Source organism: Scyliorhinus canicula, chromosome 5 (assembly GCF_902713615.1).
Source record: "Scyliorhinus canicula chromosome 5, sScyCan1.1, whole genome shotgun sequence".
Classification (NCBI taxonomy): Eukaryota; Metazoa; Chordata; class Chondrichthyes; order Carcharhiniformes; family Scyliorhinidae; genus Scyliorhinus; species Scyliorhinus canicula.
In genome coordinates, this window is record NC_052150.1 from 76,089,792 (window position 1) to 76,211,687 (window position 121,896).

Below are 121,896 nucleotides of genomic sequence, written 5' to 3' on the forward strand. Positions count from 1 at the left end.
ACTAGCACTGACCAACTACATGTATGTCTTATTATCCTCTCCTTCTTCTTCTGGTGATGGTCACATGTGCCTCTCTTTATATCTGGGTCCTAGGTCACATGACCTTGGTCTGGAGACCAGATGACATGTCCGTACTGCCACCTGCTGGTTGGAGGTCTCACACCATCCAACTATGATATGGCCCACAGGCGTAATACCACATCCCCCTTCCTCACAAAACATTTATATAATTTTTTTTACAGCCAACATTACACATTACATTTTTATACAGATACAATGTATCACAGATACAGTGAACAGGTTTTACCAAAAAGAGTCCATTTGCATTCTGTGCAGAAACATTGTTTTAATTCGGTGCCCACTTCTGCAGAATCTGGCTCATTTGCCGGCTTCTTGCTTGTCTTGTTCTTCGCCCTGTGTCTTTGAAAGGCCTGTGTCCAAACCGCCATATCTGCACTAGCAGTCGCTTTCACTTTCGTTTTCTGGCTCGTTGTTGCTTGTTACTTGCAGGTGCTTTCGATACTGGTTGGCTGGCGGGATACGGAGTTCTCCCAGCCTATTTTCTTTTTCCTTTTTATTTTCTGGACATGGTGAAGTGCTCTTGGTTGCACTCTTTATAGCAGCCTCTGGCGTGGTTGTTGTTATGTGGTGAGGTGTCCGAAGAGGTCCAGACATCTCCTCATCTCTGGTCGGTGTGATCACGCGCATTTCTGCAGCCTCATCAACATGCTGGATCAGTCTATCAGTCTTGATAGTGCCAGCATGGAGGATGGAGCCGTGGTTGGCGATCTCACCTCTTCTCGGCTCGCTGGAGCATCAGTGACTTGCTCGTCATCACTGGAGATGACTATAGTTTCTGGCTTAGCTGATCCAAGCACTGACTCTTCTCGACCAAGCTGCAAAATGATATGGACATGAGGTCACCTTCAGAATCAGTGTCAGGGTCGCCGAATAGTTCAACCTCCACATCACTGCAATCAGCATCTTCATCAATGTCCTCCCACTCTTCATCGGTGTCGCCAACTGCTTAGGAGTCCATCATTGGACCCATTTCGAGAACATGTGACGGGACATCACATATCTCCGAGGACAGTGTTTTCAGGATCAGTATGATTTCTTGCATTTTTGGTTCCCTTAATAGCCGATCGTCAGTTGTATCAGTGGCCTTGAATTCTGCATGCACCACTTCCAAACTCCCACTCTCCACGGAGTCCAGTGCGGTCCGGCCGTCCCCTGTGACCACCCCGTCTCTGAAGCCTCATCTGCGCTGCTGGAGAAGACATGTACAAGCAGCTCATAGTGTTCATCATCTGTCTCACCTTCATCATCGTCAGTAACCTCAAACAGATTTTCATGGTCTTCGGCCACGGATTCAACAAGATCGTCAGTCTTTTCACCTGAAAAATATAACTTTACATACGGGATTATTTGTTTTCAAAATAGCTTGGCAAGTTCAAAACCAGCCTTTTGTTTGACCGCCAAGTCTTGGCTCAAAGTTCCACCCTGTGGAACTTCAAAGGGACTGAAGAAGTTGAGGAACGATTCTTTGAATATGGTTCTTGTCACTGTTCGTGGAGTACTCCGACCCTGTACTTTGGTTTTGTTTGAATTGTTCGTACTATTATATTTTTTCCCTCCCTCCAGCCGAGTGTGCAGCCTGTGGAGCCGGTGATCTGCGACTCATCCGCGCACAATTTCAGCGACTGTGAGTCCAACTGATACACTTTAGTGATCACCTCATTGGGCCCGAATGTAAACTCCAGAGTGAAGTTCCATGGCTTTCCATTCTCTGTCCATTTAACCCTCACATCTCGCAGATGCTTTAATACGTGTTCATCATGTTCTTGTATCATTCCATTGAGCATGTACACGTTCTTCAAAACTGTTAATCAGTATTTGGGATTGCTCATGGCAGTTCCGTCCCTGTGCCTTGTATGTCATCTTCCATGAGGATTTCTTCTAAATATTCATACACCGTGCATACCGTAATGCCTTACAGTTATTCACTGTGCTCAGATGATCAGCTATAGCCTAGGAGATTTAGCCACTCGACTAGATTCAAGGATTCAGACGATTTTATGTCAATTACTGAGTCCACATCCAAATCTACAATATGAAAGACTATTTTGCGCTTTATGCCTGCCACTGACAGCACTAATTCATAAACACCAAAGGTTTCTAGAGTTCTTGTGCCGAAGTCTGTCATGATCCCTGACCGAATAGCAAAGTCTCGCTGCACATTTAGCTTCTGCAAAGCCTGTCGAAGTTGGCTGTTGCTTTAGGATCAAAGTCACAAACAAAAGTAACATTGAGCATTACCTTCGATTGGAGTACAGACATAAAATGTTTCTGAACATTCTGATTGTCTTCCATTTTTGTTTCTGTTAGTCATGTGGTTTCTCGGCATCTCCTGCATGCACCGCTCGTGCATGATCAATGGTGGAACGTGCAAAGCATTGCTTTACAAAGTGCCCAACACGGCCGCACCTAGAACAGGCTTTTCGATAGGCCGGACATTGCCTTGGGGGATGTCAAATGCCACATTTCTGGCACACGATGCTTAAAATAGCCGCCCACACTGAGACCACGTTTCTTTATGACGTGTGTCACAGTACTAATGGTGCTGGCTTCTTCATCCATGTTGCTGCCAAAGTCTTTTGAGCAGAGTGCGCCTATTCTTTGTGCAGCAATCCTCACTCACCTGACAAATCTTCACTGCCTTGTCCAGCACCAAAGCTTCCTCCCGCAATAATATCACCCGAAGCTTATCATCAAGCACATCAAAGAGAATTTGGTCATGGATTAAGGAAGATTTTAAGTCACCGAAGTTGCATGACTAAGCCACCAATAGGGATGGTTTCGGTCAGTGGGCTAGACAGCTGGTTTGTGATGCAGAACAAGGCCAGCAGCATGGGTTCAATTCCCGTACCAGCTTACCCGAATAGGCGCTGGAATGTGGCAACTCGGGGATTTTCACAGTAACATCATACTTGTGACAATGAAAAGTTATTCGGGGTTATCCACTGCGATTGTGGTTGATGACGCCTATCCAGAGGCCACAGGCAGACCCGGAGACCCGCTACAACAATGCCCATGCAGCGACATGGGGCATGATTGAACAGTGCTTCGGCATCCTGAAGATACGGTTTAGGTGCCTGGACCACTCTGGAGGGGCCCTCCAGTATGACGCTGGTGGTGGCCAGCTGCGCCCTCCCCAACAGCAGAGGGGTGATGTGCCGGAGGAGGATGAACGGCAGGCCGTGACCGATGAGGAGGATGCAGGAGGGGGCGAGGATAAGCAGGACATGGGTCCCGGGTAGGCAGGGTAGGCCGCACAAGGTGTGCTCCAGGGCCAACACGCACGGGGCGCTCTGATCTCCTCCAGGTTCGGAGGTGGGTGGGTGGGGGGGGGGGGGGGGGGGGGGGGGGGGGGGGAGACTGGCCAGGGGCATGAATAGCCATTCCACCCAGATGCACACCCCTGACCCCCTTCCCCGGCTACCCCACCACCTGCAGCCCCCTGCATGATACATACCTGTCGCACTCTAGGGTGCGGGCCTGGGTTGGCAGTAACAGCGGGTATGGTCCTTAGGATGGAGGATGATGACAACCTTCACTGCAATGAGCTCTGTTGCTCTGCATCGTTTGACAATGTCTGACTCCTGCCCACGGTAGCACTTTCCACCGTCCACCTAGGTGACCCCTGCATGCGAGCTGGCCATTCCATCACACTATCCCATCAAATGACTCGAGTGGCGGAGGTGGGGAAGGTGGGGGGTTGGTGGTGGGACACCTGAACGGTGAACTGGTTGAACTGTGGTCCCTGAGCCAAGTCCATCCCCAACATCCGTCCATTAACCCCTCTCGCCCCCTCCCCCCCCACGCCCTCTGCGACAAGCCCGGAGCCACCAACCCCTCACACCCTTCCGACAGAGCGCCAAGGCAGGCTATAACATTGTGCACAGGTGATTAATGTGAAAACATAGTTATAGATTTGTGCCCCAGCCCCTATCGCTAAACTGTGCCCTGCACCCATACCAACTTAACTGGTGCCTAGCTTTCTGGCCTTACGGGCCCTAACGCGACTTCTAGGTGGATCTCCAGATGGTACATCAGGACTGGAGGTGGTCTAAGTGGGTAGTGGAGGAGGGGTCGGCATGGGAGCGGATGGAGGCAGCCTCTTGTAGGGACTTGAGTTTACGTGCACTGTTGACGGCGCCTCTGCCATTCTCGTCAACCAAGTACTCCACAAGCCCAATGGTGGTGGCAGCCCTGAGGGTGTGGGGACAGTGGGGGCAGTACTGAGGCTGGAGGCAGCCTCGATTTGGGCATCGATTTGTGGGAATCATAGATTCGTTCCGGGGGGACTGGACGGAGGAGTTCCGGGGGTTGCAACAGGCGGGATTGAGCAGTTTTTGGATCTATTCGTTGGGGGCAGCTTTTCGAGCTTGGAGGGTTGGTGGAGGAATTTGAGCTGCCCAGCGGGAATGGGTTCCAGTATTTACAGGTGAGGGATTTTGTTAGGAAGCAGGTGCCAACCTTTCCCCATCTGCCACCCCTGGGGCTACAGGACAAGGTGGTGCCAAAAATAGGGGTGGGTGAGGGCAGAGTGTCGGGACTCGATAAAGAAAGTTAATGGATTGGGAGGGAGCCCCAATAGTGGCAGTGAAGTGGAAGGAAGAGTTAGGGAGGGAGATGGAGGCTGGGTTGTGGTAATAAGCTTTGAGGAGAGTTAACGCATCCTCTTCGTGTGCGAGGCTTAGCTTTAGTCAGTTCAAGGTGGTTCAGGGCATATATGACTGAGGCCAGGACGAGCAGGTTTTTTGAAGGGGTGAGGATAGGTGTGGGCAGTGTGCAGGAGGGCCCACGAATTATGTCCACATGTTTTGGGCCTGTCCAAAGCTGGAGGGGTTCTGGTGGGGGTTTGCTGACGTCATGTCGGAAGTCTTGAGGTTGAAGGAGGTCCTGAGTCCAGAAGTGGAAATCTTTGGAGTGTCAGAAGATGCGGGAGTCCAGGGGGAGAGAGAAGCTGATGTCTTGGCCTTTGCCTCCCTGGTAGTCCGGGGACGGATCTTATTAGGATTGCAGGGACTCAGGGCCACCAAAACCGGGGGTTTGGGTGAGCGACCTAGCAGAGTTCCTCAGGCTGGAGAATATAAAGTTCGCCTGAGAGAGTCTGTAAGGGGGGTTAAAAAGGAGGTAAGGGAGGTGGAGAGCGGGAGGCGGGAGAGTGGGGTGTTAGATATTTATTTTCTTTAGTTATTTGGATTTGCACTCTTCGGGGGAGAGTGGAAAATGCGCAGTGTTAGACAGTCTGACGCATGCAGTCCAGCGGGTGGGTATCTGATGGCTTCAGTGGCCAGGGCAGCCGACCACGACGGCCGATATGGGTACTGGCAAGTGGTGCAGGGCTGGGTTGGGCGGCCCTCTAGATCATAGAATTTACAGTGCAGCAGGAGGTAATTTGGCCCATTGAGTCTGCACTGGCCCTTGGAAAGAGCACCCGACTTAAGCCTATACCTCCACCCTATCCCCGGAACCCAGTAACCCCACCTAACGTTTTGGACACTAAGGGCAATTTAGCATGGCCAATCCACCTAACCTGAACATCTTTGGACTGTGGGAGGAAACCAGAGCACCCAGAGGAAATCCACACAGGTGCGGGGAGAATGTGCAGACTCCGCACAGAAGGTCACCCAAGTTCAGAATCGAACCTGGGTCCCTGGCGCTGTGAGGCAGCAGTGCTAATCATTGTGACACCTTGCCACCCCTAATGCACAGAGCATTTGCAATAAAGTGGATGAATTAATCACACAGATGTAAATGGGTATGATATAGTCGGAATTATAGTTGGAATATGGCGACATGGCTGCAGGGTGATCAGGGGTGGGAATTGAACATCCAGGCAGCAGTGCTAACCACTGTGCCGCCGTATCGCCCCAGATTGGGATGGGGGGGGGGGGGGGGGGGGGAAGAGAGGTGGAGGGGTGGAGAGGGGTGGGGTGGGTGTGTTGGACGGTGGTTGGTGCCGGGGGGCTCAGTGCTGCCTATTCATCCTGAGGAGCACGTGAAGTGTTTGTTGGCACTCCTGGCTGTTCCGGACGGTGTTGCTGACATCACTGGCGGCTTCCGCCACCTGCGCCCAGGTGCAGTGAAGGCCAGCAGCTGGCAGTCTCCTTCCCCGGCCGGAGTATTGGGTCGCACGCCTCTACTCCATGATGTCCAACAGGGTCTCAAGCTCGACGTCCATAATACGGTGTACCGTTCTCTTCGCTGCCACCTTGTTGGCTGGGATGGTGTGTGTGGGGAGTGACATGTGTATATGTGGCTGCAGCTTGTCAGCCTCCTTTTAAAAAAAATTTAGAGTACCCAATTATTTTTCTTAAATTAAGGGGCAATTTAGCGTGGCCAACACACCTAACCGGCACATCTTCGGGTTATGGGGGTGGAACCCACGCAGACACCGGGAGAATGTACAAACTCCACACGGACAGTGACCCAGGGCCGTGATTCAAACCCAGGTCCTCAATGCCGCTGTCACCGTGCTAACCACTGTGCACATGCCACCCTTCAGCCGTCAATCACGAACCCAGTGAATCCGGCACAGTTTCCCATTGGAATCGATTATGTTCCATGTGGTGTCATGCTAGCCCCTTCAAGCATGACAATTTAATCCTTAAACCCTCAGTCTTACATCTGTGATTTCTTTTTTTTATATAAATTTAGAGTACCAATTCATTTTTTCCAATTAAGGGGCAATTTAGTGTGTTCAATCCACCTACCTTGTACATCTTTGGGTTGTGGGGGTGAAACCCATGCAAACACGGGGAGAATGTGCAAACTCCACACGGACGGTGACCCAGGGCCGGGATTGAACCTGGGACCTCGGCGCTGTGAGACTGCAATGCTACCACTGCGCCACCGTGCTGCCCCAGTCATACATATTTAACAAAGTTTATTATTTTCTTCTCAATCAAACCTCCCTATTTACTTTTAGGCTCTAATCCACCCACCCAGTTATAGCCTATGCAATTAGTTTCTGCAGTTATTTTTAATGGCAGCATTAAAACTTAGTATCTATACAATGAATATTAATGCAGGTATTGTGATGGCTCTTCAATGAAAATACTACAACCAGATGGATTAATGAAATCCTCTGCAGAGATAGGACGAGTAAAAGGACAATTTCAGTAGTAAAGATACATCCCCGAACAATTCATAGCGATTCCTTTGGGACCCCATACTCCACAAAACTCAGAGGCGATGGCATTAAAAACAAGCCATGCAGCAGGCAGACCCTAAAAATACATTATTTATATGTACAGACTCTACATATGCAAGAAAGGCACAGCTATGGAAATAACTTATCAGTCAAACAGGCAAAACAAGCTGTAGGATGGACCTAACCTAGGTTAGGGTGGCCAAGGTCAATGTAATAACTAGACGACAAATATCAGAAAATCAAGATCAGAAGTTACAATACCGTTAGACCCTGGTAAAGAAAACCCGCCTGACTATCCATTAAAGCATCTCTATCAAATAAATCAAGAAGGGAGGGTATTGGTATCAAGGCCCAAAAAATCAGACCAAGTGATCCCTCCTAAAACAAAACGATTGGGACTAATAAGGGAAGTGATGATGTGGAGAGGCCGGCATTGGACTGGGGTGGGCACAGTAAGAAGTCTTACAACACCAGGTTAGTCCAACAGGTTTGGACTTCTGGTGGCGGCATGTAGGGGGGAAGTCGCACATTGGGTGGCTCCTGCTTGAGGTGTGTTATTAGGATTTTAATGTCCGGTCCTGGGGGCAATTTGTGAATGATTAGGTGCAGGAAGATATAAAGAAGGCAAAGAATGTCAAAAGGTTTAAGGAAAACAACCTTGAAGATTGGAGTGAGTGAAGGTTCACCTTCGAGTGAAGAGGCCAGCACAGGAGCTGGCAAGATGGCGGAGGCTGGGTTGCTGGGTGGGGCCGCACTGCTTATGGCAGATAAGATGACTGAGGTGATGTCCTTGGAGCTGGAGATGCAGTTCGCAAAACATATGGAGGTGTTGAGAAACGAGATTGCATTGACTTTGAAGGTGTTGGTGGGGGAGGCAATTGCTCCGGTGAGGGTGGCTGTGGCGAAGACATCGGCCAAGGTGAGGGAGCAGAGTGAGAAGATGAAGGGAGTGGAGGAGGCCATGTCGCAGCACAGCGATCAGCTCACCTCGATGGGGATGAGCTGCGGAAGGTGGTTGAAGCCAATACTGGTCTGCGAGCAAAGCTGGTGGACTTGGAGAACCGCTTGAGGTGGCAAAATTTGAGGATAGTGGGCATGCCCGAGGGGGTGGAGGGCTCGAGGTCGACAGAGTACGTTGACAAGATGTTGGCAGAACTGATGGGAGAGGGAGTCTGAACTGGACCGAGCTCATCAGTCGCAGAGGCCTAAGCCAAAGTTGAATGAGCCGCAAAGGGCAGTGATCATCTGCTTTCACAAGTACCACATGAAGGAGAAGGTTTTGAACTCAGCAAAGCAGAAGCAGGAGGTGCAGTGGGCTGATGCTGGTGTTCACATTTACCAGGACTTGACGGTGGTGCTGGCAAAGAGGCGAGCAGCTTTCGGCCAAATGAAGACAGCATTGTACAATAGTGAGGTGCGATTTGGAGTGGTGTACCCAGCAAAGTTGAGGGTGACCTACAACAACAGAGATTTCTATTTCGAGACGGTGGGGGCGGTGGAGGTGTTTGTGAAGGCAGAAGGCTTGGGACACGAGTGAAGAATGGGACTGCAGAGGAGTTGTGGACTGTGAAAGGTGAGTTGGGAGAGTGTATAAATGTTGTTTTGACCTACATTGTCATTTTTTACCTCATGCTGTTACAGAGATTAAGTTTTTTATTGTTATTCTTTGTTGTGACGTTTTTATTTTGCGAAGATGTTTGTGTTTGATTGTTTTTCTTGGGACTGGGTGGGTGGGGAGGGAAGGGAAGGCTTGGGCGGGGGACCCACACTAACTAACTTCAGTCAGCTAGTGAACGGAGGTGTGGTGGGGGGAGTGGCTGTGGACAGCTTGGCGAGCAGGTTTCGATGGGCCTAGGAGGTGTAAAAGGCTGGGGGGCGGGAGGATCGATACTGGGTGAGGTATTTTTGAGAGGAGTTGCAGGGGAGACTCTGGGAAGGGGGAGGTGGTTCGATCATAACAATGGATAGGTGCGGGTCAGGCTTATGGGGCAGGGCCCAGAGTTATGATGGTGGTGGTTAGAAAGGGAGGGTGGGGGTGGGGTCGGGGGGGGGGGGGGGGGGGGGTGATAGACCTCCGGTTAGGATAGTCACGTGGAATGTGAGGGGCTTGGGAGGCCCAGTCAAGAGATCGAGGGTGCTTGCGCATCTGAAAGATTTGAAGGCTGATGTGCCGATGCTGCAGGAGACTCACTTGAGGCTGAATGATCATAGAATCATAGAATCATAGAATTTACAATGCAGAAGAAGGCCATTCGGCCCATCGAGTCTGCACCGGCTCTTGGAAAGAGCACCCTACTTAACCCCACTCTCCACCCTATCCCCGTAACCCTGCAACCCCATCTAACCTTTTTTAAAAAATAAATTTAGAGTACCCAATTATTTTTTCCAATTAAGGGGCAATTTAGCATGGCCAATCCAACTATCTTGTACATTTTTTGGGGGTGAAACCCATGCAGACACGGGGAGAATGTGCAAACTCCACACGGACAGTGACCCAGAGCCAGGATTCGAACCCGGGTCCTCAGCGCCGTAGGCAGCAATGCTAACCACTGTGCCACCGTGCCGCCCAACCCCATCTAACCTGAGGGCAATTTAACATGGCCAATCCACCTAACCTGCACAAAGATTTGTCTTTGGACTGTGGGAGGAAACCGGAGCACCCAGAGGAAACCCACACATACACGGGAGAATGTGCAAACTCCACACAGACAGTGACCCAAGCGGGAATCGAACCTGGGACCCTAGTGCTGTGAAGCCATAGTGCTAACCACTATGCTACCATGCTGCCCAAAAGGTTATCAGGTGAGGCTTAGAAAGGGCTGGGTTAGTCAAGTGTTTTACTCGGGATTTAATGGCAGGGTGTGGGGAGGTAGCGGTCCTGGTTAGCAAAAGAGTACAGTTCCAGATGGAGGAAGTGGTTGCGGACCAGGTATGTGATAGTGACAGGGGCATTGGAGGGGAGGCTGGTGGCACTGGTAAGCGTGTATGGTCCCAACTGGGATGATATAGGATTGGTAAAGAAGATGTGTGGGGCCAACCCCAACTTGGATTCACAGGAATTGATAGTGGATGGTGACTGGAATTTGATGCAGGAGCCAACACTGGACGGGTCACGGCCGCGCTCGCTTGTCCCATCAGGGGGGGCGGGGCGAAGGCGTTGGCTGGACTAATGGTGGAAATGGGAGGAGTGGACGCTTGGAGGTTTTTGAACCCGGGGGAGCCGGAGTTTTCATTCTTTGGTTCATAAGTTCTCTTTGCGGATTGACTTTTTTGTGGTGGGGAATGTGCTGTTGGTCAGGGTCAAGGGTCGGAATATTCGACAATTGCGATATCGGATCATGCACCGCATTGGGTGGATATGGTGTTGGAGAAGAGGGCGGTGCAGAGGCTGGGTGGAGATTAGATGTGGGGCTATTGGGAGACTGAGGGTTTTGTGATGAAATTTGGAAAGGGCGGCACGGTAGCATAGTGGTTAGCACTGTTGCTTCACAGCTTCAGGGTCTTAGGTTCGATTCCTGGCTTGGGTCACTGTCTTTGCGGAGTCTGCACGTTCTCCCCTTGTCTGCGTAGGTTTCCTCCGGGTGCTCCTGTTTACTCCCACAGTCCAAAGATGTGCAGGTTAGGTGGATTGGCCATGCTAAATTGCCCTTTGTGTCCAAAAGGGTTGCGCTGGGTTGCAGAGATAGGGTGGAGGTGTGGGCTTAAATGGGGTGCTCTTTCCAAGTGCTGGTGCAGACTCGATGGCCTGAATGGCCCCCTTCTACACTGTAAATTCTATGATTCTGTGATTCTATCAATTGAAGAGTACGTGGGGTTTAATTGTATGGGGGAGGTTTTCCAGGCAGTGGTCTGCAAAACTTTGAAGGAGGTGGTGAGGGGGGGAGGTGATCGTGTTTAAGGCAAAGGTGGATAAGGAGGAGAGGGTGGAGCGGCAAAGGGTAATAGATGAGATGTTGGAGGTATGCAGAGGATATGGATCCAGCACTGTTGGAAAAGTGGAAGGGGTTGCGCAAGGAAGGCGGTGCGCCATCTGAGGCAGGCGAGGGGAGCAGTCTACGAGTATGGAGAGAAGGCTGGGTGCATGTTGGCAGGCCAACTTCGGAGGGCGGCAACGGCGAGGGAAATTGTTCAGGTGCGGGATAGGGCAGAAAAGTTGGTGGTGGCTCAGACCAGATTAATAGGATCTTTGAGGAGTTTTATGGGAGGTTCTATAGGTTGGAGCCACCGGGGAAGGATTGGGACATGCAGGAATTCCTAGATGACTTGGAATACTCGAGGTTGGGGGAGGAGGATAGGACCACATTGGAGCAGGAGATAAAGGTTGCAATTGGGAGGATGCAGTCGGGGAAGGTAGCGAAGCCGGATGGGTTTCCGGTGGAATACTACAAGAAATTTAGAGATAAGTTGGTGCCGTTGATGGTGACGATGTTTGAGGAGGTGATGGTGGGGATCTTTGAGGAGGCGATAGGGAAGGCGATGTTACCACAGACTTTGGGGCAGGCATCGATCACCCTGTTGCTCAAGAAGGATAAGGATCTGACAGAGTGTGGGTCGTATCGACCCATGTCACTCTTTTAAAAAAAAAATTTAGAGTACCCAATTATTTTTTTCCAATTAGGGGGCAATTTAGCAAGGCCAATCCACCTAATCTGCACATCGATTTGGATTGTGGGGGTGAAACCCACGCAGACACAGGGAGAATGTGTAAACTCTACATGGACAGTGACCCGGAGCCGGGATTGAACCCGGGTCCTCAGCGCTAACCAGCCACCGGGCTGCCAAATATCACTCTTGAATGTAGATGCAAAGGTTTTGGAGAAGGTATTGGCGGATAGGTTGGAGGAGTGCCTCCCGAAGGTGATAGGGCAAGATCAGATGGGGTTTGTGAAGGGGAGGCAGCTCTTTCCGAACATTAGGAGGGTATTTAACGTGGTTATGGTAAGGGCGGAGGGGAGGGAAACAGAAGTGGTCGTGGCATTGGACGCCAGAAGGCTTTTGACCGGGTTGAGTGAGGTATTAGATGGCGGTTCTGGAGCGGTTGAGATTGGGCCATGAGTTGTGGAGACTTTGAGTGGGTAAATTGCTATACAGGGAGCCGAGGGCGAGTGCCCACACGAATAGCATGAATTCAGGGTAACTTGCTCTGCACCGAGGGACCAGGCAGGGATGTCCTATGTCTTCCCCCTGCTGTTTGTGCCTGCGATTGAGCTTTTGGCCATCGTGTTGATGAGTTTGGAGGTGTGGAGAGGGACAGTGTGTGTGTGTGTGTGTCTCTGTGTAGGGTGGGGGGGGGGGGGGGGGGACAGTGGACCATAGGGTTTCTTTGTAGGTGGATGACCGCTATTGTATGCATTGGATCCAATGGGTGGTATGTTGGAGCTGCTTCGGGTGTTTGGGCCTTTTTCAGGGTATAAGGTAAATTTAGGCAAAAGTGAATATTTTGTGGTGTCCCAGCCACAGATGGGGGCAGGGGTGGGAGGGCTACTATTCCTGAGGGCGGTGACCCATTTTAGATATCTGGGGTTGCAGGTGGCACAGGATTTGGAGGGGGAGGCTCTGTAGGTAGAATATAACTAGTTTGGTGGGGAGGGTGAAAGTGGATTTGGCAGAGTGGGATGGTTTCCCTCTGTCGCTGGCAAGTCGGGTACAGGCAATTAAAATGAATGCGTTGCCGCGGTTTTTGTTTATTTTTCCGTGCCTGCCGATCTTCCTGCCAAAGGTATTTTTTAAGGAAGTTGAAAAGATGATTACCTTGTTTCTAATTGGGGGGGGGGGGGGGGGGGGGTGTCTGGTGGTAGTAGTGACATGAAAATTTGGAGGCAAATCTTGGTCCAATCCCAAACTGCTCCAGAACTGCCATCAAGTACACCCATTCTTCCCGGTCAAACGCCTTCTCGGCATCCAATGCCACAACTACCTCTGTTTCCTTCCCTTCTGCTGGTGCCATAACGACGTTCAAAACCCTCCTAATGTTCGGAAAAAGCTGCCTCCCTCTCACAAATCCTGTCTGATCCTCACCTATCACCTTCGGGAGGCACTCCTCCAGCCTACCCGCCAGTACCTTCGCCAATACTTTTGCGTCCACATTCAGAAGTGATATGGACCTATACAACCCACACTCCGTCGGATCCTTATCTTTTTTTAGCAACAGTGAAATCGATGCCTGCCCCAAGGTTTGTGGCAATACCCCCTTCCCTATTGCCTCTTCAAACATCCCCACCATCAGGGGTGCCAGCTTATAGATACATAGAACAGTACAGCACAGAACAGGCCCTTCAGCCCTCGATGTTGTGCCGAGCAATGATCACCCCACTCAAGTCAACGTATCCACCCTATACCAGTAACCCAACAACCCCCCCCCACCATTAACCTTATTTTTTTAGGACACTAAGGGCAATTTAGCATAGCCAATCCACCTAACCCGCACATCTTTGGACTGTGGGAGGAAACCGGAGCACCCGGAGGAAACCCACGCACACACGGGGAGGACGTGCAGACTCCGCACAGACAGTGACCCAGCCGGGAATTGAACCTGGGACCCTGGAGCTGTGAAGCATTTATGCTAACCACCATGCTACCGTGCTGCCCCTGAATTTTTTATAATATTCCATCAGAAACCCATCCAGCCCTGCCACCTTCACCGACTGCATCCTCCCAATCACATCTTTTATCTCCTGCTCCACAATTGCTCCTTCTAATGTAGCCCTGTCCCCCTCCCCTAGCCTCGGGTACTCCAACCCATCTAGAAATTCCTGCATCTCACGGTCTCCCCAGGGTGGCTCTGACCTGTACAACCTCTCATAAAGCTCCTCAAAAACCTTGTTAATCAGCTCCGGGGCCACCACCAACTTCCCTGCCCCATCCCTCACCTGGAGAATTTCCCTTGCTGCTGCCTCCCTCCGGAGCTGACCTGCTAATATACGCTCTGCCGCTCCAACCTCTCCTCTTTATCTACCCTGGCCTTAAACAAAATTACCTCAACCCTCACTACCGCCTTTAGAGCTTCCCAGACAACTGCCTTCGACACCTCACCCGTACAGTTGAAACTTACATATTCCTTAATTACCTTTTCAATTTTCTCACAGAACAATTGGTTCCCCAAACACCCCACATCTAGTTTCCACCCTGGCTTCTGCGCTACTCCCTTCTCCAGCACCATATCCACCCAATATGGCGTGTGATCTGACACTGCAATTGCCGAGTATTCCGGCCCCTTAACCCCATCCAACAAAGCCTTCCCCACCACGAAAAAGTCGATCCGCGAGTATACCTTATGGACTGCTGAGAAAAACGTGTACTCCCGTTCCCTCGGGTGCACATACCTCCAAGGGTCCACCCCTCCCATTTCTACCATTAGCCCAGCCAGCGCCTTCGCCCCCCCCCACCCCCCCCCCCCCCCCCCCCCCCCGATGGGACCAGCGAGCGTGGCCGTGACCTGTCCAACCTTGGCTCCTGCACCAAGTTCCAGTCCACCCCAAAATCAGCTCATGTGTGTCCAAGTCAGGAATGGCCGAGAACACCTTCTTTGCGAATCCCACATTGTCCCAATTGGGACCGTATACACTTACCAGCGCCACTAATCTCCCCTCCAGCACCCCTGTCACAATCACATATCTACCCCCCTGGTCTGCCACCACCTTGTCCATCTGGAATCGTACCCTTTTGCTGACCAGCACCGCTACCCCTCGAGCCCTTCCATCAAATCCAGAGTGAAGCACTTGACTAACCCAACCCTTTTTAAGTCTCACCTGGTCCTTCACCCTCAAGTGAGTCTCCTGCAGCATTGCCACATCGGCTTCCAAACTTGTAAGATGCGCAAGCACCCTTAACCTCTTGACCGGTCCTCCTAACCCTCTCACGTTCCACGTGACTATCCTAACTGGGGGTCGCTCACCCCCCCCCTTCTTATCCACCATCATCATACCACCAGGCTCTGCCCCATAAGCCTGACCCGCACCTATCCATTATTAACATCGAACCCCTTCCCCCCCACCCAAGAACCCCCCCCCCCCACATTTCCTCTTGAAAAAACATCTCCCAGCATCAATCCCTTCCACTCCCCTCACTCGCCTCGTAGGCCCATTGAAACCTGCTAACCAGGCTCCAATGTCCGCAGTCCTACTCTCACCTCACCTCTGTTCACTAGCCGACTTTAGTAGCTAGCGCAGGTGGCTCCCCCCGCCAAGGTATGTCGTGCCCTCCCACCCAGTCCCAGAGCAAGAAAAAACAAAAACAACAATCCAACCCATACAATTCACTAAAATAAGACATAACCGTCGCAACACAGAACGCCAATCAACCCAACCATTAACTTGAACTCTGTAACAATGTAAAGAGAAATAAATTACAATACACATCAGGAAACAGAAAGCTGTAGCATTTATACATTTTCCAGCTCCCCAATCACAGTCCACAGTCTCTCTTCCAGCTCTGCTCCTCACGTCTGTCCCAAGCCTTCTGCCTACACGAACGCCTCAGCCGGCTCCGCTGTCTCAAAATAAAAGTCTTTGGCCTCATACTTTCCCTCAGCTTCGCTGGGTGTACCATACCAAATTGCACTCCTTTTTGTACAGTGCCGCCTTCACTCGCCCAAACGCTGCTCATCTCTTTGCTAACTCCACCGTCAACTCCTGGAAGGTCCGAGCTCCAGCACCATCCCACTGCACCTCGCGCTTCTACTTCGCCCAGCGTAACACCTTCTCCTTCATGCAGTACTTATGGAAGCAGATAATTACTGCCCTTGGCACTTTGGGCTTCGGCTTTAATGACCGATGAGCTCGGTCCAGCTCGTACCGGGAGAGGTTCTCACCCTCCCCCATCAACTCCGCCAACTTCTTAGCGAAGTATTCTGTTTGCCTTGGGCCCTCTGTCCCTTCGTGCAAGCCCACAATTCTCAAATTGCGCCGTCTCGAGCGGTTCTCTAAGTCCTCACGTTTTGCTCGGAGTCCTCTGTTGGCCTCCAGCACCCTCCGCAGCTCGTCTCTCATCGAGGTGAGCTGGTCGCTGTGCTGCGACACGGCCTCCTCCACTTCCTTTATCTTCTCGCCCTGCTCTCTCACCTCGGCCGATGTCTTTGCTACAGCTAACCTCACCGGGGCGATTGCCTCCTCCACCATTGGTTTCAATGCAGCCGCTGTCTCCTTTTTCCAGGCCTCCAAGTGCCTCATGTGTTACTTCTGGGTGAGTGTGCTTAACACTTGATTTGGCTCTGTTTCGTTACTTAGCTCTGGAGTCGCCAGGTATCGTTAAGATACCGCCATAAGTTTCAAGGTCAAGTTCAAAGCAATAAAACCATACACCAATTAGTAAGTTCAAACAACTGAGTTTATTATAATACAATTATAATACTACCCATGTACACGCTAAGATGATTAAACTATTCCTACCACTGAATAAACCAATACTTATCTCAAAGGGAACTGCCGGATCAGGGGACAAGGCCTCTTGCTCTGCTCTGGTCTGCAGACTTCAGGTTGGTACGGGTTAAAAAGGGGTCAGGAGTGTCTATCTCTGGTAGCGATCGTTGTGAGACACTTACTTGCTGGCGGCTGCTGTCCCAAACCTCTCCTCTCTCTCGTTCAAGGTCTTCTTTGACAAAAGCTGGTCGAGATGCTGGTCCAGAGAGGGGGGCTGGTTAAGAAGAACGAACTAAGTGTGGGACCTGTCTTTTATAGGTCCTAGGGCTTCGCGCCCTTTTGGGCGGACCTTTTTCCTGCCGGGAATCGATTGGGTCTCTTCCCAATTGATTTGTTTGAATCCCCCCAATACTGAGGCTGTCTCTCGGCTACTGGGCGGGCCTTCAGGTGCTTTGCTTTCGAACCCCGCTGGTGCTGCGTTGTCTGGTTTCCCATACACTGTTGCAATCACTTCTCTATTTGTGTCCATTGTCCCTGGGATCGTTCCATTGCTATGTTAACTATCCCGGAGATTGCCTCATTAGTATGCGGAATGTTCGTTTCGGTGCTGTCTGCTCTCTCAGCAGACAGAATACACATTGGCTTGGTGCAGCCTGCTTGTGCTGCAAACATTGTCCATTTTAACCTGCAAGCTTTGCGTTCCTCCATTTTGTATTGAGGGAATGGCCAACTTCGGTGGCTACACTCCCTCCTTGTAATCCTCATGAGAAATCATGAAGGATCACCCAAGTATGGTGTCTTTGGGTCCCCTGACCTCAGGGAGTTCCATGGCTTCTATCCTTTCCTCAACTATGGCAAAAAAATTTAACTAACAATTTCTGATTGGCGCTATGTCAAAGGGGACATGCATTACCAATTGGAATCGGGAACCTCTAACTATCCTCAATAAACTACTCTCATCTCATATATAAACATTCTACAACATTCTAAACCCTTAATCATTCAGACAACAGCATCATCACATTTCATTTTCTGACTCGGCAGTCGAGCGCAGAACATTATAATACATCCGCAAAAGTCTTTATTTACAGATCATATCAAAATTAAATCCTTTATTACACATCAAGGGGTTGGGGGGATTGGTGGAATCCGAAAATGGGGGATTGTACTCTGTACACTGTTGAGGCGCGAGAGCGGTGGGCTCTCCTTCTCCATTTCCTCATCCTGAGGGTTTGGACTATAATACAGAGAACTGCAATCACCAAAAGTGATTCTATGACATACGACAAGGAGTACCATGTCAGAAATCTGGTACACCAGGTCGGGGTACTGTTACCATTGACTGGGCTGGGGGTGGTCTGGGTTTGGGAGAAGTTAGCAAACGTACTGTGGGAAAGGGGGCCCGTGTCCACGCGCAACCACACAGATGCCACAATAGCTAAAAACATAGCAATTGGAGTGCTCTGCATCTTCTCTGTCTCTTCTCTTATCTTCTCTTCCTTCCTGGGATCTTGCTGTGCTGTTGCTTCAGTTCCTCTCGCGAACATCCGAAAGCTAAGGGATCAAGCATATTATCTGTTAGTGTTCAGCTTAATATCTTGACTTTAAGTATATCTGTCCTCTTGTTCCAATTTTCCCTTTATGATGGTCACCTCCATGTGACTCCCTCATTTTTTTTTTTCAAAAGCGGATTTAGGACCAGACATATACTTAACTATTAAACCAGTGCGAGCCGTCTCGCAGAGTGTTGCAATTTACCATCCCAAAATGTTCCTGGATGTAAATAGCATACGGAGTGGCGGCCGAAGGGCTACCTTAAACAAAATGAAACCAAGCTTTAGAAATGAAAGGTCGAATGAGTTGCGTATGGGCCGCGACGGGTAAGAGTTGAATGGGATCCCCAGGTAGGGCGTGCTGTGCTGTACCCGAGCTTAACTGACCAGAGGGGTGGTCCTCAGACAGGACGGGTCCTCAATGCCGTTTCTCCACTGCCTGAGCGACCTGAAACGAACGGGCAAGAATGTAGTCATTGTTGAATTTGCAGCCTCTATTCCCAGAATAGAGGGGCACCTAAAAAAAGGGGAGGAGCCAAGATGCTCCTGGTGAAGCATAGAGCTGGGCTCCAGACATTTCAGTTGAGTCAAGTTCTCAGAAATATCGGCGGACAAACTAACGTGCATGTGGGGTGGTCACAAGCTTTTCGGCTGAAAAGCAAGTGGCCAATCTCCAAATCAAACATTTAACATACAAACATAGAAACATAACCAACATGCGTGCAGGTTCCATCAGAAAGGACAGCGCTTCTCTCAAGCGGTTCCTCTTTTACATCATCTCGACACCTCACTTCTCTTCATTCTCTGCGAACAGGGTCGCAAAGGGGTTGCCGTGTCGGGAGTCAGACATCAAGTCATCCTCTTCTCCCGGATCCCATACCCTTGTATGGATCAGGCATGCAATTTTTGCATTGTGTGACCGGGGGTCTCATCATTTCGGACAAGTCTCCAAGAATTGTCCCTGTTCCAAATCGTGGGGTCTAAAATTGAAGGAGCGTTGTCGGGGTCGTCAGTGTTGGGTGGTGGGTTTGGGTGTGGGTCTGGATTTTTAATGTAAGTGATTTCTAAATCACTGTTGTCGGTGTCGGAGTTGCTGAAGTGGGGACTGTAGGGTGGAGTTCTCTGGCTGTCCTCAGTCTCACAGTCACTGTCACTGCCTCTGCTGTGGCAGCTTGTGGGCGTTCCGGGGCGTGGTCTGGAGTCAGTGGGCGGAGTCGAGGTCGAGGTTGAGTCCGATGAGGAACTGGTCTGTGAGGGGGATGGTGGAAATGTGTCTCTTGTGGGCGGAGCGAGGTGCTCTCCTGCGTTTAGCAGGACATGGTGCGAGTGGTTTGACTGTGTTCCATAAGCCTTTAGCTGGTTAATATGGAACCACGCAGTCTTACCGTTGGGGTACTTTATCCTATATACCGAGGGGCCGATTGTGTTCGAAATTGAGTACGGGCCGGAAAATTTTGGTGCCACAAACGTGCTGGGGTTATATACAGATAGCATTACTTGTTGCCCAACCTGAAATTCTGTGGGGTGGACATTTTTGTTGAAACAGGCTTTGCTCTGTTTCCTCCTTTTACCCAAGTTTACTGCGGCTGCTAGCTGAGCCGACCTTACAGTCTCAACTAATTGTTTTACTGCCTTTTCGTGTGTGAGGGCCGTCACTTCTGGGCTGGTCATGTCGAGTCCTAAAAGGAATTCTGATCCTTTCATAGGGCGTCCGGTCATGAGTGTGTATGGGGTGAAACCTGTAGATGATGAAACAGTGTTTCTGATAAACATAAGAGCGAATGGGAGCACTGAATCCCAAGTCGAATTGTTCTCCTGTACCATCTTTCTAAGGGTCGATTTTAGAGTCCGATTCATGCGTTCCACTATCCCGCTTGACTGGGGGTGATACGCAATGTGAAAGTTCTGTTTGATTCCGAATATGGTCAGGACATTCTTCATGACCCGTCCTGTGAAATGAGATCCCTGATCTGACTCTATACTTCTGGGGAGACCCCATCTCGTAAAGATGTGGTGGGTCAGGATCTTTGCAGCTGTCTTTGCTGTGTTGGTGCGGGAAGGGAATGCCTCTACCCATTTGGTAAAGGTATCTATGACCACCAGAACATATTTATAGCCATTCCTGCAAGGGGGAAATGGTCCTATAAAATCGATCTGGAGGTTTGTCCAGGGGCCATTAACGGGGCGAGTGTGGCTGAGTTGTGCCTTCTTTGACTACCTCTCCGGGTTATTCTGCGCACAAATTAAACAATTCTCGATATAGTGGGTAACATCTTGTCTTAAGTTGGGCCACCAACAGAGTTGTCTAAGGTGTGTTGTGGTAGGGTCGATCCCTTGGTGTCCATGACCATCATGGAATAAGGCAATCATTCCACATACAATTTGTCTTTGATAATCACACCCTCATGTGTGGTCAAAGCGTGTTTGAATTTATCGTACTGGGCCACAAAGTTTCCTTTTAAAATCTCCCGGAGATTTTCGTCCTGCTTCTGTGCCTGTACTAAATCTTCTATGTCAGTCTGTGAGACCTGAACTGAACTCACAGGGGCGCTAGCTGGTGCGCTAGCTGGGGGTGTCCAAAAATGACCTCGCCTGGAACCTGCTTTAGGCAGTGCGTCGGCTTTTACATTTCCAGGGGGGGATGATCGATGGTGGCATCTAACTTTGATAATGCCATACGTCCTATCCATTGCCTTCTCTAGGATATGGCGGAGTAATGGGGCTGATGGAAGGGGCTTCCCGTCTGCGGAGACAAAACCTCTTGTCCTCCACAGGGGTAGAAAGTCTGTGAGGCTGTTACAGACATATAAACTGTCCGAGTATATGTCTGCTGGGCTGGGGAACGAATCTGGGTGGTCCACTATATATGCAATGGCCACAGGCTCTGCTGCCTGCGCCTGCGCACCTAAGTGACCTGGGAGTTTTAGAGATATCTCCACTAAAGCGCGTCCCTGTGCATCCTCAACATAAATCCCGCATCCAGTGATGCGTTCGCCATCTAAAACTGTGGATGAACCGTCCACATATATCTTCAATAGGGCACACATGTCTGTGTGCTGGGGGCTCTGGCTTGAATTCCCTATCTTCCTGGGGGGGTGTTTTGGCAATGAATGGTCCTGTGTTGTGTAGGGGTGCTACTATCTCGCATTCATGGGGTTGTCGCTAAAAATGTGTGTGTCTTGGTTCGTTTAACAGTTATGTCCCGTCCTTGTAACAGAAGTGTCCACCTAGCTGCTCTTATCTGGCTCACTGAACTGTCCTTCAGCCGACCGTCCAAAAGTAACTGTGTGGGGGTGTGTTCGGTCAAAATGGTGATGGGATTGAGTCCGGTAATGTACGAAAAGTACTGAACTGCCCAAAATACTGCTAGTAGGTGCCTCTCGCAGGCTGAAAATCCTTGTTCTACGGGGTCTAAAAGTCTGGAGGCATAATCCACTGGTCGTAGCTGCTCGTGCCGTTCCTGAAGGAGCATGGCCAAGAGGGTGAGATCGGTGCTAGCTACCTCTATTGCATAGGGGGAGAGTTGGTCTGGAACTTGTAGCGCGGGTGCTGCGCTAAGCGCTTTCTTTAACTCTTCCACAGCTTCTGTATGCTGCGGAAGCCATTCCCAGGGGGCTCCTTTCTTAAGGAGGTCTGAGAGAGGGGCTGCCTTGGTCACAAAATCATCGATATGGTTCCGACAATACCCAACCAGTCCTAAAAACGACCGGAGGGCTGAAACATTCTGGGGAAGGGGCAATTTGACGATCGAGTCAATTCTTTTGAACTCGATCTCGCGTTTGCCATGCGTGATGACTGTACCCAAATACATCACTTGATTCTCCAATATTTGGGCCTTTCTGGGGTTAACTTTACATCCAATGTCTTGTAATAGTTCCAGGAGTTCGGACAGAAGCGTGATGTGCTCTGCCTTGGTGTCTGTCTGCAGTAATAGGTTGTCCACATACTGTACCAGACATTCGGGTCGGGAAAATTTTGCTAGTCCATTTGCCAGCTGTCGGTGGAAAATGGAGGGTGAATTGTGGAATCCTTGTGGGAGGCATGTCCACGTATACTGCTGTCCTTTAAACGTGAAGGCAAATTTGTACTGGCACGCCTTTGCCAATGGGATTGACCAGAAGCCGTTGCTAATGTCCAATACCGTGAAATATTTGGAGTGGAGTCCCTGCTTGAGCATGGTCTCGGGACTTGTTGCTACCATGGGGGCTACTGCTGGGGTTACTTTGTTGAGTTCCCGATAATCTATGATCAGACGCCATGATCCGTCGGGCTTCCTCACTGGCCAAATAGGTGCATTATTAGTTGAGGCTACTGTCCTAAGTACACCCTGCTCTAATAAGCTCTCTATAACCTTTCCAATTTCTCCCTCTGCTTCTAGGGGAAATCGGTACTGTCTCTGTGGTCTCGGGTCAGGTCCAGTAACTTGAACTTGTCCAGTCATTCTGCCGCAGTCGTGCCGGTGACTGGCAAATGCTGTCCTGTGTCTGTTCAAAACTGTCATAACCTGTTTGTCCGTGCTAAGCGTAGTCGGATCAAAACAATAGTCGCCTACTGCGCTAATCCTGTTTGCATACTCTCCTACTGTGAGAGTTGCGGGTGCTCTGTCCGATTTCGCCATTCTCCAGACACACTGATTGACTGGATCGAATGACAGGCTGTGGGCATTCATGAAATCAATACCCAGTATGTGTTCTGCTGTGCGGGGCAGATTAACTAAAACAACGGGGAGTCTGGTGGAGATATTCCCTAGTTGGATTGATACAGGGGCTGTAATGTGTCCCTGCTGTGAGTGACCTGTACATCCGCTGAGTGTAATTGAAGCTGTAGTGGGCCACGTGTCTGCCTGTGGTGTAGTGGAGGAATTAATGGTAGTGCAGGACCCTCCAGTGTCCCAAAGTAATTCTATGGGCTTCCCTCTAATCTTTGCTGTGACCACCGGCCTTCCGGATGTGTCCCAGAGGGTGTCACAGACCCAAGTGGGGGAGCCCGAACACCGTCAGTCCATTCTGTCCACATTGGTCTGTCCTGACTGCGTCTCTACACTGTGGATAGGCTTTGCTTTGTTCCTAGTCAGAGTGCCTGTCTGCTGGCCTCTCTGAGATTTCTGCGGGCCATTGCATTCCCTAGCAAAATGCCCTAACTGACCGCAGTTGTAACATTCCTGCGACTTCTGTGGGGGGCTGTTCTTTCCCTCATTTACCCATGCGGGGTTTTGGTGCGCTCTTACTGCCTGTATATCTGCTGCAGCCTGAGCTTCTTCTGGGGTCTTTACTTTAACCTTGCCTTGGATGGATTGTTCCCAAGCGCGGGACAATCTTTTCAAAACCCATTTTTCATTATGGGCCACTTCTGAGGGGTCATAACTGCTGCAGACATTCTGTCCTGCCTCTGTGGCGTGGGAGATGATGGTGCGGGTCCATTTAACCATATTATCGCGGGTTAAATGAGCGCGGTCTAAATCACCAAAAACGGCAGTGAAATGAATCCACAGCCTTCCTGCGAATGCTGTGGGGTGCTCGGTCCTTTTCTGCCTACACTTATTTAGGCCTTCGACTGGGTCTCCTCTATTGTACCCTATCGCGTCTAAAATAGCTGTATGCATCTCTTCGAGGGTGCCTCCCCCAACGTTCTGTGGGTCGGGGAGGGCTGCTACAACTGATGAGTCTAAACTCAACACTGTGAGCTTTACATGCTCTCGCTCATCCAGGCCGTGCATGGTCGCCTGCTGTTTCACTCTTGCGAAAAATTGGTGGGGGTCTGCAGTGGGGAGGAACGGGGTGATTTTCTCACATGCGTCCCTTAGTTGTGTTACAGTTAAGGGGGTGGTGTAGGTGACCTCGGGTGCGCCTTCTGTGGTTGCCTTTCTTTGGGTGGTGACTGGGTTCATTGGTGCGGGTGCTATCTGATCTGTGGGGGGTTGGGGCGCTTTCCTTTTCTGTTGCGCTGCTGGCGCACATGTTCCCTGAACATAGCGCTGCACGGTTTCGCTCAATTCCTGCCAATCTGGGGCATTTCCCTCATCTAATTGGGTACCAAATGTCTCTTGGAACCCATTCTGTACAGAAAGCAAAGATTGCAGCTGCGTAATCTGCTTCCTACATTTGGCATGATCCACTGTGCTTTGCCTTTGCTCAGTGGTGGCAGTATGGAGTACTCTTAAAGCTGCCTTTAGGTCAGAGCATTGCCTTTGCAGTGCCTCTATCTGCTTCTCTGAATCTTCTCTCATCAGAACTGCGCGCAGCACATCCTGATAGGCTTTCTCATACTGAGTTTGGGAACTGCTCAGATGGGCTAGACAAGACTGATGTGCCCTCTTGGCATCATCCACCTCTCTATCCTTCTCTGCCAACTTCCTTCTTAATTCTATGTTTTCCTTTTCGATATCGCAAATGTCGACTTTGCTCATTCTATTCTTTTCCTCTAATTCTTTGTGGAGCGTCCGAACGACCTCCTCTGTGCCTCGCAATTGTGCCAGGCAGGACACAATTGCCATCGGCTTGCGTGCTTTTCCTAAATTCTTTTTATGAATTTGAGAAAGGTTCTCCCACCAAGTATGTCCTATACTCCTGGGACCTGTCTCCTCATTCACACAAAATTCACTCCAAAGGGGCCATCCTTTCCCTTTGAGGTATTTCCTGAGTTCCAGCTCCCAAACGGGACACTGACCTACTCTGCTACTGTTGGTCGCTGCGACCACAAACTGCTCTGGGTTCATGAGGCGTTCCATTGTCTGCATGGCCATTTCCTTTTCTCCTATGCTCTCTTTAATTTGGAACGAGGGATGATAAGGCAATGCTTATAAAATACGGGTACGGCTTTCGTTATGTTCCGACTTATAAAACTCCCGGCTGTTTGTCGCAACAAAAATCTCTCGGTTTAACCTTACAACCCTGTTAGTTACGCATACAAAAACACACTTCCGAATTATGATTATTGGTTTGAACTCCTTGACCACTTGTGGTTTTTCCTTTTCCCAATTGGATTTCAAATTCAAATTTCTGGGTTCTCTCGGAGTGGGGGGGGGGCACTTCTAATCAAGTCCCGTCTAGGAGTCGCCACTAAATGTTGCTCGTTCTGGGTGAGTGTGCTTAACACTCGATTTGGCTCTGTTTCGTTACTTAGCTCTGGAGTCGCCAGGTATCGTTAAGATACCGCCACAAGTTTCAAGGTCAAGTTCAAAGCAATAAAACCATACACCAATTAGTAAGTTCAAACAACTGAGTTTATTATAATACAATTATAATACTAACCATGCACACGCTAAGATGATTAAACTATTCCTACCACTAAATAAACCAATACTTATCTCAAAGGGAACTGCCGGATCAGGGGACAAGGCCTCTTGCTCCGCACTGGTCCGCAGACTTCAGGTTGGTACGGGTTAAAAAGGGGTCAGGAGTGTCTCTCTCTGGTAGCGATCATTGTGAGACACTTACTTGCTGGCGGCTGCTGTCCCAAACCTCTCCTCTCTCTCGGTCAAGGTCTTCTTTGGCAAACGTTGGTCGAGATGCTGGTCCAGAGAGGAGGGCTGGTTAAGAAGAATGAACTAAGTGTGGGACTTGTCTTTTATAGGTCCTAGGGCTTCGCACCCTTTTGGGCGGACCCTTTACCTGCTGGGAATCGATTGGGTCTCTTCCCAATCGATTTGTTTGAATCCCCCCAATACTGAGGCTGTCTCTCGGCTACTGGGCGGGCCTTCAGGTGTTTTTTTTCTGAACCCCGCTGGTGCCGGGGTGTCTGGTATCCGATACACTGTTGCAATCACTTCTCTATTTGTGTCCATTGTCCCTGGGATCGTTCCATTGCTATGTTAACTATCCCGGAGATTGCCTCATTAGTATGCGGAATGTTCGTTCCGGTGCTGTCTGCTCTCTTAGCAGACAGAATACACATTGGCTTGGTACAGCCTGCTTATGCTGCAAACATTGTCCATTTTAACCTGCAAGCTTTGCGTTCCTCCATTTTGTATTGAGGGAATGGCCAACTTCGGTTGCTACACGCGCAAACTATTTCCAGCTCCCCCAACATCACCTCGGTCATCTTCTCCACCGTAAGTAGCGCGGCCCCACCATGCGGCTCGGCCTCCACCATCCTGTCAGCACTTTTGCTCGTCTTCTCATTCAGCGGCGAGCCCGCGTTTCCTTCCTTCATCGACGCTGTTTTTCGCATCCTTTAACGGCGTATTGTTTTTCCTTTTTTTTTCTTTCCGCTCTTCCCCCTTTCACCCTCCTGTCTTTCTTCAATCTGTTTTTTCATTTGAAAATCAAACAGTCAATTTTTCAAAAAGGTGGGGGGGGGGGGGGGGGGGGGGGGGGGGAGAGAAAAAAAACTTTCACCAAGCTTATTTCAAACTCCTTCTTTCTCTTCTTTTTTGCATCCCTCCAGACTTTCCCTGGGACTGGATTTTCTTAGCACACTCTAGGTGGGAGCCATCCGACGTGAGACATCTCTTCTACATCCCGCCCTGGCTTCGGGCCTGCCGTCTCAGCCCCCGCTGCTCTGCCCTTCGAGCGCGTGCTGGACCCGACTCCTCAGCACCCGCCGCCCGACACCCGCGCGGGGTTCTTCACCGGCTTTCAAACCGGCCCCGCTAGCTGCCCACGGCCGTCAATAGTTGGGGGGGAGGGGGTATTGAAAAGTCGGGGGAACCCCCGAAAGCGCCGCAAATCGTGGCTACCGGCGGGAGCTCTTCCCGATGCGGCTGTCCCGCACTCAAGCGCCACCGGACGTCTGTTCGACCAGTTTACTTACTCAAAGGTTTTACCCAGGTGCCCTTAGTTACGAGATGAACAAAGGACAAAACAGGTTCACAGTTTAACGCAATTTTATTCACAATTCTCTGAAGAAAATATTACTCAGACTCACAGTTGAGCTTTGGGTTTTTCCCGTACTTAGTGAAGGAAGCTGACTGGGCTATGATCACTCGATGTGGATGTCTTCTCTGGGTTAAAAACCCAGGGCCCTTTCTTCTTGCGATGGTTGTGCCTGGTGGACTCCCAGGTTATCGCTGAAGATCTGTTCGATGTTCCTTTCTTTATACTGGTGAGCTAGGATTGAGTCATAGATATACGCCCACCACTGGCCATTTTCCTAGTCAGACCCCAACTTGTTAATGGGAAAGACGGCTTATCCATGGTGATTCAATGAAGACCCATTGTCCTCTGAAACTCCCTATGTCTGACCAACCATCAGCTCATTAAGGTGTCTGATGACTTCTTTTGTCTGTTCTTCGTCCTGCTGCAAAGTTGAACACCTGTTTCTGGAAGTTTGTTACATACTTGTAGTCTTTGGAGTGGATAATCACAAAGTCCATATAGTGATAATTAGATTCTGCCTCGACTTGCGTGCTTTTGTGGATGGCCAGTATCGAATCTAGCCAGGGTCACATGAGACAGTTTCTGTTCCTTAAATCGCTGGCTTTTAAAGCAGACCAAGGCAGGCCAGCAGCGCAGGTTCAATTCCCGTACCAGCCTCCCGAACAGGTGCCGGAATGTGGCGACTCGGGGCTTTTCACAGTAACTTAATTGAAGCCTACTTATGACAATAAGCGATTTTCATTTCATTTCATTTCTTCTCGGCCTTTTTTCAGTATCACAAACCTGATGAGTGTACATTGGAAGATCACAAAACTTTTAGCATCAGCCACTTTTTCAGTCGTACAGGCTTTTAGAATCTTCTCCCACTAGTTAAGTGAGACCACTTTGAATCTACAAAACATATCTTCCTATGTCACGAAAATGACGTGTCTGACCACTGACTCACTTGTGGTGCCTCAAGATCAAACATTGGCAAATAATGATCTCATCAAGGTTAACTTATGGCTGAAGTAATTAAAAACACCCCGGGGGTGGAGCTCTTAAGGGAACGTCAGAGGCTGCAGGCGGAGTGTGGGGTGCTGTCCACAGGTAGGGCAGTGGAGCAGCTTTGGAAGGCGAGGGCTGCGTTCTACGAACATGGGGAGAAGGCCAGCAGAATGCTGGCACAGCAGCTTAGGAAGAGGGAGGCGGCCAGGGAAATTGAGAGGGTGGTTGATGGGGATGGGAATTTGGTAGGGGACTCGGCTGCGCTAAACAGGGCGTTCAGGGACGTTTATAGTCGGCTCTATTGCTCAGAACCCCCCACGGGGCCTGAGGGGAAGAGGCGCTTTTTGGACGGACTGACCTTCCCATGGGTGGACAGGGAGCTGGTAAATGGGCTGGGGACTCCGATTAGGGCCAAAGAAATAGTTGAGCGCTTAAAGGCAATGCAGTCGGGTATAGCCCCGGGGCCGGACGGGTATCCGGTGGAATTCTACAAGAAATTCATGGGGATTTTAGGGCTGCTGGTCAAGGTTCTCAATGAGGCAAGGGATAGAGAGGTGCTGCCCCCGACTATGTCACAGGCCACCATTTTGTTAATATTGAAGCGGGACAAAAACCCGGAGCTGTGTGGGTCCTATACGCTGATCTCGCTGCTTAATGTCGACGCTAAGCTGCGGGCCAAAGTGTTGGCCTCCAGGATTGAAGATTGTGTGCCGGAGGTGATTATGGAGGACCAAACTGGATTTGTCAAGGGCAGGCAGTTGGTGGCCAATATAAAAAGGTTGCTTAATGTGATTATGATGCGCCCAGAGAGTAGGGGGTTGAGATAGTTGTGGCAATTGATGCAGAGAAGGCGTTCGACCAGGTGGAGTGGGACTATCTATGGGAGGTGCTGGGACGATTTGGGTTCGGTAGGGGCTTTATGGACTGGGTTAGGTTGTTGTACCAGGCCCCAGAGGCTAGTGTAAGGACGAATAGGACGACCTAGGACTATTTTAGACTCTACCGGGGGACAAGACAGGGATGCCCCCTCTCCCCACTGCTGTTTGTGTTTGCTATAGAGCCGCTGGCAATTGCTCTGAGAGCTTCCAGGAGTTGGTTTTATGGGGAATGGAACATAGGATCTCGCTGTATGTGGATGACCTGCTCTTATACGTATCAGTTCCAGGGGCAGGGATGGGTGAAATTATGGCGATCTTGGGGAAATTTGGCCGCTTTTCTGGGTATAAACTGAATATGACGAAGAACGAGATGTTTGTAGTCCAGGCGGGGTCCAGGAGGGTCGGCTGAGGGAGCTGCCATTTAGGTTAGTAGGGGACAGTTTCGGGTACTTATGGATACAAGTGGCGCGCGACTGGGGCCGGTTACACAAGTTGAACTTGTCCCGATTGCTTGAACAGATGAGGGCCAAGTTTTGGAGATGGTATGCGCTACCACTGTCGTTGGCTGGGAGAGTGCAGACAGGCAAAATGACAGTCCTGTCGAGATTTTTATTTGTATTTCAATGTCTCCCAATTTTCATCCCATGGTCCTTTTTTAAGAGGGTTAACAAAATCATCCTGGGCTTTGTCTGGGCAGGTGAAGAAGGCGATACTTGAGCGGAATCGGGGGGAGGGGAGGCTTGCCCTACCGAATTTCAGTAATTATTACTGGGCGGCTAACATAGCCATGATAAGGAAGTGGGTGGTGGGGGCGTGGTGGGTTTGGGAGCGGACGGAGACAGCTTCATGTAGGGGCACCAGTTTGGGGCGTTGATAACAGCACCTCTGCCGTTTCCGCCGGTGAGGTACTCCACCAACCCTGTGGTCGTGGCGGCCTTGATGATCTAGGGTCAGTGGAGGGGGTACGTGTGTGCAGTGGGAGCATCGGTCTGGTCCCCAATATGTGAGAACCATCGGTTTTCCCCGGGGAGCTTGGATGGAGGGTTTCGAGTATGGCGAAGGGCGGGAATTAAGAGGATGGGGGACCTGTTCTTAGAGGGGAGCTTCCCTAGCTTGAGGGCGCTGGAGGAGAAGTTTAGACTGGCAAGGGGGAACGAGTTTAGATATTTACAGCTGCAGGACTTCCTGCACAGGCAGGTAGCATCCTTCCCACTCCTGCCACTGAGGGGGATCCAGGATAGGGTAGTGTCTCGGGGATGGGTGGGAGAGGGGAGCGTCTCGGACATTTACAAAAAACTTATAGGGGCAGAGGAGACGCAGACCGAGGAGCTGTAGCGTACGTGGGAGGAGGAGCTTGGTGGTGAGATGGAGGATGGTTTATGGGCTGACACGTTGAACAGAGTCAAAGCAACTGCAACATGCGCCAGGCTCAGCTTGATACAATTCCAGGTGGTCCACCGGGCCCACATGACAGTGGCCCGGATGAGTAGATTCTTTGGGGTGAAGGACAGGTATGTAAAATGTGCGGGAAGACCAGCGAACCATGTTCACATGTTCTGGGCGTGTCCAAAACTTAGGGGATATTGGCAGGGGTTTGCGGACCTCATGTCCAAAGTTTTGAAAACAAGGGTGGCAATGAGTCCAGAGGTGGCGATTTTTTGGAGTGTCGGAAGACCTGGGAATCCAGGAGGAGAGAGGTAGATCTGGCTTTTACTTCCTTGGTAGCCCGGAGCTGGATACTGCTAGCTTGGAGGGACTAAAAGCCCCCGAAGCCGGAGACCTGTCTAACTGACATGGTGAGCTTACTCGGCTGAGAGAAGATTAAGTTCGCCTTGAGAGGGTCACTGTTAGGGTTTGCCCGGAGGTGGCAACCATTCATCAACTTCTTCGCGGAGAATTAATCGTCAGCAGGGTTTAGGGTCGTGTAGAATAGGGGGTCAATTAGGCGGGTCTTGGTGGGATGGGAGTCGGTGATTGCACTATGTTTCTTGTTGTTTGTACATTGTTTTTATACTGTGGTTGTTTGTAATGCCAAAAATACCTCATTAAAATTGTTTACTAAAAAAAAAAATAAAAAACACCCTACATCAAATAGGCAAAGGAGAACGGCCAGATCCTCGTGTTTCCGCCATATTAAAATTTTTCACTACTATTCAGCAGTTAAAGACACTGCAGAAATCCACTTCTTGGGTCATGTTATTCAGAGTGAGCGAAATTGAACAACACAAACCATTTTTTTACATTTATTTTTAAAAATTTATATTATCTAATTTATTTTTCCCAATTAAGGGGCAATTTAGCATGGCCAATCCACCTAGCCTGCACATCTTTGGGTTGTGGGGGCGAAACCCACACAGACACGGGGAGAATGTGCAAACTCCACACGGACAGTGACCGAGAGCCGGGATCAAACCTGGCGCCGCGAGGCAGCAATGCTAACCACTGCACCACCGTGCTGTTAAAGTTCCTTCTAATGCTTTGTTAATGTTTGAATCTTGGGACTCTCAGTTTTCAAATAATAATTTGAAGTTGCATCTCCTTTTTTCCTGTGGTGGTTCAAATATAGAGTATGGAGAATTTCTTTAATGGTGTCCTGCCAAGTATACAACCAGACCAATGTTATTTCTGACCACGCCCAGCTCAAATTGCTTCCACAGAAAATGTAAAAGCACATGTGCAAGTTCACACACTGTACACTTTACTCGGTCAGGCTGGACTGAATAGAAGTTCTCTACCACCATTAGAATATTTTTCCGCTGACATATGTACAGGGACAACCCTAAGCCTGTGTTTTGATCGGCAAAACCACCATGATTGTAGGAATGCATCCTGTTCAGTGACTACACCCCCAACCTTAGAAAAACTCTCTCAAATTCACATTCTGGGCAATGGATCAGTAGCAATACTCACCTCTGAATAATGCGACGACTGTCACCTTGCCCCAGGGTCATGGATGTTGATTCCGCATGAGGATGTAATCTGCTGTGGCTATGGCCTTGACGTAAGATCAATTACACAAAGATGAGAGTTGGATGTAATCGAGGCTTTAATACACTAAGATGTGTGGCCTCCTACAGCAGCTAGCGAAATGGCTGCTGTACAGGGAGCACACATATTTATACTCCACCTACTGGGCGGAGCCAGCAGGCAGGGAACTACCCCCGTACCTGTAGTACAGGGCCTTACCGCAAATCACTTAATATATACATCAGTGGTGACTACCACAGGCCTTAAGAAAGACCGCAGACAAAGAACAGCAATCCCCATATCCCTGGCATTCACCATTAGGGTTTCTACACTGACCGCTCTCCTGACACACACGTTTCATACTCGCCTTGCAATCACTTTCACTAACTTTAAAGTGACTGAGCACATCAGGCATGCCAAACATTTATTATCCCAAGTTCAGTTTTTGATCCTGTCCGAAGTAGATACACGCTCTTGGTTTTGCTGCTCAAGATGTTTTTCCCGCAATGGGTTCCATTTTTCAAGAAATTACACACACCGTTCATGATATTATTTCCTATTTTACAGTATTCTTCAGAACTTTAATGACTATTCTACATTACGCTCTGCCTATCGGCGAAAGTTTGTTTAATTTTACTCATTTCCTTCCTGCGCAGATAAATCCTCATCATGTCCTCAGTATTTACAGTCTTCAGCACTGGGCCGAGCACTTGCAATTCTTTATTGATACAGGACACTGATCATCAACGGGAATCATTTTGTTTGCGCGATTGCCTTTCCAGACATGAGGACATGTGTACAAAATACCAGCTAATTGACTCTGCCGACCCAGAAATCCCTCCGCACTTTAGATTTCGCCTAGCCCCTATGGCATGTGACATCTTCCAAATGATGCTTCATCAACGATCAGATAGGAATCCCTATAGGATTATTGGCCTTCACAAAGAAGGATCCCTTTGAACTTCTATGGAAATTCCACACTGTAATCAACGAGGCCACTTACAACCTATTTTACTGCACCGAGGAGACATGGCACCTCTTTTGAGGTACACGGGCTACCCATGTCATGTGTGCATATCATTAGGGGCTGGTTTAGCACAGTGGGCTAAACAGCTGGTTTAGAACATAGAACAGTACAGCTGCAGAACAATGGCAGCAGCGTTGGTTCAATTCCCGTACCAGCCTTCCCGAACAGGCGCCGGAATGTGGCGACTAGGGGCTTTTCACTGTAACTGCATTGAAGTCTACTTGTGACAATAAGTGATTATTATTATTATTATGCTCTTTATGTTATACCACCATGTTGCAGTCCCTGACGGGCTCAAGTATTGTCATGGTCATCTCCTCCCTAATCTGAGTCCGATCAGTTACGCTTCTTTGGTGACCACTTCAGTTCACATTTGCGATGGCCCCAGCCTTTACTGATCTCTTCATTCATCAAAATCTCTTTGGAATTTTCCCACAAGCACCTACTGTTATTGCTCCTTCATGCATCTGTAGCGATGATATTGGTCTCATACTAGGACCATTTCATACACCATCTTCAAATTCCTCTGGCTGGAGGCGAGGTTGGATGTGACAAGTGAGACTGCTGCCGCCAGTTCACCTTATCCACCCATATCTGTTTTGATTTACAGCCTAGAAGATGATTTTACACCAGTTGAACGTTTCAGCGAGGATTAGGACACTCTTCCCTAGGTACCTTCGGATTTCTCTCCACTTACATATGAAGATGCAGAGGCAATCATCAAGAATATTGGAATTCCTGACTTTTATAGAGGGTGATCCGGAACCACCATCGAACAAAACCTCAATTTGATTCTCGCACAAAGTGTGGCAAGGATGGTTGGCATTTATTTTAATGCAAGGAGTCTTGTTAGTAAGGCAGATGAGTTGAGGATATTGATTAACATAGGGGAATATGATATTATTGCTATCACAGAGACAAGGTTGAGGGTGCGGCAAAACTGGCAGCTCAATATTCTGGAGTATAGAATTTTCAGGCAAGGCAGGATGAGGTGTAAAAGAGGGGGTGGTGTCACAATATTGACCAAGGAGTCAATTACTGTCGTAAGGAGGATGATATCTTAGAAGGTTCCTCAAATGAGACTATATGGGATAACTTAGAAACAAAAAGGGGGCAGTCACATTGCTGGGAGTGTATTATAGATCCCCAAGAAATCAGGTAGTGATAGAAGGGCAGGTATGTAGACAAATCTGAGAAATGCAAGAATAACTGGGTAATACTAGTAAGGGATCTTAACTTCTCCAATATTAACTGGGAAAGTCAAAATATGAACGGCTTAGAGAGGGAAGTATCCAGGAGAGCTTTTTATGCAGTATGTAGAAAATCGTACAAGAGACGGAGCGGTGCTGGACCTATTTTCAGTGGGCAGGCATTTCAGATGAAGATGGAAATAAAGGTTCTGAATTGGGGGAAGGCCAGTTTTTAATAGGATCAGGCAGAATCTAGCCAAAGTCGACTGGGAGCAGCTACTTGTAGGAAAATCTACATCAGAGCAGTGGGATTCATTAAAGAAACAGAGAGTGCCCAGGGCTAACGTCGTCAGGTAAAAGTGAAGGGTGAGAGCAACAAGTCCAGAGGACTCTGGATGATGAGGGATATCCAGGGTTGGTTAAGGAAACAAAAGGCAGGCTTATGGCAGATACTGAGGGCTCAAAATAGTGGAAGTCCTGTAGGAGTATAGAGAGTGCAAGAGCTTACTTAAAACGAAATTAGGAGAGTGAAGAGGAGGCATGAAAAAACACTGGCAGGTAAATTAAACGAAAATCCAAAGGTGTTTTATAAATACACAAGGGCAAGATAGGGTGGCACGGTAGCACAGTGGTTAGCACTGTTGCTTCAAAGCGCCAGGGTTCAATTCCCAGCTTGGTCACTGTCTGTGCAGAGTCTGCACATTCTCCCCGTGTCATTGTGGATTTCCTCCTGGTGCTCCGGTTTCCTCCCACAAACCCCATAAGACATGCTTGTTCGAAGAATTGGGCATTCTGAATTCACCCTCAGTGTACCCGAACAGGCGTCCGAGTGTGGCGACTAGGGTCTTTATTTATCAGTAACTTCATTACAGTACTTGTAATGTAAGCGTACTTGTGACACTAATAAAGATTATTATTATTAGGATGACCAGGGAAAGAGTCAGACTCATTAGGTACCAACGTAGCAATGTGTGTGTGGAGCCAGAAGACATAGGGGAGGTTTTAAATTAGCCCCTTTACATCTGTGTTCACTATGGAGGAAGATGGTGTAGGTATAGAAATCAAGGACGGGACTGTTCTGTATTTAAACAAATTAACATTGAGAGAGAGGAGTTTAGCAGGCTTAAAAGTGGATAAATCGTCAGGCCCAGATGAGATGAATCCCAGGCTGCTGTGGGAGGCAAAGGGGAAGATTGCAGAGGCTCTGACAATAATTTTCAAATCTCCTCTGGCCACAGGAGAGGTGCCAGAGGACTGAATAGAATAGAATAGAACAGTACAGCACAGAACAGGCCCTTCGGCCCTCGATGTTGTGCCGAGCAATGATCACCCTACTCAAGTCAACGTATCCACCCTATACCAGAAACCCAACAATCCCCCCCCATTAACCTTATTTTTTAGGACACTAAGGGCAATTTAGCATAGCCAATCCACCTAACCCGCACATCTTTGGACTGTGGGAGGAAACCGGAGCACCCGGAGGAAACCCACGCACACACGGGGAGGACGTGCAGACTCCGCACAGACAGTGACCCAGCCGGGAATCGAACCTGGGACCCTGGAGCTGTGAAGCATTTATGCTAACCACCATGCTACCGTGCTGCCCCGACTGGAGGACACCTAATGCGGTACCATTATTCAAGAAGGGAAATAGGGTGAAACCAGGAAATTACAGGCCAGTGAGTCTAACTTTAGTGGTAGGGAAACTATTGGAAACAATTCTAAGGGACAGGATGAATCTCCACTTGGGGAGGCAAGGATTAATCAGCATGGCTTTGTCAAAACAAATGTCTTACAAAGTTGATTTGAATTTTCCGAGGTCACTAGGTGTGTAGATGAGGGTAGTGTAGTTGATGTAGTCCACATGGACGTCAGTAAGGCTTTTGACAAGGTCTCACATGGGAGACTGGTCAGGCAGTTAAGAACCCATGGGGTCCAGGGCAATTTGGCAAATTGGATCCAAAATTGGCATAGTGGCAGGAGGCAGAGGGTGATGGTCGAAGGTTATTTTTGTGACTTCAAATATGTGTCCAGTGGTGTTCTATAGGGATTGGTGCTCGCTCCCTTGCTGTTGGTAATATACATTAACAATCTAAACATGAATGTAGGAGGTTTGATCAGTAAGTTTGCAGATGACAAAAATTGGTGCTGTGGTAAATTTTGAGGAGGAAAGCCTTAGAATACAGGACGATATAGACATGCTGGTTAGATGGGTAGAACAGTGGCAAGTGGAATTTAGTCCTGAAAAGTTTAACGTAATGCATTTTGGGAGAAATGAAAAGGCAAGGAATACACAATGAATGGTAGGATCCTACAAAGTACAGAGGTACCTCGGTGTGCATAGCCATAGATCCCTGAAGACAGCAGGACAGATAGAAAAGGTAGTTGAAAAAGCATATGGGACTTCTGGTGGTGGCCATGGATAAGTGGTGTTTAAGGAACACAAGGTGGCTCCTGCCCGAGGATGCATTCTTAGGCTTTTTCAAAAACCTGATTTTCCAGAAATCTGAAAGTAAAAAAAGGACAGGATTACGGAAATAGTTTTTCTCCTTTTGTGGGGATGTCAAAAAAATGGTAAATGAGGAGTGCGACGAGTAAATGCATTTCTGTTTTTTTGTTTGACAAAGCTGTTGGCTACGATTCCAGACTTGGATAAGCTTCGATTGATCGTGAGTGGAGATTTCAACACGATGCCTGACGCTGTGGTGGACCGGTCGTGTCCCAAGTCTTTGAAGGTGTCCGGGGTACTGCAGGAGCTTTTGGGGTCCATGTAGAAGATGGGGAGTGGGGACCGATGCCGATAGTTCTCTTCTTTTTCCCCACACGGACATCAGGTGTACTTAGGTGTTGATTTTTTTATTATGGATAAGGCATTATTGGCATGGGTGGCAGGAACAAATTATTCAGCAATCGTTGAATCAGACTATGTGCCATTCTGGATCCGTGTATGGAGAAGGGGGTGATCCCAACTACCGCAGTGGAGGTTGGATTGAGACTTTGTAGCCACCTGAGATGGCCACTAACGAACACAACATGGAAGACTGCAAAGAATGCAGGGAAATCGGACATGTTAAAAAGCAAACAGCTTGCAGAGCAATTATGTATTGGGACAACTGCAGAAACCGGTTTCTGACTGCTGCAGAGACCAGGCAGCACTGTGAAAGAGAAGTCGTTAGCATACTAATGAGGTGATACCGGGCAAGTCCCAGATACAATGGACACAAATTAAGTATCAATCGATACATTCAATAGGAGACCAGACCCAGTGGCGCCAGAGAAGCCCAGGACGATAAGTCCTAAGAACCGCCCCAGCAACCAAGGAACGGCCCTATGATTGGGGGGTTCAAAACATATCGATTGGGAAGAGGCCCAATCGATCCCAAGCAGGTAAGGGAGTCCGCCCAAAAGGGCGCGGACCCCCGGGACCTATAAAAGAAAGGTCCCACACATGGTTCAGTCTCCTGTCTCCGGCCTCCGGCTCCAGCCTCCAGACCCCTGTCTTCTACATCAGCCGTTGAGCAGCAGCCGCCAATAAGTAAGTGCCTAACGACGACCGCTACCTGAAACCGGCATTACTTACACCCTTGCCGACTGATAGTGATCCAAAGCCTGCAGACCAGACCAGAACAAAGGCCTTGTTCCCTGACCTCGCAGTTCCTTCTTAGCTAAGTATTAGTTGTTTACTGGTAGAAGTAGGTTTAATCTTTGTGTGCATGAGTGTTATTATAATTGTGCTATAATAAACTCTAATTGTTTTGGAGTTACTAATTGGTGTACAGCTTTATTGCTTTGAACTTGACCTTGAAACTTGTGACGGTGTCTTTACGGCACCTGGCGACTCCAGAGCTTAGAACGAGAAACAGAGCCAAGTGAGTGTTAAGCACACTCACCCAGGACGACCAACATTTAGCAGGTGGATGAAGGGGCATGTGCAAAGATTGGGGTGGCTACAGGCTCCTCAGATGATATGAACACAAATTAGGAGACCTCGCCTTCAAGAGCTCTGGTTGCTCTGATACCCCAAAGTCTACTACAGTAGTCCCCCGTTATACCGCGCCCCGCAATACCGCGGTTCACGATATACGGCGGGGGTGCCTATGGACCCCAACTTTTTTCACTCTTTTTGAAACAATACCTTTTTAAGCCGGTGAACTTTTTTTCATTCATTCGAGTGCCAATCAGCTGCGATGATTAGCCCGTTTAGGCGTGATAAATAGCCGCGATGATTGGTGATTAAAGTAACAGTTTTCTATCCCCAACCATTTAAAAGGGAGACCTTTTCCAGTACAGTATCCAGTTCATTTTAAAATGAAAGCGTCTAAAAACCAAATGCCGAAGCGCAAGTCTTTCACAGTAAAGGAAAAGATACATTTGATAGACCTTATTCGAAACGGCGAAACAAAGGCAAAATTATCCAGAGAGACTGGTGTACCGGAGTCAACCCTCCGTGGGTGGGAGAAAGATGAGGACAGTTTGAGAATTTATGTTGAGACAGTCTCTGAGAGTGAAGGGCTTGCCAGGAAAAAGGCAAGGACTGCTAGTGACATTAACTTGGAGAAGGCTGTGTTCGCCTGGTTTGTCCAGGAACAGTCTGGTGGCACCCCCCTATCTGGACCTATAATCAGGACTCAGGCTGAGAGGTTCCATCAGCAGCTCCACCCAGAGGACACCAATTTCATAGCCAGCAAGGGTTGGCTTCATCGGTTCCAGAAAAGACATGGGATAGGTGCAGTTACCATCAGTGGTGAACAGAGATCCGCCGACTCAGCAGCAGCAGAAGCCTTTCCGGACATCCTCAAGGACTACATGGTGCAAGAGGAGCTGACCCCAGAGCAACTCTACAATGCAGATGAGTCAGGGCTCTACTGGAAGATGCTGCCTGACAAGACCCTAGCTGTCAAGGATGATGCCCACAAGACTCTGGGGTTCAAGCAAGCCAAGAACAGGCTCACCATCCTGTTTGCCAGCAATGCCACAGGAACACACAAGCTGAAGCCATTGATTGTGGGCAAATTCAAGTCTCCGAGATACTTTCACCACATCAACATGGAGAACCTACCAGTCACGTACCGAAACTCTGGCAAAGCCTGGATGACAGCTACCCTATTTGAGGAGTGGTTCTTCTAGCACTTTGTACCCAGTGTCAGGGACCACCCTAGTGCCCTCAACTTACCGCAGAAGGTCACACTCCTACTGGACAACTGCTCAGCCCACCCTCAGGGAGATGTTCTCAAGACCAGGGATGGGCAGATCCAAGTGCTCTATCTCCCAAAGAACTCCACCAGCAAGATCCAGCCATGTGATGCTGGCATCATTCAGACCTTCAAGTCTGTGTACAAAAAAGAACTGATCCTGGAAATGATAAGACTCTCCTCTCACTGTCCCAGATTACCTGAAAGCCATCACCATCAAGGATGCCTGTTATCTGGCAGGGAAGGCCTGGGGAGCTGTGACAGAGAAGACCATCGCCAACTGCTGGAACAAGGCCCTAGGAGCAGCACTCCCACAACACGACCCAGAAGAAGAGGACTTCCTAGGCTTTACTGAAGCAGAGACCAGGGCAGCTGAGGAGAGGCTAGAGGACCTGGCTGAGAACCTAACACTCCGGGATTGGGTGAACAGGTGGTCAGCCGCAGAGGATGACATGACACCCACAGAAACATTTACAGAGGAGGAGATCATCAACCAGGTCATCCAAGAGGAGGCAGAAGAAGAGGCAGAAGAAGAACCCCAGCCCACAGTGGCAAAGAGCCACTCGGATGCCATCACGCACCTGAAGTGGCTCATAGAATACACAGAGCAACAGGACTTCGACCCCATATACATACTACACCTGAAGAACCTCCAGAGACAAGCACAAGTCAAGATGAGGAAGGGTATGTGCCAGAAGAAACTCTCAGATTTTTTCATGTCATTTAAATTATTTTTAAAAATCTGCTTGTAAGTGCTATTTTATGTTTTATTGTATATTTTTTTGAGTGGTATTTTTTAATAAATTTAAAAGTTTAAAGAACTTTGATGTTTTTTTATTTAAAACGCCCTTCCATTCTTACACAGTCAGCAATGTTTCCTCTCGTTCACCTATTATCGCCATCGTGGATATCCGCGGCTCGGATGCAACGCGGGTGGCTGTCTTGGACCCCAACACCCGCGTTATAACGGGGGACTACTGTATTAGTGGGCATGGCTCCACCCCCACCCCACAACTCTGGACATGGTCTTAAAGAAGGACATCCAGTACCTGGCCAGTCTGGGGCAAGACCAGAACATGTGGGTGTGGTTGGCTGGGCCTCTCTTGCACCATTCACATTTGTCCTCCACCTCTGAGAAGAACCCGCTTCTGCGAGTTCTGTTAGGTGTGCCCTGTGCACCACCTTTAGTTGCGTTAGGCTCAGCCCTGCGCACGTGGAGGTGACTTTTGCCCTGTGCAGTGCTTCGGTGCAGAGGCTGCCCCCCCCCCCCCCCCCCCCACCCCCCAGCCGCTAGTTCTTCCTCCCACTTTTTCTTTTTCTTTGTCTCATCCAGGGGTGAGCGTACCTCTTCTATATTCGTCCATACATTCCACAGTTCCCCTCCCCTAACTCGCCCCCTTTCAGTAATCATTTTAAAAAATAAACATTGTATTGAAGTATTTATGGTTTTATAACAACTGAATAAACAGTGTACATGAAAATATAAACATAGTGCAAAAGCCGTCTTCCTCCCTCACAGGTCCCACCTTTACTAACCCCCTACTCTAAACTAAACCCCAACACCCTCCCCCTCCCCTCACCCCCCCCCCCCATCCTTCTGCTGACTGTTAACTTTCCCCAAAGGGCCTATTCTGTGCTGTACTGTTCTAATTCTAATTCTAATTCTAAGTCGACGAACAGCTGCCACCTGGGACAGCTGGGAACCCTAACACTGACCCTCTCAGGGCGAACTTCATTTTCTCCAGACAGAGAAAGCTAGCATGTCAGTTAGCCAGCTCTCCGACTTCGGGGGCTTTGAGTCCCTCCAAGCTAATAGTATCCGTCTCCGAGCTACCAGGGAAGCAAAGGCCAGAACGTCTGCCTCTTTCTCCTCCTGGATTCCCAGGTCATCCGACACTCCGAAAATTGCCACCTCTGGACTCAGTGCCACTCTTGTTTTCAACATCTTGGACATGACATCCGCAAACCCCTGCCAAAATCCCCCAAACTTCGGGCATGCCCAGAACATATGGACATGGTTTGCTGGCCGTCCCGCACACCTTGCGCACCCATCTTCCACCCGAAAGAACCTGCTCATCGGAGCTACTGTCAAATGAGCCCAGTGAACGATCTTGAACTGTATCAGGTTGAGCCTGGCACATGATGTGGGCGCGTTGATTCTACTCAACGCGTCCGCCCAGAGACCCTCCTCTATCTCTCCTCCTAACTCCTCTTCCCACTTTCATTTCAGCTCCTCCGTCTCCGTCTCCTCTGACCCCATGAGTTCCTTGTAAATGTCAGAAACCCTCCCTTCTACCACCCACATTCTGGAAACTACCCTGTCCTGTATCCCCCTTGGTGGTAGGAGCGGTATGGTTGAGACCTGTCTGCGTAGGAAATCCAGGGCCTGCAGGCACCTAAAACTCATTTCCTCTCGTCAATCCAAATTTCTCCTCCAGCTCCCTCAGGCTAGAAAAGCTTCCCTCCATAAACATAACTCTCACCCTCTCAATCCCTGCTCTCCACCATCTCCAGAACCCACCATCCAGCCTTCCCGGGGCAATCCGGTGGTTATTGCAGATTGGAGACCAGACCGATGCTCCCTCTGCTCCCACATGTCTCCTCCATTGCCCCCAGACTCACAGGGCTGCCACCACCACGGGGCTGGTGGAGTACCGTGCCGGCGGGAATGGCAGAGGCGCCGTTACCATTTCCCCCAAACTAGTGCCTTTGCATGATGCCGCCTCCACTTGCTCCCACACCGACCCGACCCTCACCACCCACTTCCTAATCATGGCTATTTTGCCGCCCAATAATAATTACTAAAGTTCAGCAGTGCCAGCTCGCCCTCCCCCTGGCTCCACTCCAGCATCCCCTTTTTTACTCGTGGGGTCTTACCCGCCCATACAAAGCCAGTGATCACCTTATTGACCTGTTTTAAAAAGGACCGCGGAATAAAGATGGGGTGACATTGAAACACAAACAGGAATCTCGGGAGGACCGTCATTTTCACTGTCTGCACCCTCCCAGATCGTGACAACGGGAGCGCGTCCTACCTTTGGAAATCGTCCTTCATTTGGTCTACTAATCGGGCCAAATTTGACTTTTGTAGCCGTTCCCATTCCTGCGCCACCTGGATGCCTAGATACCAAAAGCTTCCTCCTACCACCCTAAACGGCAGCTCCCCCAATCGCCTCTCCTGCCCCCTTGCCTGGATCGCAAACATCTCACTTTTCCCCACATTCAGTTTATAACCCAAAAACTGGCCAAATTTCCCCAGAATCCTCATAATTTCTTCCATCCCTTCTAGTGGATCCGAAATATATAGGAGCAGGTCGTCTGCGTATAGCGAGACTCTGTGTTCCACTCCTCCCCGGACCAGCACCTTCAGGCTCTCAGCACAATTGCCAGCGGCTCTATGGCCAACGCAAACAGCAATGGGAGAGGGGGCATCCTTGTCGCGTCCCCGGTGCAGCCTAAAATAATCCAATGTTGACCTGTTTGTCCGTACGCTCGCAACAGGAGCCTGATACAGCAGCCTAATCCAGTCAATGAAGCCCCGTCCAAACCCAAACGACCCCAGTACCTCCCACTGATATTCACATTCCATCCGATCAAATGCCTTTTCTGCGTCCATTGCGACCACTACCTCCACGTCCCTACCTTCTGGGGGCATCATTATCACATTTAGCAACCTTCTTACATTGGCCGCCAACTGCCTACCCTTAACAAATCCCGTCTGGTTTTAATAATCTTTCTAACGGTGACTGTCCTGGAATATGGAGGAATGTTGCCATTTCCTTGCGGAGGAAGTTTTTGACCTCTATGTACCTTAGGCCATTACTTCTTGGGAACCTCTTCTCTGAACTTCTCCAGGTTCGCTGCTCTACCGGTCGTGTAAATGTTCCTAACCATCAATGCCCCCTTGTCCTATCTCCACCTTTTGAAGGAGGTGTCCATTATTGTGGGAGTGAACCTGTGATTATTACATGCTGGACATTTTGGTTAGTCCGAAGTGGTGCCCCATTTCATTCCATGTTCGGAGTGTGGCTTCTACCACTGGACTTTGAGTATCTGGCCGGGGGAGGTGGGAGTGTGGTTGTAGCTAGTGCTCGGAGGGATGTCCCTGCACAGGAACTTGTCTCCATCTTCACCCACCCTGGTCACGCAGTGGTAGAGCTGGAGGTTCAGGAGGCTTCCCATATTTCTCCTCCTTTGTAGGACGTTCTTCCTTATCGTCGGGCTCTTCCCCCTCACCGTCCAAACAAACCCCATGATTAGCTTATCTACAAGAGCAACCTGGGCAGCACATTCATCTTAATCGTCTGCACCCTCCCTGCAAGGGAGAGTGGGAGTGAGCCCCATCTCTGCAGGTCCTTTTTTACTTCCTGTACCAAACTCATCAGGTTCCACTTGTGGATCCGAGTCCAGTCATGCACTATTTGGATCCCCAGGTAGCTGAATTTGGTTGTGGCCGGTTTGAGCTGTAGTTCCCCCAGCTTTGCTCCTCCCCTCTGTGGATTCACAGGAAATATTTCATTCTTACTCAGGTTAAGTTTGAAATCTGAGACGGATCCAAACCCCTTCAGGAGTCATTACTCCTTCCGTGCTGGCCAGGAGGGTGGAGACTTAAAAGAGCTGGTCGCCTGCATACAGTGAGACTCTGTCTCCCCTTTGGATACCTCTCCACCTTCACTGCTCTGAGGGTGATCACCAGTGGCTTGATTACCAAAGCAAACAGCAGCAAGGGCAGCAGGCATCAAGGCTTCATGCCTCTGTTCAGTCGGAAGTATTCAGAGATGGTTAATTTTGTCCGTACGCTCACCATGGGCGCGCTGTACAGTAGTTTGTGGAAGTCATCTTAGCAGTACATGGGGGGTACTCGGCCTCTCCTGATGGTTTATTGAAGGAGAGAAAAAAGCTCCAGATGGAGTGTGAACTTATGTTGATGAGGAAAGCAGTGGGGCGATTGAGTCAGGCCAGGGGTGTACTTTATGAGCAAGGTGAAAAGGCCAGTCGGCTGCTCGTGCGTCAGAGATTGAAGGGATAAAGGACGCTGCGGGCAGGGTGGTCACTGACCCAAGGACAATGAATGGAGCGTATGAGGCCTTCTATCAGGCCTGTACAAATCAGAGTCTCTGGTTGGAGACTTGGGTATGAAGCAGTTTCTAGACAACTTAAACTTCGCAGTGGTGGAGGAAGGGAAAGTGCAGGGCTTGGGAGCCCCACTTTGCTGGAAGAGGTGATGGGAGGCATTAGGCTTATGCAATCTGGGAACGCTGGGTGGATTCCCAGTAGAATTTTATAAAAGGTTTGCCACAATATTGGGACCCTTCCTGGTTGAAATGTTTAATGGCACAATGAATAAGGGAGAGCTTCCACCCATTTTAGCACAGGCCTCGTTTTCACTCATTCTAAAGAAAAAGACCTGAAGGAGTGTGGGTCCTATCAGCCAATTTTGATTTTAAATGTGGATGCAAAGTTGTTGGTGACACACTTAGAAGATCAGATACCAAGGCTGAGAGCACAGGGCCAGACAGGGTTTGTCAAAGAGCGGCAGTTACTGTCAAATATCAGGAGATTGGTGAATGCAATGATGATGGTCCCGTCAGGCCAGGAAGCAGAGGAAATAATACCCATGGATGTCGAAAAGGCTTTCAATCTGGTTGAGTGGGAATATCTTTTCAAAGTTCTTGAGTGGTTTGGTCTTGGATTTGTTGGCTGGATTAGACTTACATAGGGCCCCCACAGCAAATGTGCATACAAACGCTTTTAGTTTGGGTTATTTTGGTTTGTAATGGGGAACAAGGCAGGTATGTCCAATGTCCCATTTACTCTTTGCACTGGCAATCGAACTACTAACAATGGCACTTAGGACATCGATGGAATGACAAGAAATATAGAGGGGAGGGCTGGAGCACCGAGTCTCCTTGGGTGCAGATGATCTGTTATATATCACAGAACCAATTTCCAGTATAGACTAGATTTTAGGGATAGTGACAAAATTCAGCTCGTTCTGGGGATATAAGAGTGATAAGTGTCTTCATAAGACATGGGAAAGAGACATTCCCAGTGAATGCTCAGATACAGGGGAAGGGTTTAGATGGTGCCGTTTCGGCTGGCTGGAACAAGTTTTCAGTATCTCAGAATCCGGATGGCACATAATTGGGCAGTTACATAAATTAAACCTGACCAGTCTGTTGGATGTGGTGAAAGAAGACTTTAAGAGATGGGATGTTCTCCCACTATCGTTGGCGGTTTTTATCTTTCAGAACCTCCCGACCTTCATGTCTAAAACTTTTTATGAGGGTAAAAAGATGATTTTGGACTTTGTGTGGTTGGGGAGGGTACTACCACAACCTATTTCCAACCAGAGCCTTTCCATTCTCTATGACCCTCCCTTTTATAGTATATTAAATCTACTGAATGGAACTATTTCTCAGATGGTTTTACGTGATGCCTCAGCTGAGTGCTTTTTAACTTTTCTTAAGACTCCTGCCTTGATTAAAGCATAGCTCCCTGCATGCAAAGCATCAAATATGCAAGAAAATAGAACATAGAACAGTACAGCACAGAACAGGCCCTTCGGCCCTCAAATGTTGTGCCGAGCCATGATCACCCTACTCAAACCCACGTATCCACCCTATACCCGTAACCGAACAACCCCCCCCTTAGCCTTACTTTTATTAGTACACTACGGGCAATTTAGCATGGCCAATCCACCTAACCCGCACATCTTTGGACTGTGGGAGGAAACCGGAGCACCCGGAGGAAACCCACGCACACAGGGGGAGGACGTGCAGACTCCACACAGACAGTGACCCAGCCGGGAATCTAACCTGGGACCCTGGAGCTGTGAAGCATTTATGCTAACCACCATGCTACCCTGCTGCCCCTAAAATGGAACTGTAATATTTCTAGAGCAGGACTACATCACAGAAAAGATGACAAATTGGAATTTTGCCCATTGACTAATTGATAGGGACTTTTCCATCCAATCATTCTGAGTGAATTATTTGTATGAACCACTCATGCCATGCAGTTGTCAATTTACTGTCTAGTTTCCAAGCTAAACTCTGTGCAGAATTTCATTCACATCACAATAATAATAATCTTTATTGTCACAAGTGGGCTTACATTAACACTGCAATGAAGTTAACTGTGAAAATCCCCTAGTCGCAACGGGTACACAGAGGGAGAATTCAGAATGTCCAATTCACCCAACAGCACGTCGTACGGAACTTGTGGGAGGAAACCCAGAGAGAACATGCAGATTCCGCAGTGACCCAAACCGGGAATCAAACCTGGGATCTTGGCGCTGTGAAGCAACAGTGCTAACCCTCATGATTCCTTTCATAAAGTTAAAGACCGAAAGTATAATATTAATGACCAAGACATTCTCAGAACATGTCTCTGAAGTCCTCTGGCAAATCCCCCCTCATTTAAAGTCGTCTTTGGCAAATCCCCCTCCATTGTCAGATATTTTGCTGGTGTCAAGTCCCTGCCCATTTCTCCATGATTTTGGCTCTAATAACTTTTTGTCCTTGAAAAATATATATTAACATAGAAAGTAGAAGGAGTCCATTCGGCCTGTTGAGCCTACTCCGCCATTCATTATGATCATGACTGATCAATTGCAATACCCTGAACCAGCCTTACCACCATATTCCTTGATTCCTTTAACCAAGAGCTATATATAATTCTGGTCTAATATTAACCCAAATATTCCAGTCTCTGGATGTCAGAGACCATATGTACAACCGAACGCTCTTTGAGACCCTACAGCAGTCCCACACAATACATTGTGGGAATTATCCAGAAAGTTTGAACTTTGATGGCAATTCCCAGGCCCCTCTGAAAAAATCTGACACATTAGAATCAAGGACTTGACAGTTCCGACTTGCTTACCCGAATAGTTACCCAGAAAGTGTTAAGACAGCAAATTCCTAGTCTACCTCCTTTGTAACTATACAACTGCCACCAACACAACCCTCAACAAATACCCTCTTCACTCTCCCCCCCACCTTCCAACCCCTCTGAGCTGACCTGACTAGACCTCCTTGAGCTGTCCAGCCATCCCATCTGCCATTGTACTCTCTTACCTCACACATTACCAGCATTACCCACTCTCCACACAGCCCCCCCCCCCCAAACCAGCATTACATGAATCAGTTCTATTTCTAAGAAGCCGGAATTGTAAGACTGAGCCAAAAATACGGAGCTCCATCGTGACATAAAAAAGTAGGAATAACAGCAATCTAATGGCTATACCGTAGAAAATTCAGACATTATAGAAGATTAAATTGTCTATGTAACTTTAAGACAATTGCTTCCCTGATTTTCATTGCTTCATAAAAACATATGGATTAGTAGGTCATTTAGCCTTTTGGGCCTTTTCAGCCATTCAATAAAGATCATGGCTGATCTGATTGGAATCTCAACCCCACACAATGATGACCATTAAACCATTGTCAGTTGTCGTAAAATCCCAACTGGTTCACTAATGCCCTTTAGGGAAGGAAATCTGCTGTTCTTACTTGGTCTGGTCTACATCTGACTCCAGATCCACAACAATCAAATGCTCTCTGAAATGTAGGGTGGTAGTTAGTGATGGGCAATAAATGCAGTCCAACAATGTTCATTTCCTGTAAAATGTATTTTACAAATATTCTGCCTACCCCTGGAAACCTTCCACCCCTTGTCAATCAAGAATCTATCAAGCTCTTCCATAAACATATTCAAAGATTCTGCTTTCGCTACTTCCTGAGGAAGGGAATTCCATAATCTCACAACCCTCAGAAAAAAATTCTCATGTCTTTTTGAGTGACCCCTAGGTCTCGATTGTCCCACAAGAGGAAACATCCTCTCCACGTCCATCCTGTCAAGACTCCTCAGGATCTTAAAGGTTTCAATCAAGTTGTCTCTTACTCTTCAAAACCTGTGAGTACAAGCCTAATATTTCCAATTTTTCTTCATCAGGAAACCCACCCATTCCTGGTATTAGTTTAGTAAACCTTCTCTACACTTTTTCTCACACATATTTCTTAAGTAAGGAGACTAATACCATACACAAGTACCCCAGATGTGATCTTGCATAACCTCCCCACTTTTGTAATCAATTCCCCTCGAATTCTACTCGCTTCCTAATTATTTTATGTACCTGCGTACTAGCCTTTTGTGATTCATGCACTAAGACACCCAGATCCCTCCGAATCACAGAATTCCGCAATCTTTCACCATTTCAATTGTGGCCAAGGGCGGCACAGTGGTTAGACCTACTGTTTCACAGCGCTGATGACCCAGGTTCAATCCCGGCCCCAGGTCACTGTCTGTGTGGTGTTTGCACATTCTCCCTGTTTCTGCGTGGGTCCTATCCCCATAAACCCAAAGATGTGCAGGGCAGGTGGATTGGCCAGGCTAAATTGCCCCTTAATTGAAAAATAAAATTGGGTACCCTTAAATTTACTGAAAAAAGATTGCAGCCTGTAATTTCCACAGAGTGGCAATCTCTCCAGACATACCTTTGCTGGGATGCCTAAGCCCCTGTCAAGCTATCATTTTAACCGGTCTGTCCAAAGCACTGTTGGGGTACAGTTAAAGCAATCTTTAGCACATTCATCGCAGGATCAAAAAGTACAATTTGTTCGGATTCACCAGTTTTTAAATCTTCTTTCTCAGAAGAATTTCTAGTTTACCACAATATTTCAATTCACACCCGGGACACCCATTAACTGCAATTTTGGCATTCCTGGGATTCATTCACCCATTATTGTTGCTCCAATTTTGTCTACTTTTGTAGGAGGCAAATCTTCTGCTAGATATTGTCAGCCTCATTCTCCACCTTAATCCTTCTGTTTTATTGTTGCCTGTGTCTAGTATCTGGATTATTTCTAAATTTGGCAAACTTTGAGTGTTCTATTCTTTGTGTCATCACAATTTCTCATCCGTTCCATGAAGGCTTAAGGAAATGTTTCTCCAGAATTTATTTTTAAGGCATTAGACATCTGATCCAACAGTCCCCTTCTCCAAGAACCGAACACCAGTTAGAACCTATGATGCAGAGCGGGGTTCAATTCCCGTACCGGCTGAGGTTCTAAATGAAGGCCTGCCTTGCTTGAGGTGTGGTGATGCTCAGGTTAAATCACCACCAGTCAGCTCTCCCCCTCAAAGAAGAAAGCAGTCAATGGTTAATCTGGGATTATGGTGACTTTATTTTATGCCTGTCCTAAAATACCTCAGCATAATCCAGTAATTCAGATGCTAATACCATGCCAGGAATCCTAAATTGAACTTTGTGAACCTTTTATGCAATCTGTTAAAGTACATACTATATGGGCAGCACGGTAACATAGTGCTTAGCACAACTGCTTCGCAGCTCCAGGGTCCCAAGTTCGATTCCCGGCTTGGATCACTGTCTGTGTGGAGTTTGCACATTCTCCCCGTGTGCGTGGGTTTTCTCCGGGTGGTCCGGTTTCCTCCCACAGTCCAAAGATGTGCAGGCTAAGTGGATTGGCCATGCTAAATTACCCTTAGTGTCCAAAATTTCCCTTAGTGTCGAGTGGGGTTACTGGGTTATGGGGATAGGGTGGAGGTGTGGGCTTGGGAAGGGTGCTCTTTCCAAGAGCAGGTGCAGACTCGATGGGCTGAATGGCCTCCGTCTGCACTATAAATTATGATATTCTCCCATGAAATGACCTCTGAAATCTATTGATACTGATCACTGACCATGCCACATAGGAATTACGAGATCATCTTTCTTGTAGATTTAATCCAAGAACTAACAGAAGTTCCAACCTTGACATCCGGTTATGGCTATGCGGAGCTAAGCCGCCTGTTCGGCATCTCCCGCCAGGAACGGACTTTTGGGCTCTTTTAAGGGCCCCCAGCGGTACTTGCTCGACTGTTCCCGACATGGGAAGGTGTCTGCAGCGGATTCCCAGTGGTCTATGGTCTTGACCAGGAGTGGGGCCAGCAAAATAGCGGTGGCAGCGCCTAAGAAAAAATGGGGGAAGAGAATCAAGATGGCGGCCGGCGGAGGCCTCGGGGAATGGAGGCAGTGGGCGCAGGTGCAGCAGGAGACTCTCCAGCGATGTTTTCAGGAGCTAAAAGTGGAGCTGCTAGACTCGCTGAAGGCGAATGCGGACAAGCTGCTGGCTACACAGGCAGCCCAGGGGGTGGAGATCCGGGAGCTCGACAACAAGCCTCCAAAAGAGATGAGGCCGCGGCCCTCGCAGTAAAGGTGGAGATGCACGAGGCACTCCATAAGAAGTGGCAGGAGCGGTTCGAGGAGATGGAGAACCGGTCAGGGCAGAAAAATTTGCGGATCCTGGGCGTCACGGAGGGGCTGGAGGGGTCAGACCTGGGGGCCTATGTGGTCGTTTTGTTGAACTCGCTGATGGGAGCTGGGTCCTTCCAGGGGCCCCTGGAGCTGGAGGGGGCCCACAGAATACTGGCCAGGAGGCCCAAGCCGAATGAGCCGCCACGGGTGGTGCTGGTGCGGTTCCACCGGTTCGTTGACCAAGAGTGCGTGCTTAGGTGGGCCAAGAAGGAGCGCAGCAGCAAGTGGGAGAACACGGTAGTGCGGATCTATCAGGACTGGAGTGCGGAGGTGGCTAAGCGGAGGGCCGGGTACAACCGGATGAATGCGGTGCTCCACAGAAAGAGTGTGAAGTTTGGCATGTTACAGCCGGCGCATCTGTGGGTCACTTATTATCTACTAAAATTCTTGATGTTTAGATCCAAGTAAGGTAGTGCTGACAAGCTGCAGTGCAGTTTCAGAGAACTTATTATAATTATTGTATGCAATAATGCCATATCCAATACAATGCTTAATGGTTTGCCTTGTTTCTCAGATGGGTTGCTTTCTGTAAGAGTGGATTTATTCACACCTACAGCAGTAGGTCTTTATGATTTCCAAATAAGATATGTTGCCAAATAGGGAAAGCTATAAATGTATTGGTGTATTGAACTGCATCATAAAATTGCTCACTTCATAAAAGAACAAAGACAAATATTCATAATGTGAAGGGAAGAAAATTGGACAGTCAGCTTATAGAAATATGTATATAAAGGAAAATGATCCAACAAAATCCAGCCACAAAATAATCTGCAACAGGTGGTTTATTACACCAATCTCTGAATATATGTGTCGAGTGTAAGTTCATTGACTTTTGAGCACTTCTGTAATATTGCATGTCCATCATTTACTTATTTTTCCTTAAAGATAGATCTTATGATTCGATATCCAACTTCAGACCTTCAGCTGCCAAGATTACACGAATTGAGGAAAACTGCAGCAGGAAAATTTAATGTTCAATTTATAATGAAAAATGTTTCCACGATTCAATTAACTAAGTTACCTCGGTTCAGATCGAACATAACCCACTTTCGAAAGTACAGAAAGTTTTGGAACTATGCATGTATGCTATAGAAATGGCAGACCAATAGCATTCAACTGGTTCTTGTGATTCGGAGGCTTTAATCTCCACCACTCTATCCAGGAGCCTGTTCAATATAATGATTACCTGCTGTGTGAAGAACTTCTTAGTCCAAATTCTAAATTTGCCTTTTGAATGAAGCCTGTGGCCCCTTATTTTACTCTTGCAACTCAACAGGCAATTCCACAATTACTGTTTCTGTGCAATTTATAATTAATTCTGGTCATTTTCAGCTACACAGACTCCAAAGACAGCAGCAAGTGAGAAACTACAATTACAGCAATGTGCTGAGTGAATTGCCACATCCCTGGTCTTACTTACTAAGTAAACAGGAGCTTCTGATCAAAATTACCTTTAAAACCTGTCATGAATGAAAAACTATAAACAGGAGCTCCTGACCAAAACTACCTTTAAAGCCCGTCACTAAATGGAAAACTATCAATTTACTGAACTCAGCATCCTTGTCAAAAACATCCACAATCCATTGAATCCCGTATCAGCTCCTGGAAAGGGAGAAAAAAATGATCACAATCCAAATTTAAGTTTCATATTTCACAGAAACGAACAGTGAAGTAATTAAGTCGCTTCAAATTATTAAACGGATGTTTATGCAGTGCAGGTGCACAAGCCTTTAAGTGATCATTCTTCATAAGCAAGACTTGGATAGCAAGCATGAGAAATTTCTTCATTCATTCAAAGAGGGTTCTGAATCTTTGGCATTCGCCACCCTGAGGGCTGAGTGTACTGAAGGCTGAGATTGCTTGGCTTTTGGATATGGAGGGAATTGCAGGGTAGAAAATCAGGTGGGAAAGTGGAGTTAATATTTAAGATCAGCCATGATTTTAATAAACGACAGCAGGATCGAGGGGCTGTATGGCCTATTCCTGCTCCTATTTATGTTATTTGCGTGTAATTTGATCAGACTATCCCAAAAGGGCCTGAACCTCCAATAATCCAATATCCACTCTTAAAATATTTCCAACAGGGTCCATTGGTTAACAAGAGAACAAAAACCTCAGCCCCACCGTAACTTGTCTGCACAGAATATAACAAGTCTAAATTAGAGAAGAAAAGTATGCAGCAAAGAGCACCCGTACAACTTTGTTTGATTCTATGCACCCACCATCCATACAATGTTTTACAGCTCAACTCCAATGCCATTTCCGATATATAAATGTAACCACCAATCAATGCTCAAGGTAGGTTTATCAAATGGAATTCTAAAGAATTTTAAAGATACTAGTTGTGTTTCACAAAACTTAGTGGCAAACCATAAGGAAGGAAACCTAAATTAAACAAGAACAATAATTCCAGTAAATGGGGACTACACACGTTTCTTAGCTACTTATCAACAGTTCTTACCAATGCAGCACCATTTTATTAGAAATGTCTAGCTCCCTACAAATTTGAAGGTTACAAAATACTCATTTAAAACAGAAGCTATTTGCCACAAGAGCCCACCTGCCAGCTCAGAGAATCCCTGCACGTAACTGTACACACTGCATTTGCCAATTTAAAAACTTAGCACCCTTCCAGTGATATTAGAAGTTGTAGTTAAATTAATATATTAGATTATCTGCAGATCCTCATCTAATGTCCCACAAGATCTCATTCCTGCTAGCTACGTGGGGAAAATAGATGCCAGGCACATTGTAACAGGAATAGCAGTGAATGGTACTTGCTAGTGTGTATGCCCCAAAGTGGGACGACGCGGCCTTTGTGAGGCGTATGTTGGGACGGGTCCCGGATCTAGAGGCGGGAGTTCTGATCATGGGGGGAGACTTCAATACGGTGTTGGATCCTTCACTGGATCGGTCCAGCTCTAGGACGGGTAGGAGGCCGGCGGCGGCCAAGGTACTGAGAGGGTTTATGGACCAGATGGGTGGGGTGGATCCATGGAGGTTTGAGAGTCCGAGGGTACGGGAGTACTCTTTCTTCTCCCACGTACATAGGGTCTACTCTCGGATAGACTTCTTCGTGGTGAGTAGGTGACTGATTCCGAGAGTGGAGGAGGCCGAGTATTCGGCCATTACAATCTCCGACCACGCTCCGCATTGGATGGAGTTGGAGATGGGGGAGGTGCGGGACCAGCGCCCGTTGTGGCGGTTGGATGTGGGGTTGTTGGTGGAGGAGGAGGTGTGTAGGAGGGTCCGGGCAAGTATTGAGGGGTACCTCGAGGTGAATGATACGGGGGAGGTTCAGGTGGGGGTGGTCTGGGAAGCCTTGAAAGCAGTGATTCGTGGGGAGCTGATATCCATCCGGGCACACAAGAAGAGGAGCGAGAGGAATAGACTGGTGGGAAGGATGCTGGAGGTAGACAGGAGGCACGCAGAGGCACCAGAGGAGGGACTGTTGGGGGAGAGGTGCAGCCTGCAGGCTAAATTTGATTTGCTGACCACTAGAAAGGCGGAGGCACAGTGGAGGAAGGCACATGGGGCAGTGTACGAACATGGTGAAAAGGCGAGTAGGATGCTGGCTCATCAGCTCCGCAAGCGGGATGCGGCAAAGGAAATTGCTGGAGTGTGAGACAAGAGTGGGAATGTGGTGCGGAAGGGGGTAGAGGTGAATGAGGTCTTCAAGGACTTTTACGGGGAACTGTACCGGTCGGAGCCAACGGGGGAGAGGAGGGGAATGAAGAGGTTCCTCGACGGGCTTTCTTTCCCGAAGATGCAGGAGGAGTAGGTGGAGGGGTTGGGTGCGCCGATTGAGCTGGAGGAGCTAGTTAAGGGGATCGGGCAGATGCAGTCAGGGAAGGCACCGGGGCCGGATGGGTTCCCGGTGGAATTTTATAAAAAGTTTGTGGATCTAGTGGGCCCCCTGCTGATGCGGACACTTAATGAAGTATGGGAAGGGGGGACTTTGCCCCCGACGATGTCGCGGGCGCTGATCTCGTTAATCTTAAAGAGGAACCAGGACCCCCAGCAGTGTGGTTCATACAGGCCAATATCTCTCCTCAACGTAGATGCCAAGGTGCTGGCAAAAATCCTGGCCACCAGGATAGAGGACTGTGTGCCAGGGGTTGTACACGAGAACCAGACAGGGTTTGTGAAGGGAAGGCAGCTAAACACGAATGTGCGGAGATTGTTGAATGTCATCATGATGCCGGCGATTGAGGGAGAGGCAGAGACAGCGGTGGCGCTGGATGCGGAGAAGGCCTTCGATAGAGAGGGGTGGGGGTACTTATGGGAGGTGTTGGGGAGGTTTGGATTTGGTGAAGGGTTTATTAGATGGGTGAGGCTGCTATATGAGGCCCCGATGGCGTGCGTGGCCACGAATGGGAGGAGGTTGGAGTACTTCCGGCTTTACCGAGGGACCAGGCAGGGTTGCCCCCTGTCCCCCTTGTTGTTTGCATTGGCAATCGAGCCGCTGGCGATGGCGTTGAGGGATTCAGAGAGGTGGAGAGGTTTGGTGCGAGGTGGGGAGGAACGCTGGGGGTGATGGAGCTGCTAGCTGAGTTTGTGACATTTTCAGGTTATAAACTAAATTTAGGCAAGAGTGAGGTGTTTGTGGTGCATCCTGGAGACCAGGAGGAAGGAATTGGTAGGCTCCCGCTTAGGCGGGCAGGGGAGTTTTAGGTACCTGGGGGTGCAGGTGGCCAGGGACTGGGGGACTCTTCACAAACATAATTTCACCAGGCTTGTAGATCAGATGGAGGAGGAGTTCAAGAGGTGGGACATGCTGCCATTGTCGTTGGAGGGGAGGGTGCAGTCCGTCAAAATGATGGTGCTTCCGAGGTTCTTGTTCCTCTTTCAGTGCCTGCCCATCTTCATCCCCAGGGCCTTCTTTAGGAGAGTGACTAGCAGTATCTTGAGCTTTGTGTGGGCACATGGGACTCCGAGAGTGAAGAGGGTTTTCCTGGAGCGAGGGAGGGATAGAGGCGGGCTGGCGCTGCCCAACCTTTTGGGGTACTATTGGGCGGCCAATGTGTCAATGGTGCGTAAATGGGTGATGGAGGGGGGAGGGGCGGCGTGGAAAAGAACGGAGATGGCGTCATGTAGAGGTACGAGCCTGGATGCCATGGTAACGGCGCCGTTGCCGCTCTCCCCTAAGAGGTATACCACGAGCCCGGTGGTGGCAGCGACCCTAAGAATCTGGGGACAGTGGAGACGGCATGGGTGGAAACAGGGGGCTCGATGGAGGCTCCATTGGGTGGCAATCATCGGTTCATCCCGGGGAACAAGGATGGGGGATTTAGGGGGTGGCAAAGGGTGGGCATCAGTAAATTGAGGGACCTGTTTATTGGCGGGAGGTTTGTGGGCCTGGGGGAACTGGAAGATAAATTTGGGCTTCCCCAAGGGAACATGTTCAGATACTTGCAGGTAAAGGCGTTTGCTAGGCAACAGGTAGAGGGATTCCTTTTGCTGCCCTCGCGGAGGACGATGGACAGAGTGCTTTCGGGGGTGTGGGTCGGAGAGGGGAAGGTGTCTGACATCTATAAGGTAATGCAGGAGGTGGAGGAGTCGTCAGTGGAGGAGCTGAAGGCTAAATGAGAGGGGGAACTTGGGGAGCAGATAGATGACGGGACTTGGACGGATGCCTTGGAGAGAGCCAACTCTTCCTCTTCATGTGCGAGGCTTAGCCTCATCCAATTTAAGGTGCTGCACCGGGCCCACATGTCCGGGACTAGGATGAGTAGGTTCTTTGGGGGTGAGGACAGGTGCACCAGGTGTTCGGGGAGTCCAGCGAATCATGCCCATATGTTCTGGGCATGTCCGGCACTGCAAGAATTCTGGAAGGGGGTGGCGGGGACGGTGTCGAGGGTGGTTGGATCCAGGGTCAAACCAGGGTGGGGACTCGCGATTTAGGAACTCGTGTTCCTAACTATAGTTTCTATTTTTTTTCACTACGGTTATGTAACTTAACACTGGGTTAACTTAAGTTGTTAATATGTTGGGTTGTTCATTGAGGAGGGGCGAAAGTTTATGATTGTTGTTATTACTGTTATCGTTGGTATTTTAGTATTTGATGTTGTTGTGTAAATTCAAAATTTTTCAATAAAAATTATTTTTAAAAAAAGGAATAGCAGTGAAGGAGAAAAAAAAAAGACTAACAATCCCCATCACCAAACACATATTGGACAAGATCAGCAGGGGTTTGAAATCGGATTACTCGACTGTTATTTGAGTAAATATTTCCAGGACTCTATGTTAACTCAAAGTGCAAGTGAAAAAACACAACAACGGCCTTAAAATTCACAGCATTTTGTCAACAAAAAGTAAACTTGGTTGAACATTTATCTGATACATGCTTCATTTGACTAAATTTGGGTAATGCATCTATTTCTTCACTACTGACCTCCCTCATTTTCTGATCTGCTTAAATTTTACAAAATCACTAGCACATCAAACATTTAGAACTAACCTTAAAGAGAGGCACTTTTTAAGTGCAGAGTCTGCACAGAATATAACAGACACCAGCCAAAATCTAGGAGGGAATCTATTGCTGAAAGGCAACTGGATGTAAATGCTTAGCTATTTAATCAACATTGCAAAATATTTTGTCTGCTCGATACAGCGAGATGATTGGGCAAAAATTTATTTTTACCCAGGTTCGGAAGACCAGAATTCTGAAAAATTACCATTAATCATAATGTGCGTTATGTAGGCTTCACTATACAATAATAAATCAAGTTTTAAAGCAAGAGGAATATTTTCATTACAGTCACAGGCTATGTTAGTGATTTTCCATCACTAACTTGGCCTCATTAAATGAGCAGGCACTAATTTGATGCTTTCAATTTTGACATGCCAAACCCCTTCAGTTCAATTCAATTATTCAAAATAATTCACTGCTCATTCCGAATGTTACGTTCAAATCAACGCATATTGCTCGGTGTTCTGTACACTTACCTACCTCAGCAGAGAACAAAACTGATCATGTGGCTTATAGCCTGGATCACTGCCCTCTCCACTGTGATTTCAGTTTCAGTGCAGCTCAGACCAGTTGATAGAGGTCAGACGCTGGCTGAGGATGGTTCTGATCACATGTGGAATGAAGTCTGGCAGCTCACAGTTTAAGATCCAGTGGACAATCAACACCCACCATCAGATACTATAACCTTAAATAGCACAGAAAAGGTAAATAGTTAGGCACAAAGAAACCTTGAGTTTTTAATTTTGTGCAGATTTTAACTTTGCACAAAAGGGTACTTGTGCAGATCAAAATTAAGTATGTGGTACTATGGAACAAATTGATAATATAAAACATTGTCTTCTAGTTTGCTACGGACTATTATTGTATTGGCCACCTGTTCACTTCTGTAAAATAAAGACAATTAAATAATATCTTACCTACATGACGAAGTTTAACTGATGTTTAGTTCTATTCTGCTCTACAAGACACATCTGTTTTCGTTGGCCTCCTCCTTAAATTTACTGCAGTTAAAGCTTTTGATGAATGAATACCGCTCACTTAAGAGTGCTGGCTGAAATTACGCTTCTTTGTCCAGACTTCTTGTGCTAGACCTGTTTTCTTGAAAGTGTAAACCACTTGCTGTTTAACGCCGGATCATGCCTTTCCTGGCCGATGAAGTAGCTGCTGCATCTACAGGATCTAAGGATCTTTCCTCCTTGCAGAAACCATTCAGTTCTAAGCAGTTTTTAAATTCTGAGGATTTGAAGATTCACCTCTGCACCTTTTGTCTGATTAGCAGTCCTTGCATTTCCCTGGCTGTGTCAAAGACTGAACACTTTACCCACCCATAACAAATCTACCTAAAAAAACAATTAGACACCCCCTTTTCTTTTTTTTGGGGATTTTATTAAAGTTACTGTGGACATACAACATTTTCCAAACTCTACACACTGCAGATATTGAACATAGAAAGACTGAATATTATAACTCCATGATCCTGGTTCATAGCTCTGAAAGTTCTGTGTGTCTAGGAATATTTAAATGTTGAAAAATCCCCTCAACTCATAACAATTCCACATTGCAACTTATGCAGAACACTACAAAGATACTACAGCAAAGAAAATTTTTAAAAAGCTAGAAATCTGTCTCCAAGGCATCTTTACAGTCCTTTCTCCACATAAAGAGTCCGCTCAATTAAACAATCCCAAGAATTGACAAAATGGTTTTCTCTGCCTGTGCTCTGGAGTCTTCCGTCATCTCACTGCCTTTTTATGTTCCGCTGAGATAATTTTTTTCCTTAAAATTTTGCTGAGAGAATAACCTGCAGCTGTCCTGTAAACTCTGGGCTCTCATCCTCCCCTATTTATATAGTGATGCCTGTTACAATAAAATAGAGGTAAATAGTAAGCAGCAGTTAATCATAAAAATCCAATGTTACTATCCATTTAACATTGAAATGGTACAAAACCCTTAAAGAGGTATGCTGAATGAAACTTGCGTTTTCCAGAAAAAAAAGGTTACTTAAATAAACTGGCAACATTATTCCTCCCCAGACAACTTGCTACAATTATGAACAGTTGTGCATATCTAACTGGGTTAAGGAAACAAAGGAGATGCAATTTCAAATTATTATTTGAAACCTGAGTCCAACAATTTAACAAAGCATTAGAAGTAACTTAAACAGCACAGTGCTTAGCATTGCTGCCTCCCGGTGCCGAGGTCTCAGGTTCAGCCCGGCTCTGGGTCACTGTCCATGTGGAGTTTGCACATTCTCCCCATGTTTGCGTGGGCTTGACTCCCACAACCCAAAAGACATGCAGGATTTGTAGATTGGCCATGCTAAATTGCCCCTTAATTGGAAAAAATGATTCGGGCACTCTAAATTTAATAAAAAGAAAAAAAGGAGTAACTTTAAATTTCTGCGACTAAATGCAACTGTACTAAATAAAATTACAGGAATAGATCACACACTTACCCTTGGAATGGGTTGTTACTGAATTAATATCTGTTACGACCACCAAATCCACCACCACCACTACCACCACCACCGTAGTTCCCTGGGATCAAGATTATATAACATTGTATCAGGATAATTCCGTTTTAGTTAAATGCAAAAAAAAATTAAAACTGCTTAATTTTGGTACATATTCCTCATTCATTCTTCATTTGGTGTTATTCAGTTACACACTAGAATTCAAACTCATTTGATGGAGAAATTCTATTTTGATCACCATGATCTCATGAAAACCACGCGGTCATCTTATCCTACACCATGAACAGTAGTTTGGAATTCTAGTGTTAATTCCAAAACAGGCTTTTGCCCTTAGGGAGACTGCAATAATTTGAATTATCAACAGGTTTTAAGTATGACTGGACTTAAAAAACATTGCTTTCAAGTAAGATCTTAAAATCAAATCTACAATGGTCAAAGCAGAGCAATAGAAACTTTTGTTTAGCTGCTCAAGGACAACTGACTGACTTTAAATTTCATCAATTATTTCTCAAGAATATACAGTTAAATAGAATTAATTCAAGCTTTACTGTACAAAACATCAAAATATTTAATGAACAAAATTACTTTTTAAAAAAATAATTCCCAATTAAGGGGCAATTTAGCGTGGCCAATCCACCTACCCTGCACATCTTTGGGTTGTGGAGGTGAGACCCATGCAGACACAGGAAGAATGTGCAAACTCCACACTGACAGTGACCCGGAGCTGGGATCGAACCCCGGTCCTAGGCACTGAGGCAGCAATGCTAACCACTCTGCCACCGCGCTACCCTTAATGAACAAAATTTCTAAATATTTTTTAAAGGTTTTGGGTAATGCCCGAGAATATCTGGTACCTACATTTTTAAAAATGATTCTGCACTCCCAAGAAAGTGAGAACATGCTCCTGCAGATAAGTTACGCGAGGAAAAAAGTTTGGAAACTAAATTCATATTGGTATTCAGATTCAAAGGGTAGAATGACTTGGGTAGAATTATCAAGATATAATATGGGGTAACGCAGATACAGACATTCAAGGAGAAATTGCAATTGTTCTGAAGTGTAATTAGTGCTTACTGCACAAAACGGATTAAGAGTGAATCTGCCAACTGGAGGCACTAATTGTAAAACAATTCTTTTCTCCATCAAAGACATCAAGTTTCACCTGTCACAGACATAGCATCCTCAAAATCCTGACGCAAGAAGCAAATTTCCCCAGTCAGCTTTCCCACTTTTTGGAGAAATGCAAGGAGAAAAGCACAAAATTAAAATTCTCATCCATTTGAAGTTGCCACTTGTCCAAATGCCAAACAGCTATTCGTTCAGAAATGCTGCAATTGGACAATTTCTAAAATATAGAAAAGGCACTCCAATTTATTAAATATGAAATTGTCAATAGTGCATATAGATGCATCCAGTGTATTTAAGGGTGGCACTGTGGCACAGTGGTTAGAACTGCTGCCTCTCAGCTCCAGGATCCCAGTTTCAATTCCAGCCTCGGGTGACTGTCCGTGTGGAGTTTGCACCGTCTCCCAGTGTCTACGTGAGTTTCCTCCCACAGTCCAAAGATGTGCAGGTTAGGTGGATTGGTCATGATAAATTGCCCCTTAGTGTCCAAAAGGTTAAGTGGGGTTGCAGGGATAGGGTGGAGACGTGGGCTTAAGTAGGTTGATCTTTCCAAAGGGCCGGTGCAGACTCGATGAGCCGAATTGCCTCTGTCTGCACTGTAAATTCTATGATTTAAGGGAGGGATTTTCATTTATGGTTGCAATGCAGATATAGATAATCAGCAAAAATGTAAAATGAAACTCCTACTGATGAAACAATATTAAATCTTAGCACAGAAGCCACAGAATCAATCCTTTAATTCAGTGTTAATAAACATGTTTATTTTGTACTAACATTCACAAGCAGGCACAGTGGTTAGCACTGCTGCCTCACAACACCAAGGACCCGGGTTCAATGCTGGCCCCGGGTCACTGTCCGTGTTGAGTTTGCACATTCTCCCAGTGTTTCGTGGGTCTCACCCCATAACCCAAAAAGATGTGCAGGGTAGGTGGATTGGCCCCTTAATTGGAAAGAGAATTGGGTGGTCTAAATCTATTTTCTTAAAACATTCATAAGCAAACCAAAGGAAAACAGTGTCCACAGTTAAAAGAGAGCAACTGGAAAATTAACTTTCAACTTTTCAGCTGAACTTGATGCATGTTCATATATTTGTACCACTTTTTCTCAGAAGAGAAACAACTTTTCTCTGCTGGTCAATGTAGTTTAGTTCATTATGACTATATTGTGGTTACCAATTTCAAATTAATTCTGATGACTAAAGTTCAAGTTTTAAAGCAGTCATGATCCAATTAAGAATTCATAAGTTTGCTCCTATCCCCAGGGAAATTTCTAAACGGGATTTTTATTGTGAACAAAGCAGAACAATCCAAGCCATTGCCATCTGCGTACAATCACAAGATCAACGGTGATGTATTTACTGCTCAGTAAATGTGCCATTCTGAAAACGACAATGAACATTCTTGGGAGTACAACTGACTTTTACTGACTACTACCAGCTATTTGTAAAGCACAATGTTCAATGTAATATGCCTTTTGTATTTGAAAACTAAACACCCATTCACGAGTACAACTGCAGATCACATAAAAGCCAAATTATCTTTTAACCCAACTACCAATCTGACTGCAGGAAGCTGTTACCCTGGATAGGGCATTTTCCTTGACATTGCATAAAGAAAAATGCATGTATGCTTCATGGGCTACGGTGTTGTAGTACTCCCATAGATAAGAAAATCAGATGGTGCTGGACTGGATGAAGGCCAGGGGATGGGATGGGATAAAATAGAAATTTAACCGGGTCCCCATTCTTGAAGGCTGTCCAGTGATTCCTGGATGGTGAACAATGGAAGAGGGCAGATTGTCTCAGCTGTCAGCTCCTCAGCAGACCTATTATTTTCTGCCATTTATTGTTTACACTCAGTCAAGACTGACTTGGCCAGCCCCCATGAAACTACCAGTACCATAAGACAACAGAAAAATGGAGAGAGAATAAATGAACAAATTAAATTTAAAAATGAACAAAGACGATATAAAACTGAACACTCCGCAGGAGGCAAAATGAAAATTCTATAAACATAGAAAGCAGAGGCTGTTTCAGCAGGCCCAATCTTTGAATCAAAGCAAAATTCCCAAGCGATTCTGGAGGTTGGGTTAAAGCATAATGCTGTACCAGAATGGAAAATTTTACCCTGTCTGCCCAGGAACACTCAACCCAAATACTTAAAAAGTCAAAAGTGGTCAGAGAGTTTCTAATTTTCAAACATCTTTCAGCCTAATTAAGAAGAAAGATGTAAAATAAGTAAACTCATCACTTTCTTTTAACTTAGGAGTTCTTTGACCTCCACTACACTGCTTTCTGCCATACAGTAACAAAAAATATACCTCCGTATGGTCCACCCATATTTCTTCCTCCATAGTTTCCACCTTTCATTGGTCCAAAATTAGAGTTCTGATGATGGTAATTTCCAAAATCATTGTAGCTACCACCTCCACCAAAATTTCCTAGGATACAAAATACACTGATCACCAAGTGAGTTATTTAATTCCTACATTTTCTATACTTCCGTAAGAAACTATCCCTGTTCATGCAGAAAGTAATCTTCACCGTCCTCATTCAAATATTGCAACCAAGACTCAATTTTAATTTCTTCTCACATTATGAGCCTGGTAACATGTTACTGGACTAGCCACCCAAAAGCCTGGACTAATGTCCCACAGACAGGAGTTCAAATTCCACCATGACAGTTGAAGGAATTTAAAAATCCACTTACATTTGCAATTTAAAAAAAAAATTACACCCATGAATGTGACCATGAAACTGCCAAATTGTTGGAAAAATTCAACTGGTTCACTAACGTCTTTGGGAAGGAAATATGATGTCCTTCCCCGGTCTACCCTAAATGTGACTACAGACCGTTGGAAACAGCTCTCTGAAATGGTCTAGCAGTTGTATCAAACCCTGCAAAAAAAAAAAAAGTCAAAGAAAAAAAAACAGACATGTCACCCACCAATCTAAACATTAAGACTCAACAACGGCACAACCAGGCTAGTTGATCACCCTGCAAAGTTCTCCTCGCTAATGTCCAGGGATATGTGTCAAATTTGAGAAAACTGTCCCACAGACTAATCAAGTGACAACTCAACAGTTGTACTCAGAATTATTTCTTTCAACCAATGTCCCAAACTCCTCAATCATCCATCCAACATCAAGACAGACCCACCAGTAGTGGTGGGTAGCACAGTGGTACACAGATGAAACGATGTGCACATCCTCAGCATTGAATCTAGACCTGATGAAGTCTCATGGCACCTGGTCCTTTGGTCCTCTGATAATTACCATCTACTGCCATCCCTTAGTTAATGAATCAGTATTCCATGTAGAACACCAGGTGGAAGAGGCACTGAGGATAGCAAGATCATACTCGAGGTGGAGGCCTTCACCAAGAGTGACTTGGTAGCAACACTACTGACAGAGCTGGTCAAATATTGAAGAACACAGCTGTCATAAAGAATAGAGTCAAGTAGCATTTGGTCAACATTAATCTACTCAATGGTGTTCAGTTCAAGCTCTGCCAGAACCACGGTTCGAAACTTCATTACAGCATTGATCCAAATTTGGAGAAAAGGGCTGAATTCCAGGGATGAAGTGAATCGATTACTCTTGACAACAGGCAACATGTGAGCAACTGTCATGCAGCCCTAGAAAAATTGAAATGAATGATAAATGGGAAATACCTTATGGCTACACAGTCATATCTAGTGCAAAAATTTTTTGTTGTTGGAGCCAATCATCTCCAATGACGTCCTGGGAGCTGAAGAGTTTCTTAGAGAAGTGTCCAAGGCCCAACTATCTTCAGCTGCTTCCAGATCTTCCTTCCATAATAAGACCAGAAGCGATGTTCCCAAAGTGTTTGGTTCCATTCACAATTCCTCAGAAAATTAAGCAGCCGCTGACCGCAAGAAGCAAGAGCTAAACAACATACATGCTTTGGCTAATAATAGGTGACAAGTGATATGTGCACCAGAAAACAACCAATGCCAATAAGAAAGAATCCATACCCTTGGCATTCAACAGCATGGCTATCTCAGAGTATCTCACCATCAAAACTCTAGGGTTCACCACTGATCAGCCACATAAATACAGTGGTTACAAATCCAGGGCAGAGGCTTGCAATTTTGCAATCAATGACTCACCTCCAGACTCCCAAAGCCTGCCCACCATCTACAAGGTATATGCCATGGGATATTCCACATTTGAATGGATAAGTACAGTTCCAGTCTGCACCATCCAGGCAAAAAACAGCCTTCTTGATTGGCACCCCAGTTGCTATGTGTATAGCATTTATCACCAACTCGCCATGGTTTCTTTGACCATACCTTCCAAATCCACCTAGAAGCACAAGGACAACAGGTGACCACCCTGCAAAGTTCTCCTCACTAATGTCTAGGGACGTGTGCCAAATTTGAGAAAACTGTCCCCACAGACTAATCAAGTGACAACATAGTTATACTCAGAATTATTCCTTTCAACCAATGTCCCAGACACCTCAATCATCCATCCAACATCAAGACAGACCCACCAGAAGTGGTTTGTAGCGAGCACCACCTGCAAGCTCCCCTCAAAGTCACACACCATCCCAACTTGGAAATGGATCAGTTTCGTTATCTTTGCTGGGTCAAAACCTCAGCACATTATTTAACAACACGGAGTATACTAACACACAGACTGCAAAGCAGCAGCTCACCATTTTTTCCAAGATGAATTAGGGACAAAACACACATCCCTCAAACAGATACAACTTTTTTTGTTGTGATTTACTACTGAAATACATCACTGCATCCAAGATCAATTATATACACTGATAAGCAAATCCAGAATACAAGCGCTCTTGCAGAATATTATTAATTTCTCAAACTTTCAGATGCATACTTTTACTTCATTCTGAAAAAATATATATAGTGCTCAGGACTAGTGGTTGCAAATAGTTATTCTTCTTCCTTTTCCATCCCAGCCCCAACTATCTGTAATGAGCTGTCACCAGAGTGCCACCCGATAATCAGACAGAGATTGCAGCAGAATAAATGTCCTTGGAACACCCTCCTGCTTAGAATTTCTGCAGAAAAGCTGTTGGGACATATTTTGGATGGATGGAAGGCATTTGATGGAAGTAAGAAAGTGACTTGCAGTAACTTCAAGTAAACAAGGATCTATTTCAACCAGCATTGCACTAATTTAAATAGTATAAGAATGCGTAAGGGAAGGCAGATAACTTGCAACAGGCCCAAATTTCACACATTCAAACTTTATGGAAGTTCTTAGTGGAACAGCTCAGTTGGTATCTCGATTGTAGGAATCCTTCGATTTTTGTTTGAGTGTATTATTTTTTCTCCTCAATTAAGTTCACTCCAGGCCCGTTCTCATACATCTCATAATTGGCCGCCAAACGAGTAAAAATGATCCAGGGTTAACTCTTGCTTCAACTCGATTCCCTTTCTACACTGTGTCTCCAGCCTCGCTGACAATGCTAAATTTCAGCCACATTTAGGAAGCCACATTACATTTTTGGAATTTGTATTCAACAATAAACAGCAATTACTACACCTCATTACTATCCTGTGCTGAAGGTTCTGCACCACATTGCATGAAACGCCATAGTAATTGTCATAATGTAGCTCCGTTATATCACATTAATTCATTAATTTTTTTTTACATTTCTCAGTAACAAAGTACTCACCACCATAATTTCCACCTCCATCATAGCCCCCACCATGGTTGCCAAATCCACCACTAGGGCTTCCACCAAAGCCTCCACTAAAGCTTGAGCTTCCAAAGTTACCTTAAAACAGAAAACACACATGAAAAGCTCGCCTGATTCAGTCCAATTATCTAAGAATGGTATGGGAACCCAAGTGATACATCAGTCTCAGAGCTAAATCTGTTCATTAAACAAAGTCCCGAAGGAACTCCGGGAAATGGAGATGTTTGAAAGCAGGAATTAAAAAGACAAAGGCACAAATGCATAAAATGTAGCTATTTTACATGTAATTCTGAGATCATAAGAACATAAAGAACTAGGAGCAGGAGTAGGCCATATGGCCCCTTGAGCCTGCTCCGCCATTCAATGAGATCATGGATGATCTTTTGTGGACTCAGCTCCACTTTCCGGCCTGAACACCATAACCCTTAATCCCTTTATTCTTCATTTAGCTGGTAAATTTGTTTGTAAGCTTTACAAAGTTGCAAGTTTGATCAAGCCTGGAAGAGTGACTTGGTGCTCAACAAGTAGATGAAACCATGCATCTGAACGAAGTACAGGTCTTCCAGTTTGACATCTTGCAGATCAGATCACACGTAGAGCATAAGAAATAGGAACAGGCCATTTGTCAAAAGTTTGCTCTGCCATGCAATATCTTGGCCAATCTTCTACTTCAATTACACCATTTGCACTATTACCCACCTCTTGATTCCCTTAGTAACCAAAAATCTATTAAGCGCTGATTTGAATATACTCAATAATTGATCACTACAGCTTTCTAAAGCAAAGTCCCACGGTTTACAATCCTCTAGAACATAGAACAGTACAGTAAGAAGTCTTACAACACCAGGTTAAAGTCCAACAGGTTTGTTTCAAACACGAGCTTTCGGAGCACGGCTCCTTCTTCAGGTGAACGCCGGCATCTCCACATCATAGAACAGTACAGCACAGAACAGGCCCTTCGGCCCTCAATGTTGTGCCGAGCCATGATCACCCTACTCAAACCCACGTATCCACCCTATACCCGTAACCCAACAACCCCCCCTAACCTTACTTTTATTAGGACACTACGGGCAATTTAGCATGTCCAATCCACCTAACCCGCACATCTTTGGACTGTGGGAGGAAACCGGAGCACCCGGAGGAAACCCACGCACACAGGGGGAGGACGTGCAGACTCCACACAGACAGTGACCCAGCCGGGAATCAAACCTGGGACCCTGGAGCTGTGAAGCATTTATGCTAACCACCATGCTACCCTGCTGCTCTCATTGAAGATATTTTTCCTCATCTCAGTCTTAAATGGCCAACGCTTTATTCTAAGACTGTGACCATATGTTCTAAATTCCACAGCCAGTGAAAATTGTTTCTCAGTATCTACCCTCTCAAGTCTCTTAAGAATAATGTGCTTCAGTATTACCACCTCTCAGTCTTTCATACTCTAAAGAATATTGGGCAGAATTCCAGAATGCAGCATATTTTCTTGCTGGCTTCAGAGAATTAGGTGTGGGGGCAATATTCCAGTCAGACCTGCATCTGCAACCTATTAGTAGGATACAAATTATTTCATGCAGGCCAGCAGGTTTCCCGATCCACGATGGTGGGCAGCAGCAGCAAAAGATCCTGCTGAAAATTCACGCTGGCATCAAACCAATAGTTGACTCCTGAAAAGTTTTCCCCCTTGCCCACCAGTGAACCCACTGGAGGTGAACCCGCTGGAAGGGGGCATGGGAGAATTTCACCCATTGTCTTAAAACAATCCTTTATCTCAGGAACCAATCTCAAATCTTTGGTCCATTCTCTCGAAGGCTAAGTACATCCTTCCTTAGGCAGGGAGACCAAAACAATGCAAAGTAATCCAAGTGTGGCCTCACCAAGATCCTGCACAATTTCAGAAAGACTTCTCTAATCTTATATTTCAATTCATTTGTAATAAAGGTCATCACACCTTTTGCTTTCCCAACTATTTGCTTTACCTACACGTTAACTTTCCGAGATTCATGTACAAGAATATACAGACCCCTCTAAATATCTGCATTTCCCAATCTCTCATTTAAAATATCCTCTATTTTACCTGCTAAAATGGCCAACTTCACATTTCCTTATTTTACATTATATCTGCCACATTCTGTCCATTCAATTAACCTATCTAAATCCTTAACAATTTCTTCACAGCTTACTTTTCATGGAATCATAGAATTTACAGTGCAGAAGGAGGCCATTTAGCCCATCAAGTCTGCACCAACCCTTGGAAAGAGCACCCTGCTTCAGCCCACACTTCCACCCTATACCCGTAACCCAACCTAACCTTTTGGACACTAAGGGGCAATTTAGAATGACCAACCTATCTAACCTGCACATCTTTCGACTGTGGGAGGAAACCAGAGCATCAGGAGGTAACACACGCAGTCATGGGGAGAAAGTGCAAACTCCACACAGACAGTCGCCCGAAGCCAGAATCATTGTTAGCAAGTTCGGATATATTACACGCAGTCTCATTTAAGTCACTGCTAGGTTGTAAATTGCACTGATCCTTTAAGCACCCCACTAGTTACAGCTTGCTAACCGAAAAAACTATTCTGTTCTCCGATAACCAATCCTCAACGCACACTAATGTTTTACTACCAATCTCACAAGCTCCAATTTTATGTAATAACGTTGAGGCACTTTGTTGAACATTTCTTGAAAATTCAAACATACTACATCCAGTGGTTTCCCATTATCCATCCTAATACAGGTGGGAAATATATGGCAAATGGTAGAATCCTCAGGAGTATTGACATGCAGGGAGATCTGGCTGTATGTGTCCACAGACCACTGAAAATTGCAACACAGGTGATAAGGTAGTCAATAAGCCATATGGCATGCTTGCCTTCATCGGTCGGGGCATTGATTTGGGAAAACATGCTGCAGCTATACAGAACCTTAGTTAGGCCACACTTGAAATATTGCGTACAATTCTGGTCACCACACTACCAGAAGGATGTGGATGGAGGCTTGGGAGAGGGTACAGAAGAGGTTTATCGGGTTGTTGCCTGGTCTGGAGAATATTAGCTATGAGGAGAGGGTGGATAAACTCGGATTGTTTTCACTGGAACGATGGAGGTTGAGGGCGACCCGATTGTAGTTAACAAAATTATGAGTGGCATGAAGAGTGGAAAATCTGAAGCTTTTTTAAGGGTGGAAAAGTCAATTACTATGGGAGACAGGTTTAAAGTACAACGGGTAAAGTTTAGAGATATGCAAGTTTTTTTTAAACAGAGGGTAGCGAGTGCCTGGAGCTCGCTGCCAGGGGAGGTGGTGGAAGCAGGTACGATAGCAACATTTAAGAGGCATCTTGACAACACATGAATAATAATAATAATTTCTTGTCACAAGTCGGCTTCAATGAAGTTGAAAAGCCCCTAGTCGCCACATCTCCGGCGCCTGTTTGGGGAGGCCGGTACGGGAATTGAACCCGCGCTGCTGATATTGTTCTGCATTTAGCACAGTGGGCTAAACAGCTGGCTTGTAATGCAGAACAATGCCAGCAGCGTGGGTTCAATAGGTGCTGGAATGTGGCGACTAGGAGCTTTTCACAGTAACTTCATTGAAGCCTACTTGTGACAATAAGCAATTATTATTGTTGTAGTCTTAAAATACATTAGAAGACTTGTAAAACATTGCATTTTCATAAATTTGTGTTCACGCTGTTCAACCCATTATGATTTTCTAATTGCCCTGTTATCATGCCCCAATATATCCTATATTTTAGCATTTTTTCCAACAACTAATGCCAGTCTAACTGGCCCACCCTCTTTTTTTAAATTTAGAGTACCCAATTCATTTTTTCAAATTAAAAGAGGCAATTTAGCGTGACCAATCCACCTACCCTGCACATCTTTTGGGTGTGGGGGAAAAACCCACGCAACATGGGGAGAATGTGCAAACTCCACACAGACTCTTTTATTGAAGGGAGGCTACATTAGCTACATTCAAATCTAGAAACCATTCAAGTCTAAAGAATTCTGGAAGATCAAAATCAATGTATTCACTAGCTTTGTCGCTACCCTTTTTACAACCCTTGGATATATAGGCCATCAGTTATGGGGATCTGCCATCTTCTTCTGATTAACTACAGTACTACCTATAATATCCTTAAGATTAATTTTTCCTTAAATCCTTGATTCACCACTATTTCTGGAATGTTTATCTCTTCTACCATGTAGAAATGCTAGTTTAATATAATTTACTAGCTTTCCTTACCAGTTTCAGTATTTAGAATGCATCTATAATGCAAAATAATTTCCCAATGAGCTTCACAGGATCATTATAAAACAAAATACAACAGCAAGTCACACAAGACGTTACGTCAGAAAACAAAAAGCTTGAAGCGATCAGAGTTTTTACGGAGCATTGTAAAGTACTAAAGTGAGGTGGAAAGCAGAAAGGTATCGGGAGGGTAATCCAGGCCATAAGGCCTTGGCAAGTGAAAGTGAAGTCACCAATGGTGGAGTGATTAACATCACCAATACACACGCCAGAATTAGATGAGTGCAGGTATCTCAAGGGTTGTGGGCCTGGAGATTAGATATGGGAAGAGGCGAGACAATGAAGGCATTTGAAAACAAGGATGAGCATTTTAAAATCAAGACACTGCTTGACCAAAAGTCGCCAATGTAAGTCAGCAAACACAGGTGATATGTGAATGCAAATTGGTACAAGTTAAGACATGTCAACAGTTTCAGCTGATGTCGATTTTATGGTAGGTAGAATGCAAGAGATCCAGCATGAGTGTATTGGAACAGTTAATTCTAGAAGCACGCGAGCTGAAATAGATCCCCCCCAGGACGAGGGTCTCTCTTCCCCCCCCCCCATCCAGGACGAGGGTCTCCCCCCCCCCCCATCCAGGACGAGGGTCTCCCCCCCCCCACAAAAGGACGAGGGTCCCCCCCCTCCCCCCCCCAGGACGAGGGTCTCTTCTCTTCCCCTCCCCCCACGGCGAGGGTCTTCTCCTTCCCCCCCCCCCCCCCCCCCCCAGGGCGAAGGTGTCCAGTGGCACAGTGCAGCCTGGTATTCAGCTGATGATTCATTAATCATTTCCAAACTCTCTCATAGTCATAATATTTGTTTCCTTGTTGTTTCTTCATTGCGGACTGTAGTGCAATGGTTTAATCTTCGTGGCGCTAATGCTATTTGAAGGAACAAGGGAGAATGTCAACGAGCCTGACTGAGGATCAGAAGCGACAGATTGAAGAAAATCGACTGAAGGCAGTGGCCAGGCGAGCGGAGAGGTTAGCGTTACAGCGGCAGCAAGCACTCACTCCCGGGAACTCTGCATCCCAATTCAATCACCACAATGGATTGCGGTTCCCTCCAACTCACAGTCACCGTGGACCGGTGCAGCAAAGTGAACGTGTTGGTCAGCAGAAGGCTGCTCTTGACACTGCTACTGAAAGCCGACTTCCTCTGGACAATGGGAACACCCAAGCCACCACCTGTTCAGCACAAACTCTCTCCAATGCCAATGGCATTCCACCCATTCTAACTGAAGAAATGAACATGCTGCCATTTTACAGATCTGAGCGGGAACCTCGGCCTTGTACAAACCCGGTGATTCCTGGGAATATCGCTAGCCAATCATGGAAAAGCCATTCCAGTGCAGCTGGAAGCCCAGTCAGTAACTGGAGGAATAATTCCTCAGGTAGCTGTGTGAAGCACTCTGAGGGCCGCTTCCAGGTGGAGATTGGATACAATGCAGAACTGCTGTCGGTCTTTAAAACCATCCCAAGTAGGAATTTTGATATGGCCACCAAGATGTGGAACTTCAGTTTGGACGATTACAGCAACTTAATGGAGCAGGTGAAGCATGTTCCTGGAGCTGCATTAAAGCCTCTGAGTGGAATGCCAGATCCAGAGATGGTCAGTGCCACCAGTTCATCGCCAAAAGCTAAGAGAAAAACCAATTCAACACTGACTGTAAACCAACTGATGATGTTGGGAAGGAACTGGAAGAAGCCGGGTGCAGTGATACAGGGGCGATTTGGACTCCTCTCGAGGTCCCGTTGTGAGGTAGAGATTGGTTATCATGAAGAGGTTCTGAAAGTCTTCAAACAGGCGGAATCCAGGTATTACAATATGAAAACGAGAAAGTGGAGTTTCCTGTTGGAGGATTACAGAGAGCTGTGCTTTCAGCCAACGGCTGCCTTCTCTAGAGACAGAGGCTATTGATGTGGTGCTGACAGGGAAAGATCGATTTTCATCCTCCAACGTCAGTATCATCAGGTGGAGAGACACTTCCAGGTCATCATCGTCGATGAATCTCATTTTCTGAAGAACATGAAGACTGCCCGATGTAAAGCTGCTCGTCCCTTCCTCCAGGCTGCAAAGAGACTTATTCTTCTGTCTGGAACGCCGGCCATGTCCAGACCAGCTGAGCTGTACAGTCAGATCACCTTGCTCCAGCCAAACTCTTCTCCAACTTCCATGAATTTGGGCTGCGTTACTGTGCTGCAAAACAGTTTCCCTGGGGATGGGATTATTCGGGATCTTCCAACCTGCTGGAACTCCGCCTCCTGCTTCTGGAGTCACCGATGATTAGACGGCTGAAATCGGATGTTCTGTCGCAGCTGCCAGCCAAACGGCGTAAGGTGGTGCTTGTCGAGCCAGAGGCTGTGAGTGTGAAGGCCAGAGCAGCATTGGAAGCAGCAGCCAAAGAGATGACCAAAGACCACAAAACAAAACGAGAAAAGGAGGCTTTGCTGCTTTTCTACAATCGCACAGCGGAGGCCAAAGTCCGATGAATAATAGAGTATGTGAGTGACCTGCTGGAGAGTGGCCGGGACAAGTTCCTGGTGTTTGGGCATCATCGGCTGGTTCTGGACGCATTGTGTGCAACTCTGAGAGACAAAGGAGTTGCATTTATCCGTATTGACGGCTCCACTTCCTCCTCTCATCGTCAGTCTTTGTGTGACCGTTTCCAGTTTGCTGAAACACGCTGTGTAGCGGTGTTGTCCATCACTGCCGCCAACATGGGCTTGACCCTCTCCTCCGCTGATCTCGTGGTTATGGCTGAGCTATTCTGGAATCCTGGTATCCTCTTTCAGGCTGAAGATAGAGTTCATCGCATCGGCCAGACAAACTGTGTGGATATTCATTACTTGGTGGCCAGAGGCACTGCGGATTATCATCTCTGGCCCATAATTCAGGAAAAGGTGAAGTTTCTTGGACAGGCCGGTCTGTCAGAAAACAACTTTTCAGAGACTGAAACCACAAGTTATTTTCACCAGGGCCCAAGGCAGGCCAAAATGGTTGACTTTTTCCAAACAGCATTTTCTGATGCTGAAGGCGCAGATGATGAAGCTCTTCTGCTTGCATCAGCTGATGATGTCTGCCTTAATTCTCAGCTGAGCACTGGCTCCGACACTGGGAATGGCTCCGACATGGGAATGCCCAACAAACTGACAATTCAGAGAGTCCCCTTAAAAGGAGACGCATTGAGGAGTATTTTAGATCTTTGTGAACCAGTACAATTTGCAAATAAAAATAGAAAAATGTCAAAAAAAAAGATAACAAAGTTAGGCAATATTACAGAGGTGATAATAAACAGTGCAATGATGGATCATTACATGGTTGGAAGCTGACTGAGGCTAAATGTGACACCAAGGTTACAAACAGGCTGGCTGAACCTCAAGACGACCACCAAAAAAATGTAATTGGTAGGTAGGGACCTGAGATTGGAGTGGGAACTGAAACAAGGGCTTTTAGTCTTCCCAATATTTAATTAGAGGAAAGTTCTGCTCATGCAGTAAAGAATGTAAGATAAACAGTCTATTTAGCAAGAGAGGAGCCAAGAGAGGTGATGGGGAGATAGAGTTGGGTGTCATCAGCGTACATGCAAATAAATAAATAAATATTCTTTATTGTCACAAATAGGCTTACATTAATGCTGCAATTAAGTTACTGCGAAAATCCCCTAGTCACCACATGCCGGCACATGTTCGGGTACACAGACGGAGAATTCAGAATGTCCAATTCACTTACCAGCACGTCTTTCGGGACTTGTGGGAGGAAACCGGAGTACCCGGAGGAACCCACGCAGACACGGGGAGAACATGCAGACTCCACACAGACAGTGGCCCAAGCAGGAATCAAACCCAGGACTCTGGCGCTGTGAAGCAACAGACGTAACCACTGTGCGACCATGCTGTCCAAAATTAACGCCGTGCTTTTTGGATGCCATTGTCATGGGGCAACATACTGTGAGAAAACAGCAGTCTCTTGGTCATACTTGCTGAATTTTATAATCTTGATCCTCAGGCGTACTGTTCTTGGCAATTTTATAAATCTCTTCTTCTAATCTAATACTGTACTTAGTTTCTCTAGTTAACCATATTTGTACTTTTCCTTTGGACTTTCAAATCAGCAAAAGCCTATCACTATTACTCAACTGGAAACTTCTTTCCAAATTCAAGTCATGGAACATAATTCAAAATTGTAAAAAACCTGCATCACAAAACCACAAAGTGCATAAACTGAAGTTTCCAAATATCCTTTTGTGAAGTGCAATATCATATAGTCTCAATTCAATCTGAACAGAACATGGAAGATTATGAGAATCTATTCCACCACTTATTTGCAAAGAATATCATTACTCTTCAAATATTCCTAACCAAGTCAAAATGGTTAAGCAATTCAATTAGGGTAGGACAGTGGCTCACTGGTTAGCACTGCTGCCTCATGGTGCCGATAACCAGAGTTCGATTCCGGTCCCGGGTCACTGTGGAATTTCCACATTCTCCCCTTGTCTGTGTCGGTCTCACTCCAACAACCCAAAAATATGTGCAGGGTAGGTGAATTGGCCACGCTAAATTGCCCCTTAAATTGTAAAAAAGAATTGCGTGCTCTAAATTTATTTTAAAAAGCAACTCAACTAAAGATTGCCTATACCAACGGTTATCTTCAGTTTTTACTTATTTATGCATATTTTAGGTCCTGGTGTTGTTACTTCGACATTAACTTCACTTTTTTAAAAATAAATTTAATGAACCCAATTCATTTTTTTAAATTTAGTGTGGCCAATCAACCTAGCCTGCACATTTTTGCGTTGTGGGGGCAAAACCCACGCAAACACGGGGAGAATGTGCAAACTCCACACGGACAGTGACCCAGTGCCAGGATTGAACCTGGGACCTAGGCACCGTGAGGCTGCAAGGCTAAATCACTGTGCCACCGTGCTGCCCAACTGTTCTTCACTTCTGCCTGATATTAAGTAACCCCTTGATGGCTAAGTACATTTATCCTCAGAATGACCTTGCATACCCAAAAGGTCTTCAGGCTCTGCCAATCGGGAGTTGGAAGTAATTGAGCATCAAAGGTGACACGGTGGCACAGTGCTTAGCACTGCTGCCTCATGGCACTGAAGACCCGGGTGCGATCCCGGCCCCAGATCACTGTCCGTGTAGAGTTTGCACGTTCTCCACATGTCTGGGTGGGTCGCACCCCCACAACCCAAAGATGTGCAGGGTAGGTGACTTGACCATGCTAAATTGTCTCTTAATTGGGAAAAAAAAAATTGGGTACTCAAAAATCATTTTAAAAAGTCTTTCTGCAGGGACTGTGAAAGTACAAGTTTACTACATCAGAGGCAGCCATTTAGCCCACCATGTTAGATTTTTTTCTGCGGCAATCATGATTAATCAATATTCTATTTCTATATTTTCCTCTATTGGTTATCTAATTCTCCCTTTAAAATGCAATAGAAACATGGTAAAAATAGATGGTCATTCTGCCCTTCGTTATCATGACAAATCTTCCAACTCAATTGCCTAATTCAGAGCGGCCAACCTTTCCCAACAGAAATCATTATTCCAGATACCAAAAATCAGTATTTTGGCAGTAAAATCTGGATTTACATTTCAACGGGAAAATGCCCACCAATCTGAAGTGTAGCGTTACACCTTTATTGCACAAATCTAAAACACAAATGGAAAATGTAAATCCAATGCTTCATACATGTACATCATCATGAGTGTTTTCAAATTAAGTTTCAAACATTCAGTAAATCCAAGAACAAATAATGTGAACAAAACATTTGCCTTTTTACATGAACTTCAAAATTGTCCTGAATGCTTAACTTAATTGAAGGTAAAAGAGCACAAAGAAAAGAATGACCACAAAAAGTAGAAAGCAGAAGATATGGTTAAATAGATGCATGATGATTCAGGTTTACTTTTTCAGCATTTTGTTTCATGCTCATAGCAAAAAGCGCAGTTGCCATAAGTAAAACAAAAAGGGATTTATGAACTGAATCCTGCTGAAACTTAATAACGTGCAATGTATTTTCAGCTGCACTCCATCAGTATTGAAAGTAGAATTAAAATTTCAGATTAATGACCTTTCAACAATTCTGAAATGTTAACTCTGCTTCTCTCCTCATTGATGCTGCCTGACCCAAGTATTTCCAGCACTTTTTCTTTAAATAGAAAGATCAGTGATAGAGCTAGTGTTGAGTCAACTTACTGTAGTCCACCCTCCCTCGACGTGATTTTTAAAATCCCAATAAAATCCAGGTACTTCGATGTCTCAGCTGTTAGTGTGTGTGGTGGAGGGAGGGGGCGGGGCCTCAGTGTGGGGCCTTGATGCCAAGGAAACTAAATAATGCATTTTGGGATGCTGCATGCAAATCAACTGATTGCCTTTGCGTATTTCAATGAGAAAAAGCGTACTCTAGTATTCAAATAGATTTTCCATATATCTTTGGGGTTAATATATGTGACTAGCTGGGGTCCTAGCACCAATCCCTGTGGTACCCCATTAGTCACTGCCTGCCAATTTGAAAAGACCCGTTAATTTCTACTCTTTGGTTCCTGTCTGCCAGTTTTCTATCCATCTCAATACACTATCCCCAATCCCATGCGCTTTAATGATCTCTCAGCCTTGCTCACTATGTGTGATAAAATTCCATGGTCCGACAATCTTAAGAGTAAAGCATGTTCTCCCAATATTGCTCCACCCTCAAGTGAGAAGATGCCCTCTTGTCAGTAATACTTATTAAACGGTCTTACCTTATCATGATAAGGATATTTTAGGAACTTGGGTCCAGAAATGGGGTCCAAAATGTAGCAGGCAATTTGTGGGTTAAACGGACTGATAAAAAAGACTGCTAGCAACAGACTCAGAGGGATACGCCCACAGCCTGAGTTACCTTGTCCCATTCATACATAATCTCGTTGCCAGTATACCCTGGTTCAGCCTGGACAATCTACTGAAGATCCATTGTAATTCAGGGCAACCTTGTTTGATAAGCCTTTATATCATTAGAGTCTAATGACTCATTTGTCCGTGAATGACAAGTTAGTTGCATATTAATGGGATAGCTCTGGTCTTTTGGGTAAATGGGAATAAACAATCAAGCAGTCCAAATGACAGTTGATAAGTTCTCGTCTGGACATCCCAGAGGAGGACCTTTGTTTTAAGAACTGGACGGAGCTTAGAGAGAGAGAGACAGAGCGAGAAAGAATCAGAATAAATTTAGAACAGGCAGAGGAAGAAGGATGTAAGCAGCCACCGAGGAGGTAAAGAAAAAAAGTTACAATGAGGCGGCTTTGGAAAAAGGTTTGGAACGAATGTCCCTAACAGAAGATAGATTGCTTCCTAAATGCAAGTGTTGCCTTTGCCTGTATGTGTAAGTAGAACGAGAGCTGGATTTTCATGAAAACTGGTGTTTGATGGGAATTACTGTCAAGGTTAAAAAACTAAACCTGTCAGTGCATGAGTTGAAGTTTAAGAGTTTAAATATTGTATATTTTCTTTTGTTTTAATAAAGCTTATTTATAAAGTAACCACGCCCTATTTATTGTTTAACACTCCCAGAACAAATCGATCTATCTGCACCATCTTGAAACTTAGCAAGGTTAGGCATCTGGTTCAATCTCTTAGCTATTGTTGAGGGCTGCCAGGCGTCTATAACACCTTATTCAGGTGTCCTTAAGTTTTCCTTTCTTTATCATCCTGATGGAACTAGTTTAACATTTTATATAGGGCTCCCAAAACTGCACAAAGTGCTTCAATCCAGACTGAAGATTTGCATAAATTTACTACTTCTTCACTCTATTTGCCTTGAACAAAATGTGAAATTCCATCAGCCATTATGGCTACTCCCCAAACATGCATTTTCAGAAAATGTACCTGAATTCCAAGGTACCTGATTCACTTTGGGAGCTTTGGACCAATTAAGGAGAAATCTATGGTACTATTAACCAGAAATTAACAACTTCAGAGAAGGTTGGGGGAAGAGAGATAATTGGAAGAGAAACAATGCAAGAGTAAAAACAGTTTTTAAAAAAACGTACCGCCTCCACCATAACCATTGAAACCAGGACCATCACCAAAACCACGACCACCCCCATATCCATCTGCAACAGAAAAAGATTGTTTAACTATCATTAAAAAAAAAATGAATTTAGTTAAATTTAGCCAGTAAAATGTCCATAGCTTACTAGGGCTGCTGCCAAAGTTTCCTGCACGTCCCAAAGGAAAATTGCCACTTGAACGAGAGTCTCCTCTAAAGCCACCACCTGTCATTAACAATAGTGAAGCGTTCAAATTGGAAGTAATGTTACTGAGAGGAGTCTTCATGAAATTAGGAAAGGTTATACTTTATCAGAACATTCTGAATCATGATCTTAGTGCATACAAGTATTATCACAACTACATTTCGGATCAAACCAGCATCTTTTGAAATTTCACAATTTTAAGCAATTTTCAGGTGAAAGATTTTTTTAAGTTTAGTACAAAATCGTTAAGAAATGTTATGGTCCAAAATATCTTGACTTGTTTATATTACATACCTCCACGTCCTGACCTGTTACTTTGTGCATCCATTATTTCTTGACGAGACAAAGCTTTTCTTACTTCTGCATTGTGTCCATTAACATAATGATACTTTTGAACTGGAACAAAATTCATAACAGTAGTAACACGCTGAAGCAACAAATAAATTGTACAGCTCCAAATATTGACCCAATAGATGTTCACAAATAAAAACGGATTATACAAAACCTCAAGCATTGTGGAATATTAAAATTGTCAGTTTAGAGCTATTTAGAGCTCTCCTGTACATTCTAATTTCAGCAGATATGTATCACAATCTGGAGTGAGTCACATCTGAAGAGCACATGTGGGGAACAACAGGGTAGATCAAAGAAACTATTTCCACTGGTTGGGAGATTTTAAAACTGGGCTCCATAGTCTAGAAATCCGACCTAGATCCGTCACCAGACATGTTAGGAAGTACTTCTTCACACAAACAGTGGTAGAAACTTGGAACTCTCTCCTAGAAACAGCAGTCAAAGCTAGAATAGTTGTTAATTTTAAATCTGAAATCCATTTTTGTTCAGCAAAGATACTTAGGGCTGTTAATGATCTCAATAAATGGCAGAATGGGATCAAGGGGCTGAATGGCCTATTCCTGTTCCTATGCGACATCTGTTGTGCTCAGTGTCAATCAATTTGGGCAGCACGTTAGCACAAGTGAATAGCACGGTGGCTTCACAGCGCCAGGGTCCCAGGTTCGATTCCCCGCTGGGCCACTGTCTGTGCGGAGTCTGCACTTTCTCCCCGTGTCTGCGTGGGTTTCCTCCGGGTGCTCCGGTTTCCTCCCACAGTCCAAAGACATGCAGGTTAGGTGGATTGGCCATGATAAATTGCCCTTAGTGACCAAAATAAAAGGTTAGCAGGAGTTATTGGGTTACGGGGATATGGTGGAAGTGAGAGTTTAAGTGCGTTGGTGCCGACTCGATGGGCCGAATGGCCTCTTTCTGCACTGTATGTTCTATCTATCTATCCATCAAAATATCAAGTTTGAAGTTCACGTTTCACATTTAAATCCCTTCAAGGTCTTAACTCCCGTGTTCCTCAAACCTTCTGGGAATTCCTCATTTATTTTGCCCTACCATGGTAATATCTTCAGCCATCTAGGCCCCAGGTTCTAGAATTCTCTCCATAAAATACTCCACTTCTTCCTCCTCTTCATGGCCTCCTTAGTACCTGCCTTACTGACCAGACTTTTAATTGCGTCTCTGAATATTGCCGGCTTTACACAAATTACTTTGTCTAATTACACTTCTGTGACATACCTTGCGATGCTTTTTCTATGTAAAAGTGCTATAAATACAAGGTGTGGCTGTTTCAGACCAAACAATGTTTTCCTAATCTCCAATTACTTTGTGCAGAAAGAAAACCTTCTGGATTCTTTCAACTATATATGTGTATATGTGGGCATCAGCAAACACCTCACTGCAAGGTGAAACAACGACAAGGAAATCTACCTAGAGCTCATTACAGATAAAAAGATTTCACAGTGGTTTCCCACTATATAGAAAAAACATAGACAATGCTATTTTTGCAGAAACCGCTAAACGACTACAGGCCCTGGTTATGGAAGCTACTTACGGACTACTTTGTCAACAGGATCATGGTCATCAAAAGATACAAATGCAAAACCCCTCTTTTTCCCACTTTGGCGGTCTGTTATTACTTCAATGGTTTCAATTTTTCCGTAGTTCTTAAAGTACGCTCTAAGGTGATGTTCATCAGTGTCATCTTTTATTCCACCAACAAAAAGTTTCTTCACAGTCAGGTGAGCACCTGGTTTCCCAGATTCCTAAAAATCGGGGACAGAAACTGTCAATTTTATTCTCAATATTAATTTAAATTAACACATTTTGGGGCATCAATGTATGCCTGGTTCCGGAAAAGCCAAAATTATTATTTTTGTTATTTTTATAAAGAGTACCCAATTCTATTTTTTCTCTAATTAAGGGGCAATTTAGTTTGGCCAATCCACCTAGCCTGAACATCTTTGGGTTGCGGGGGTGAGACCCACACAAATACAGAGAGAATGTGCAAACTCCACAGTGTCCCAGGGCCGGGGTCGAACCTGGATCCTCAGCGCCGTGAGGCAGCAGTACTAATTAATGAGTTCACACCCACATTAGATAATTACACATTCCTGTTAATCAATTCAAAGGGGAGCAGGTGGTTTAGTGCTAATCTCACTGGACTAGTAATCCAGAGGCTCAGGCTAATGCTCTGGGGACATTGGTTTGAATTCCACCGTGGCAAATGGTGGAAATTATTTTTTGTCGCCGAAGATAAGCATGCAGGTGCAGCAGGGGTAAAGAAGGCAAATGGTATGTTGGCCTTCATTACGTGAGGATGAGAGTACAGGTATGCTTTGCTGGAATCATACATGGCCTTGATGAGACAGCACCTGGAAGCTTGCGTGCCGTTTTGGTCTCCTTATCTGAGGAAGAATTTTCTTGCGAGAGGGAGTGCAGTGAAGGTTTACCAGATGCGGGACTGACATACGAAAGTCGGTTGGGATTATATTCCCTGGTGTTCAGAAGAATGAGGTGGGGATCTCATAGAAACCTATCAAATTCTAACAGGACTAGACCGGGTTGATGCAGGAAGGATGTCCCCAATGGTGTGGAGTCCAGAATCAGGGGTCACAGTCTGAAGATATGGGGTAGACCATTTAAGAGCTAGACAAGAAATGTCTTCACCCAGAGTGGTGACGCTGTGGAATTCACTACCACAGAAAGTAGTTGAGGCCAAAATATTGTATGTTTTCAAGGAGCTAGATATAGCTCTTAGGGTGAAACAGGATTAAAGGATAAGTGCACATGCGTGTGTGTGGTGGGGGGGGGCAGGAACAGACTAGGATGATCACATGATTATAATGAATGGCAGAATACGCTCAAAGATCTGAATAGCCTACTCCTGCTCCTATTTTAAAATGCAGGAATTTACAACCATGACACAACATTCAAGTATTGAATCCAATGTTTTCCCCTCATTAAAACTCACTTCTCTTGCGACTGCTCGTTTAGGCTCCACTACGCGGCCATCAATTTTATGAGGCCTAGCAGCCATTGCATCGTCAACTTCTTCAGGAGTAGAGAATGTCACAAATCCAAACCCTCTTGATCGCTTGGTCTGAGGATCCCTCATTACCTGGAAATATTGTAACTTGTAATTTCATGCTGTATCACTTTTGAATAAAGTATAAGGAACTAATATTTGTCCTACAACACCAGTGCATTAGGTGGTCTTCATGGATAGACAGGGTTTAGTTAACAGCCTAGCCGAGGAAGTTGCACTTCCAAGTGCTTCCTTGTAGGCAAGGATCAGCAATAGGCACATCACAAGGTCAATTTCAGGCAACTAGCTCTCTGTGCTTCTCTTGACATTGGCAAATGCTTGGCGAAAACAGCTCAAGTTGAGAAAAACAGCAGCAACTGACCATTTCTGGCTTTTTGAATACTTACACAAATTTAGTCTTAAAATGACAATCAAAACAATTTCAACATGTTTACATACAAGTTTTCAAAACTTACCACACAATCTGTAAGCTTTCCCCATTGCTCAAAGTGGCCTCTCAAATTATCTTCAGCAGTATTAAAGCTAAGGCCACCTATGAACAGCTTGCGATACTGTTCCTTATCCCTGTTCTGCAGAGAGAAAGAGTTTTAACTGCTTAATTAGATGTGGTACTCATTCTCTTTAATACCAAGACAACCTGCAAAGTTACAACAAAGGTGGGGAGGGTATTGCAGTACTAAAGCTAGGACAGTAGTTGGGGACCGGTTTAGCTCAGTTGACTAGACAGCTGGTGCCTTATGCAGAGCAAGGCGAGCAGCGCAGGTTCATTTCCCATCCCAGCAGAGATTCTCATGAAGGCCCACCTGCTCAATCTTGCCCGAGGTGTGGTGATCCTCAGGTTACATCACCAGTCAGCTCTCCCCCTCAAAAGAAAAACAGCTGATGGTCATCTGGGACTATGGAGACTTTACCTAGTTCTGGGGCAAAAGCATACTTGGGGGTTACAAGATGTTTGACAAAAGGTCTACTATTTTCTCTCCATTGAGTGGCCAGTGAAGTACTTGATAAGTGTTGATTTCTTACCTGCCTTGGGAAGATAGATAGCCGAATACTTGTTGAAATATGCAGATGTTTTCCCCATTGCTGAACAAACGCAACAAATTCCCATACAAAAGTCTTTATCTGATCTCAAGATGGCAGAGGTAGGGAGGACTCTTTCCTGCACTGTGAACCCTTTCAACAAATCCTTTACATCCTGTTACAAGGCTTCAACTTGGCCTTATGATTGTGGACCAAGGTCCAGAGATCTCAGAGGAATTCTACAAAGTTAGAAATGATGCAGGACATTGCTAAGCTACCTTTAGTCAGGACCCACATCCCACCAAAAGTATCCAGTTCTCCCTTAAATGCTCAATTACCTGAGTGATCATACCATCTGATATGTAGTTCTGAATTAGCTGCAAATTTCAGCCCCACAACAAACTTCATTCCCTCACCACCTATCCTCCCCAGCCTCAAGTTGGACCAGACCATTCAAAAGTTTGCTTTCTATTTGACACCAAGTTGAACTTCCATCCTCATATTCTATCACCATAAACATTCACTCCTGCATCACTGCTTCCAACACTGATTCAGTTTATCTGTTACGGAGAATCTCATTCACCTTTGGTTATCTGCAGACCAAATTATTTCATGCTATCTTAGCCAATCTTCCATCTCCCAGCCTTGATCTCATCCAAAACTTTGCTGCCTATGTTGTCGACTGTCACCCATCATCACTGTCCTCACTTGCCTGTATTGATGCTGAGTACACCCGTCACAAATATGTATTTCTCATCTGCATTAAAACCCCATCACAGACTTGTCGCTCCACATCTGTTATTTCCCACAACCATCCAATAACTCTGGTAGCTCCAATTTTGCACTCATGGATCTCCATTTGCCCCATTACTGGCAGCCATCCAAGCTCATGCTGGAATTCCCAACTCACTTTCTCTCCTCCATAACAATCTCACTTTGACCAGGTTTTTGGTTGCCTGTCCTAATATCTTTTGAGAAGGTGTCAATTTTGGTCTGATTACACTCCTGCGATGTCAGGACATTTTAGTATTTCACATGCAATATATAAATGCAAACTGCCATCATTGACAGCATATTCTTTGCTTCATATTACATACAGGTGTATACGTTAAATTATGCAAGTCCAGATTGAGGGATTTACTGTTATGCCCCTGGGTTGTCATGTTTCGTTGTTCAAGTAGGCAGGACAGCTTGAGACAACTCCCACAAGTCAAACAGACCTGTTTACAGAAACAAACCAAAAAGGCATTTATGTCAGATTTGAATGAGACAGTAACCACACACGGGCAGCACAGTGGTTAGTATTGTTGCTTCACAGTGCCAGGGACCCTGGTTTGATTCCAGCTTGGGTCACTGTCTGTGTGTAGTCTGCACGTTCTCCCGTGTCTGCGTGGGTTTCCTCTGGGTGTTCCGGTTTCCTCCCACAATCCAAAGATGTGCGGGTTAGGTGGATTGGCCATGACGTTACCTCAAGTGTCCAAAAGTTAGGTGGGGTTACTGGGATAGGGTGGGATTGTAGGTTTAAGTAGGGTGCTCTTTCAATGGCCGGTGTAGACTCAATGGGCCAAATGGTTTCCTTCTGTACTGTAAATTCTATGATATGCATTTGTTTTATACACAGTAGGAAAGATTCGGAAAAAATATAGTTATTTTGAAGTATTAGGAAAGCATTGACTTTTAAATCAATCAGAGAACTCGAACACGGATTAACGTTCATATGATGTGAATTGTCAAGTTATATTTTTGAAACTGACTAGGATTTGGCAATTTTCCAACTGGTGCTTGGAAACGCAAGCCAATCAAGAGTGGAATTTCTTTGTGAGGGTTAAATATAGTATTATACACATCCAAGAAAATCAGATTGTCTCATTGGTACATTAAGTCATACTGGTCTGAGAGATATATACAAGTGGCATTTTACCACATTGCACAACGCTAAGATAGGTCTGCATCCTGCAAGACCATAAAGTAATTTAGAGATATGCTAAAGACAAATAGATTTAAACCATTATAGGTCAGATAAATTTACAGATTAGAATTCACTCAGCAGTTTCAAGACCACCAGATATCCCAAAACACTTAACATCCAATGAAGTACATTTGATTGTGTAGCCACTGTTGTAATGCAGGAAATTAGGCAGCCAATTTGCAAATAGTAAGCTCTCAAATGTAACCATAACAAAATCTGTTTTTGTGAGGTTGATGAAGGAATATCAACCAGGGTACCAGCAATAACACCTGCGTCTCCTCTTTTGAAGCAGTTACATGGAATCATTTTCAACCGACTGAGGCAAGTCAGAGCTGTGGTTTGACATCTCATCCAAAAGATGGGGTCCCGATAGTAGGTTACTCCCTCAGTACTGCACTGGAGCATTAGCCAAGATTCAGTAGTGCACTGTAGCGTCAACCAAGATTATTGTGTTCAAGTCATACAGTAGGACTTGAACTCAAAGCTTGTCGATTCTAAAGAACCGGTGTACGAGATTCAAGTTTGGGCTTATCGCTGACATTTAGAAGAATGGAAGGAGATCTGATCGTGGTACATAAAATACTGAGAGAGATTGATAAAGTAAACGTAGACCGAATGTTTCCCCTGCAGGGAATCTAGATATAGGTTGAGAGGCAGTAGATTTGAAACTGAGATGAGGGAATTACTTCTCGCAGAGGGTGATGAATTTGTGGAACTCGCTACCTCATCGTGCGGGAGTCTGAATCAAGAAATGGTTTCAAGATCAATATATTTGTTGTTTTTTTTAAATAACAGGTTAAAAAGGATATGGGAACAGGCAGAGGTGGATTTGAGACCAGGAAGATAACAGCCATGATCTGATTTAATGGCAGAGCAGGCTCAAAGGGCTGAATTGCAAATTTCTGCTCCCAATTCCCAAGAGACAGACATGTTATTAACAGAGTCACACCTGGCAAGCTAAGCATAACTCAGAATAAATTCCCGTACCAGCCTTCCCGAACAGGCGCCGGAATGTGGCGACTAGGGGCTTTTCACAGTAACTTAATTTGAAGCCTACTTGTGACAATAAGTGATTATTATTATAAATGTAGACTTCCATTTTTTTCTAGTTTTGGCCTTCAACGCCGTTCCAAGGAAATGTAACAATCCCTATTTCATGTTTTGTAATAGAGGCACCTCAGCCCTCTGGCCATATGGATTTAACAACTTCAGTAGCAAGTGGTGCTCATGTGGAGCATTTCTCACAGAACAAGTGAGGAGCAAATTAATGGTAGGATGATGCTTGATGTGGGAGCACTCTGCCTCCGACATGTCTATTCAGCTTTGGTAGTTCAACTTTTTTTTTTGTTTTATATTTTTCAATTAAGGTGCAATTTAGCACAGGCAACCCTGCACATCTTTTGGCTTGTGGGGGGTGAGACCCACACAGAGGGAGAATGTACAAACTCCACACAGACAGTGACCCGGGGCCAAGATCGAACCCAGGTTCTTAGCGCCATGGGGCATCAATTCTAACCATTGCACCACCGTGCTTCCCTTTTACTAAAAAGTTCTACCTACCTCAAGTTACCCTCCTTCCCTTTCTCCTCCAAACCAGCCACAACTTGGTTTCTTCCCTACCACCTCTCCTTTAGCCAGAAGCCTCAAGGGCGGCTTAAGTGCTTTATAACTACAAATCATATTAAGTGTTAATTCTGTACTTTCCTTCAATGTTGCATTGTGTGTTTTTGGTGGTGAGAAGATTCAAACCTGGACTGTAAAATACTCATGGTAAATATGGAATGTTTGCGACTAGACTTGTTGACCGTTTATTAAAAGATCGGGCTCAATCCCCGAAATGCTATGAGCATTCGCACTTCCCGAAACAACGGGAAATAGCTCTCTGGATATCGTGGGCAAACCGACAATAAACTAAACACCCGAGGAGCGCCACCTGGAAATGCGATGTTGATGATCTAAACGTTACTCCAACGTTTCCAAAGAGGCGACGAGATTGTTCTTCGGCTCTTCACCTACTCACTCTCCCCACCCCCCAGAGATAACGGACTCCAGTTAACTACCGTTCACAGCGCAACGACCCGTTTTCTCTTCAACCACCACGGATTTTAATTCAAATCTTTCGTAATTTATACACTTAAAAAATACCACCCACAACCTCGTATTCCTTCTTTCTATCCCTTACCTCCATCCTGCTCGGAATATATATATTTTTTATAAACAAAGGCTATACTTCAACTGAAAGCGCTTCGCAAATAACGTTATATCGATAAAAGTTCGCGTTGCGGCTAAAGAAAATCGGTGAAAGAGACGAGCTGGGAACCGCAGCCTCCCAACCGCTGCCGCCAACGCCGCTCAACTCTTTCTAGAAGCTTCCCTCAGTCCCACAAAATGGGTGCTCGCTCGTCACGTGAGGCCGATCCGCCAACGGAAAAAAAGATGGCGACTCAAGCCGACAGGATTCGAAAAACAAAAGCCCGAAAATGCAAGAAAATCATTTCACGATCACGGTTCCTAACAAGAAAATATATATATTTTTAACATGTGCTGCACCCCTTCACTGATCACAATAATTAGGCCACCGGGCTTTTGGCGGAAGGAGCCGAAGTTGCTTCGCGCATGACGCAATTTAAAATCACTTTTTCAATTTTTTCCAGGCGATGTTGGCGAAGGATATGATTTCTCCCGCATGAAAAAACAGTTCAATCCATTGATGTAGTTTGTAAAATTAATTCCCCCAAAATTTAATCTGGATCACGTGACGGGCGCGAGTGCTTGAAAAATAAAATGACGCTATTTTTGAACCCCCCAAAAGGCAGATTTTCAACTTTAACGCCCAAATACCAGGTAATAAATAGCTTGTGTTGAGTTAAATTGTATAAATTACAAACGGGGGTGCCTTGTGGAGAAGTGTGCGCATGCGCGTGGCGTCAGCGCGTGTTTTTGGCGGGACTGCAAGTGAAACCCAGAGAGAGAGAGAGGAGCCCGGCTGGTGGAGTGACACTGAATCTGGGCAGGTAGGGCAGGCTGCTAGCTTGCAAGCCAGCCGAATAGAGTTTCACTGCTTACCACAGTCCCGTGGCTCCCGACCCCCAACCTAAACCGCACAGTGCGGGCCTAGCAGCTCCCCGGCTGTTTCAGATTAAATCGCCCAACTGATTAAAAACTTCCATTTAAATAATGAGTAGACCAGAATGGTGTAGGCCCTAGACTCAGTAGATTTTTTATTTGTGTGCCCGCTGCGTAGCGGGAGCTCACGGAAGTTTCTCCATTATAATCAGCTGAATCTGTGTGTGTGGTTTTTTTTTAGTGTTTATTTTGGTTGTTGAGCGAAGGTTTCAAGGACTTGTTCCTTATTTATCTTGTTGGGTGGGGGAGTGGTGATGAAGATGGTCGATCATTCGCGGCGGGGGCATTTTGCACCCACCATGATATCACGTATCTGGGGGAATTGAGTTCAGTTTTTGTTCAGTCAAGAACTGTTTTGTATTTTATTCCCGTTGTTTGTGTGTGTTTTTTTTGTCGTTGCACAAGTTATTTATGCAAAACTAAGGTTGATGCGTAACTAGGCCGTTTAAGCGAGATTTTAATCCCTCCCTGGTGCGGAAGTCGGTTACTTGCATTTGCTTAATAAACACTGAAAATTAATGATCAAGCTGACACTTTCGAGATCCAGCTGAATCGTGAAGGGGGCATGAACGGAAATTCAGCTTGAGGCTTGGAGTTATTTTTAATTCGTTTTTCCAATATGGGGAAAGTCGAAGGAAAGTTATAGGTTTATTTCTTCGGTTCTCGGAGAACACCACTAAAAAACAACTTAAAATGGTGAACGAGCGAATCTTTTCGGATTAGGCAAGAAAAGTGGAATTCGGCGGTTAAGCGTAGTCACAAATAAAGTTTTTTTTCCCGGTGGCCAATTAGTTGGTGTGATCATGTTGACAGGGTTGTCAATGGTCTGTGTACTCAGTTTTGTAATTACTATTGTGCCTCAGAATAGTTGTCTTTAAAATTTGGCAAAAGTTTGACTTTGTATTAAATTTACACATCTGTGCTTGAATCCATGCTACACAACAGGAACAAATTTATAAATTTGAATTCATTGATTTGATATGATTTTGCTTTAGGAATGTTTCTGGCCAGTTAACTGATCTAGATTGGGTTCCTATAACCTTTGCCATCTTGCACTATGTATCCCTTTTCTATTAAAAAAAAGTCTGAGTTTTACAATAGTTAATATCATGTTTACACCAAAATGTAAATGTTTGAAATGCTGACTTTGTATATCTATGTGAGCAATTGCTGATTATTTTTTCCTAGGGACTTGAGTAGGCGGATACAAAGTAGAAGATGACCACGGTTGAAGATTCCTTTTTTTCTCCTATTAGCCTTGTTTCTACTAGTGAGTTAATCCATGTTTACAAATAATAAAACACAAATACATCATGTTATATCCCATTTACAGTACCTAACCATTTGACAATATGTAGAACATTGAGTAAAATTTGTTTGTCAACTCCCATGCCCTAAACAATGAAAACCTGAGTTCCTGTTGTGGTGCCAGGTCTACCATTCTGAGTACAGAATGAGGTTGACATTTTCTCTTGGGACAATGACTTTTCATGCAATTGACACCATTCAGAGATAGTTATTGTGCCACGAGTTGACAAAGGACTTGCAAATTGAAAATCTGCCATTTTGTTATTTGAATTTGTTAAATATTCAAATTCTGATGGTCAGCTGTTCATCCAGGATCTAACATAGAGCTCGTAAGTGGGGAATATCATGGATGTGTTCAGTGGAACTAGGAAAAATGCTCAATTATATTTTTAGATTTGTTATTGGAACTTAAATATGCTTGGTGTGGTTCTTTGTAACGATGTGTATACATTAACAAAAACCTTTTGTGAAACAAATGCAGAAGCTCGCAACTTCAGATAAATGTACTCCTTACTTGTCTATCTTCCTGACAACCAAATTCTGAAACTTGATGGTGTGTTACAGTTCACTCTAGTCTGAGCTGCTATGGCAACATGCACTTTAACATGTATGTTGCAGTCTGGAGCTATGGATAGTGATTGAAGAGGTGCCAGTGTTGTTCCCAGTACCTGGCTGACCAGGAATATTGCCTGCTCTTATTGCTATTGGCGTGTGTCGTGTTGGAAGTTTGACTATTATGAATGTACCTTGACCATTAAATCCTGGGGTGGGACTCTAATTCAGAGCTTCGAGCCAAACGGCTGAAATACTACCCACTGCTCTACAAGACCTCTTTTACTCATTGTACTTAAATCCACCCAATTCGGATGTGAAACTCTTAAAGACAAAAGAAATGGGAACAGGAGTCGGCTGTTTGGCCCTCAAGCCTGCTCCGCCATTCAAGAGGATGGCTGCTTCTTGTCCTTTTTTCTTGTGCTGTTAGATCCAAGTTACAGTTCAACTGTAGAAACAAAAGTGTTCTACTTTGTAAAATGGGAATAATTCTATAGAACAATATACCCTGATCAACTGCTGACAAGCCATCACTTAACATCTTTCAGTTTTATGGATTGACAGTATTGAAATGGAACAAGATAACTTGGATTTCCTTCGCCCAGGAATTTTAATGAAAGGTTCAACATTGAGTACTCCTGAAATGTTAAAATTGCAGGTGCTGTCTGTGTTTGGTTTAGTCAAAAGTGAATAAATGACTAATGATGGAGTAGTAATATTTTGGTTTCAGGGCAGTATACATGGTTTAAATTCTGAAAGTAATTTTTAGACTTCTCTGCATCCCTATCTCCCCGTGCTTTATTGGAGTGCAGTTTTCTAAGATCCATTTACATGTGGTGCTTGTCATTTAGCATTCGCTGACTGGAAAGTGGGCTTTGTAGCCAAACTTAATCTTGTCCTTTTCTTAATATTGATGTGCACTTCAGGATAGCTAAAATAAGTTTGTTCTTTTCCCTTTTAACCTAGAGGAACTGAGTTATATCTCTTATCCCAGTTAGGATTAGCTAGTGTAGGCCGGAATTAAATCATAGGGCTTATCTAATATGTATGGCTCAGCTATTCACTGCATAAAATACTGGAAGGAAAACTCCTAAGTGATTGCTTTACCCAAAGTTGATTTGGCTTATTCCCACTGTTGCATGTATGTGATCCTCAAACAGTAATAGGGGTTAGTCAATTATTTTTGTAGAAAAGGATGGTAAGGGGGAAACAGGCTTTCGAGCTTACAACTTGCAACACAAAATGCAGCACGTTTTCAGTCACCTTGAAACTGAGTATAGGAAATGCTGTCAAATTTTGGTGATGGGGAGATGTGAAAGAGAAGGGGAAATTACGACCAATTTCAATTCACTGATTCCAAATGTCTGTCTGTACGCATGCTTTCAGCAGGAATGTCAAACTATTACTAGGTTTTCATCCTCGGGGGCACTACCTGGAAGCTTGTGTTGCTGAGCACAAACAAGAGATTGAATTTGCGTACAGTATTTTTCCTCTTTGTTCAACAATTAGCCAAACTGCTATTGTGGTGGCTTAAATATAAAAAAAACAAACTAGTAGGGATCTTAATAGTGCAGTGAGTTAGACAATTTCCTTTGTCTTGGAAAACTAAACCAGTTGATTGGAAAAACATTTTTGTTTACTCTTAAGGGTCCTAATACAAAGCCGACTAGCCAAAGACACCAAAAAAAGTGGACCAGTGACTTTTCTTCATTTTCTCTCCCCCTCCCCCGCCTCCCTTGAATTTCTATATGGTTATTTTAGCACATTTACAATTGATCTTGAATGGATGAAATGAACTATAAAATGCAACAGAATTGCAAAACAATTTTAAATGATCCAAATTTTGATTCCCAAAGAGCACATCTTACTATCTTTTCCTGGGTTGATTCTTATTTTTCCCCATAAAAATAGCATGCATATTTTCTTTTACCCCATAAATTAGTTTGTTTCAAAATCTCTAACAGCAGTAATTGTTGTTTGGGTTAGCTCTAGCTTATTTCCTGAGCCACAGAATGCATTTGTAGACCATTAAAATCCTTAGGAGGGCCATCCTAGTTTTTATACGCCCAGGATAACCAACAAAACCGTTCTGAGGGACATGTGCTTTCCATGGTCTGCGCACATATCACTGGTGACTACTATGTCTGCTACAGATTGTTCTGCCTTTCTGTAGGGAGGTTTGCAAATCTTTTCCTTCAGTTCTATTTCACCAGTGCCTTGAATAATTCAAAATTGTTACTGGGCTGGAATTTTCTTGCTAGTTCTGCTGGAATAATGGCTAGAATGGCATGTAAATTATTAGTGCGGAAGGTCAAGAATTACACATTTCAAGGAGCTTGTGCTTTACTTCCAAGTTTCTTCAAATTTTTGTGCCACTTCAGTTACACCTCTGCTGGAACCCTCTTTTGCTTATTAACATAACTCCCATCACATTCATAAGAAATCAGCTGAGTTTGCTGCATTGATGATGAATCTGAATTGGTTGTATATTTACACTCCATTTTTAAGCACCGAGTAACATCTGCCATTTCTGCTGCTTTATGGTGTTTCTATATTTTCCTTTCTGCGTTCTATTTTCTAAATCTTTGAATGAATTTTATGACATCAGAATGGGTCACATTAAAAATTGAAAAGGTTCCGAAATTACTTTTTCTTAAATGTGTGCCTAATATGAATAAATTAAAGAATATGGTTTATGGCTTACACTTTCCTCTAGGTCCTGATCTTTTTTTTTGCTTGCTTATGTTTGGTTTTCCTGCATTCCATTCTCATATTAATGAGATTTTCTGAAATTTTGACAGTGTTGGCTAGCGTGGGAAGTGGTGTGAATTTTGGCATAACTGAGCTGGTTATGCTGTTTGAGGGAATTCAGTCCTTTTGTTTTTCCATCTGAATTATAACACTTGGGTCAACTCAAAATTGATTTGAACTGGAAGTGTCCCAAATGCAAATCATCTTCATGGAGACGTGTTAGAAACCAGTTCCTTTTGAGGATCAGTGTTCCATTGCCCTCCTGGCATGGAAACCAATGTTTAGCTTCCCTGTCTCTGCTCTCTGCTTCAGTTCGACATTCATTTGTGGATGAATGGAGGGTAAAGATAGGACAGTGGAGTAGCCTAATGGCTCAGTACTTAGCCACTGGTCCAGACATTGAGTTCAAATCCCAATAAAGATGTTCAATTCAATAATTCTAGCTGTTTTTGGCTTGCACTATTTGCACTAGTTTAGCACAGTGGGCTAAATAGCTGGCTTGCAATGCAGAACAATGCCAGCAGCGCGGGTTCACTTCCTGTACCGGCCTCACCAAACAGGCGCCGGAATGTGGCAACTGGGGGCTTTTCACAGTAACTTCATTGAAGCCTACTTGTGACAAGTTATTATTAATTCTGATTCTCCAATTGATTTTTCTAATCCGGTTATATGTAGCGTTAATTTATTGAAAGACTAAATTAGAATGCGCCTTCTGATTTTCTGTTTTGTCTGCCTATATCTTACTGATTATTTTAACGTTTTTCTTATTGTGAGTTATTGATAACATTTTGAAATTGTTGCTCGGGTACCTTGTGATTACTTCAATTTCAGTTGGGCATATTTGGCATGGGTTGAAGAGGAGGAGGGAAGCAATTTCTTTGAACAAAAATGAGAATACATGATTAAATGCTCACTTGTGGATCTGTACCTAGATTCTGCAGCATGTAGTACTTCAGTCTTGGGACATGCTTGAACATGTCTCACATCTCGTGTAACAGTTTCAAGTGCAACTATGAGAAGGAGGTCACATGGCCTCCAGAGATTGTGTTCAATACTTGGAGAGCAGACTTCAATTTTGTAAAAGTTTTTTTGGTTCCTCTAACTGTCTACATACACGTGCAGACATGTTTTGAGCATATATTTCCCAACTGCAACATTTAAAATAAATTGGTGGAAGGATTGAACGGGGTGGTGCAGTTTGAGACTTTTAATTTGGCCTAGAGGATGATGCGGTTCATGTCTGAAAGGAATAAAACGTCTTAACATTTGAAGTACTTGGATATGCAATTGAGGTGCATTAGCCTACAAAGCTACAGACCACTTGCATATAGGGACTAACCAACTACACTAAGTGAGTTGGGTGCTGCTGGTGGGCTGTTTGGTTCAACCCTAGATCAGAGCTGTGCAAACCCGAAGTGGAACCTCAAACATCTGTTATTCATACTGTACTTAATATCAGTAGACATCATGAGAGACATAGTCTCCTCAGTCGAATGGCAAAAACAGTGTTTTTAAACCCAAATACTGGCCTTAGCTTGGACTTGATTGTAACATACAAGGTGAGCATGGGGAATTGAGTGTATTGATATTACCAATTTTTGATTTACCATTTCTAAATTTCAGTGCAAATTAAGTACATTTAAACATTGTTATTGCGACTGCTGTGTGCTTTATCATCCTGTCCTTTTTTTTTAAACAGCTAAAATGGGAAAGAAACAAGGTAGCAAGACGAAAAAGTCTGAGGATGTTCAGCCTGAAGAATATATTGTCGAAAGAGTGTTAGACAGACGGGTTGTACAAGGAAGGGTTGAGTACCTTCTGAAATGGAAAGGTTTCACAGAGTAAGGAGTTTTACTGCACAGGCAACCTATTTAATAACTTGTTTTCCTGCTCTTTAATTTCTTTTTCATGGTGAAATGGTTGAATCTTCTGCAGAATTGAACAGTATGGTAAGCTTCTGAGCTCATAACTAAAATTAAATCTGATGTTTGGTAACGCACTTCAAATGGCCGTCAAACTTGATATCTTACTGGCGCTATTAAATATAGTAAAATTGTTTTTTTTTAAATAATTTGCTTCTAACTGAGAATCATAGAATCACTGGAGAATAATAAAATCACTACTATACAGAAGGAAGTCATTTAGCCCACTGAGTTGCACGGACCCTGAAGGAGCACTCTACCCAAGCCCACTTCTCCACCACCTATCCTAATAACCCCTTAAACTAACCTACACATCCCTGGACACGAAGGGGCAATTGAGTATTTTCAATTCACCTAACTTGCACATCTTTGTACTGCGGGAGAAAACCGGAGCACTTGGAGGAAACCCACGGAGACACTGGGAGAACGTGCAAACTCCACACTGACCAGCCTGGAATTGAACCCGGGCCCCTGGCACTGTGAGGGAGCAGTGCTGTGCCACTGTACCACCCCCTGACTGAATCGAGGAGCATATAATCAAGATGTTGAAGTAGTTCTGCGGAGTGCTGTAGCATCCAATCCTTTAGTATCGAGATAGGTTAGTGTGCTGATGACAACAGCAAGCAAGCTCACAAGAGGTTCACAACATTTGAGAAGTTGCAGTCTCTTGATTCCCATCTTTTTTTCTCTTTAATTACAAAATGGCATACTACTTTATGTTGTGCACATAATTCAGCTGCCACATTGCCATATTTTGCATTGGTAATCCCTTAAAGTGATTGTCTTGACACTGTGATCAAAGTCATGGCAGCAGTTCCTTATTCTCTACTCTGCAGCATTGAATATTGGTGTCCCTGGTGTTCCAATGTGCAGCATGATTCATGCTTGTTTGGTAACCTCTTGTGCTGTATGCATTTTACAACATAGCTTGGAGGATACTGTAATCCAGAAATACCCAGTGGCGTAATCCCTGCTGTAGGCTGTATCTGAACAGACCTCTAAATCCAAGCAGACATGAATGTTAAGAAATTTATCTTGGTTCAGCTTTTAAGTTGCATGGACTTGCATTATGGAATCTTAAACAGTTAAGTATGGGATCTTTTTAAACAATGTAAACCTCTAATAATTTAACGTTTCTAGTCATTTTTAAATCTACTTTTTTTTACATTTAATTACTGTTTCTTGGGAAGAACTGGATTGTGCGTGCCAGTGGTACAAATTTCTCGTGTGTTTTGTGTCATGCATTTTCTTTCCCCATCTTTTATTAAACTAATTTAATAACATCCCTGCTAAATATGCTAAAGAGAGTATTCTGAGTATAAACTTATTTAATTTTTTTGATATGAACCTGTTTCAGTGCAGACAATACATGGGAGCCAGAGGATAATTTAGATTGCCCAGAGTTGATTCAGGAGTTTCTGGATTCCCAAAAGGCTACCAAGGAGCGTACTGATGGATTCAAAAGAAAATCTGTCTCTGAAAATGAGAGTGAAGAAAACAAGCCAAAAAAGAAAAAGGATCCAGTAAGCCACTGTCTTCAGATTGATATTTCCAGACTGCTTCAGCTCAAACAGCTTTTATTTACTTTACGACAGGGCTGTGCAAAGTAATTGTCTAATTCTTGTATAAGATTGCAAGCAAGAGCTCTGCTGCCTAGCCACAGCCAGTTCTTTTCTGTGTCTAGTTACTGGGTATATTAAGAGTAGTATCAATGCACTTGGGACTTTAGGCACTTGATTATTCCCATTCCACTCAAACACTGTGAATCTGAGTCAATTAGGAAGTATGTAGCAGATGGTATAAATTCGGGTCATGAGTTTACTACCAATTTACATCAGATTGCCACCTGCCTAACACCTTAGCCCAGAGATAAATTTAATTTATTGCAAATGATGATCAACTTGGTGAGTGGTGTTTTTATGGGACTGCTAGCATTTTGGCATTTGAGATTCCATATGATTGACATTCTGAACATTGGTCTCCCTGTGATACTTTGTAAAATTGTCTTGCTTTGTGTTTATTTTCTTAGTTGGTCCCATGAGTGCTGAATATAAATTATAATGCTGGGAGTTCAGAAGAAATTAACTAAAGAACTGGTGATAGATAAATAAAGGAATGAGTACAAAGAATTTGGGTGTTCCTCTTCTGTTGAAGATGGGTTTTTAAGCAGGGGTTGGTGTTCAGGGAAGAAAGGAATGCCATGCCACCAGTGGTAATGTGGTTGGGGGTAGGGAAACATTGGGGCAAAACTATGATTATGACATTTTGTAGATGAGGGAAGACCTGTTAATTTCAGTGTTGGGAGCAAGCTGCCAATAGGTGAAGGTGGTAATGATAATGATAAAGCTTATAGGTAGATGTTATAATAATATGATGGTCTGAAGTGTTGATGTGGGTAACTGGCAATGAGGTGGCCTCTGTTGGAGAGGTGGAAATGAGCATTCTAGATGACTGATGTGATCAAGAGATTCAAGGAAAGATTATTGTGGGGCTTCAGTAGTGATAGTGGCGATAAAAAGAGAGACTGTTGTAGATGTACTAACTTTATTTAAATGGTAGAAAATGACAGTCCCATAGGACTGCACAGGGGAGGAAAATGGTTCTGTGCATAAAATGACAAAAGTTGGACAACTTCACCACACAGCATAAACTCAATCCATAATGTCAGTAGAAAATTCCAGGCGGTTGACTTCGTCGAACACTGCTGAGGTTGAAGGGAATGAGGTTAAGAAGTATGCTGTGCTTAGTGGAGTATTGGGAGAGTGTCACATGACAACGCTAACCTGTTATGGTGATACGGTGTTAGTTGAACGATAAATGTTGGCCATGAAACCAAGAATATTCCCCTGCTCTTCAAAGGTGCCATATTATCTTCTATCCAGTGTTAGAGACGATAGGGACCAGGAATAGCAACTGAATAGAGAGCAACTAAAGCAGCCCATGGTAATAGTGTTAAGTTTGGCCATGGAAGGAGCAGAAATAGAATCATAGAATAGTATGGAAATAGTAACCAGAGATTAGAAGTAAGTGGGTGAAAGGAGGCGAGATGGTAAGTACTACAAGATTGGTCTCAGACAAAATCAATTATCTGAAGGTGAAGTGGACAACAAATGAAGCTTTAGGAGGTAAATATTCAATTAAGAAAAGGCACCTGCCCCTTAATGATCCTGAAGTACTAAGGATTTTACTGAAGACAATGGTGACACTAATGTTCAAAATGGTGAAAGGAGATCTGACAGTCATTAACTAGGTCAGTTGTGTGTTCCAAGTTTGAAACTCTGTGGTCTAGGGGAGCAAAGAGGGAGTACTACGTAATAATGGTATGGAATCGGTGATCAATTACAAGAGAAGATCTTCAAAAGCAGAGATAAGAGAACAGATGAACAGCAGCTGAAGTGTTAGAATGAGGTAGTGGAGATAAAGTTAAACTCACATGTACTTCTTCAAAGAATCGGCTCATCCTTGCCCTCGTGAGGTGTACTCTGTATACCACCTTCAGCTGCATCAGCCCCAACCTCGCACACAAGGTGGAGGCTTTCACCCTCCGGAGCACCTCACACCAGAACCCCGTCCCCTCCATAATCCTCTCCCAACTCTTCCTCCCACTTTGCTTTGATACCTTCCAGTGGTGCCTTCTCCAAAATAGCTCCATAAACCGCTGACACTACCCCCTTCTCCAGTCCCCCTGTCGTCAGCACCTCCTCCAGCAATGTGGAGGCCGGCTCCTCCAGGAAGTTCTGTATCTCCTTTCTGGCAAAATCTCGAACCTACATTTCCCCCTGCTCCAGCCCATTCTTCGCTTCCAGCTCCTTCAATCCTGCAAACCGACCCTGAAGAAACAAATCTTTTAGTGTCTTAATCCCCTTCTCCTCCCATTTCCAAAAATTTCCATCCCACCTCCCTGGCTCAAATCTGTGGTTCCCCCGAATCAGCATTTGCCGTGACCCTGCCCCCAACCCATAGTGTTGGCGAAACTGCCTCCAAATTCTCAATGAAGCTATTATTATTCCCGTACCAGCCTCCCCGGACAGGCGCCAGAATGTGGCGACTAGGGGCTTTTCACAGTAACTTCATTGAAGCCTACTCGTGACGATAAGCAATTTTCATTTCATTATTACCGGACTCCCAAGTATTTCCCCGGGGCCATCGGGAGTGGCGCTGTTCCTAGTGCTTTCAATCCCGACCCCCTGCACAAACTATCCTCCATTCCGACCCACTGGGAATCAACCCCTCTGACCCAGCTCCGAACCTTGTCCACATTCGCCGCCCACTAGTTGTACAGCAGGTTCGGAAGACCCAAACCCCCTGCCTGCCTTCCCCTCTGTAGCAGCACCTTTCTAACTCTGGCCACCTTCCCTCCCCATATGAACAACGTGATCCCTCAATCTCTCTGAAAAAAGCCTTTGGCAGGCATTGAAAAATAAACAAAAATCGCGGCAATTCATTTTAACCGCCTGTACCCAATCTGCCAGTGACAGAGGGAGACTGTCCCACCTTGCCAGATCAGCTTTCATTCTCCCCACCAAACTAGAAATGTTGTACCTGCAGAGCCCACCCCACTCCCGGGCAACCTGCACCCCCAGGTCTATCAGGCTCATCTTTGCACAACAGGAGGTCCCATTTATCCTCCACAGCACCTCACTCCACACTCTCCAATTGATCTCCCCTCCCAACTCCCCTTGATCTTCACCACCTGCTTGCCTCTTTCTCCCAGGTCCCCACTTGTACATATCCCCAATTCCCCTCTTTCGCACGCTCTCTCCCCCTCTCACCTCTTCCCTCTCCTTTTCTCTCGCCCTCACCCCTCAAACCCTTTCTCGCACAGTGTTGTTAACACTGACATCATTTCCACCCTAAAATGACTCCTTAACTGATTGCATATCGCCACTGGGCTACCTGAATACCTACTCTGAGCCATTGGCAACAATGACGTCACAATAACCGTAAAACTAGATTCCTTACAAGATTCCTCCTCTGATCTAACCTGCTCTAACCCTTCTCCTTCCCACCATTGGCACACCTTATCTACATTCGCCGCCCAATAATAATGAAGCAGGTTCGGCAATGCCAACGCCTCTACCTCTGTAGCGGGGTCTTCGGTCTTCCCCGCCCTTACAAAGTTCGAAAAAAAAGCCTTTGGTATAAACATCGGGACAGGTTGATAAACAAACAAACAGCATAATAATTTTCACCACTTGGGCCCTCCCTGCCAACGTCAACTGTAGTTTATCCCACCTCTTTAAGATCCTTGCTGGCCGCCTCCACCAGATTCGTTAAGTCCTTGTGGAACCCCACCCATTCTCTCGCTACCTGATCCCCCAAATACCTATCCCTCGCTACTGTAAATGGCATCCTTTCCCACCCCCCACCCCCCAAATTTGCCCGCCGTCCCAGCTCATTCACTGGGAAACCTCGCTTTTCCCCACATTCAGTTTATACCCCGAGAACCCTCCAAACCTCCCCAGCTGGCCCATAATCCTTCCCATACATTACAGCGGATCCAAAACATACAGCAAAAGGTAATCAGCATAGAGCGACACCCGATGCTCCCTCTGTCACCTCATATTCCCCTGCCACTCCGCCGAGCCCCCGAGAGCCATCGCTAACGGCTCTATGGCCAGCGCAAACAATAACGGCGACAGAGGGCACTCGTGCCCCTGTGAAGTTAAAGCTACACAAACTCATATTATTAGTTGTTAGGCTCTGCTTTGGTGCCACATCCAGCAACCACACCCATGCCACAAATCTCGGCCCAAAATATCAAACATGTACCGCCACTCCACCCAATCAAATGCCTTCTCCGCATCCATGGAAGCCACCACCTCTGGCACCAGAGCCCCTGACGGATTCATCACCACATTCAACAGTCGTCTTACTCGCAAGTTGCCTTCCTTTCACGAAGCCCGTTTGATATTCTGCAACCATCCCCGGGACAAGATCCTCCATCCTCCCCTTCATCAACTTAGCCAATACTTTCACATCAGTGTTCAATAATGATATGGGCCTACATTCCACCAGATCCTTCACTTTTTTCAAGAAGGGAATTAGTTGCCACATGGTATAAAGCTAATGAAGATTTTGTTGGGGAAGTTGGCATGGATCTTAGCAATTCTTATGTACCAACATGGGGAGAAATAGAATTGGGGGGGGGGGGGGGCGTGATCAGATGGACAAAAGAGATCTGTGGGGATTCGAATCGAGCAGGAAAAGTGATGGAATGTATAGCCAGGTGGAAAGCTAATTTAACAGAGCAGAAAGTGCTGCTTGTGAAACATGTTTCTGTTTTTAGTGCTGCAATGTCTACATAGATTTCAAATTTCTCATTTGAGGCAAGAGGTTTCTTCACACTGCTGTTTGGAGCACAGCATGCTTTGTGCAGTGTTATGGACATGGGGGATCATTGCATCTTTTCCAGAAAAATACTGTGAACCGTTGAAGCTGAGGAGGAAGGTGCTCGGGACTGTTTGAGAGGAGCAGTTGGTTTGAGTTTTGGATTGCATTAGCAAAGGCCTGACATAGTCACAATTAGCTGAACTCTTTTAAACTTCTATAGTTTTGTCCTTTAGCATGGCTCCGCTTAATGGGGAAGCTAATAAAACCTGTTAGGATTAGGTGAAGATTACTGTCCCAAGAGCCAGTGAGCCATGATGGCATTAGGATGTGGTAACAATAACAAATTAGCAAGTGAGGTTGTGGACTTCTGAAGTGTAATAATGTGGTACTGGGACCAAATGAGAGGAGGGCAAGTAATTGAGTAGTGCTGGAATCACCTTGATAGTATTTGAAAATTGGTAACATCTGGGGGAATGAAACACATCCCTACCCACCCATTATTATATACTAAAGCCCATATCAGCTGTAGCATGAACTTAATGGTTTTTCAATCTCTGCTCTTCACCCTTGTCACATCCATCCTCATGTGAAGTTGTTTTAGCCCATGCCAGTTGATCAAAGTTTCTTGAGCTGACAGATTTACTTGGTTCAAACCCTTTTTCCTATTGTATAATCCTTTTTCTGTCATTTGCTTACATTTGTGTGTTCTAAAACTTCAGTTGACTTGTGCAAGTATGTAAATAATCTTTTTCCTTTTAAAAGAATGACAACCAACCAAGAGGTTTTGCAAGGGGTTTAGAGCCAGAACGCATCATTGGCGCGACAGACTCGAGTGGTGAATTGATGTTTCTAATGAAATGGTAAGAATTTCTATTCTGAATCATGCTTGAGCTCGGATTTGATGTGAATTGATAGAAATCTCCAATTGTGTAGTAACAGCATGACAGTGGTGTTGTGACAATGTCACTTGGCTAGCAATCCAGAAGGCCAAGCTAATGCTTTGGGACATGGGTTCAAATCCCACCATGGTGGAGTTGATTTTTTTAATGTAATCTCATTAATAGTGACCATGAAGCTACCATCAAATGTAAAAAAACATCTGGTTCGCTAAAGTCCTTTTAGGGAAGGAAATTTGCAATGTGGTTGATGCTCAACAGCCCTCTGAAGGGCATAGAGATGGGCAACAAATGCTGGCCTTGCCTGCAATGCCCATGTCTCATTAAATAATGCTGCATTTAATATTACCAAAGTATTTCTGATTAAATCTACCTGACGAGAATACTAAAACCTGCAAAAGCCAAATTTGGGCAAGCAAAGGAAAAAAACAACTTTCCAGATCTAGTGCCTTGGCACTAGTCATTGTTGTAATCCAGGAAACCGAGAAACTAGGAACAGGTCATTTCTACCTATTTAAAAATTCCACCTATTCGAAGTGGCCCAGAAGCATTTGCATTATTGCTATATTTATATGATTCCATGGTCACAAAACCGTGGACTACTTTGTTCTGAAACCCTGATCCCACCCTTGAGACTATCTCAATTTCAAATAAACCCAGTAATATCAGGTTGACATTTTAGTAATGAGCTTTAAACAGATGCGGGATTTTAAATGAAAACAAATAGAAATCGTGAATTAGGAGATTGGTGATTATTTCGTCCCATTCATCAATCTGCTGTCCAATATATAGAGCATCTTCAAATGCATTGTGATTAGAACTGCCATGAAGGTTTTAATATATTTTGGGAAATTTGGGCCAATACTACTTGTATTGTGATTGTGAACATTTTTTCTATTTGCATCCTTTAGGAAGGATTCTGATGATGCAGATCTGGTCCCATCCAAGGAAGCCAATGTTAAGTGTCCACAGGTTGTGATTGCATTTTATGAAGAGAGACTGACCTGGCATTCCTATTCCACAGATGATGAGGAAAATTAATTTGCAGTGTACAGTAAAAATAAAGGATGTTGTGGAAAATTTGTGTATTCATGTTCAGAAGTACCGTTATTGTCCAGTTTAAAAACCTGCGCCAAGAATAAAGTTCACCATCTATTTAATGCCCTTTGACTGCAAGGTGAATTTCAGCTGGATAATTTATGCATTCAGACTGGGACATTTGTTACTTAGGATATATTGATTGATTAAATGCATAAATATCAAATGTACTTCTCCTTTTATTGACAATAATAAGGCTGCATTGGCTGTTTCCCAGAAAAATTGTTGTGCACGTCAGCAGCTAGCTTGTATTAGATCTGTCATGAAAATCTGAGTTTAGACCACGGTCACCCTGATTTTAAATAGCTTTTGTGTGAACCTGTTTGCTTACATTGTCAATTTTTTAAAAACTAAACTGCAAGTGGGAAAAATAGCACATGGTGGCTATATTTGGACAAATGATCAGTCGAGTTCCAACTTTCGGTATATTTGGCTCAGCAACCTATTGTGGCTATCTTAATTATTTTAACCATATCCAATTTCTAACGTCACTGTTGTAAAGTTTCATTGGTAGTTTATAAATGTGTGGCTTTGAAATATAATTTTTCATGCATTATTTCTTGAGTTGCAATTCACTCAGGTTTTTTTTTGTTGATGGTTCAAACAACCAAGAAACTGATCAGGCACTTCAGATCCAATAAGTTTGCTGTTGTAATGCAAATAATGAATTGAAACTTGGGTACTTGATTAAAGTTGCCAAGTGCCATTTGACAATAACGGTCACTTGTACATTACAGGCTGTAACTATTCCAAGTTGGCCCTCAGTTCAAGCCTATAAACAGGGATGATCATGAAGTAACTAATCAGTCAAGGAAATTCTGCTCCAATGTTGAGCTGGTGCAGCAATTTGTTCTCAAATTAAGGAATTGTGACCAGTTTTGCAAGTTGGGTTTGAAAGCTGAGCTTTTATTTATAAATTTAAACTTTACAGCAATGTTTTTGTTGAATACTTGTACTGCCCAATTTCTTCCGTGATGTTGATTTCCATTTCTTGTTAACTGTTGAGGAAAAATGTTTAATAAAACTATTTTTGTCTTTTTGAATACAAATGTAATCTTTGTCCCATGACACACATTCAAGCGTCTCAAGCTGAATATGGTAGCATTCGTACTTTAACCAAATGGAATAGAATTAGTACAGGGAGCTGCTTAACTTGTGTTGAGCCTTCTATGCATGCATGCATTTGGATCTGCATTAATACTAATATGATTGGTAAAGATGTCTGCCCACTTTGTTGCAGTTTGGTAATCTGAATGTTTTGCAGGTGATTGGTTGATTATATTATACATAGGAACTCCAGCTTAAGGTGGTCCCACAGCTAAATTTTGAATGGTAAAAAAGAACGTAGGACTCAGAGGTTTATATTAGAACGTGAAAAACTACTTGCATTGATCCTTTTAAAGAAAAGGAAGACGTGCATTTTGCGACCATTGGATGTCTAAGTGCATTGCAGCCAATGAGTTACTTTAATTCAATAAACTCCTACAAACAATGTGATAATGTGTTTTGTGATGTTGATTGAAGGATCAATATTCACCAGGGCACTGGGGATAACTCCCCATATCACTTGAATATTGCCGTGGGATTTTCTTTGCAATCGCCCAAGCTGGCAGGTGCAGCCTCTGTTCACGTCGCATCATCTGAAGGACAGCACCTCTGACCGTACAGTGCTCCCTCAATAGTTCACAGGACACCTTAGACGCCAGAAATTCGGAGCCAAGAAAAGTTTTGCCTCCATTCGATACATCAATCCCACTAGATTACCATGCAGATTCGTTTTTTTTAAAAATCTATCCTTTTTGTGAAATGACAGATAACAACTGTTGTAGCAAGTAATCACCCCCAATCCTCTGAAGATGTGGACAGGATTTTGGGTCAGATCCAGAAATAAGGTCACCTGGGAGTCTCTCCTTCTTCTCCTCCTCCTCTCTTTTCCCCCCCACCCCCCCTCCATGTGGGTACACCGTGGGCAGCATAGTGGTTAGCACAGTTGCTTCACAGCTCCAGGGTCCTGGGTTCGATTCCCGACTTGGGTTACTGTGTGGAGTCTGCATGTTCTCCCTGTGTGTGCATGGGTTTCCTCTGGGTGCTCCCACAGTCCAAAGATGCGTGGGTTAGGTGGATTGGCCATGCTAAATTGCCCTTGGTGTCTACAAAGGCTAAGTGGGGTTACGGGGCTACGGTGGAGCTTTGGGAGGGTGCTCTTTCCAAGGGCCCGTGCAGAGTTGATAGGCTGAAGGGCCTGGCTCCTTCAGCACTAAATTCGATGAACAACCGCACCTCCCTCTCCAAACGCTGATCAGTTGGATGAGTGAATTTCACTGTTCAATTAAGGACAATGGGCAGCCCTCAAGCTGTCGGGCCAAAGGAAGCTCCAGCAGGGATGGAGTAGCAACCTGCCATTACCGATAAGGAGGCCACCTCCATCTTGAGGCACCTTCTCAGCAAGTAGCTTCAGTTTTGAAATAAAATGGCCACAGATGTCAGGGCACACTTAATTTGGATGGGGGGGGGGGGGGGGGGGAGATAACGGCCGGCTGGCTGGAAATGCTCCAAATGTGACATGGGCTCTGTCGTCCAACTGGAAAGTGCTAGTTGACCTCGAATGTCTGGCCCCACATAACTCTTGCCTGAACTGGGCTCCAGCAAAATGGAGGCAGATGGCACCAGCAAACTTGCACACCAGCAGAAAATTATACATGCGCCATTGCTCCCCCTATGTTGAGGTGAAATTCTGCCTGCTTTTTGCTTGAGTAGTTGCATTAATTTGGTTGCTTGGAGTCGTGCTAAAACCACCTGGCTATATGCTGGCAAAGTTATTTCTGGAAGATGTTTCAAGGATGGACCACCTCCAGAATGAGAAGCTTGCTGACCATAAGTAAATAAATTGGTCCCCCATACCATGTTCAATATTCCCACTGTGGAAATGGGTGAGGAGGAGGAAGATGTACAATTAACTTGCACTAAATAAACAGTGATCCCATGGAAATGTTTGCAAAAAAATTGAACATCAAATTTGATATGAAGTACAAAATTAAGGGCCAATTTTTTGGGACAAGTCGTCTATTATCTACTGAATTTTCCACATGCAATTTAACCAGATTGTAACAATATTGCAAATCTTTCTGGAGTTGTACCTCCAGTTCCAGCTAATATTGCAATCAGCTTTCCACAAAGTCAATTCAACTAATTTTGACTAGTCCAGGAATGTGTGCAACAAGCAAGTACCGCACATAATTTTCTATTTTGTAGAAATGGATTTGTATCCTAGATTCTACTTGCCAATCTAATCTGAGCCAAACCAGAGAAACCCATATAAAGCCCAATTATTAAAGTTAGATTTTTTTGCAGGGATGAGTGTTATTGGTAACAAAGTGAAGAATGCTCTGTGCTGTTGCAGGGCTTAGCAGCCGCTGGGAGTCATAAAAGGCTTTCCAAAAAGTTGATTTTGCAAGCTCTCTGTGCAGCTTAACATACTTTACAGCTGATAAATTTAGGGCTTAGAGTAATTGTCTACATTAAATTATTTTTTAGTCAATCTTCATATTTTGAGGATTTCCAGCATTTTTAATTCCAAATTCCAGTATCTACACTATTTGGTGTGATTAAAACAAGAGTCAATTTGTTTTGCTGGTGTAATTTGAGGGATGGATATAGGTCAGGTTATAGGGATAATTCTATATGCAAGGAGATAGGATGGAAATTCATAAGCATGCAAGCAATTACTTCATCAATAGCCATTAATACAATTCCACTGAAGAAGGCCTGACCGAGGCAGTCAGGAGTGTATAGAATACTCTTCACCTTCAATATTCACACCCACCACTACTGACAGTGGCAGCAGTGAGTAACATTTCGAAAATGCATTGCTGTAACTCAATAAAGCTTCAACAGCACCTTCTGAATCCACAATGTCTACCACCTACAAGGGCAAAGGTGACAGGAACACCACCTTGACTTGGAACTATAGTGCTGGATCAAAATCCTGGAATTCAGGGTAGCGCAATGGTCCGCACTGCTGCCTCACAGTGCCAAGGGCCCAGGTCACTGTGATGTTTGCACACTCTCCCTGTGAGTGCGTGGGTTTCACCCCGACAACCCAAAGATGTGTAGGTAGGTGGATTGGCCACGCTAAATTGCCCCATAAGTAGGGGGGAAAAAAGAATTGGACACTTCAAATTTATTTTTTTTAAATCCTGGAATTCACCTTCTAACGGCACTGGGTGTTCCTATAACATACGGACTGTAGTGGTTCAAGAAGGCAGCTCACCATCACCTCAAAGGCAATTAGGGATAGGCAATGAATGTTAGCCGGTGACGTACATATCCTGTGTATATATAAATGTTATTTACTCTGTCACAGTATGATTAATGTCACAGACATCTGCAGCACAGAAAAGGCCTTTGGCTCATCACGTCTGCGCACCCGGTCAAAAGCAACCACCTAAGTGCTCTAATCCCATTTTCTAGTACTTGGTCCATAGCCTTGTATGCCTTGGCATTGCAAGTGGACATCTAAATACTTGTTAAATATTTTGAGGGTCTCTGCACCCACCACCTTTCAGGCAATGAGTTCCAGACTCCCGCCACCCGCTGGGTGAAACATGTTTTTCCTCACGTTCCCTCTAAACCTCCTGCGCCTTACCTTGGTTATTGATCCCTCCACCAAGGGGAAAGATTTCTTCCTGGCTATCTGTGCCCCTCATAATTTTATACGTCTGAATCATAACCACCCTCAGTCTCCTCTGCAAGGAAAACAACCCAAGTCGGTCAAATTTCTCTTCATAACTAAAACTCTCCGGCCCATGCAGCATCCTGGTAAATCTCCTCTGCACTCTTTCCAGTGCTATCACATCCCTCCTATGTTTGTCTTGCCCAAGTGCATCACCTCACACATATCCGGGTTGAATTCCATTTGCCACTGACCAGCCTTTCCATATCCTCCTGTAATCTAAGGCTATCCTCACTATTTACCATCCCACCAATTTTCGTATCATCCGTGAACTTACTGATCAGCTCTCCTACATTCACGTCTAAATCATTTCTATAAGGCGGCACGGTGGCGCAGTGGTGAGGAATGCTGCCTCACGGCGCTGAGATTCTGGGTTTGATTCCGGCTCCAGGTCACTGTCCGTGTGGAGTTTGCACATTCTCCCCGCGTCTGCATGGGTCTCATCCCCACAACCCAAAGATGTGCAGGGTAGGTGAATTGTCCACGCCACAATTGCCCCTTAATTGGAAAATAACTTGGATAATGTAAATTTATTGGAAAAAGATAAATAAATAAATCATTTATACAAACTACAAACAGCAAGGGCCCTAACAATGATCCCCACTGGACATAGATTTCCAGTCAGAAAAAAACCATCACCTTCTGCTTCCTGCCACTCAGTCAACTCTGGATCCAATTTGCCAAATTTCCTTGGATCCCATGGGTTCTTACTTTCACTGTCTCCCATGTGGAACCTTAACAAAAGCCTTGCTGAAGTCCAAGTAGATTATGTCAAATGCATTGCCCTCATCTACACACTTGGTCACCTCTTCGAAAAACTCAATCAAGTTGGTCAGACATGACCTCCCCTTAACAATACCATGCAGACTGTTCTTGATTAATCCCGGCGTCTCCAAATGCAGATAAATCTTGTCTCTCAGAGTTGTTTCGAATAGTTTCCCCACCATTGAGATTAGACTGGCAGGCCTGTAGTTTCCTGTTTTATCCCTTCCTCCCTTTTTTAAATATAAATTTAAAGTATCCAATTATTTATTTTTTCCAATTAAGGGGCAATTTAGCGTGGCCAATCCACTTAACCTGCACGTCTTTGGGTTGTGGGGGTGAAACCCACGTAGACATGGGGAGAATGTGCAAACTCCACACGGACAGTGACCCAGGGCTGGGATTCGCACCCGGGTCCTCAGCGCCGCAGTCCTAGTGCTAACCACTGCGCCACATGCCACCCATCCTCCCTTCTTTAATAATGGTACCACATTGGCTATCTTCCAGTCCTCCAGCACATCTCCCCTGGTCAGAGAGGAATTGAAAATTGTTGCCAGCGCCCCTGTTATTTCCTTCCATGCCTCACTCAACAGCCTGGGATACATTTCATCCGGCCCTGGATCCTTATCTACTTTTAAGCATCCCAGACAACTCAGAATCTCTTTGGGCAAAGTTTTATGAAAGAGAAATTCTGTTCGATAAATCTATTAGGTTGTTAAGGGTCTAACTAGCAGGGTAGGTAAGGCAGAACCAGTGGATGGCGTATATTTGGAAGTTCAGAGATGTTTGGTAAAGTATTAACAAGATTAGATTCAGTGAGAATGTGCAAGCTCCACACGATCAGTGACCCAGGGCCAGCATCGAACCCAGGTCCTCGGCGCTGTGAGGCAGCAATACTAACCATTGTGCCACCATGCTACCCACGTCGGGATACCTAATGGATACTCTTCAGCTGTGACCTTCACAGCACACACTAGCACAGTGGAATTAGAACATCAGAATGGCACACCGAGACCAAGGTTGCAGTTGGTTTTTAACACCTTGGGCGGAATTCTCCGACCCCCCGCAGGGTCGGGGAATCGCCCGGGGCCGGCGTAAATCCCGCCGTAGCCAGAATTGCCCGCCACCCGGGAATCGGCAGAAGCAGGAATCACGCCCCGCCGATCGGCGTGCCCCCCGCGGCGATTGGCGGGCCCCCCGTGGTGATTCTCCGGCCCGCGTTGGGCGGAAGTCCCGCCGCTGACAGGCCAGTCCCGCCAATGTGATTTAAACCACCTCTGTGCCGGAGGGATTGGCGGCGCGAGCGGGCCCCCAGGGTCCTGGGGGGGAGGGCGCGGGGCGATCGGACCCCGGGGGGTGCCCCCACGGTGGCCTGGCCCGCGATCGGGGCCCACCGATCGGCCGGCGGGCCAGTGCCGTGGGGGCACTCTTTTTCTTCCGGCGCCGCCACGGCCTCCACCATGGCGGAGGCGGCAGTGACCCCCTCCTACCACGCATGCGCCGGTGGTGACGTCAGCGGCCGTTGACGCTCCGGCGCATGCGTGGAATCATGGCGGCTGGCGAAGGCGCCAGTTGGCGGAGCGGGAGCCACTCCGGCACGGGCCTAGCCCCTAAAGGTGCGGCAAATTCCGCACCTTTGGGGAGGCCCGACGCCGGAGTAGTTGGCGCCACTCCGCTACGCCGGGACCGCCCGCCCCTCCAGGTAGAGGAGAATCCCGGCCCTTTTCTTGTGTATTCTTTGAACATGAATTCGCCTAGAAACTGATTTCTTTTAACTCACATCACATCCAGAGTTGGGGATATAATTCAAAGGAGAAGGACTCGACTGAGACAGTAATCAGCCTCCATTATCTCTCCAGGAGATTGCCGTTCAACTTTTGCAATACATCTCTTCTTTTGATGTGCCTCTGCCTGGAAAAACCAAAGAGGAGAATTCTCTTCTCTTTGGGCAGGTTGGTCAAGTGTAATCCACATAGGAGTTCCAGCAAGTTCTCACTTTACAGTTTCAGCCAGTTTTTGCTTGTGTGTCCTTTCTGAAAAAAAGCACGTCTTAAAAGTTCTATATGTCCGTGAGTAATTTTGGGCTATGATCCATCGTTGTGACAGGATCTAGACAAGTTAAATGAGTTGACAAGAAAGGGGCAGAATGAATATAAGGTGCGGAAATGGGAAAATATTCACTGTCGGAAGAATGGAAAAGGAGGTCATATTTTAAAAGGAGAGAGACAAATATCTGCTGTAGTGGAATTTTAGGCCTCTTGCACATTAATCACAAAATTAACATGCAAGTACGACTTCAATTAAGACGACTATTATAAAGGAGTTGGAGTACAAGAGTAAGGAAGTTGCACTTCATTGGGCTTTGGTGAAACCAGAGCTGGGTCACTGTTTTGATCTCTATATCTAGGGAAAGATAATAATCTTTATTAGTGTTGCAAGTAGGCTTACATTAACACTGCAATGAAGTTACTGTGAAAATATACTTGCATTGGAGGTGATACAGCAAAAGTTCATTCAGTTCATTTCTGGGATGAGAGTCTTGACCTATGAGGCCCAATTGAATAGAACAGACCTGTATAAGAGTTTAGAAAAAAGGGTTGCAATGGATATAATTCTTAGAGGGTAGATGCTGAGATGCTGCTCCTCTGGTAGCGGAGTCGTGAACTAGGAGTCAAAGTCGGAGGATAAAAGTGTCAGATATTTATGACTAAACAGAGAAGACATTTCTGTCCTCAGAAGGTTGTGAATTTTTGGATTTCTATACCCCAGAGGGCTATTAATGTTCAATCGATTAGTACTTATGTTTCTGACCAAACATCTGCCCCATCAATAAGGCTGCCTATTTCTACCCCTGTGACATTGAGCCTGCCTCAATCCCTCTGTGACTGAAATCTTCACATGCGCCTTGTTACCTCTTGGCAACTATTCCAATGTTCTCTGGCTGGCCTCCCAACTTCCATCTTACATAAACATCATCACCACAAACTGCTGCCTATATCTTAGCTTGCTCCAAATTTAATTTATCCATCAACCCCTCATGTTTGCCCTACTCGACATTGCCTCAAGTTTCAAATATTAATTCCTGTTTTCAAAATGATTCATGGACTTGTCTCTCCCCAAAACTTTAGCTTCCTCCAGTTCTCCAAGCCTGCAATCTTCCAAATCTGGGCCGGATTCACCAATATCATGGCCAAGTGTTGACGCCGGCATCAAAACCGGCGCGAGCAACGCCGGCGTCAAAAGGCCTTCAGGCCCAGTAATTCTCCTCTTATTCGGGGACTAGAACGGTGCCAGAGTGCTGTGCACTGCTCCGGTGCCGTAAGATGGCCCTACAAGGCCAGCGTGGTTCCGCGCATGCGTGCCACGGCCAGCGCGGGTCTGCGCATGCGTGTGGTTGCTGTCTCCATGCCGGCCCCCACGCAACATGGCGGAGCCCTATAGGGGCCTGGCGCGGAGGAACATAGGCCCCCTCCGAAATGAAAGCGCCCGCCAATTGGTTGCCCCCGATTGCAGGCCTGGTCACTGTGGAGGCCCCCTCCAGAATTGGATCCCCCCCCCCCCCCCCCCCCCCCCAAGGACGGCCCCCACAGCCAGAACGCCGAGGTTCCGCCGGGTGGGTCCACATGTAAACTACGCTGGCAGAACTTGGCGGGCACTCGACTCGTCGAACGTGGAGAATCGCTGAGGGGTGGAGGCCACTGTCAAAGGCCCCCGACCGCGCGGTGCGATTGGCGCCGATTCTCCAGTCACCCGAGAATCGGTGGCGCGGCGTGGAGCGGCGTGGCAGGATTCTCGCCCCCCCCCCCCCCCCCCCCCCCAACGATTTTCCGACCCATTTTGGGCTCTGAGGATCCCGGCCCTTGTCTCGTGTGCCTCTCCGATTTTAATCACTCCCAATTGGTGAATGTACTTTCAACTTCCTTGGAATTCCCTCCCAAAACCTTTCCCACCTCTCAACCTCTCTCAGCTCCTTTAAGATACCTTTTGAAGCTACCTTTTTGATGAAACCTGTGGCAATCTGCCCTGATTTCACCTTCTGTGGCTTGGGGTCAAAAATGTTTTTATTGATATCGTGCTTGTTAAATACTTGGAGATCTTTTACTACCTTAAATGAGCTGTATAAATGTGTTCTTATAAACAAGACAGATTAATATTTTAGGGATGAGAGGAATCAAAGGCTGAGAAAGGCCAATAGGCCGAGAAAATGGAATTGATTCAGAAGTTCAACCATGATCTTCTTGAATGGTAAAACAGATCAAGGAAACATGAATGATAGCCTTAACATGGACAAAGTGTCCTTGACATCGAAGCAGTGTTTGGTTGAATGCGACATCAAAGACTCCTAGCAAAATTGGAGTCAATGGGGATTCGGGGAAATTCTCCACTGGTTGGAGTCGTACCTAGCGCAAAGAAAGATGATTGTGGTTGTTGGAGGTCAATCACCTCAGTTCAAGATATAATTGCAGGAGTTCCTCAGGATAGTGTCCTAGGCCCAACCGTCTTCAACAGCTTCATCAATGACCTTCCTTCCATTATAAAGTCAGAAGTGGGGATGTGCGCTGTGCATGTTCATCAATCACAACTCGTCATATACTGAACCTGTCTGTCCCATTTGCAACACCTGGACAATATCCAGGCTTGGGCTGATAAATGGCAAGTAACATTCATGCCACATCAGTGTCAGGCAATGGCCATCTCCAAGAAGAGAGAATCCAACATCACCCCTTAACATTCAATTAGATTATAATTGGTGAACCTCCCACTATCAACATCCTGGGGGTTACTGTTGACCAGACTGGACTAGCCATATAAATACTGCAGCTACCAGAGCAAGTCAGAGGCTAGAAATTCTGTGGAGAGTAACTCACCTCCTGACTCCAAAAAGCCTATCCACCATTTACACGGCATGCGTTATGAGTGTGAAAGTTTCTGGTGGCAGCATGTAGGTGGAAGCTGCTTGTTGGGTAGCTCTTGTCCGAGGCTCTAGTTTTTTGGAGTTTGCCAGGGGCAGCTTTAAACATTTTTTAAAAATAGATTTAGATTACCCAATTCATTTTTTTTTCCAATTAAGGGGCAATTTAGCGTGGCCAATCCACATACCCTGCACATCTTTGGGATGTGGGGGTGAAACTCATGCAGACACGGGGAGAATGTGCAAACTACACACGGACAGTGACCCAGAGCTGGGATCGAATCTGAGACCTCGGCGCCATGAGGCAGCAATGCTAGCCACTGCGCCACCGTGCTGCCCAGAGCTTAAAGACCAACATGGTGATGCTGCAGGAGACCCATATGAGGGTGAAAGATCAGGTGAGGCTTAGGAAGAGTTGGGTCTGTCAGGTTTTCCATTCGGGGTTCGATGGTAGGCCTCGGGGAGGTGGCGAGCGTATGTGTTCCCAATTGGGATGATACAGGGTTTGTGAAGAAGGTGCTCGGTGCCAATCAGGAAGCTGGTGGTGGCCCCAGAATTTTCTCAGAAGTTATATAGGTTGGAGTCACCGGGGGGGAAGATGAGGGAGGTCCTGGATTGGTTGTGTACCTGACATTGGGTGAAGAGGATAGAGACGTGTTGGAGGGGCCGGTGGGGGAGCAGGAGGTACAGGAGGCGATTAGGTGGATACAGGCAATGAAGGCGGTGGGACCTGATGGGTTCCCAGTTGATTTCCATAAAAAATTTAAGGATAAGCTGGCGCTGCTGATGGTGGGAATGTTCAAGGATGCAATAGGCAGAGTTTCTTGCCACAGATGATGGGGCAGGCTTCCGATGTCCCTGCTGCTAAGGAAGGATAAGGGCCCAGTGTCGTGTGTGTCATATAGGCCCATATCGCTCTTGTATGTAGATGCCAAGATATTGGCAAAGATTTTGGAGTCAAGGTTGGAGGGATGTCTCCTGAAGATGATTGGGGAGGATCAGATGGGTGTCCTGAAGGGAAGGCAGTTGTTTTCGAATGTGAGGAGGTTGCTGAATGTGATCCTGTCTCTGGCAGATGGAAAGGAGATGGAGGTTGTGGTGGCACTGGACGCAGAGAAGGCGTTTGATCGAGTAGAGTGGAGTTATTTAATGACGGTATTGGAAAGATTTGAAATCGGGCCGAGGTTCACAGCGTGGGTGCGGCTCTTGTACAAGGAGCCGATGGCGAGCGCTCGCACCAATAGTATGAATTTGAAGTACTTTGCTCTGTACCGGGCTACGAGGCAGGAATGTCCTATGTCCCCCCCTGTTGTTTGCATTGGCTATAGAGTCTTTGGCCATCGCGCTAAGGAGCTTGGGATTGTGGAAGAGGATTGGCGGCGGGGGGGGGGGAGCATAGAGTATCCTTATATGCCAATGATCTATTATTGTACATTTCGGAACCAAGCATATCGGTGGGGAGTATAATAGAGCTGCTTCAAAGATTTAGAGCGTTCACAGGATATAAATTGAACCTTGGCAAGAGTATTTCATGGTCTCCCAACCGGGAGTAGGGGCGGGGGCGGGGGTGGGGGGGATTGCCATTGTCTGGCGGCAACCCACTTTAGGTACTTGGGGGTGCAGGTGGCTTGAGATTAGGGTGGGCCCCGAAGGTATCATTGTACTAGTTTGGTGGGAAAGGTGACAGCCGATTTGGCACAGTGGGTCAACCTCCCTCTGTCGTTGGTGGGTCGGGGGCAGGCAGTTAAAATGAATGTGTTACTAAAATTTTTGTTTCTATTCCAGTGCCTGCTGGTCTTGGTACCAAAATCCTTCTTCAAGAGGATGAACAAATTGATCTACTCGTTTATTTGGGGGTGATAGGGGGTGTATGGCCAGGATTTGGATGCAGAGAGGGTGACAGGGGAGGGCTAGGCCTCCCAAACTTACTTTCATAATAATAATAATCTTTATTGTCACAAGGAGGCTTACATTAACACTGCAATGACGTTACTGTGAATCGAACCTGGGACCCTGGCGTAGTGAAGCAACAGTGCTACCCGCTGTGCAACCTTGCCGTCTACGTAGAATTTAAAGGTCTTCCCATGGCAAAGGGTGCATTTAATCAGGTGGGAGGGTGGCAGGTGGGGACCTCACCACATCCCTGGCTCGACACGATTAAATCTTTGGTGGGAGGCACGGGATGTACATCTCCCCCCGCCACCAATTGAGGCCATTAAGTGGGCAATGAATAATATTGTATTCCCTTTGGTTGCTTGCTTGAATGAGTGTGTGTTATAAAAGTTAAGTGTCAGGATAGCCATTGCTGCTACAGCCACAACTATCTGGGAATGTAATCTGGCTGTAGGTCTCCATACAGAATGTGATAGAGCCTTCTGCAGCCTTTTTGATGGTGCAGCAAATTCTAAGAACCAGGAGGGATCTCGTGCATGGAAGAGGGGAAACTGAAGGGCGAAAGAACCTTGGGTTCACCAGCAATTCATGGTAAGAATGAAATTACAATGTTAATTAGTATTACTGGGGAAAGTCATTCTGACTGCAAAGTCTTTTTTTAAAAAGTATTTCTATTAAGGTTTTGCAGAATTTTTCATAATAAAACAGTAGTAACAATAATAACAAAACAAACTAGAGTGAACATTAACATAGTGCAAAAAGAGAATATACAATAACAATTAAATAGACGTTACCCCCATGCGACCCAGTCTTCCCACACCATCCCAATGAAGCACTCACCGCCACGCCACCCCCCCCCCCCCACGCCACCCCTCCCCCCGCGCCACCCCTACGGATTGCTGCTGCTGACATTTTAATTTTCCCCGAGAAAGTCGACGAACGACTGCCACCTCCGAGAGAACCCTAGCGTAAGACCGTCTTAAGGCAAACTTTATTTTCTCGAGGCTGAGAAACCCAGCCATGTCGTTAACCCAAGTCTTTACACTCGGGGGGGCTTCGACATTAATAAAATCCGTCTCCGGGCTACTAGGGAGGCAAAGGCCAAGATTGACTGCAAAGTCAAGGAATACAATAACACTGATAGTCTGTGGCATCAAGAAGAGACTCCCATCGGTGCCCATTTACCACCCTGTGACATGAGATCAGGGTGGCAGAATTACGAAGAACAAAGGGTTCTAGTCACGCATGACCTGTGCATTCAGCAAGTAAAAGCCCCATCTATTCAGAAAGATCATGGGGTTTACTTTAGGTAAATGCAATGTTAAGTGAGTGCTTTTTATCAAATCCTTTACTTTTAGTGATCCATCTTAATGTGCTAGGTGTTGACATCAAATTGAGTGCACTCTACTGCCACTAATATTAACTCTTTGACAAAAAGTCATCCTGACTCGAAACATTAGTACCCTTCTCTCTCCACAGAAGCTGTCAGACCTGCTGAGATTGTCCAGTATTTTCTGTTTTTGTTTCGGATTCCAGCATCCGCAGTAATTTGCTTTTAACTTTAATATTAACTCAGTGATGGGCAGGGGGCTTGCCATTCGTGAAGCACAAAAAGCAGACCCTCATTGAAAGACACTCAACCTATCTGAGGGACTCAGCATCAGTAAGGAGGGCCCTGCTGAGAGAGAGCCACTTCCCTGTGCATTGCTGCTGAACTCCGAACCTCTTCCCCGTGATACCCACTCTATGATGCCCCCTCCCGCTGTTGTTGCAATTCACAAGTCACATCATAGTTCATAGTTCAACATTATAGCTCACATGGTTTAAAAGTTAGCTGGGAGCTGCAGACTCGGAAGGAATAAAACGGCTAACGAGGTTTTGCTGACAGGAACTTCAGATATGGAATGACCAATATGGCTAACGATGTTACACAAATTGATTACATCAGACAGTCCAACTCTAATCATGAAACCAAGTCCAACAACAGGTCTAGCAATCTCTGAATATGCAAGCACAGCCACGGGGAGGTCAGGCCCGAGTTCTGTAACCCATGTCAATAGAAACAAGGATGATTAGATTGGGACAGTTCCCACTGAGATAGAGTAAGAAGGTAGGCTCTGCTGAAAGCACATCTGCCATCTCCCTTCCTGTAGATATTGATAACCCAATAATGTAATTATGGAACTGATTCAATCTCGTGTGTTCACAATGGACGATAAAGGTATAAAAAAAACATGTAACTGAGTAAGTTAGAACTCAGGCAAAAGACCGTGTGGGTTCTCCCAAAGTTGGTGTAATAAAGATCAATATGAGTGGCACGATGGTGTAGTGGTTAGCACTGCTGCCTCATGGCGCCGACGGCCTGGGTTCGATCCCGGCCCCGGGTCATTGTCCGTGTGGAGTTTGCACATTCTCCCCGTGTCTGTGTGGGTCTCACCTCCACAACCCAAACATGTGCAGGGTAGGTGAAATGGCCATGCTAAAGTGCCCCTTAATTGGAATTTTAGAAAATAATAACAAAAAAGATCAATCGAGCACTGTTTCTGAAACATCTCAAAGTTATTCAGAACTCCCACAACACCACCATCACTCTCGGCCACTTCGAGAGTGGTGTTGCCTTTCAATAGAGCTGCTGGTCTCTGATTTGACTGGCAGTTCTCAGTGTTGGGATTCCCATTGTCCTTGATTCTGGGGAAGCATCCCACTGTCCAGTTAATTGCCTGAGTGGCACTTAATGTGGCTGTCCTTCCCTTATCCAGACAACAGGTGAGACCCCCCCCCCAATCACCACTAATTAACCCCCAGAAGGTTATCCTCAGCCATCACAAATGGTTGGCAGGTGTGAACATCTTGCACCCTCTTACCAGTAAAACAACCTGGGCCCTCTTGAACCTTAAACAACCAAGTCACCCAAGCTTGTTGCACAAACTTCAGAACACGTGACTACACTTCCTTCCTCCATTTTACCCAAAATGAAAGAGACAGTCCCAAAACATAAGAATCATAAACTTAACATTTTTAATACCATAAAAATATTTTGATAATTTTGTAAACATTGCAGCATTTATTGGAGATTTTAAGATAACTGGCTAAGGTTGTTACCAGAAGACATTCACACTAACATCTACAAATGACAGTAACGAATATGCACCAAATGTTCAGTCAAACTGATAAGGCAGGGTGTATATTCGTCAGGGACAACCAACCTGGACTATCCCTGTTTTATTTGTTGGCAAATCCCATCATCAGCTTAAATGATTTTTATAATACGATTCAGTAAACACACAGTAAACTAGTTCTGGCAACAACATCGTTCCGATTCTTTTAGAAATAATGCATTTTGTAACTGAAAGGTTGTAATTTCTCTAAAATGCAATTTTAACCCTTCAATATTTATAAAATTAAACTGCTTGAATCAATTTTTAGGGGCTAGCATATCTGTTGTGTATTACCAGTATTTTCTATTCTTATTTCAGATTATTGACATTTGCCACTTTTTTTTCCTTTGGTTGCGCTGATATTTTTTCTGTATTCTGTTATTATTAAGTCACGCACTATTCTTTATTTCATATTCTCTTGACAGTATCACTAAAAGTGAAAGAAAGTCTAAATATGACTTGCTTTGTTAGAAACTCTGTAACAGTGCATCTCAGTCACTGCTTCCTTGCTATTCATGAGCTGACAGACATAAATTTATACACTTATAATGGCAGCTTTCTGCATTCACTTGCTCAGTGGTACCTAGCATAATTGTCCTCATTTCCTGCTTCTCATAACCACAGCAGCAACATCAACATATCACAGCAGTACACTCATGTACCACAGGCAATGGCAGATACTATTCAAAACACATCAGGCAAGATCTCCCATTGGACACACTAACATTCGTCCCTAAAGCAACATTGCTAAAACAGATTACCTAATCGTTTATTTTATTGCTGTTTGTGAGACCATGTTGTGTTCAAACTGGCTGCGAGGCTTTCTGCATCACAACAGTAACTACACCTCAAAATAATTTAATTGGTTGTGAAGCACTTTGGGACACTGAGGTTGTGAAAGGTGCAATGCAAATGCACTTTCTCCCTTTTCACGCTGCTTCCTTTTCAGTTAGTAACTGATTTGGTGTGAAGTTTTTTCTGGGGGGGCAGACAATTACATTTCCTTTTTTTCACCCAGTAAACTGTTAAAGAATCAGGACTGACCATGAATCAGTGTCTTTGCCCACAGAGGGATACTGACTAACAACTGGTTTTGTGGGCTCTATTTTGTGGAGTTCTTTAGGATTTAGTGGGAATAAAATTCCACACCTGCAGACTGACAGTTGGTTAACTGGATACTGTGGCATTAAGGTACAGATGGTACTGAATGTAACAACCTTCGGTCCATGCGGTATGAATCACGTAGAGTAAGATTGTTATATCTCGGACATGTTCTTGTTATCCATCCCAAATTCTGTAACCATTCTCCTGTGTGTTTTCGAGCTGCTTCTCTAAACCAAAGTCCTCTTTGTTCCCTCTCATGGCTCGTTCTCTCCTGTCGTCCCTCCCCCCCCCCCCCCCCCCCCCTCTGTCTGACCATTGTTTCTCCCATCCTGGGTACTTTGTACCTTTCAATCATCATCCCAACTCATTACTACTGTTTTGCCTCCATTCTATGCCCTGGAAATCTCTGCCAAAAACTTTAGTGCTTCTTTCTCTTGGCATGCTCCACAGGGGTCATTGAGATACCTGTTGCTGCCTCTTTCTTTTTTTTTGTTGCTCTGTTTACTTGCTATAAATATAGCAGTCAGTATGGTCGCCTTCCTTAATCCTAATTATATTTACACTTCGAGTCGCCGGGTATCTCTCGATACCGCCACAGGGTTCAAACCCGAATACTAATCAAAGAGCCAATACACCAGTTAGTTAGTTCAAAGTCAATACTATTTATTTACACACACAGTAAGATCTACTCATGCACAACAGCACTACAAACTAAACTATCTCTAACGCTAATGCCTATACTTAACTTTGGGTGCCCACTTAGTCAGAGGAACAATGGCCGTTGTTCAGAAATGAGGGTGTTGGGTTTGAAGAGATACAGGAGAACAGCTAAGGTCGTCCGTCTGGTAGCGAGCGTTGACCTTGAACTTACTTCCTTCTGGTGATGCTGGTGGATGGGTCTCTCCGCCTGAGAGCCAAATCCAAGAGAGTGAATCTCTCGTGGGGGTTTCTTCTTATACCTGGAGGGGCTTTGCGCGCTTTTAGGCGGGCCTTAAACTTGTACCCAATTAATTGGGCTGCTTCTCGATCATTGCTATCGATCTTGACCAATAAAGGGGTGGGTGCCCTGATGGCTGGGCGTGTCTTAGATGGCTGTTGGCCTTGCTTTGTTTGTGTCTTTTTGGTTGGAGAACTGGTGCCGGGACGTCTGCAATAGCATCGGTTACCTGAGTGTCATTCCTTTGTTTCCCGGAGATAGGCCCTCAATATGCTAATCGACCTATAGTTTCAATTCCGTCTGGGAGCTGTTTCCCAAATATACATGATGCACAATCAATTGCACAAAGACGAGAGTTGAATACAACTGAGGCTTTATTACACTAAGATGTGTGGCCTCCGACTGCAGCTGGCGAAATGGCTGCTGTACGGGGAGCACACATATTTATACTCCACCTACTGGGCGGAGCCAGCAGGCAGGGACTACCCCCATACCTGTAGTACAGGGCCTTACCATACATACCCTAATATATACAGCTGTGGTTACTACCACATTCACCCCCTGTTAAAATTTAGTCCGGTGGGGGTGGTGGAGAACTATGTACAGCACAAGTTTAATATACAGAGAAAAAAATTGAGTCCAGAACCAATTACAGGTTTAGCCGGTCCGGAGCCTTGATCTGACGTTGGGCAACGCAGTGGTGGCGGCGATTCTGGCATCGGTCGGGTCCTTGGTGACCCGGGAGCGTGTCGAGATCCTCTTCATCCTCGGGCATGGGCAGGGGGAGGACGGATGGTCCCGGCGGGTTCGCCACGGGAGGGGAGGGTGGCACCGGGCTGGGGAGTGTGTGTCTGTGGAACCTGCTGGTGCCAGGCCCTGAGAGAGAGACAGTATCTTGGCGGCCGCCGGGGTACGCTACGTAGGCATACTGGGGGTTGGCGTGGAGTAACTGCACACTTTCCACCAACGGGTCCGCCTTGTGGAGTCGTACGTGATTATGGAGGAGTATGGGCCCTGGAGCTGCGAGCCAAGTCAGGAGCGACACCTCGGACATGGACTTCCTGGGGAAAGCAAAGAGACGTTCATGGGGTGTGTCGTTAGTCACAGTGCATAGGAGCGACCAAATGGAGTGCATGAATTGGGGAGGACCTCTTGCCAGCGAGAGGCCGGGAGATTTCTGGACCATAAGGCCAGCTGGACGGCCCTCCAGACCGTCCCATTCTCCCTC

The 121,896-nt window shown here is 45.5% G+C and overlaps 2 protein-coding genes and 1 long non-coding RNA gene across 12 annotated transcripts; 1 reads left to right on the forward strand and 2 right to left on the reverse strand.

Annotated features, from left to right (window-relative positions):
• Positions 1 to 26,937: 26,937 nt before the first annotated feature.
• On the reverse strand, positions 26,938 to 31,883 carry LOC119965616. The gene is made up of 2 exons (XR_005460568.1): positions 31,723 to 31,883; positions 26,938 to 27,730 (listed from the first exon to the last, which is right to left on the reverse strand). It is a non-coding gene; the product is annotated as an uncharacterized LOC119965616 (long non-coding RNA).
• A 19,386-nt stretch (positions 31,884 to 51,269) lies between these two features.
• Positions 51,270 to 87,570, reverse strand: LOC119966057 (heterogeneous nuclear ribonucleoproteins A2/B1-like). 9 transcript variants are annotated; one of them, XM_038797239.1, is made up of 13 exons: positions 87,367 to 87,570; positions 82,651 to 82,764; positions 82,121 to 82,267; positions 80,702 to 80,912; positions 79,099 to 79,200; positions 78,748 to 78,825; positions 78,601 to 78,663; positions 66,248 to 66,349; positions 64,707 to 64,902; positions 62,895 to 63,014; positions 59,433 to 59,514; positions 57,458 to 57,662; positions 51,270 to 52,107 (listed from the first exon to the last, which is right to left on the reverse strand). In XM_038797239.1, the coding sequence occupies exons 1-10, from the start codon at positions 87,370 to 87,372 to the stop codon at positions 62,993 to 62,995; spliced, it is 1,041 nt and encodes a 346-aa protein (XP_038653167.1). In that variant the 5' UTR covers positions 87,373 to 87,570; the 3' UTR covers positions 51,270 to 52,107; positions 57,458 to 57,662; positions 59,433 to 59,514; positions 62,895 to 62,992. The 9 variants fall into 9 exon arrangements, with proteins under 9 accessions (XP_038653167.1, XP_038653166.1, XP_038653170.1 ...); XM_038797238.1 differs by having other exon boundaries at positions 57,458 to 58,834; XM_038797242.1 differs by lacking the exon at positions 87,367 to 87,570 and adding an exon at positions 82,999 to 83,065 and having other exon boundaries at positions 57,458 to 58,834.
• A 521-nt stretch (positions 87,571 to 88,091) lies between these two features.
• Positions 88,092 to 104,215, forward strand: LOC119966058 (chromobox protein homolog 3-like). 2 transcript variants are annotated; one of them, XM_038797247.1, is made up of 6 exons: positions 88,092 to 88,198; positions 89,499 to 89,580; positions 94,621 to 94,762; positions 96,201 to 96,366; positions 101,939 to 102,036; positions 102,984 to 104,215. In XM_038797247.1, the coding sequence occupies exons 2-6, from the start codon at positions 89,529 to 89,531 to the stop codon at positions 103,111 to 103,113; spliced, it is 588 nt and encodes a 195-aa protein (XP_038653175.1). In that variant the 5' UTR covers positions 88,092 to 88,198; positions 89,499 to 89,528; the 3' UTR covers positions 103,114 to 104,215. The 2 variants fall into 2 exon arrangements, with proteins under 2 accessions (XP_038653175.1, XP_038653176.1); XM_038797248.1 differs by lacking the exon at positions 89,499 to 89,580 and having other exon boundaries at positions 88,127 to 88,198.
• Positions 104,216 to 121,896: the final 17,681 nt, after the last annotated feature.

What these genes read in the sequence shown, in the direction of transcription:
- LOC119966058 (XM_038797247.1), top strand. Translation starts at nt 89,529, where the DNA reads ATGACCACGGTTGAAGATTCCTTTTTTTCTCCTATTAGCCTTGTTTCT. An exon ending in TATTAGCCTTGTTTCTACTA is followed by an intron (nt 89,581 to 94,620) that starts GTGAGTTAATCC and finishes TTTTTTAAACAG; the next exon opens with CTAAAATGGGAAAGAAACAA. An exon ending in TTGATGTTTCTAATGAAATG is followed by an intron (nt 102,037 to 102,983) that starts GTAAGAATTTCT and finishes TGCATCCTTTAG; the next exon opens with GAAGGATTCTGATGATGCAG.
- LOC119966057 (XM_038797239.1), bottom strand. An exon ending in AACGAGCAGTCGCAAGAGAA is followed by an intron (nt 80,913 to 82,120) that starts GTGAGTTTTAAT and finishes CCCGATTTTTAG; the next exon opens with GAATCTGGGAAACCAGGTGC. An exon ending in TCCTGTTGACAAAGTAGTCC is followed by an intron (nt 79,201 to 80,701) that starts GTAAGTAGCTTC and finishes ATTTTGTTCCAG; the next exon opens with TTCAAAAGTATCATTATGTT.